Consider the following 144179-nt stretch of genomic DNA (forward strand, 5'->3'; position numbering starts at 1 on the left):
GCTTGAACCCTTAATATCTCATATTATAGGCATACCTTCCCATTTTGCCCTTACACTTTATTGGAAATTCTATCTTTGTCCTTTAATCATTTACACTAATGCCCTTACCTTTATTACATTCTCCATCAAATTTCCTTATTTTTCACTCCCCACATTTTCAACTAATTAGGGGTAGAATGGTCATTTTGCCCCTAAGGAAGATTTCTCTAGAATTTTCTCACGGTTCTTCACCTCGGCAAAGTTTTTTCTTTGTCTCGACGAAAAAATCTAGAGAGTTCTTTGCCTCGGCGAAGTTCTGACACCAATTTGGGAAAAAGTTCATTACCGCGGCGACAAGATTCCTTTGCCACGACGAAGTTTGCAAATGTCGATTTTTTAATCTTTCTCCCTGAAATAAGCAAAACTAAGGGCGTAAAAGCAACAATAACACATATCCATTTAACTTAGGTCAACATACAACATTAAAAGGCAAATAAACTTTAGTAAACAATGTACCTCAAAGTGGGCGTTACAGCTAAAGCAACCCTGATGGCCTTTAGTGTTCTGCTTTCACTGTTGACAAACCAGGCACTTAGCTACAAAATCTCCAATATCCTTATTCATACCTGGCCACCAATAGCCTTTCTTTAAGTCTTGATACATCTTGGTTGCTCTAGGATGAGCAGTGTATGGTATGTCATGAGCCTCCGTAAGAATTCTCTTCTTTAACTCATCCTTTTGAGGAATGCACAAACGACTCCTAAAACGGAGGACACCATTTAACAGATGGAACTTTGGTATCTTACCCTCAAGCACTTGTTGACTTATTTTCTGACATCACTCATCGGCAACTTGCTTTACTCTGATTTCTTCCAATAATGTAGACTGAATCTCTAACTTGACAATCCTTCCTGGTATGACCTCAATCTGTTCTTTACACAATTCTTCTATTAATTCTTTCTGCCTTGTAAGTCCGGACAAGTAAGCTTTCATACTCAAGGCATCAGCTACTACATTGGCTTTCCCAGGTTTATACTTAATTTCACAGTCATAATCTTTAACCAACTCTAACCATCTCCTTTTTCTCATATTCAGCTTTCTTTGGGTGAAGAAATACTTCAAGCTTTTATGATCTGTATAAGTGTTACTCTTTGCTCCATACAAATAATGTCTCCATATTTTCAGTGCAAAAACTATAGTAGCCAACTCAAGATCATGTGTAGGGTATCTCATCTCATACTCTTTTAACTGATGAGAAGCATAAGCTATTACTCTACCCAACTGCATCAATACTGCACCAAGTCCCTGAAATCAAGCATCTGTATAAATGTCATAATCTACACCCTCCTGTGGTGACACAAGAATAGGAGTTGTGGTCAATCTTCTTTTTAACTCTTGAAAACTTTCTTCAAAGGCATTTGACCAAATGAAAGGAGTTCTCTGCTTGGTGAGAGTTGTAAGCGGTTTGGCCAATTGAGCAAACCCTGCTACAAACCACCTATAATAACCTGCTAGCCCCAAGAAACTTCTAACTTCCTTTACTGTCTTCAGCTGTTGCCATTCCATAATTGCTTTTACCTTACTTGGATCCACTGATACACCCTCCTTTGAGATGGCAAGACCCAGAAAGATAACGTGATCTAGCCAAAACTCACATTTAGAAAATTTGGCGAACAGCTTTTTATCTCGCAATCGCTGTAGCACAAATCTTAGGTGTTTATCATGTTCCTTTTCTGTCTTAGAATACACCAAGATATTATCAATAAACACCACTACGAATTGATCAAGACAATCCTGAAACAGCCTGTTCATTAAGTCCATAAAGATAGTTAGGGCATTGGTTAAACCAAAAGGCATCACCACAAACTCATAATGCCCATATCTGGTCTGAAAAGCAGTCTTGGCAATATCTTGCTCTGCAACCCTTACTTGATGGTAACCCGACCTCAAATCAATCTTTGTAAACACTGCTGCTCCTTTCAACTAATCAAACAAATCATCTATGCGAGGTAACGAGTATTTATTCTTCATTGTCACTTTATTTAACTCTCTATAATCTATACACATCCGTAGAGATCCATCTTTCTTTTTCACAAACAAAATTGGAGCACCCCAGGGAGAATGGCTAGGTTGAATAAAACCCTTGTCTAAGAGTTCGTGAAGCTACTTTTTCAATTCCTAAAGCTCGATTGAGGCCATCCGGTAAGGGGCTTTAGAAATGGGTGCGGTCCCTGGTGCCAGTTCAATACTGAATTTTACTTCTCTTTCTGGAGGTAAACCCGAAAAATCTTCCAGAAATACATCTAAGAACTCCCGAACTACTAGCAGATTCTGAATCTCTGGTTGTGGGACATCACTACTGTGCACTACATGAGCAGTATATCCTGAGCACCATTTTCTTAACATCTTTCTGGCCTTTACACTGCTGATTAACATACTAAGCTGGTGACCCTCACCAAAATTAAACTTATCTCCATCATCAAGATTAAATCTTGCTTTCTTTCTCCGAAAATCAATCTCTACTCCAAACCTCCCCAGGAAATCTATGCCTAAAATAACATCAAAATTAGGCATATCAAACACTATCAAATCCACTGGCAACGCCCTTCCGTGGATCACTACAGACTCCCCTGGAAGCATTTCTTGAGTTACTACACTAACACCATCTAGTAACTCTATCTTAATGGGACAATCCACTCTAATAGGTTTTAAACCTAATCTCTCTAAAATCCCATGTGTAATGAATGAATGTGTGGCTCCATAATCAATTAATGCATAAATGGGAACTGAATGAAATAATAACTGACCAATAACTGCGGATAGGCTAGCTTCAGCTTCATTGTGGGCTACTGTAAACACTTGAGCATTGGTACCTCTAGATGTCTACACTGCGGGTGCAGAAGGGGCTTTACAATCTTTAATCATATACCCTAGCTGCCAGCATCTATAGCATACATTTTGGCCCAAATCTCTAAGCCACTCCCCAGAATGATTTCTTCCACACTTCTGGCACTGGGGAACTTCTACTGGTTCTCGGCTTTTTATTCTGCCAATCCCTCCTATTATTCTTGGGTTGAAACTTTTTCTTATTTCCCACCTCTCTATTAATGGGGACATCAGCTCTATCTCTCTGTGGAGCAGGAGGTGGAACACTGGGGGCTACTGCTAATAGAGTTGCCGGGGTTAGCTTATTCATAAATATTTCTACCCGTAAAGCTCGTTTCAAAGCTTCATTGTATGTCTAAGGGGGCTGAGCATCGACCATCACATCTCGGGCTATTTCTGGTTTCAGCCCATGCACGAATTTATCTGTCCTCAACTCTGGTGTACTCACTACTCCTAGCGCAAACCTTGCCAGGGAATTGAATTTCACTGAATTAGTCCCCTGTTGCAAACTAATAAACTCCTGAATCTTTTCATGGACTCGGTCAACTATTCTATATTCTGCTTCAAACAATCTCCTGAAATCTCCCCAGGTCATCAAAGTTGTATCATGAGTATCCTCCATCAACTCCCACCATATACGGGCATCACCCCTAAATAAAAAACTGGCATACTGAATCTTCTCCCGGTCTATCATAGTGAAAAGTGTCGTTGTACACTCCACTGATCTGAACCACTCATCTGCCACTAGTGGGTCTACTATACCCCTAAATTCTGACGGTTGGTGTTGACTAGGCAACCATAAATCGGCTTAATACGATTCTGCACTACTGGGGGTACCGGCCTCTCTCTCTCCTCTCTAGGGGTCGGTACAATCACCAGGGTCTCAACTCTTTTCGGTACGGAGCCTCCAAGGTTTTCTCCCAAGACTTGCTGTATAATATTACGAATCCTCGCTTCATCGAGGATAGGGGGAGTAGATTCTGAAGGGTTGGAAGGTTCACCCGTGCTCATTTCCTTCCTACTACTTCCTCGGGTTCTACGTCTCATCTACATAAACCAACACTTTTAGTCAACTCAATCAACTCATCTACTACAAGTAAGGAAAGAAATAACTTACAACGGTCAGCTGCGGAACATCAACGTGGTAGGAGAGGCACGCTGTCAAATCCTAAAACCTTTGCTCTGATACCAAAAATGTAATGCTTTCTTTCTAGCTAGTATACTCATAAAATAATCACTAAAACTCATTAAAAATATATATAAGAAAATACACATATATATACGAGTAATAAAGTATGGGCCCATATTTAATTTTTCTTTATATACAAATATTTACAAAATGTTCTCAAAAATAGCAACTTGACAGTGTAGCCCATCCCTTCCACTGTTTGACGTTCTTAGTGATCGCAACTCACCTATTACCTGCAAAACATTAAAAAAAACGGAGTGAGCACTAATGGCTCAGTAAGTAAACCCGCTATGCTACCCTTCTCTCTCCATTGCTTAAATCCTGAATTTTCTTTCCTTACAACTCATTTCCTGAGTATTCTCTATTCTTTCTCTGTTCTTTCTCTATTCTTTCTCTGTTTTTCTCTCTGTTTTCTAATTTTTTTCATTACCCATGATAATGAGAATGCTATTATGCATATTCATGATGCAAATGCACAAATGCATAAATTATGCATTTTCTTTTCTATTTTTCTTATTTTGTTTGCTTTTTCTTTTTCTTTTTCTTTTTCTTTATTTCTTTGTTTCTTTTCTATTCTTTCTTTTCTTTCTTTCTATTCTTTCTTTCTTTTCTTTTCTTTCCTTCTTTATTTCTATTCTTGCTTTCTTTATTTCTATTCTTGCCGATCAAACTTGGTTGAGGAATGGATTTGTAGCCTTGGCTGTGTGAGTGAATTCTGTAATTCTAGGTACAGTCCTCATCCACACACATTTCTAACGGACTGTTGGCGTGCTATCGTAGGCACCCATAATTAAAACCCTAAAAATACACGTAGTAGTGTGAGTAGGGGATCGTTCCCACGGAGAGTGTCTAACCGAATTTTATGTTATGTGAACAAGGCTGGGGGGGTTTGAGTAAAAACAGAAACAATTTTAGGAAAACAACAATTTGATAATCCGTGGATTATACAATTTTCATTAGACTTTTTAATCGTATTTCAAGTACTTTCTAGTGCATTTTGACCTGAATTGTTACTTAATTCTTTACATTTCGTGTTTCAGGTTAAAATGGACATTTTGAGCAAATAAGGACAAAATTGGAAATTTTTGACTCAAAAGTTAGCAGATCTGAGAAATTAGGAGAGTTCTGAAGCACTAAATATCCTACTGTTCTCAAGTTGGAGCAATCGATTTCTTTGGATTGATGGGAGCTATTTCTAATTAAAACTGAACAATAAATTTTAAACTAAAATTAACTATGAATGTAAGATGAAAAACACGGATAGTAATCAATTCAAGTAAACGGGTAGGGTTTTGACTTCATTCGGATTTTATGGGTTAAACCTAAAAATTAAACTACATTCACATTCATATGCATTAGTTGTAAATCGAACTCACTAAAGTGTTAAACATACCTTCTCAGGATATGTTTTCCTATTCTTCCTTATTAACTTTCTGCACCCAACAATTTGAAAGTTAACAATTCCAAACTCATTAGGTATTAAGAATCCTACAATGATTTCATTAATTCTTGAATCTATCTCTAGTATCCAATACTATAATGGTGATTACCCGAGAAGCCTAACATGATTCATTTCTCAATCTCATCATGTTCATCACATAAAGCATTAAAACTCAGAGCAAACACACAATCAAAGCATAGTCATATGAACATAAAACAATCAATAACTTAACCCATTAAAATCTGAATTACAATCAAAACCCTACCCCAAAATGGGTTAGTTCATAGCTAAATTAACACTACAAAAACGAAAAACAATAATATTCAAGTTCAACATAATGAAAAGTAAGGGAAAGGACAAGAAATCTCCCCAAATGACGAATCCTTTGGTTCAAAATCAAATCTTCACCCTTCTAATTGCTAAATCTCTCCAAACTTAATCAAAGAAAATGCAAAGCCTGCTAAACCTACTTTCTGGACGACCCTGGACAAAAAGGCTAAGTGTTTCTTTTATACCTCGCCCAAAATCCTAGGAAAACCAAACACAAAGTAAAATTATGCGTTTCACAAAACTAGAATTTACGACCGTCGCCGCGGCGAAGAACCAACAGATCTGGTGCGTGACTGGCTCACTTCGCCGCGGCGAAGCTTCTTGAAAAGCTCTGAAATTATAGAACTGCCACTCTGCTTGCATCTTCGCTCGATTCTTTGATTCTCTATACTCTCCCTTTGGAACAAGCCTTATCGTGCTTTATCCTGCTTCAGAACTCTCCTAACTTCTCAGATCCGCTAACTTCTGAGTCAAAAATGTCCAATTTTGTCCTTATTTGCTCAAAATGTCCATTTTAACCTGAAACACGAAATGTAAAGAATTAAGCAACAATTCAGGTCCAAATGCACTAGAAAGTACCTGAAATCTGATTAAAAAGTCTAATGAAAATTGTATAATCCACGGATTATCAAATACCCCCAAACTAAAGATATGCTCGTCCCTGAGCATACGGTACAAAACTAACGGAAACAAAGACAACAAGCAATAAAAAAAAACACAAAACACACACAACAAAACTGGAAAATGAACAAAACCCACAAGACTCAACTCTACAAATGAATTGCCTAGAAATTGCACAAGTCTCAAAAGTTGTCGAAAAATTATTATTAGGAAATGTTCAACACTCTAAGAAGTTATAAGCATTATCGACTGTCTTCCTCAATCGGTCCACCGAGTAGGTGATCCCCACTTCAATCCACATTCCAATTTCCTGGATTATTTTATGCAAAAATGTAAAGTTTATCAAATGGTGGCAGACTCCATAAGCCTAAATATCGAACTACTCTCCACTAATGAGGACTAGACTAAAGAAAAGAATCAACAGGTCTTTAAAAGCTAAGTAGTGGGTTCCAAGAAAAGGGAAGGAATAACAAAGTAAGAAAACTCGGTTTTCCTAATGCAAAGCTAAAATCACATCGAACTCCACTTCTTCTCAACCACCAATCGAAATGTCCACTAATTCACAAACCTCAAACGTGCATCTTTCTTATTTTGGAAACCATAAATGTGGGGAAAATTCGTTTAAGGTGTACGTGGCGTTGTTAAACCAGAGGTCGCCAAGTACTGCTAGGCAGTTTTTAAGGCGGTTACTGGTTTCCAGCTGGTATACCCTTAAACTAGGCAGAATTCATTTTTTTTTTTTTTTTTTGAACATAAAACAATTCAATAAGGTGTTATTATTTCTTTTCTCCCAACCCCCAAACTATTCTTTTGGCCTATTCGTACAACTCTTCCCGTTCTTTGTTTTGCATTGGGACCTAATTCTCCTAAGTGTACGATAAAGTGTTTAGGGTAAAAGGATTGGACAATTTTGTTGTTTTCCAAGAAAAATAAAGCAATAAAATTCGTACAGCTCAAATGGGTGACTAGGGATAATTTCATTCATGGGTCGGCTAGAAAGGCTCAAACGTTTCGAAAAAATGCCTAATCATCTTCTCAACCATGTCTAATCCTAGAATTTCGCCTCAAGCACTACTCTACTAGGTTCTAGAGTCCGCCAACATTATCAAGACTTCACCTAACCACAATAATGAATCTAAGCATGCCGAAATAAATGAAAATTGTGGCTGAACCACTCAACAAACCTTAATAAAAATCTAGTCAATACACAAAAACTTAAAGCAATGCTTAACATTTCTCAACAATAAAATTGCAACAACCCTATTCTCATCATTGATTTATACAACTCATCATCAGCAAAAACAATCAAACTAAGAAGGAAAAAAAAGTTTTTTTTTCCTCCGTTTAAGGTGTACGTGGCGTTGTTATACCAGAGGTTGTCAAGTACTGCTAGGCAGTTTTTAAGGCGGGTTCTGGTTTCCAGCCAATATACCTTTAAACTGGTTTTAATTCTATTTCCTACCCCCAAAACTAAACATGACATTGTCCCCAATGTTCCATTATGCAAAAATCAGGAATAGAAAATCAAAATAACAAAGGTACGAGAAAAACTCCCTGGTTAATCCGTGAAGTGTCGCTTCACAATGAACACCCGGTCTCGGACTTTTCATCAACCAGAATCTGTCAAAACAATTGAAACTGTGGTGTCCCTTGTGTTAGCACACATTCTCAAACTAACTTGAAAATATTACAACCTAATCTCATCCTTTCAACAACTACAAATTAAAAGAAAACTAAAACAACTAAACAAATCCAAAACAGAAATAAAACTGAGTTTAATGAACAACCAAATCAAACAAAAAAAAAAAACATAAATACAAACAAAAACAAGTGCTCCGACTCATTCATCTTCTTCCTCTTCTTCCTCTTCATTCTCCTCTTCTTCTGACTCGGAGCTCATCCACTCATCTGAGTCCCAGTCTGTCTATTGGTATGCTGAAGTGTCAACGTTGAGCTCTTTAAAGCTATTTTTCTGCATCTCATACATCATCTGGGTCTGCTCCACCAACCAGTCCTGACGTTTTGTCATATGTTTCATTAACCACATCATCTGTTGCATCATCTCTTTCTGTGTAGCTGTGGAGCTAGATGATGTGGCAAAGCCTGTTCTCTGCCTTTTTGCCCCTGCTGTTGGTTGCGCAGCTTCCGGACGGTTAAGGTGCTTCCTATAATACTCTGAGTCTAGAATTGGGGCAGCATGAATACGGTGCTCGTCATCCTGAACCTTGACTCTAGCTCTAAGGCATAAGGATGTGATGAGATATGGGAAACCGTAACTTGTTCGCCCTAGTTTGGACGCTAGCTTAATGCTATTCCAGATCATGTCTCCCATATCGATGCTCTTCCCTATGGCAATTGAGTAAAGCAATACTGCCTTCTCGTGAGTAACTGCACTGTAGTGCAATTTCGGCATCAATTTCGCACAGACAAAATATTGTCACAGTCTAGCCATCGGTGTCAACTGAGTTCCCTTGAGAGTCTTCTTCTGTTTCTTCGAAACTGCCCAATCTGCATCCGGTTTTGCCATGACCGGAGGGATGACACTGTCCTCAAACTATGATCTCTTAAACTACACAAACTCATCCGTGAGAATTTCAGGCAGGTTATAGAACTCATTGATCACCTTTTTCGTAAATGGCACATCAGTCCCTCTTACAAAAATTGTACCTTCCGGACAATCCGGGAGATTGGCATAGAACTCCCTTACTAGCGGCTCTACAGCCGGTTGTGAAGGAGCACTCATGAACATCTCCCAATGTCTCCCTCTACTCCAATCCAAGGCTTGACTCGCGGTCAATCCACGCTCAGGAATAATACCCTTATCCTTTCTTTGGATTGCCCCCTCATACCTTTTACGGGCTTCCTCATGAACAAAACGGTTGTCAACATTCTTTCCTTTGCCCTTACCATTGTATGGATGCTTAATTCTGGGAGGCATTGTTCACAATAAAAATCCACTCAACAATTGTACCCCAACAATGCAAACCTAGTTGTTCCACACAACCAATTTAATCCTGCAAAAGCAACCAACACTTCCAAAAATTCGCGCTTTACCCCCTAAACTACAAATTTTCAATTTCATATAAACACTTCAAAATTTCACAAAGCCACACTCCTCAAAATCACTTAATGCACGAACTACTCTTCCTCAACAAAATCAATGCTCAAAATCACCCAAATTCCACAAGTCAATCGCAACAATAATTTTCAGATCTAAAATTAAAAACTTGAAATTGTACGATAAAAAGCTTTAGGTACTTGAGATCTTACCAAAATGAAGGAGTATTCACCACCAATTGAACGAGAAACAGTTCGGATTGAAAAGCCCCAAATTTTGGATCCAAAAATTTTCGTGAAATTTTCACGAAAATTGTTGTTGAAATGGGTTGTCTTGGTGTTAGGAATGTTATGGAGTAAGAAATTTGGTTGGAAAAGCACTAGGGAAGCAAAAGATTGAATTTTGAAAATTTTTCTCTCAAGTGAATGTGAAAAGCCGCATGAAGAATGAAAAATAAAAGTGGGTATTTATAGAAAACAGTCATCACCGCGGCGAAGAAAAAGCTTCGCCGCGGTGACATTCTTCGTTTATGAACCCTAAAAACAAACCCAGGTTTCGCCGTAGTGAAGAAGAATTCTTTGCTGGGGTGAAAAACTACAGAGGCAACTCGCCTCGGTGAAGAAAATTGCTTCGCCGTGGCGACAATGCCTTAGAAAATTTTCAAAAATTTTATTCTCCTTTCTTTGCTGCGGCGAAGACAATTCCATCGTCGAGGCGAAAACTTCCAGGAGCTCACAACATTTTCAGGTTGCTTTGCTGCGGCAAAGAATACTTCTTCGCCCCGGCGAAGTCTGGGACTTTCACACCGTTTTTCTTCACAATGCTTTGCCCCGGTGAAGTCTGGAGCATTTTAACTCCTTTCTTTGGCTGAAGACTTCACCTGAAACACCCAAAAACACAAACATTAAAAATCATACAAACTCATCATGAATTCAAACAAATTCAAACAACCAAAATGAAAAACAAACAATTAAAAACACTTAGGTTGCCTCCCAAGAAGCGCTTGTTTATAGTCGATAGCTTGACTCTCTCAATCCTTCAAGTTGAGATGTCAAGCCGAATTGGGATGGATTTGCAACTCATCATCCCATCTATGTAGGGCTTCAATCTCTGTCCATTCACCGTAAAGGTGCCCTTTTCTTCATGTGACAGTTCCACCGCTCCGTATAGGTGAACTCTTGTTATTGTGAACAGTCCGGACCATCTAGACTTAAGTTTTCCGGGAAAAAGCCTAAGTCTAGAGTTGAACAACAACACCTTTTGCCCTACATCAAAATCCTTCTTCCAGATATTCCTATCATACCACCTTTTTGTCTTCTCCTTGTAAATTCGGGCATTCTCATATGCATTGAGACGAAACTCATCGAGTTCGTTCAAAGTCAACATTTTTTTTTCTCCAGCAGCTTTCAAGTCCATGTTTAGCTACTTGACTGCCCAATATGCTTTATGCTCAAGTTCAACCGACAAGTGGCATGCCTTCCCATAAACCATCCTAAATGGAGACATACCAATCGGAGTCTTAAAGGCAGTTCGATAAGCCCATAATGCATCATCCAGCTTCTGTGACCAATCTTTCCTAGATGCATTAACTGTCTTTTCCAAAATCCCCTTGAGTTCTCTATTCGACAGTTCCACTTGCCCGCTCGTTTGTGGATGGTAAGGTGTTGCAGCTCTATGTGTCACTCCATACTTACTCAGCAGTGCATCCATTTGCCTATTGCAAAAGTGAGATCCTTCATCACTAATGATTGCCCTTGTACCCCAAACCTTTAGAAAATATTCTTTATCACAAACTTGATCACTACCCTAGCATTATTAGTCGGCAATGCAACTGCTTCAACCCACTTCGATACGTAGTCCACCGCTACCAAAATATATGTGTTCCTAAAAGAACTTGGGAAAGGACCCATGAAATCAATCCCCCACACATCAAAAAGCTCAACCACCAAGATGTTGTTCAACAGCATCTCATCTCTTTTTGAAATATTACCTATCCGTTGACATTGGTTTTCTTTGCCTTTCTTCCTTTTTCTTTTTCTCTTCCTCCAAAACGCTTGGTTTCTCTTCAACAACAATCTCTCCATCAATTTCCTCTTTAGAATCTTCATTTTCTGTTTGTTCAACCTCCTTTCCAGCTTGCTCTACCTCTTCTAAAACTGTCCCACTTCTTAAACTTATTGCATTGACTTGCTCGCGTGGGTTCGTCACCGTGTTGCTTGGTAAAGAACCTTGAGGTCTCTCATTTAGCGTCTCGGCCAATTGACCCATCTGTACCTCAAGATTTCGAATGGACGCTCCTTTATTTCTAAAATTTGTCCTCGTCTCATTCATGAAACCTGTGGTCTCCTGCATGAGTTTTCCAAACATGTCCTCCAACTTTGTCACTCTTCCATCTCCCTATTGATTATTCACCCCTGGTTGGTTGTTTGGCAATGTTCTTTGATTCCATTGACTATTTTGCTGGTTCTGATTGCCCCAAGCCAGATTTGGATGATTTCTCCACCTCGGGTTGTATGTGTTAGAGTACGGGTTGTTTGGTTGCCTCTGATTTCCTGCCAAGTAGTTCACTTGCTCCGTTGATGAAGATGATGAAGCAAATGTGTTCCCAACTTGACACTTGCTGCTCACATGGTTTCCTGCACAAAAATCACAAGTTAGTTGAGGTGCTTGTATAGAGTTTACTTGCATAGTTCCCAACTGTTTCTGAAGTGCAGTGAGTTGGGCTTAGATGGCTGTAAAGGCATCAACTTCATGAAGACCCGAAGATTTTCTTGGTGTTGCTCTCTCATTTGGTCTTTGATAATTGTTGCTTGCTAAAACCTCAAGCAACTCATAGGCCTCTTCTGGTGTCTTATTCTGCAAGGCCCCTCCCGAAGCTGCATCCACCATGGTTTGCACATTATCCATCAATCCATTGTAGAATGTTTGGACTTGAAGCCAAACTGGCAAGCCATGGTGTGGGCATTTCCTCATCAACTCCTTGTATCTCTCCCAAGCCTCATACAATGACTCGGACTCATCTTGTAGAAATGATGTGATATCATTTCTCAATTTTGCTGATTTAGCTGGAGGAAAGAACTTGGTAAGGAATTTCTGTGCTAGATCATTCCAAGTTGTTATAGTTCCCGGTGGTAATGCCATTAACCACCCCTTGGCTTTATCCCCCAATGAGAATGGGAATAACCTCAACCTAGTTGCATCATCCGACACTCCGTTCAACTTGAAGGTGTCACAAATTTCCAAGAAATTTGCAATATCCTGGTTCGGATCTTCCATCAAATCACCATTAAATCTAACCGACTGCTGGATCATCTGGATGATTGTCGGCTTGATCTCGAAGTTGTTGGCTTGCACAGTAGGTCTAGTAATACTTGACCCACTACTATTCACAGTGGGAACTAAAAATTCCCTCAGTGTCCTGTTTTCTGGTTCTGCCATTTCAACAACTATTCCTTCTGCTTCTACAACTAAATCCTCTCTTTCTCTTCTCTCTCTGTTACGTCGTCTGACGGTTCTCTCAATCTCAGGATCAACAGGAACCACTGATTGATGTCTCGTTCTTCACATAAACTGCAAAAACAGAATTGAAAGAAAGTGAGATCACAAACCAATTGAAATTAAAAACGCAAATAAAACAAATAATGATAAAAAAAAAAAAAAAAAAAAAAAAAACTCCAATCTAGCTAACTATAGAAAGACTCAATGTAAACTTAAAACAGTCCCCGGCAACGGCGCCAAAAACATGATGCGTGTTTCCTACAACATTCAATATGTAGCAAGTATACTAATCACTCAAGTAATAAAGTGATGAGTGAGTATCGTTCCCACAAGGACTGCTAGCTAAGCACTAAATATCCTACTGTTCTCAAGTTGGAGCAATCGATTTCTTTGGATTGATGGGAGCTATTTCTAATTAAAACTGAACAATAAATTTTAAACTAAAATTAACTATGAATGCAAGATGAAAAATACGGATAGTAATCAATTCAAGTAAAACGGGTAGGGTTTTGACTTCATTCGGATTTTATGGGTTAAACCTAAAAATTAAACTACATTCACATTCATATGCATTAGTTGTAAATCTAACTCACTAAGGTGTTAAACATACCTTCTCAGGCTATGTTTTCCTATTCTTCCTTATTAACTTTCCGCACCCAACAATTTGAAAGTTAACAATTCCAAACTCATTAAGTATAAGAATCCTACAATGATTTCATTAATTCTTGAATCTATCTCTACCATCCAATACTATAATGGTGATTACCCAAGAAGCCTAACATGATTCATTTCTCAATCTCATCATGTTCATCACATAAAGCATTAAAACTCAGAGCAAAAACACAATCAAAGCATAGTCATATGAATATAAAACAATCAATAACTTAGCCCATTAAAATCTGAATAACAATCAAAACCCTAACCCAAAATGGGTTAGTTCATAGCTAAATTAACACTAAAAAAACGAAAAACAATAATATTCAAGTTCAACATAATGAAAAGTAAGGGAAAGGACAAGAAATCTCCCCAAATGATGAATCCCTTGGTTCAAAATCAAATCTTCACCCTTATAATCGCTAAATCTCTCCAAGCTTAATCAAAGAAAATGCAAAGGCTGCTAAACCTACTTCCTGGATGACCTGGACAAAAAGACTGAGTGTTTCTTTTATACCTCGCCCAAAATCCTAAGAAAAACACGCACAAAGTAAAATTGTGCATTTCACAACACTGGAATTTACGACCGTTGCTGCGGCGAAGAAGAAATTTCGCTGCGGCGAAGAACCAACAGATCTGGTGTGTGACTGGCTCACTTCGCCGTGGCGAAGCTACTTGAAAAGCTCTGAAATTACAAAACTGCCACTCTGCTTGCATCTTCGCTCGATTCTTCGATTCTTCGATTCTTTGTACTCTCCCTTTGGAACAAGCCTCATCGTGCTTTCTCCTGCTTCAGAACTCTCCTAACTTCTCAGATCCGCTAACTTCTGAGTCAAAAATTTCCAATTTTGTCCTTATTTGCTCAAAATGTCCATTTTAACCTGAAACACGAAATGTAAAGAATTAAGCAACAATTCAGGTCAAAATGCACTAGCAAGTACTTAAAATCCGATTAAAAAGTCTAATGAAAATTGTATAATCCATGGATTATCAAATACCCCCAAACTAAAGATATGCTCGTCCCCGAGCATACGGCACAAAACTAACGGAAACAAAGACAACAAGCAATGAACAAAAACAAAAAACACACACAACAAAACTAGAAAATGAACAAAACCCACAAGACTCAACTCCATTAATGAATTGCCTAGAAATTGCACAAGTCTCAAAAGTTGTTGAAAAATTATTATTAGGAAATGTTCAACCCTCCAAGAAGTTATAAGCATTATCAATTGTCTTCCTCAATCGATCCACTGAGTAGGTGATCCCCACTTCAATCCACATTCCAACTTCCCGGATTATTTTATGCAAAAATGGAAAGTTTATTAAATGGTGGCAGACTCCATAAGCCTAAATATCGAACTACTCTCCACTAATGAAGACTAAACTAAAGATAAGAATCAACAGGTCTTTAAAGCTTGTAACGTTAGGCTCAAGTAGTGGGTTCCAAGAAAAAGGAAGGAATAACAAAGTAAGAAAACTCGGTTTTCCTAATGCAAAGCTAAAATCACATTGAACTCCACTTCTTCTCAACCACCAATCGAAATGTCCACTACTTCACGACCCTCAAACGTGTATCTTTCTTATTTTGGAAACCATAAATGCGGGGGAAATTCGTTTAAGGTGTACGTGGCGTTGTTAAACTAGAGGTCGCCAAGTACTGCTAGACAGTTTTTAAGGCGGTTACTAGTTTCCAGCCAATATACCCTTAAACTAGGCAGAATTTTTTTTTTTTTTTTTTTTTTGAACATAAAACAATTCAATTGAATGGAGGTGACTACCTCTTTTGTTATTATTTCTTTTCTCCCAACCCCCAAACTATTCTTTTGGCCTATTCATACAACTCTTCCCGTTCTTTGTTTTGCATTAGGACCGAATTCTCCTAAGGGTACGATAAAGTGTTTAGGGTAAAAGGATTGGACAATTTTGTTTTTTTCCAAGAAAAATAAAGCAATAAAATGTGTACAGCTCAACTGGGTGACTATGGATAATTTCATTCATAGGTCGGCTAGAAAGGCTCAAACGTTTCGAAAAAATGCCTAAATCATCTTCTCAACCATGTCTAATCCTAGAATTTCGCCTCAAGCCCTTCTCTACTTGGTTCTAGAGTCCGCCAACATTATCAAGACTTCACCTAATCACATAAAATGAATCTAAGCATGCCGAAATAAATGAAAATTGTGGCTGAACCACTCAACAAACCTCAATAAAAAATCCAGTCAATACACAAAAACTTAAAGCAATGCTTAACATTTCCCAACAATAAAATTGCAACAACCATGTTCTCATCATTGATTTATACAACTCATCATCGGCAAAAACAATCAAACTAAGAAGGAAAAATATAAAACTTTTTTTTTTCAAATTAATCAATCAATCAAAATAACAAACCTTGGTCTAAGTCAACATCGACCATCGGAATCTTATAACTGATCATCGATGCAAATATAAATCAATTCATACACTGAATATTCACTGTTGGAACTATTTTCCTATCTCTCCTTAGTTGTAATTAATTAGGAAACAAGCGATCTAATTAATCTTACTACTAAACAACCCTAGACAAGCACTAAAGATTTAATCTAGTGGCAGCCTTAAGACCTAGAGAGATCGATGAAGCTAAACAACACAAACACAAGCGGTTGTATTTAATTCAGTCAAATGTTCTTCTTAAGACTTAACAATTCCTGACGTAGCAAATTCTTAAACCCTAATTGCTTCACAAGTTAAAGGGATGAAACAATTACAGATTTGATATCTAACTTAGCAGTAGATTGCAACAAATAATAAACTAGTAGGCCTCCTAGTAATTAAACGCAACAATCATGACAATATGCATAAAAGAATATCCAATACTCAAAACATAAATTGAACACTAAAAAATTAGATTAGATCTCACAGTTTTATTGATTCCAAGGTCTCCGTTTCCTTCGACCAAGTTATGAAAATTAGCCGCTCATGGCCATCACAAAAATCAAAAGAGAAAATTGCAGAAGAGAGAGGCGTGTGTGTTATATCTCAATCCGAACTCTAGCTTCATCCAAGGGAGGGGGCGTAGCTTCTGGTGGGTTAGAAGATTCTCCCTCATTCATCACACCCTTAACATGTTTTCGGTTACTACGCCTCATCTACAAAACAATCACCTTTAATCAATTTGAGAAACACGTATAGTAAGGAAAGAATTAACTCACACAGTGGTTATCGGACGTCGTAGCGATGAGAATAGTACACTGTCAAATCGCAAAATCTTTGCTCTGATACAAAAAATGTAATGACTCCTTTATACTAGGATACTCATAGCGATATAGTAAGTAAAATACATTTATATTAGTAAAAGTAAATGGGCCCAAAATTTTCTTTTACTACATATAAACATTCTTTATACAAAATAACACTATCATTTACAAAATGCCATTAAAACAGCAGACAGTGTAGCTATTGCTCCTCGCTTGCGAATGCCCATCCAACTGCGTTCTCACCTAGATCCTGCAATCACAAAGAAAACAACGGGGTGAGCACAAAATAATACTGTAACGCCCCACATGAGGTACGTAGTTATTGTTGCGTCTTTCGCTCTTATTTGAGTTGGTTTTGGTATTATTGTTTGATTGAGTGTTGTGTTGAATGCTTGCCCTGAAATTGGTTGAAAATAGAAGAAGTTTAGTATGCCAAGCTTCGCCGGGGCGAAGGAGAATCTTCGTCGCGACGAAGATGTGTTGAAACCTCGGGGAAACTCTCCGGACAGTTTCGCCGCGGCGACAGAAGTTTCTTCGCCGCGGCGACAGGCCGATTAAAATGTTGGTTAAGTTTTAGATATTTTCTTCCCTAAGGGCAATTTGACCATTCTACCCCTAATTAGCAGGAAAAGTGGGGAGTTAATTGTAAGGATTTTTCATGGAGAATATGTTGATATGGGGGTGAGTTTGTAATGAATCAAAGGATATAGATGGAATCCTATAAGAAAGAGTAAGGGCAAAATGGGAATGATTGTGTATATATTTCATTAAAAGGAATTAAGAATTAGCAAACCCCTCATTTTCTTCTCAAAACGAACTCTCCATCTTGCTCCTCTCAACTTCTCTTTCTTTTGATCAAGGAATTCCAAGGGGTTTTGAAGTGTTGGGGTAGAAAAACAACCTAAGGCTCCTAGGGAAGGATCTCTACTTAAGTTGTGTGATTTGTGAGTTTTAGTTCATATTGAAGTTTGAGGGTTTTTGTTATTTTGGTTAAGAGTAGAGAAAAAGGTCAAGCAAAACAAGTGAAGGAAGAGTTGGTGAAGTCTCTCCATAACAGTAAGTAAACCCCAACCCAAGTTGAGATTTAAGAATTTCTTGATTAGGGTTTTGATAGAAATGATGTAGTAGTGTATAATGTGATATGCCAGTATGAAGGCTTAAATAGAGATTCTATGCTTGTGATTGTTTATTCCTTGCAAATTTGAGAAATGAGTTGTGGGTTGGAAAGGTAGTTTGAGATGGAATTGAAGTGGTATTGTGGATCCCTTTTTGGAAATGCCTTCTTTGACAGGTTTTATGGTATGTGAAGGGGTTTCTCCATATTGTGATGGTTAGAAAAAGTTTTAGAATCATGGCTATATGAGTTTATAGTGCACATGAGTTGTTTGATGAAATGCCTAATAGAGGTTGAGTATGAGTAGTGAACCTTAATTCTTGCAACATTGCATGTTGGCATTTCATAAGTGCATTAGTGGAGATGAACCATCCATAGGCACTAATTGTGCATTGAAAAGTGACCTAAGAAAGTGTAGGAAACTTGTGTATGCAATTACCTATGAGTAGAGAGCTTGGTGGATGCAACTACTCTAAGAGTAGAGAGAATGAAAATGCTAGAGAGTGAATTAGAAGAGTAGAATAGTTGGGATGATGCTTTGTGATCATCACCCAATGTTAGGGAATGGATTGGCTTTGGATCATCACCCGAATAGCCCTTAGAGATGGGTCGATGCTTTGTGATCGTCACCCTTGAGTAGTAGAAGCGGGTGGATGCTTTGTGACCACCACCCGGTTAGTTGTTAGAAAGTGGGTTGATGCTTTGTGATCATCATCCAACATTTAGTAGAAGGGGTTGGTTTTTGGATCACACCGACAGTGACTAGAGACGGGTTAATGCTTAGTGATCGTTACCCAAAGGTGCAGAGAAACGGGTAGGTGCTAAGTGGTCTCCACCCGATAGTTAGGAAAAGAGTAGGTGCTTTGTGATCCCCACTCGGTAGTCACTAAGAACGGGTTGTACTGTGTGAATTCCAACCGGTAGTCATGGAGAGTGTGATGTGTGTGTGAATGCCATCCGGCCGTACTCCGGTAAGATGAGGCCATGGTATTTAGTAGAAACAGAAACAGCAACAGAATTAGAAAAAGGAAAGAATTAGAGTTATACACGGGGACAGACAGTTAGAGGGTTTTACTTACTGAGCATTATTTGTGCTCACCCCGTTATTTCCTTTGTGGATGCAGGTTCTAGGTGTGATGCGGTCGGAAGGGCGTCGGCAAGCGAGGAGCAATAGCTACACTGTTTCCTGTTTGTCTTTAAATGAATTTTGTAAACAGTCTCTTGTGTATAAAAGACATATGAATTGAAATGAAAAGAAAACTTTGGGCCCAATTTTCTATTGTTATATGCATGCATTGTACTAGTTTTTAGTAGTTGTTACAAATACTCAGTAAGTAAATCCTCTACTCGACTGTCCCGTAACTCTTTCTCTTAATTCTTTCCTTACATTTTCCATCTCATTTATTTTCTCTTTACCACAGCTCTCTTACTTAATTTTTTGCTATATGTCACGACCTCATCTTACAGGAGGCACAGCTGGGTGGAGCTCACACAGTACCAACCCACTCTTCATGACGTTTGGGTGGAGATCACAAGCACTAACCATTTGAGTACTACCGGGTGGAGATCACAAGGCACCAACCCGTTTTAGTATTTCTCATCTCTTACTCTTAGAGTAGTTCATACACAAAGTTCCCTACTTTCTCAAGCTACTTCTCAATGTACAATAATCTTCTCCACTATGTACTCATGAAATGCCAACATGCAATGTTGCAAGAATAAGGTTTACTACTCATGATCTCTAGGCATTTCACAAGAACTAGTATGCATACATAAACTCTACTTTATCTATGGTTCTATCTCTCTCTTGAACCATCCAAAATAGGAGGAAACTCCCACCAGCTATAAATTCCTATCACAACATAACACTTCCAAAGAGATTTCTCAATCTCCTCTAATTTCATTCATCTACATACTAATCACACATCACACTTCTATGATTGAATTGTATTTACCAACCACAAAGCAATATTCATCTCCATCTCAATAAGCAATAACATACATCAACATGCATACACAATTCCTACTAAATCTCTACAATTTCTACTAAATCTCTACTCAAAGAGTTCTCAAATATCAACTTGGATTGAGATTTACTTACCTTGGAATGGAGAGATCTCATTAGCACTTTCCTTTCCTTTACAAGCTTGTCTTCTCTACCCTTTAAACAATAACACCATAAGACTTCCATATACAATATATGCAAAACTTCACATCTAAAGCAAGAATCCTTACCTTATGATGCCTTAGATTAATTCTCTACCAAGATCCAACTAAAAGCCCTCAAAGATCCTTGAAAGCTTGAAGGAAGAGTTGGGAGGAAATGGTGAAAGAGTATGGCGGTGGAAGAAGAATGAATGAAGGGTTTATGAAGCTTATCCCCTTTTTAGCTCAAACTTTCTTCATTCATTCCCATATTGCCCTTGTTCTTCCTTGGAAATTCCATCCTTGTCCTTTAAATCATTACAAGCACACCCCCACTCTAACATATTCTCCATAAATTTCCTTACAATTCACTCCCCACTCTTCCTGCTAATTAAGGGTAGAAAGGTCATTTTACCCCTATGGAGAATTCTCTAGAAACTTCAATAAATTTTTCTGCCGTCCCGTCGCCACGGGGAAGAAAGTTTTGTCGCCCCGGTGAAAAGTTACAGAGCCGACACCGCAATTACAAAGCCAATATCGCTGCGGCGAAGACTATTCTTCGCCCCGATGAAGACCGAAATTCTAAACTTCACCAAAACTCAACCAAAATCAGGGCAAACACTCAACCAAACCAACTAAGGGCCAACCAACTGAAAATAATGACATAAAAGCTCAAATGAGAACAAAGCAATAAACATTCAAACATACAACATAATTTACTACGTACCTCAAGTGGGGCGTTACATCTAATAAATGTATTTTTGTAAGGTATCCTAAGGAGACCAAAGGATATTATTTCTACCACCCAGAAGAGCGCAAAATTTTTATCACTCGTACTAGTGTCTTCTTAGAGAAATAATTTTTTTCTAAGAAGTACTAGTGGAAGAAAAGTAAAACCCAATGAAGTTCTAGAACCACATGCACTAGATGAAGGACAGGCTGATGTGCCACAAGAAGTGGTTGAACATCATGAAGAGGTTACACCACAATCTGTGGATCAAAGTGAACCACCTCAAGTAGCACAGAAGCTACGTAGGGCTGGAAGAGTACGCCATGAACCCGAGAGATATGGTTTCCTCATGACTCAACATGGTGACATACTATTCTTCCAAGACAATGAACCCAAGACCTATGATGATGCTATATCAAATCTAGATTTTGTTGAATGGCTTCAAGCCATAAAATGTAAGATAGATTCCATGTACTAGAACCAAGTATGGTCTCTGATGGATCCACCTGAAGGGGTAAAACACATAGGGTGTAAATGGGTCTTCAAGAAGAAGACTGACATGGATGGCAAGGTGCATACTTATAAGGCATGACTAGTTGCCAAAGGTTTCAAACGAATTCATGGCATTGACTATGAAGAAACCTGTCCGTCAGTTGCCATGATTAAGTCTATCTGGATTATGCTTACAATTGCTACATATCACAACTATGAGATTTGGCAGATGGATGTCAAAACAACTTGCCTGAATGGAAACCTTGAAGAGATTTGTATATGACACAACCAAATGGTTTCGTTCTTGATGGACAAGGTGACAAGATATGCAAGTTGTAGAGGTCCATTCATGGACTCAAGCAAGCTTCAAAGAGCTAGAACATTCGTTTTGGTGAAGCCATAAATGAATTTGGTTTTATCAAGAATGAAGATGAGCCTTGTGTTTACAAGAAAGTAAGTGGGAGCATAGTGGCACTCTTGGTATTGTATGTCAATGACATACTTCTTATCAAGAATGATATACTGAACTTGTAGTCGGTAAAGACTTTGTTATCCAAGTGCTTCTCCTTGAAGGACTTAAGAAAAGCAACCTACATCCTCAGAATAAAGATCTACCATGATAGATCACATGGGTTGCTTGGCCTAAGTCAGAGTACGTAGATAGACAAGATACTAAAGAGATTCAATAAGGAAGAATCCAGGGAGGAATTTCTTCAAATGTCACATGGTGTCTATCTCTCCAAGGATATGTGTCCTAAAACACATGATGAGAGAGATAGAATGAAGAGGATCCGATATGCATCAGCAATTGGATCCATCATGTATGCCATGTTGTGTACTCGGATTGATGTCTCATACGCATTAAGCACTTGAAGTAGATATCAATCGAATCCAAGTGAGCATCACTAGATGGCAGTCAAGAGCATCTTTAAATACCTAAAAAGGACTAAAGACAAGGATGATTATCGATCATAGTCGGGATTTGTATTTTGTCTCAACGGAGTTGTAGTGAGCTGGAAAAACTCGAAGCAAAGTACTGTAGCGGATTCTACAATTGATGCTTAGTATGTCACATTATCTAATGCATCCATAGAGATGGTTTGGATCAAGAAGTTCATTACTGAACTTGATGTGGTTCAAGCATTACTGATCTAGTAAAGATCTACTATGACAATAATGGAGCCATTGTTATGGCTGAGGAACCACGGTCTCACCAGTGATCTAAAACACATACTTAGTTGATTCAATCTTATCTAAGAAATCGATCAGAGAGGGCATGTACAGATTTGCAAAATACCTACTAACCCACTGTTGAAGTTTTTGTTGTAGGAGAAGCATGATAAGCACTTAGCGTCATTTGGTATTAAATACATGAACAATTGGCTATAATGTAAGTGGGAGATTGTTAGAGTAGGTGCCATAGAGCCAATCAATTATGGTAGTATTGACTCTTTGCAATCGTGTTTTATTATCAATAAAGGCATTTATCTATATCATGTGATTTGATTATATTCATATAAGAAAATGATATATGTCCTTAGGATAGTAGAACCGTGACGAGGGTATCGAGTGCTTGAAATCTCGATAGTGACAACCATATGAGCACATATGGTGGCCATTCTAGAAATGTCCATAGCCCTAGTATTATCCTAACCAAGGGCACAGATAATACGGTAAGGCTATCATAGTGTTGGACGACCCTGTTGAAAGGCAGTGATAGATCTCACTTGTTAAGACGCCTTGTGCACCGATTGGTGTAATTTGACACTAGCCCAACGTAGTCCTCTCAAGACTATTAGAACGATAGTGGTTAGCTGCATTGAAAAGTGTATCAAGACTATGGTGGATCGACAAAGAATTCATCACTCCCAAGTATAGGAGAAATTATCTCACTAAGTAATTCGGTAGATGGCAACGGCATTAAATTTGTGGGCACAGTGGGATTGAGTTGTAGTTCAATCCAATCTATTCTGATCATTGGTCAATAACCGAATACTGAGATATCACAGATATCTGAGGTTGACACTACTTCTATGTCTTGGCCTTAATGAGATAATAGATGATCAAAGGATTGAATTGCACGATAACCATATCATTGATAGGTAGCAGTTTCGCTGAATCCCAATCTATCGAGTGGTCATGATACTTGGCTAGAGGCCAATCTTGGTTTGTGTCTAGTTGAACGACTGATTGATTGTCAATTGTGATACTATTCACTACCGATATGATAAGGAGCCTTCGGGTTGAACACATAGAAGACAAATTAAGAATAAAAATCATGAGAGAGGTATTTTCATCATTTATGATGAAAGGGCATTTTCGTCTTTTAAGATGAAAGGGCCTTTCGGTAATGTCACAATATAATTAAATTTACTAAGGTTGTTGCCTAAATCTAATTTCATCTGGAAATTAAATTAGTGAGATTATATATATTTAAATATTTAGTTTATAAACATACATATATAATGGATATTATCCAATGTTAGTATTTATTATTAATTTTGATAATGTGAAATTCAAATTTGTTTTTTAAATTTGAATTGAAATGCCATGTTTGGTTGCAAGAGGAATCTAATTGGAATAGATGGCTATTCCAATTTGGAATAGGGTTTTAGTGTGCACTATTTAAGTGCAACTAAAGTTAATTCATTAAGATGAATTAAAAAATTGAAAAATTAAAAGAAACCCTAGCCTCCTCTCTATCTCTCTAAACTGTGAGCCTCCATTGGTGAGAGAAGAATTTTTCTCTCCAAGAAAAATTCTGCAGAATTTTATTCCCATAGTTGAGTGAATTACCTAGCCTAATAATTCCTCAACGATGTTTGCCCCATCTTCGTGTGGATATTGGGAGTTCATTCCTAACCTGGGGTGGGAGCGAATCACATCAATCGGAGGAGCCTCCAAATGTTGGTATGACATTAAACTTAGTTTAAATATTTTCTTGTATTAAATTGATGTAGATCTGTAATTGGATCATTGCTTTTATGGTTTTTGTGATTGAAAAGTTTTATATTTTCGCTTCATAAACAATCCAAAAACCAACAGTATCATAGTTGCCCAGATGCACGTTCCTCTAAGCACGACAATGTTATGTGCAATTATGCATGCTTCTATCCAAAATGGAGCCAAGTCACTCACACCAGCATGCCCGCTCCATCCAAGTTAGAAGTCAAAGTTCTCAGAATTCAAACACTTGGCGCCTTTAAGTAATCTTGGAAGACAATCCTTGAAGATCAAGTTGAAGTTCAAGTACGAAAAGTGGAACAACCGTTCTCCGTTTTGGAATGACCATTCACACTCAAAGATTGTTTATGGTTGAACGTCAATGTTCTAAGAAGTCATACATGCTTCCAAAAATTTTATAGATTTTGAAGGAGCCATTGGTTTGATTGTTCCTCATGGTTGAACGAACGTTTGCAGTGGTGGTACGACCATTCATCATAATAGAACGATCATACCAGAAACCCTAAAACTGTATGAATTGACCGTTGGTGTCAAAAACAATAGTTTGTGCTAATGGCATGACCATTCATCTATCTGCAGGCTTTTCAGACATGCATTTATGCAGCACTGCTCTTTGCAACCAAGGGAGAAATCAAGCTTAAATAGGCCCCTTCATTGCTTAGAAAGTTAGAGAGAATATTAGAGGTTCAAATCATATTAAAACATTCTCACATAATCCCTTGAGCAAAAAATCCTTATCAAAAGTAACACTTTCTTGTACTCATTTGTAAACCCTTGAGAGTATTGTTCTTATTGTGTGTTTAAGCCTAAGTTAAGAGGCAATCTTTCTCACACCTTTTATCAAACACTTTATGGATGAAATCTTGTAAATCTAGAGGCAAAATCCTATCAAACTATTGTAAGAGGCAAAATCCTGTCAAGCTAGTGTATTTGGTGCAATCCAATTCTAGTGGAACTTCAAAGAGGTTGCCTTGAAGAAATGGAAGTAGGAAGCTTGTGGATAGAGCTCCGAACCGTTATAGATCTCTAAGGATTTCTTCTTTTTCAATTAATTTATTTTTCATTGCATATTTACTTGAAGCATCATTATCCTTCTCATCCATTGCTTAACATTTGTCCATACATTGTTTAACACTATTCATATTTATTGTTTATCTTTTTTGGTGTTGTGTGTCTATAACTTGTTTGGGTTGGTGAAAGTTTTCATTTTGCAAATATTTTTAAAGTATTCTATTCAGCTCCCCCTGTAGGACTATTTTGGGATATAGTGTTTTACAATTAGTGGAACATGTCAATTCTTAGGAAGCATGCTAGTTTCATGGTTTTCAAAGAAACAAAATTCAGCTGCTATTTCAACCACAGAAGCTAACTATGTGTCAGCAGCTACTTGGTGTTCACAACTTCTCTGGATGAAGCAATAACTTGAAGATTTTTGTTGTAAAATGCATAATGTTCCTATTCATTGTACAATACAAGTACTATTAGTCTGTCTAAAAATCTTGTGCATCATTCTAGAACAAAGCATACAGATATAGCATATCCACCTGTTATAGCAATGAGCTGCCTTCCCAAGCATCAATGTTGTAATACTTCCACAGGCTGATAGCAAGCAAGGTATTGTAACATTGTCTGGCTTGATCCCTATTGTCTGCATCTCTCTAAAAAGTTCTAATGCCTCAATACCTTGCCCATTTTGTTAGAAACCAGCAATCATTGACGTCCAAGACACATCATTTAATTCCACTCTTTGGCATTGGAATTGCCTAAAGTCCTCCAATGCATTGTCAACGAGACCATTTCAACAGAGACCCGTAACAAAAGCATTGCAAGCACCTACATGCAAATTTTCCATCTCATGAAACACTTTCGACATATTACATGTAGTCGCACACTTACCATACATATAAATAAGTGAAGTACTGATGCACTTGTTCTCCAACAAACCTTCCTTAATCACAAAACCATGAATCTAAATCCCAAGTTTGTTATCCTCCAAGGCACCCACAGCAGAAAGAACACTAGAAACACTATGCTCTTCGGGTGTAAATCCTTCAAAATGCATCCTTTGAAACAAAATAACCACCTCTTCATAATGTCCACTATGATTAAAGCCTCCAATCATACCGTTCCAAGACAACACACCAGGTTCCACTCTTAAACAAACCATCTCGTTAAAGATTTTTTTCGCAACATCCACACGCTCTTGTCGTGCATAAACCGCAAGCATACCACTAAAAGTAACCACACTCGATTGGGCTAATCTATCCAACACGTTGTGATCGTCCCCAATGTTCTGACATCTAATGTACATATGAATCAAAGAAGATTGAACAAACGAATCTAAATAAAACTTGTGTACAAACACCATTGCATGAACTTGTTTTCTAGTTTACAATGACAACAATCCCGTGCAAGCCCTAAGGATATTAGGCAACAAGTAAGTGTTAGGTGCCAGACCGCGAGAGAGCATTTGAGCGAATACACGGAGTGATTGAGTAAAAAGATTTTGTTTCGAGTAGCCGTAGATAAGAGTAGAGTAAGAAAAGGTTGTCGGCGAAGGCTTGGTGATTTGCATTTTGAGATAGAAGCTTTGTTGTGAGATACGTGTCATTAGAGACGCCGATTTTGAGAATGTGAGCATGCGCTTGCTATGTCTATGATAGAGATTATTTGAGTGAGTTGAGGGTACAAAAGATTGAACGTTGAGTGTTTTCGAAGAGAGGAAGAGCTTGTTTCGACAAGTTCATCATTTGTTACAGCCTTATTTTTCAAGCACAAAATAATAACAATGTATCAGAGGGCTCTGATTCTTTCAAGCAATGGTAAGTTAAAGCTTGCCTCAAAAGACGAAGTATTTTCTAAATGGTACCGCACATTTAAGTTAATTAAATAAATAAAAGAGAATATTTATTTTTAACTATAGATAAATAAATATCTCGTCGACTGTTCCACCGAAGAGAAGTCAAGAGAGCGGAAAATATGCAGAAAGTAAACTGCGCAACTATAATATTATAATCAGTTTTGGTATTGTTTTCCATTCTTAATAATTCATAAATGTAGCATTCAAGTCCAATCGCTATTGTCAACAATGTACGATGGGTTTTGTGCAAGAGTCAACCAGTTGACTTGGACACCTACTATGTTTGTGTTAATTTATATTTTAAATATCATGCACTTTGATATTTGCTCAAATTTACGCCTAAATTATTTTGAGGACAATAATTATGTCAATCCACAGTGGAGTGCAAACAGCAACGCTATAGACACCAGAAAATGGTACTGAAAATCTGCACCGAAATACGTAACACCTGACTCGGACGTCGCTACCTAGGACATGATAGAAGACTTCTATAAATGGATGGTCGTCCATACTTTCTAGATGGCCATTCATTTAGGAATGGACGACAGTCCATAAAACATATATAAAAATAAACTAAAAATCAATGGACGACCGTCCAAATACTAGAGACGAGCATCCCTTTAATATGGACGGCCGTCCAAATAAGCAGATTAGATGGACGTCTGTCCACATTAGATGGATAGGCGTCCCTATTCTTCCACTTCCACTTGTTTATTCTTCAACTCCTCCCTCATATAATCCATAACATAAAAAATAGTGCTGCTACTCACATTTCCATAGTCCATTAAAGCCTTCCAGCTATACTCCATTGTTGTCCAGCACCAAAGAAGAATTAGAACCCATGTTGAACAGCCCGTGAAGCAAAGCCGGATTGTTCTGAAGATAACTGTTGTAAAAATGAGAGCTCTGGCTCGACGAGTGCAAGTTATACGTCGACCCTGTAGATTGCTAGTGCAATTACAGCTGGGTTTGAATGTAACTTTGGTGAAACGAAGGGTCCTGAGTGTACTGAGAAATGTCCTGATTTTGCAAGGATAGTAAAGGCTGAGGACTCTGATCAAATGGTGTTTGCATTAATGGATACGCCTGTAACCTGCTGGAGCTTCCATATTGGAAAGTTGAACCGAGAGCGATCATTTCTTCACGACTTCTTGAAGATTCAAGAGCTTGAGCCTCTTTTAATCGTTTCGCTGCGCCTTCTCCGATCGGTAGAGTGTTGCTTTCGAGTATGGCTTTTACATCGTAACGATTCACGTCAAAATTGGTGACTGCGTTCAAGCCTCTGAACTTTATCGCCGCAATGTCATATGCTTCTGCAGCTTCCTCCTCCGTACCTTAAATTGTTAGAAATAAGTAAATAGTTTCAGTAATTCAATGAGTGCATGGGAATTTAATTACTCACTGAAAGTTCCCAAGTAGAGATCTTTGTTTCCTGCAACTCTTCCAATCCTTGCTTGCCATCTTCCATGCTGGTGATGCCTTGTAACTCCACGATACATGGAAGCACCCCTCGAAAAACCACTACTCTTCCTGTATTTGACCGCCAAAAATGAATTAATAATAAGCTTTTCGGTGACAAAATTGTTAATCATATATAAACACAAAATCGTCCAAATTCAATGATCTGTTTTGGGCAGTCCATCCTGATGGACCAGCAATGCTGAACCGCCTGGAAAACAAATTGAAATGCCTGGAAAACAAATTGAAATTAAACAATGAGAAGTTGGAGTATAGCAGGAAGGCTTTAATGGACTATGAAAATGTGAGTAGCAGCACTATTTTTTATGTTTTGGATTATATGAGGGAGGTGGTAGGAAACGACCAAGTCATGGCAGCGGAAAACAAAAATTATTTACAACATGGATCGTTCCTTAGAACCAAGATCAGGGCACAAATTTACAGTTTATACATTAAATAAGAATCTGCAGAAAATTCAGTCTAGAGTTAAGAAATCATACGCACGTTTGGAGGCTCCTCTAACTTTTCTCTGAACGGGTTTTGCTACCGACCCAAGAGTATGATCGAACCAATATAGTCCACTTGAAAATAACCCCAAGGAACTAAAGAGGGATTTGCTAGATCCTCTTTAGCCTTAAGAACCAAGAACAAAATCAAGCAAAATTTGTTTCAAGTAAGAAAACAATCTGGCGTGGGAAAGGAGGGGGCTGGAGTTTTTGCTTTGTGAATGAAAATGAATTCTATTAATTATTTCACAAAGTGTTGCACTTATATAGTGCACACTATACCCTATTCCATCATGGAATGGGCTTGGGCACCAACCCAAACAATTCCTATGTCCAAACAACCCCATTTAGATATTTTAATAATTATTATTATTATTTCAATTAAATTCAATTAATATATATATTTCATATATTAACATTTAACAATAACAATAATTCATTTAAATAAATGCGAACACATATTTAAATATAATTTCACTTATTTAATTTTATTAAGAAATTAAATAAAGCAAATTTAATTTCACTATGAAATTACCAAAATATCATTTCGCCTAAAAAGACAAAAATGTCCTTCTTATAAACTGGCTCTTAAATTATCTTCTATGTGTGTGACCCGTAGGCTCCTCATCATACCGGTAGTGTGTAGTATCGCGATTAACACCAATTAATCGTCTCACTACACACAGACGAAGATTGGCCCCTAGCAAGGCATCATGACCACCTAATAAATTCAGATTTAGCGAAGCAGCTACTTGTCAACGATATGGTTACCATACAATCCTATCCTTTCATCATCCGTTATCTCAACGAGACTAAGGCATAGAAATAGTGTCAACCTCAGTTACTCTCGATATGTATGTATTCAGTTACTGTCCAATGACTGGAATTATAAACTGGATAGAGCAACAACTCAATCCCATTGTGGCCACAGTTTTAGAGGCATTGCCATTTATTGAATTGCATCATGAGATAACTTCCCCCCGTACCCGGGAGTGATGAATCCTTCGTCGATCCACCATAGTGTTGATACACTCCTTGATGCAGCCAATCACTACCATATTGACAGCTCTAAATAGAACTGCGTTGGGCTAGTGTCAAACTACACCAATCGATGCAAAAGGCGCTCCGGTGATCTTAAGTCTAAAGATCACATGCACCACCATTCGTTAGAGGATTTGTTCCATAGACACTAGGGTTACCATCCATATGGAATCTTTTGGTGGGTCAATCCAGTGAACTTGCCTACAGTAAACACCCATGTGTTGCACCAGGTTGTCACCAAACAACCTTGACAAGTGAGATCAGTCACTGCCTTTTGACAGGGTCGTTCAACACTATGAACTTTATTAATGATTTACGCGATATAGAATAAAATGTCTTTTATTGATCAATGAACTTTATTGCAAAGAATCAATTCTACAATAATTGATTGGCTCTAGGGCACCTACTCTAACAATCTCCCACTTGCACTATAGCCAATCATTCATGCACTCAAAATTGAATGACCTAAGTGCCCATCATGCTTCTGCTGCAACAGAAACTTCAATAGTGGGTTAGTAGGTATTCTGCAAATCTGCACATTCCCTTTCTGATCGATCTCTTAGATCATATTGAATCAACTAAGTATGTGTTTGGATTACTGGTGAGACTGTGATTCATCAACCACAATGGCTCCATTGTTATCGCAGTAGAACTATATTGGATCAGTAATGCTTGGAACCACATCAAGTTCAGTAATGAACTTCTTAGTCCAACCCGCCTACACGGATGCATTAAATAATGCGATATACTTAGCATCAATTGTTGAATTCCCTGTAGTACACCGATTTGAGCTCTTACAGCTCACTGCAACTATATTGAGACAAAATATTCAATCTCTTATTGTGATCGATAATCATCTTTGTCTGTTTGGAAACTAGTATCATTGTATCCTCTTACAGTGAGCTCATCTTCCCCTCCATAAACTAAGAACATATTCTTAGTCCTCTACCAGTACTTAAGAATATTCTTGACAGCCATGCAGTGACGCTCACCTGGATCCGATTGATGTCTACTACAAGCGCTCAAAGCACATGAGACATCAATCCGAGTACATAGCATGGCATACATGATGGATACAATTGCTGATGCATATAGGATCCTCTTCATCCTATCTCTCTCATCTTGTGTTCTCGAACACATTTCCTTAAAGAGATAAACAACATGTGACATCGAAAGAAATCCCTTCTTGGATTCTTCCATACTGAATCTTTTCAGTACTTTGTCAATATATGCGCTCTGACTTAGGCCAAGCAACCTACGCGATCTATCACGATAGATATTTATTCCAAGGATGTAGGCTGTTTCCCCTAAGTCTTTCATGGAGAAGCACTTGGATAACCAAGTCTTTACCGACTGCAAGTTTGGTATATCATTCCCGATCAGAAGTATGTCATCGACATACAACACTAGGAATGCCACTACGCTCCCACTCATTTTCTTGTAAACACAAGGCTTATCTTCGTTCTTGATAAAACCAAATTCTTTTACGACCTCATCAAAACGAATGTTCCAGCTCCTAAAAGCTTGCTTGAGTCCATATATGGATCTCTACAACTTGCATAACCTATCAGCTTTCCCATCAAGAATGAAACCATCGAGTTGTGTCATATACACATCCTCTTCAAGGTTTCCGTTTAGAAAAGCTATTTTGACATCCATTTGTCAAATCTCATAGTCATGGTATGCAACAATCGCAAGCATAATCCGGATGGATTTAATCATGGCAACCGACAAAAAGGTTTCTTCATAGTCAATTCCATGAATTTGTTTGAAACCTTTGGCAACCAATCATGCCTTATAAGTATACACCTTGCCATCCACGTTAGTCTTCTTCTTGAAGACTCATTTACACCCTATGGGTTTTACCCCTTCAGGTGGTTCCACCAAAGACCATACTTGGTTCTGGTACATGGAGTCCATCTCAGATTTTATGGCTTCAAGCCATTTAATAATGGAATCTATATACGATATAGCGTCTTCGTAGGTTCTGAGTTCATCGTCTTGGTAGACTAGTATGTCACCATGTTGAGTCACGAGATAACCATATATCTCGGGCTCATGGCATACTCTCCCAGATCTACGTAGCTCCTATGCTACTTGAGGGGGTTCACTTTGATCCACAAATTGTTGAGTAACCTCCTCTTGATGTTCAACCACTTCCTGTGGCACATCATCCCGTCCTTCGTCTAGTATTATTTGTGGTTATAGAACTTTATCGAGTTCTCTTTTTCTCCTGCTAGTACTTTTTAAAAAAATTCATTTTCTAGGAATACACCAGAATGAGCAACAAAGATTTTGTGCTCTTCTGGGTAGTAGAAATAGTATCCTTTGGTCTCCTCAGGATACCCCACGAATATACAGGATTTCGAGCCCATCTTGTTCAAAATCAATTTCTTGACATAAGCTTTGCAAACCCAAATCCTTAGATAAGACAAGTTGGGCTTTCGCCCACTCTATTGATCATATGGAGTCTTATCTATAGACCTTGACAGCACACGGTTTGGTACATGAGTCGCAGTCTCTAGGGCACAACCCTAGAATTATGTGGGAAAATGATAGAAACTCATCAAGGATCTAACCATATCAAGTCAGGCCCTAATCTCCTCTTTTAGATATACCATTATTCTGGGGTGTACATGGAGATGCGAGTTTTTAATACAATCCCACATTCCTTCAGGTTCAGCTTAACTTACCACAGTTTGCATAGTTGTTATTTTTGAGATTATCCTTATTGTCTATCTTAAGAACATATTATTATGAAATAGTTCCATAAAAAATATTATTTACGTTCAAGGACAATAATCCATTAGTAAAGTAATACTCTTATTTGTCCTAAGTGGACACAGAAATATAATTTCTAGAAACTGAAGAAAAATCATAATAATCCACGAGTTCTAAGAAACAAGCCCATCGGCAAAATCAGACGATAAGATCCTATAGCAAATGCAACACGACTTGCTTCATTTTTCAACTGGTAGGTCCACCTCTCCCTCGGCTAGCAATCTACTCTACCGTAGTCCCTACACATCAATCAAATGTGAGAACCACATCTTGTGTTAATAACCTAAGATGTTAACGGGATAAGTTGATCTCAAAAACGTACCTAATGAAGAAGTAACATTCTTTTTCCCTCTTGGTAGGAAGGCCTTGCAATATTTCCTCCAGTGGCTAGGATTCCCATAGTGAGGACAAACGCCTTTCCTTTCTACAATAGTTCTTTCCAATGACTTATGAGCCCTTGCCTTCTCACTTGAGTTGGCTTCAATCAACGTCAACGTTTCTGACATTTTCATGCCTAACTCAGTAGCCTTCAACATATCCAGAAGCTCATAAAGGGTGTTCTTCTTATCATCCTCAATGAAGTCATAGACAAATTGAGAATAAGAAGCTGGCAAAGACTGTAATATAAGGTCTATCGCTAAACCCTCATTAAGTCCACATCCCAAAATCTCAAGCCTGTTCATATACTCGGTTAGTTTGAGTATATGATCACCAATTTTGGTACCCTCTTCCATCTTGCATCTGAATAAAGACCGAGACACCATATGCTTCTCATTCCTTTGAAGAAAATGAAGAATAGAAGCTAAGTCCATTTTCTGGCACTGTTGTCACAGTAATGGTGTCATTGATGCAAGCACAATGTATCTTGTCATTTCTACTTTCGCATCATGTGTATGCTTCACATATACATACCCAGTCTCATGGATAGAACTATCAGCAGGCTCTGGTGACGAAGCCTGCTCAATGGTGTATAATCTATCGCTTGACTGAAGTATATCGCTTATACTTCTATACTAGTCAATGAAGTTCCCACCATTCCATTTCTCTCCCAGTTTGATGATTTGTCGCAGTGATGTTGGGATTATTTTGCTCAATTTTAAGTGAATCTACAAGTGTAGAATAAATAACCGTTATTACAATGTCTATTATTATTTGTTTAATAAGGCCTTTTATTAAACAATCGCTCCCACTATTTTCCTCAAGTCAATAGCCCTCCTTATTAACTCAGGAAAGCCCGTTGGCTTTCCTAGTGGACCAAGATCCCATCTAGCCCATTTCGAACCTTTGCTTTGGCAAACAAGTCAAAATGGGTTGATGAGGTAGGCCAACAAACTTAATCCACACCAGTTGATAGCTCCTACTATCAACCTCAAATGTGACGAAGCCAACAAGCCAATCACACAATCCAATGGCCCCAACCACCGTCCTCAAGTGTGATTCTCAGTATCAGTAGAGTGGACACTACATGCCACCACGTACACACAATATGTGTACTTCTCTACTATGCCTATGATGCATTTATCAACCTTCGCTTTGGCAAACAAGCAAAACCGTCATTTTAAGTCAGCCTATCACCATTAAGAAAAACTCCAATGAATTTTAACCTCCCACTGTAGAAGTGTACCCTTCGCTTTGGCGAACAAGGTTCTGACGAACAATGGTTTAGTTAAAATCATGGTGATGGAAGGCATATGTGACTTAATATACGTTAATTGAGGGTTTATCATTTAATGTCTCACCAGATTATTATCTTTGTTAGAATGACATTGTTTGGCATGTTATTGAACATTCAACCTTAGCATACATTCTAAACAAAATATTAAAACGTGCCAGTACATGGCCCAACTAAAACCGATTTCCTCGAACCTAGAGGAATCAGTAGGTCACCTAGGGTCTTATAATAAAATCTTGAGTCTTCAAGTATGATTGTCTCTTCCTTGATCCATTTTCAAGTACATTTCAAAAACATCATTCTAAATTTACAGTGAGAATAATTATACAAAATTCATTACATCAATAAATTTAGAAACCTCGATTTACATTCGAGGGGAATGAGATGAGAAGAGAATGTACATCGAGAAGGGGACAAAGGCAGGATACGTAGGCCTTATTTAATAAATTACAACTATACGTACCCAAAAACTTAAAACATTCACTATAGGTCTAAGGCTCATGTACCGGGCACCATGCAATATACAAACAAGTACATGGCATACATTTAAAAAACAATCAATTTTTGAATTGGGTGCATTAATTATTAATTACCTCCTGACAATTTGCAGATCTAATTTGGTCCAAAAGTTTTGAAACTTTTCACTTTGGCCCCTGCACACTCGAAAGTATGCTCGTTGCGGCGATGGATTAGATCGCTGTAGCGTGCGCTCATTTGCGTCGCGTACATGCACCATGTGCGATCGCCGCAGCAATGGATTATATCTTCGCGGCGACGCTGATTTTGCAATTAGCAAGTACACCAAACAACGCACGCCGCAGCGATGGATTATATCACCGCAGCGAGCGTACACTGATTTGTAGCATCTGATCAGTTCAACCAGCTACAAAAATACGCAAACGGATTTTGCAATCAATCTTGGCTACTGATTTCAACAAAAATCCATAACCCAATATATTCCAAAATTGCAGATCATCAACAAATTAAATTAATCAATCAATTGATTTCTTCAAACATGCTTTCAAGGCAGATTTTGTGCAGATTCATCAAGGCAACATATTATCAATCAAATGCATGTAATCAACCATACATAAAACTATAAAATCTGGTACCCTAGGCTCTGATACCACTGTTAGGAAACGATCAAGTCATGGCAGTAAAAAACAAAAATTATTTACAACATGGATCGTTCCTTAGAACCAAGATCAGGGCACAAATTTACAGTTTATACATTAAATAAGAATCTGCAGAAAATTCAGTCTAGAGTTAAGAAATCTTACGCATGTTTGGAGGCTGCTCCAACTTGTCTCTGAACGGGTTCCGCTACCGACCCAAGAGTAGGATAGAACCAATGTAGTCCACACGAAGATAACCCCAAAGAACTAAAGAGGGATTTGCTAGATCCTCTTTAGCCTTAAGAACCAAGAACAAAATCAAGCAAATTTTGTTTCAAGTAAAAAAACAATCTGGCGTGGGAGAGAAAGGGGTTGGAGTTTTTGCTTTGTGAATGAAAATGAATTCTATTAATTATTTCACAAAGTGTTACACTTATATAATGCACACTATGCCCCATTCCATCATGGAATGGGCTTGGGCACCAACCCAAACAACTCCTATGTCCAAACAGTCCCATTTAGATATTTTAATAATTATTATTGTTATTTCAATTAAATTCAATTAATATATATATTTCATATATTAACATTTAACAATAACAATAATTCATTTAAATATATGCGAACAAATATTTAAATATAATTTCACTTATTTAATTTTATTAACAAATTAAATAAAGACTATGATCTCAGCAAATTTAATTGCACTGTAAAATTATCAAAATATCCTTTCGCCTAAAAAGACGAAAACGCCCTTCTTATAAACTGGCTCTTAAATTATCTTCTATGTGTATGACCCGTAGGCTCCTCATCATACAGGTAGTGTGCAGTATCGTGATTAACACCAATTAATCGTCTCACTACACACAGACCAAGATTGGCCCCTAGCAAGTCATTATGACCACCCGATAGATTCAGATTCAGCAAAGCAGCTACCTGTCAACGATATGGTTACCGTACAATCCGATCCTTTCATCATCTGTTATCTCAAAGAGACCGAAGTATAGAAATAGTGTCAACCTCAGTTACTCTCGATATGTATGTATTCAATTACTGGTCCAATGACCAGAATTATAAACTGGATAGAGCAACAACTCAATCCCACTGTTACCACAGTTTTAGAGTCATTGCCATTTACTGAATTGCATCGTGGGATAACTTCCCCCCGTACCTGGGAGTGATGAATCCTCTGTCGATTCACTATAGTGTTGATACACTCCTTGATGCAGCCAATCACTACCGTATTGACAACTCTGAATAGAATTACGTTAGGTTAGTGTCAAACTGCACCAACCGATGCAGAAGATGCTATGTTGATCTCAAGTCTAAGGATCACATGCATCACCATTCGTTAGAAGATTCTTTCCATAGACACTGGGGTTACCATCCATATGGAATCCTCTGGTGAGTAAGTCCAGTGAACTTGCCTACAGCAAGCATCCATGTGTTGCACCAGGTTGTCACCAAACAACCTTGACAAGTGAGATCAGTCCCTGCCTTTTGACAGGGCCGTTCAACACTATGACAGTTTTACCGTATTCTATGTGCCCTTACTTCAGAATAATACTGGGGCTACAAACGTTTCTAGAATGACCACCATATGTGCTCATATGGTTCTCACTATCAAGATTTGAAACACTTGATACACACGTCACGGTTCTACCATTCTAAGGGCATATATCAATTCATACAATGATAATTTACGCGATATAGAATAAAATGTCTTTTATTTATCAATGAACTTTATAACAAATAGTCAATTCTACAATAATTGATTGGCTGTAACACCTACTGAAAACTGTACAATGCATGCATAATAACAATAGAAAAGTTGGGCNTATATATATATACTGCTAGAGCTGGAGCTTCCGTAATGGAAAGTTGAACCGAGAGCGATCATTTCTTCACGACTTCTTGAAGATTCAAGAGCTTGAGCCTCTTTTAATCGTTTCGCCGCGCCTCCTCCGATCGGTAGAGTGTTGCTTTCAAGTATGGCTTTTACATCGTAGCGATTCATGTCGAAATTGGTGACTGTGTTCAAGCCTCTGAACTTTATCGCCGCAATGTCATATGCTTCTGCAACTTCCTCCTCCGTACCTTAAATTGTTAGAAATAAGTAAATAGCTTCTATAATTCAATGAGTGCATGGGAATTTAATTACTCACTGAAAGTTACCATGTAGAGATCTTTGTTTCCTACAACTCTTCCAATCCTTGCTTGCCATCTTCCATGCTGGTGATGCCTTGTAACTCCACGATACATGGAAGCACCCCTCGAAAAACCACTACTCTTCCTGTATTTGATCGCCAAAAATGAATTAATAATAAGCTTTTCGGTGACAAAATCAATCATATATAAACAAAAAATCGTCCAAATTCAATGATCTGTTTTGGGCAGTCCATCCTGATGGACCAGCAATGTTGAACTGCCTGGAAAACAAATTGAAATTAAACAATGAGAAGCTGGAGTATAGCAGGAAGGCTTTAATGGACTATGAAAATGTGAGTAACAGCACTACTTTTTATGTTTTGGATAATATGAGGGAGGTGTTAGGAAACGATCAAGTCATGGCAGCGGAAAACAAAAATTATTTACAACATGGATCGTTCCTTAGAACCAAGATTAGGGCACAAATTTACAGTTTATACATTAAATAAGAATCTGCAGAAAATTCAATCTAGAGTTAAGAAATCATACGCACGTTTGGAGGCTCCTCCAACTTGTCTCTGAACGGGTTTTGCTACCGACCCAAGAGTAGGATCGAACCAATGTAGTCCACATGAAGATAACCCCAAGGAACTAAAGAGGGATTTGCTAGATCCTCTTTGGCCACAATTTTAGAATCATTGTCATTTACTGAATTGTGTCGTGAGATAACTTCCCCCCGTACCTAGGAGTGATGAATCCTCTGTCGATCCACTATAGTGTTGATACACTCCTTGATACAGTCAATCACTACCGTATTGACAGCTTTGAATAGAACTACGTTAGGCTAGTATCAAACTGCACCAACCGATGCAAAAGACGCTCTGGTGATATCAAGTCTAAAGATCACATGCACCACCATTCGTTAGAAGATTTGTTCCATAGACACTGGGGTTACCATCCTATGGAATCATTTGGTGAGTCAGTCCAGTGAACTTGCCTACAGCAAACACCCATGTGTTGCACTAGGTTGTCACCAAACAACCTTGACAAGTGAGATCAGTCCCTGCCTTTTGACAGGGCCATTCAACAATATGATAGTTTTACCGTATTCTATGTGCCCTTACTTCAGAATAATACTGGGGCTACAAACGTTTCTAGAATGACCACCATATGTGCTCATAGGGTTCTCACTATCAAGATTTGAAACACTTGATACACTCGTCACAGTTCTACCATTCTAAAGACATATATCAATACATACAATGATGATTTACGCGATATAGAATAAAATGTCTTTTATTGATCAATAAACTTTATAACAAAAAGTCAATTCTACAATAATTGATTGGCTCTAGGGTACCTACTCTAACAAGAGGAGTTAAAAAATAAACAAGTGAAGTGGAAGAATAGGGATGCATGTCCATCTAGTGTGCTTATTTGGACGATCGTCATATAATTTGGATGGCCGTCCATGTTAAAGGGATGCCCGTCCCTAGTATTTGAACAAGAGTCCATTGATTTTTTATTTATTTTTAAATATTTTTTATGGACCGTCGTTCATTTCTGAATGAATGACTGTCCAGAAAGTATGAATGCCCGTCCGAAACTGTTAAATGATCGTCTATTTACAGAAGTCTTCTACCATCCTACATGATGATATTCGAGTTAGATGCCACGTATTTCAGCGTAAATTTTGGGTACCAACTTTTTGTGTACATAACATTTTTGGGAGTGCAAACCCCTTCAATCAGAATCTATAGGACCTGACTACTTGATTGATCGTGGGATGCTAAAACCTTGCTATATAAGTAAAAAGATAATATCGCTCAAATGTACTTTTCTAAAAGGTGCTTCCAAATAAAACCGCATTCAAACAAATTGTAATCATCAATAAAAGTCTACAAGCCATTAATTTTAGAAGTATGATTCCAAATTTCCAATTAAATCACTAAATAATGAATCGCTTCAAAGTCACGCATAAAAGGTAAGGAAGAAAAGGCCGTGCACAGACAGAAACTAAAAAAAAAAAAATGCTCTTTTAGAAATGTTACACAAAGAAAAATAACAAGATCATAAATTCCCATCAAGCAAAAACCATGATATCTAAATGTAGAGTAAAAGAAAAAAAGAAAAACACAAACCAAGAATAAAAACTCCTTATTGAAGCTAAAGCCTTTACAATCAGTTTTTTTTCTTTTCCACAAAATTGATATTCACCGCGAGTTCTTGCTTGCTTTTAAGGTTCATAAACCTATCCCGGCTGGCGCATAGGCCAGCCCAGAAGCGGAGGTGATCCTGGTGGTGTTGCATTGCAGCTGGGAGAGAAGAGACTCAGTTCCACATAGGGGCTACTGGAAGTCCCATCTCTTCCCAACATGCGAAAAGAGATGGACCCGCGCTTGGTCGAGGTGTCAGAGTTTCTCCCAGGGCTAATTTCAAGACTTTCATCAGTGTGGCACTGGTTAGCAACAAGAGATATGGTGTCATTATGATCATCAATAAATCTTCTCCTAGCCTCCAAGTCCTGTAGATTCCCCAGAGCCAAAGAATCCGCAACCGGGCAGTATACAAGCATAAAAATACAGACCCCAGCACAAAATAAAAGGGCAAGAAAAGCAAAGAACGCAAGAACTTCAAACAGAACATCTTCTGGTTTCGATAAAACAGATAAACCAAGTAAAAGAACCCTTAAAGGAAGGAAACTGGAAACTGAGACTATTAATGTGTAAACCCTTGTCTGCAAACCCTTATTGATGACCAATTGCAAAATCCGCCTTCCCAGCCAAAACATGTAGGCAGTTAGGACAGTAGCAAAAAGCCCTAGAAGGATAGTGCTGAGTAGAGGGTAAGTGCACAGGGCAATATCCACAGAAGTAGCAGAAGTACTCGTGAAATAACGGGGCAACTTTTGTAAGTTATTCTTATCCTTCTGTAACCTGGGTCCAATTAGAATAATGATGAGCTGAAGAATGAAAACTGGGAAGCAGTAGAGAAATACATAGGCGGCTGTTTTTCCATTCCATTTTCGGCTTAGAATTCCAGACTCCATTCTCTGTAATGGTGCCCGGAGGAGAAACACAAGAGTCAGGAACAAGCAAGGTTCTGCAAACCCTAGATTTGAGACAACATAGCCTTTGCAGACGTTTTCCTGCCATTTTAAGTCAAGAGCATTCAAAGCTTTTCCCTCACGTCTTAAATAACTTAACCGAACAATTTCACCACAACCCCACCAGATTGCAAACAAAATGAACGTGATTCGGATTATCCAAGGGCCACCAAAATAACTAAGTTGTACGAAATCTTGACTACGAACACGAGAGCGGAAGTAAAACAAGTAAGCAATGCACAGCAAACCCAGAAAAATCAAGATTGCAACTAGACAAATTGTCGCCACACCGAAAGCATCGGTAACAAATCTCGTCAGGGGCATTACCCGAAGCACAGATTCCACGCATGCTCTCTGCCAGCATGGATACAAAAGGTCCTCAGGGGATGAATGTGCTTCCTTCCCAGGATTAATGATGATAACAGCAGTTTCAAATAAAAAATTCAAAAGATACCAATCAGCATCATCCCCGAGAGCAATCACATGGCAATCTGCTCCAGTTTTCCAACATATGCAACAAAGCCATATCTACCCTGTAAATCAACCAAAACCAAAATGGTTTGACTCTGCTGATCACTCCAACAATATTTAGGTTTTGGATGTGCTGTTAGTGATCCAGCCCACTGACCTGCATTAAAGATAGCCAAAAGCTTGAGAAAATGCAAACAAAAAACTCACATGAAATTAAAAAATTAAGCATAATCTTAACCTTCCTCCAGAACAATACATTTTGCCCCTTATTTCATGACTTCCATTATTTGTCATAGACAAAGGAACTCTGACCAAAAATAAATTAAAACCAAAAAGTTGAACATAATCAACATAACAGATTTTGCATAACCATAAAATTCGAATAAATTCCTTAATGTGATCAATTAATTATTATCCGATGAAAATTCTGGCAAATAGCCAACAATACGACAAACACACACTATATTCTATACATGAGTACAGATGGCAAACATCCCAGCCAAGCATAAGTGGTACAATGGTTACCACACTTTATTCACACTTTAAAAACCTCAACAATCTATTCTGGTGGTAAGTCAATAACCATGTAATTACATAGTAAACCCACTAACATGATCCCACAACAAAAGAATCACACAGATCAAAATCACATACTCTGCTCCCCCAGCTTGCCCTATCAAACAGATGGCATACTGACATTAATTTAAGTTGCATCATCAATGTGAAAACCGCCAAAAACATTGGAATAAGACATTAATGATAGCCTGGGATGATAAACGACAAACCAAAAGGATTAACAGAAAATTAACATTTGCATACTTTAAAAGAAATTTCTAGATCATTAATATTTATAAGTGTGAAGAGTCACTGAAATCCATGAAACAAAACCTACAATATAGATAAATAAATATTTTCTATTACCATGCATAAGACACCTGCTTCCACCACATAATCAAAATTCAACTCCTTACACTCCTTTGGAAAAACATTTAAGTAAAAACCTGACTGAAAGAATATACATAACACATCAAACGTTTACATTGAGGTTAAAATTGGCTTCTATGGCATTTTATAAGTGTTTGCAGAGAAATAATGAAGTGGCCCGTTCATACAACAATGAAATCTATTTATTGCAATATCATAAAGAAAATGTGTATAAACATGACTACAAGATATGATTTATTTGGAGATATAACTGAAAACAAAACATTCCTCCAAACAGAGTTCCTTGACATGCATTTGCCACCAAAGTTACTATATAAAATAAAAATAACTGCCCTACAACATTTAGCGGAACGTTGCTCCAAAAACTGACCCTGGAGTTACCATAAAAAATAAACATTAATGATATACGACATTTCACAAACAACATTTTAAGGAAAATCCTAATTATGGTACAAAACCAACATTGTCGCCAGGCATCATCTAGAAACTATAGTTACACTTGTCTAACTTAAAATTAACAAAATAAGGGCCTTATTATTAATACCAGAAAATATTAATTACAATGCCATCAGAACACATGCAAATGTTGTTAAACTTTTCTAGCTTCCAAACAGGATTTGATTTTTTGCATTTGCCACCGAAGTTACTATATGAAGTAAAACATTGATGCCCTAGGACATTTGGCAAGACTATCATTCAAAAGAAATGCATCTGCCGCCGAAGTTACCATATAAAATGAAACATTAATCACTTACAACATTTGGCAAACAACATTTTAAGCAAATGCTACTTACTGTATAAACCAAGATCAATGCAGTGCATCAACTAGAAACAATTATCTGACTTAAAATTAGCCAAATAACGGCCCCATCATTGATACCCAAAAAAAATCTTGTTACAATGCCATAAGAACACATTTATAAACAAGGTTTAAATTCATCTACCTTTAATTTAATAATAAAGAACATGTATCCATTAGCTACGGATACAAAATATTTGTAATAATAACTGAAAGAAGTTATACTCCAAAAAGAATTCCTTCCCATACATTTGCCACCAAGTACCACGTATAATAAACATCACTGCCCTACGACATTTAGCAAAGAACAAACCAAAAAAATCCAAATCATACATTTCCAAGTAAAACATTTACTTGCAACAATTACGTAGCTAGTAAGAAACAAAACAAGCTTGCACAATAATATAAACCAACAGCTACTACGTACCAACGTAAAACATAATAGCAACCTCGAGTCCTATTAATAACACAAAAATTCTCTATACAACATGCCATTACAACACATGCATAACAACAGCTACCATGTACTGAGATAGAATATTATAAATAAAACCAAACATAACCACATCACTAAACCAGTTGCGGAACCAACAATAATTATACTTCTCAAATACAATAATTTCCTACACAAACAACGATCATCAGCTCCATGCATGATTTACGAGGGTATTGATACTCGATAAAGGTCAAACCTGTAACATTACATGCATGATTTGTGATTTGGAACATAAATCTTGCAATATTGAACGTAAAACTTGCAACAGCAAGAATTGTGACAAAGAATGTAAAATCATTTTCCCTCATTTTTCATCATGTTTACTCTTTTATTTTCCATTACTTCCTCAGCAACCAAACAGACACAAAATCACAAACAATAAAAGCACCAAATCACAAACCAGAACTCATCAACTCGTTTCATGCAAACGATAACATCGTCTAGTAATTAAAATTGTACAAAAATGGTGGGAAAATCAAAGGAAAAACAAGCGAAGCGAGGACGTTAAGCTAAAGAAGCATGCAAATGGCGAAAAACGTAACAAAAACGAACAAAAGTTAGATCAAACAAGAGCTTACAAAGCGACGAATCTTGATCTGGCGAGCTCGGGCAGAGAATCGGATAATCGAAAAACGAGATCGAGAAACCCTAACGGAGAGAGAGAGCGAGCAGGGGAAGAGATTGAGAGAGAGAGAGAGAGAGAGGAGGGAAGGAGAGAGAACGTAGTTAGGGGGAATACGTGAGTGGGACTTTGTTGGTGACAGGCTGTCTCCAGCTGTGACAGTCCGAGGCTGGAGGCTCGGATGTTTTAAGGGTTTGCTTCGGGTTTTACTCCGAACCTACGTGGCATTTGTCCTGGCGGCGTTTACGGCGACTTGCTCGCTTTTGGCTTTTTGTTATTTGTTCTTCCGTTTCTTTTTTTTTAATGGGTAAAGTTTATGTCCAAATATTATCCTGAATATTATATTGTACATTATTAGAAATATTATATTAATTTAAAAATAGATTATTTTGTAGTTACGGTTGGTTCACATAATGTTATATTATTAAAAAAATTGGGTTATCTTATAGATAGATCACTGGTAAATATTATTGGATATAAATTATTATTGTGTTTGGTTTGTCAACACTGATAAATAATTAAGGCATTTGGTTGACAATAATTATATATTACTAAGATATTATTTTATTAAAATGCCTTTATTAGTGAAGATTATTAGGTAACACTTATTAAGTTGTTTGGTTGAATATATATAATTCCGGCTAAGCACAATATTGATCCCAATTCAAAATAAGTTACAAATCTAAATGTAACTGACCAAATTAATTTGTTTTTCTTTCAGCAACCAGTTGTTTTGCAGAAAAAAATCAATAAAATAATTAAAAAAAAATCGTCAATCACTACATCTAGACAAGGCAATCATCATCCAAAACACACCAAACACTTTTGGTGCTTGTACAATATGGCCTAAGCAACCCCACCTAGTACAGGTGTTCAAAAAAATGCAAAAATCGAATCGATAACCAAACCAAAAAATCGGTTAACCGAAAAAACGGTTCGGTTAAGGTTCGAAAAATTCAAAAAATCGAATTTTTAGTTCGGGAAAAAATAACAAGCGGTTAACCGAAATCGGTTTTTTGAACCGGTTATATATATATATATTAAATAACAATAAAAATAAATATAAATATAAATATAAATATTATATATTAAATAAAAAATAATAATATAATGTATTATATATTAAATAAAAAAATAACAATATTTTTAATGTAATGTTAGTAGTGGTCAATGGATATGTATGAATGTTTAATTTTTATTTGGATATGTATTATTTATATTTAAAATTTAATTTAGGAAAAAATAAAAAATAATAAGTTTTATAAAAAAGGGGGGGAGGGGGGAACTGGTTCGGTTTCGGTTCGGGAATTTTTTCGAATCGAAAAACCAGTTCGGTTCAAAAAAGCGGTTAACTGGTTCAGTTAACCACTTTTGAACACCCCTACCACCCAGCAAAAGCAAGCAACATGTCTACACCCTCTCTACACCCAGCAAATGTGAAGTAGCAGCACACCGACACCTTTCCAAGAACAAAAAAACCAGCAAGATGACAATAGGAACCGCCAGCAATAGCACCACAGCCATACACACGCCAATTCTTGGACACCACAATTCCTAAACCATGTTAGGAAACGATCATCTATAGCATCGGAAAACAAAAATGATTTACATGATAGATCGTTCCTTAGAACCAAGATCAGGGCACAAAAATTACAGTTTATACATTATAATAAAATCTGCAAAAAAATCAGTTTGAAGTTTAGAAATCTTATGCACGTTTGGAGGATCCACCAAGTTTGTCTCTGAACGGATTTCGCTACCGACCCAAGTCTAGGATCGAACCAATGTAGTCCACACAAAGACAACCTCAAGGAACTAAAGAGTGATTTGCTAGATCCTTTTTAGTCTTTAAGAACCTAGATGAAAATCAAATGAAATATTTGATTCAAGCAAAAGAAATCTGGCGTGGGAGAGCAAAAAGGGGCTGGAATATTTTGCTTTGTGAATGAAATGAATTAATTAATTTTATTTCACAAAGTGTTACACTTATATAGTGCAACACTATACCCTATTCCATCATGGAATGGGCTTCGGCACCAATCCAAACAACTCCTTGCATCCAAACAGCCCCTTTAAGATATTTTAGTTTTAATTATTATTGTTATTTCAATTAAATTAAATTAATATATATATTTCATATATTAACATTTAACAATAACAATAATTCATTTAAATATATGCAAACACATATTTAAATATAATTTCACTTATTTAATTTAATTAACAAATTAAATAAAGGCTACGACCTCAGCAAATTTAATTGTACTGTGAAATTACCAAAATACCCTTTCGCCTAAAAAGACAAAAACGCCCTTCTTGTAAACTGGTTCTTAAATTATCTTCTATGTGTGTGACCTGTAGGCTCCTTATCATACCGGTAGTGTGTAGTATCACGATTAACGCCAATTAATCGTCTCACTACACACAGACCAAGATTGACCTATAACAAGGCATCATGGCCACCCGATATATTCGGATTCAGTGAAGTAGCTACCTGTCAACGATATGGTTACCGTACAATCCGATCCTTTTATCAACCGTTATCTCGACGAGACCGCGGCATAGAAATAGTGTCAACCTAGGTTACTCTCGATATTATGTATTTAGTTACTAAACCAATGACCTGAATTATAAACTAAATAGAACAACAACTCAATCCCACTGTGGCCATAGTTTTAGTGTCATTGCCATTTACTGAATTGTGCCGTGAGATAACTTCTCCCGTACCTAGGAGTGATTAATCCTCTGTCTATCCAACATAGTCTTGATACATTCCTTAATGCAGCCAATCACCATTGTATTGACAGTTCTGAATAGAACTACGTTAGGCTAGTGTCAAACTATACCAATCGGTGCACAAGGCGCTCCGGTGATCTCAAGACTAAGGATCACATGCACCACCACTCGTTAGAGGATTTGTTCTATAGACACTAGCGTTACCATCCATATGGAATCCTTTGGTGAGTCAGTCTAGTGAACTTGCCTACAGCAAGCACCCATGTGTTGCACCAGGTTATCACCAAACAACCTTGACAAGTGAGATCAGTTACTACCTTTCGACAGGGTCGTTCAACACAATGATAGCCTTACCGTATTTATCTGTGCCCTTACTTCAGAATAATACTGAGGCTACGGATGTTTCTAGAATGGCCACCATATGTGCTCATAGGGTTCTTGTTGGAGTAGGTGCCCTAGAGCCAATCAATTATTGTAGAATTGACTCTTTGTAATAATGTTCATTAATCAATAAACGGCATTTTATTCTATATCGCGTAAATCATTATTATTGCAATATGTATTGATAGATGTCCTTAGAATGGTAGAATCGTGACGAGGGTATCAAGTGTTTCAAATCTTGATAGTGAGAACCCTATGAGCACATATGGTGGCCATTCTAGAAATGTCCGTAGCCCCAATATTATTCTGAAGTAAGGGCACAGATAATGCGGTAAGATTATCATAGTGTTGAACGACCCTGTCGAAAGTGACCGATCTCATTTGTCAAGGTTGTTTGGTAACAACCTGGTGCAACACATGGGTGCTTGCTGTAGGGGATTACACCGCAGCAAGTTCACTGGACTGGCCCACCAGAGGATTCCATATGGATGGTAACCCCAGTGTCTATGGAACAAATCCTCTAACGAATGGTGGTGCATGTGATCCTTAGACTTGAGATCACCGGAGTGTCTTGTGCACCGATTGGTGTAGTTTGACACTAGCCTAACGCAGTTCTTTTCAGAGCTGTCAATACGGTGGTGATTGGCTGCATCAAGGAGTGTATCAAGACTATGGTGGATTGACAGAGGATTCATCACTCCCGGGTATGGGAGAAAGTTATCTCACGGCGCAATTCAGTATATGGTAATGACACTAAAACTGTGGCCACAGTGGGATTGAGTTGTTGCTCTATCCAATTTATAATACGGGTCATTGGTCCAGAAACTGAATAAATAATATCGAGAGTAACCGAAGGTTGACACTATTTTATGCCTTCATCTCGTCAAGATAACGTATGATGAAAGGATCGAATTGCACGGTAACCATATCGTTGACAGGTAGCTACTTTGCTGAATCCGAATCTATCGGGTGGCCATGATGCCTGCTAGGAGCCAATCTTGGTCTATGTATTAGTGAGACGATTAATTTGTGTTAATCGCGATACTATACACCCGATATGATGAGGAGCCTATGGGTCACACACTAGAAGACAATTTAATATCCAAGAAGAAAAAAGGGTGTTTTCGTCTTTTAAGGCAAAGGGTATTTTGGTAATTTCATAGTGCAATTAAATTTGCTGATGTCGTAGCCTTATTTTAATTTGTTAGAAAAATCAAATAAGTGAAATTACGTTTAAATGTATGTTCGCACATATTTAAATATATTATCATTATTGTTAAATGTTAATATATATTAATATATATTAATTGATTTTAATTAAGATAATGATGAAAATAAAATAAATCAAATTGGGAGTGTTTGGCAACATGGGGCGTTTGGGTTGGAGCCCAAGCCTATTCCGTATGGGATTAGGGAAAATTGTTTTTAAATAAAAAGGAAAACTGTGTGATTTTAAGGAGAGGATTTTTCCTTTGAAAAATAAAACACACAGCAGCCCCCTTTTGGAATACACTCCACCGGCAGAAAAATTAGTTTAGCCTAAATCAATTTCAATTGATTTCTCTTCTTCGAATCTTGAAGCCAAAGAGGATCTAGCAAATCCATCTTTGGTTCTTTGAGATTGTCTTCGTGTGGACTACGTGGGTTCGATCCTACACTTGGATCGGTAGCAAAACGTTCAAAGACAATAGTGTGGGAGCCTCCAAACGTGCGTATGGTTTCTAAAACTAGATTATTAATTTATGTAGATTCTTGCTTTGATAAAATTGTAAAATTATACCCTTGATCTTGGCTCATGTAAATGATCTCTACATTAATTTTGTTTTGTTTCCACTGCGTATACGGGACCGTTTACTAACAGTTCCCCTATCAAGATTTGAAACACTTGATACCCTCGTCACGGTTCTACCATTCTAAGGACATAATCAATACATACAATGATGATTTTCGCGATATAGAATAAATGCCTTTTATTGATTAATGAACATTATTACAAATAGTCAATTCTACAATAATGATTAGCTCTAGGGCACCTACTCAACAAACCACACTTCCAATACACACCATTGAACACCACAACAAACCACCATCGAACACCCCACTTCACCACAATTCCATACACACCATAACAAAAATCATACCCCTTGGGCAACATCTCTTCACTCACACACAAACCACCACTTAACACCACAAATTCAATAAACACCACACCATAACAAAAATCATACCCTATGGGCAACATCTCTCCACTCCAACAAACTAGCACTCAACACCACAATTCCACCATCTCCGGGACAAACACAAAACACCCCATGCGCTCCAACCACAACTTTACCATTCAAATGGTAGCAACCCTGCCAAGATTACCAAACACACACAAAATTAATCAAAATCACAACAACCCCCCCTCCCCCAACCACACAAACCCACCCCCGCGTCTTCATCCCTAGCCAAACTTGTTAGAGTAGATGCCCTAGAGCAATCAAATTATTGTAGAATTGACTCTTTGTAATAATGTTCATTAATCAATAAAAGACATTTTATACTATATCGCGAAATCATCATTGTATGTATTGATATATGTCCTTATAATGGTAGAACCGTGACGGGTACCAAGTGTTTCAAATCTTGATAGTGAGAACCCTTGAGCACATATGGTGGCCATTTTAGAAACATTCGTAGCCCGTATTATTCTGAAGTAGGGCACAGATAATACGCTAAGACTCATAGTGTTGAACAACCTTGTTGAAACGCAGTGACTAATCTCACTTGTCAAGGTTGTTTGGTGACAACCTGGTGCAACACATGGGTGCTTGCTGTAGGCAAGTTACTAGACTGACCCATAGAGGATCCATATGGATGGTAACCCTAGTGTCTATGGAACAAATCCTCTAACGAATGGTGGTGCATTTGATCCTTAGACTTGAGATCACCAGAGAGTCTTGTGCACCGATTGGTGCAGTTTGACACTAGCCTAACGCAGTTCTATTCAGAGTGTCAATACGGTAGTGATTGGCTGCATCAAGAAGTGTATCAAGACTATGGTGGATAGACAAAGGATTCATCACTCCCGGGTATGTAACGCCCACACGGAGGTATGTAATTTAATTTATGTTTTTATAGCCCTTAGTTGATTTTGGTTAAAGTTATTTTGAGAGAATGTGAAGAAATGCCTTAAACTTGTATTAAGGGTAAATGGTCTTTTCACTCAAAATTAGTTGAAATTGTGGGGAGTGAAAAGAGATAGAATTTTAGGAGAATGCAATAAAATGAGGGCATTATGGTAATTGACTAAGGGACAAAGATGGAATTAAGAAAGTGTAAGGGCAAAATGGGAAAGTACGTTTATTAAAATAAGATATTAAGGGTTTAGTCTTACAAACCCCCTTATTTCTCTTCTTCCACCGCCACTTTCCTTCTCCATTTTCTCTCAACTTTTCACTCAATTTTCCAAGGATTTTTTAGGGCTTTTGAGTGGATTTTGACAAGGTTTTGGTTCTAGGCAACAAGAGGTAAGAATTTTTGCTCTATATATAAGATTTACTTGTGTAGAAGTTGAATTCTTATTAAGTTTATGCTTAGGCTTAAGGGGAAATTTGAGTTCAACAAGAGTAGAGAGCTTTAGTGGAGACTACTCAAGTATAAGGTAAGTAAATCCAACTCAAAATCCAACTCAAGTTAAAGTTTAAGAAATCAATTGAGTAGAGATTTCTTTAAGCATGTATATGTTATGATTGTTGGGAAATTGAGAAGAGATTGTTAATTATTTATGCTTGTTGTTGGATATATTTGAGTATGAGAAGTGTTTTTGATTGTATGATGATATATTGAAGTTTGGTTGAAATTGGAAGAGTTTAAGAAAGTTTTGGGAGTGTTTTGTCGTGATAGGGATTGTGATGATACAAGAGAGTTTTACTCTCATTTTGGATGGTTTAAGAAACAAATAGAATTATAGTTAAAGTAGAGTTTGTATATGCACATTTATTGTTTGATGAAATGCCTGAGAGAAGCATGAGTATGAGTAGAAACCTTAATTTTATGCAACATTTCATGAGTGCATTTAAGTAAGAATTCTAAGCATGAGCCATCCATATGCATATATTTGTATATATGTAGTACCTAAGAAAGAATAAAGAATTTTAAGAGTAAAACACTCCAAGAATAAAGAGAAAGAAGGAAAAAGCACTAAAGAATTAAAGAAAGAAAAAGTGTTAAAGCAGAGAAAAGAATAGGTTGTTATGATGGGGAACCGTGAGTGCTAAGAAGAAATTCCCACATACACGCCACCTTAATTGAGTGGCATAAGAAGAAGAAGAATTGTACAACCTGTAAGAGTGTATCTAGATGAGGGTTGTACCAAGAAGAATTCCTACATGCACGCCACCTTAATTGAGTGGCCTAAGAAGAAAGAAAGAATTTGTATGGTCAGCAAGAGTGCATGTAGATAAGGACTGTACTCACCCACATGGCCAAGGTTCCGAATCCATGCATCAACTGAGTCCGATCGACAAAGAATAAGAAAAGAAACAATAAGAAAGAAAAAGAATAAGAAAAGAAGGAACAAGAAAGAACAAGAATAAGAAAGAATAAGAAAGCTTGAACAAGCAAAGAAAAGAAAAGAAAAGAAAAACAAGAAAGAAAAAGAGAAGCTTGAGCAAGCAAGAAAAGAAAAGAATAGAAAGAAATAGAAAGAAGAAAGAAAAATGCTTTTTTTTTTTTGCATTATTGCATATGCATATCATTCATGTATATTACCATGAATTCCATCATGGTTAGAAAGAATAGAAAGAAATAACAGAGAGAAGGAAAGAACATTGAGAATTAGGAAGAAAGAAAGAACAGTAAGAATTAGAAACAGAGAAAGAACTAGGAACGAAAGGAAGAAGAAGAGAATTAAGTAAGGAAAGAACCAAAGAAGGAGAAGAGATAAAGAATGACTTACTGAGCATTTTTGTGCTCACCCCGTTGTTTTTTCCATGTTTTGCAGGAAATAGGTGAGCAGCGATCGGAAGGAAGTCAACAAGCGGAGAGAATTGGCATTACTGTCCACCGTTGCTAAAGTTTTTGTACTTGTTAATTTTGGTATATGTAAAGAATTATATTTTATAAGTAAAGAAAATTTGAGCCCAACTATTTTTCATATGCTAAGTGTGTATGTTTTTATTGTATATATTCTAAACTATAATAATAGAAAGAAGTCATTATAGGGTACGAGAGAAGTTATTTCATGGCACAATTCAGTAAATGGCAATGACACTAAAACCGTGGCCACAGTGGGATTGAGTTATTGTTTTATCCAGTTTACAATACAGGTCATTGGTCTAGTAACTGAATACATAATATCGAGAGTAACCGGAGGTTGACACTATTTCTATGCCCCGGTCTCATTGAGATAGCGAATGATGAAAGGATCGAATTGTACGGTAACCATATCATTGATAGGTAGCTGCTTTACTGAATTCGAATCTATCGAGTGGCTATGATGCCTTACTAGGGGCCAATCTTGGTCTGTGTTTAGTGAGACGATTAATTGGTGTTAATCGCGCTACTATACACTGTCGATATGATGAGGAGCCTATGGATCACACACATAGAAGATAATTTAAGAGCCAGGAAGATAGAAGGGTATTTTCGTCTTTTTAGGCAAAAGGGTGTTTTAGTAATTTCATGGTGCAATTAAATTTTCTGAGGTCGTAGCCTTTATTTAATTTATTAGAAAAATTAAATAAGTGAAATTACGTTTAAAATATGTGTTCGCATATATTTAAATAAATTATCATTATTGTTAAATGTTAATATATAGATTAAATATATATTAATTGATTTTAATTGAGATAATGATGAATTAAAATAAATATTTAATTGGGAGTGTTTGGAAACAAAGGGTGTTTGGGTTGGAGCCCAAGCCTATTCCATATGGGAATAAGGCAATTAAAATAACACTATAAAAGAAAAGTGTTAATTAAACATTGAAAGAATTTTTCATTCATTCCTTTTTCATTAAAAGAGAAAACCCACAGCCCCTTGTAAACTCTCTCACGCCAGTTTTGGGTTTTGATTGAAAATCAAAATATTCTTCATTCTTCTTCTTTGTTTCTTAAGACTAAAGAGGATCTAGCAAATCTCGCTTTAGTTCCTTGCGATTATCTTCGTGTAGACTATGTCGGTTCGATCCTACACTTGGGTCGGTAGCAAAACACGTTCAGAGACAAAGTTGGAGGAGCCTCCAAATGTGCGTATGATTTCTTAAACCTTGAACTGATTTTCTGCAGATTTAATATATATTGTAGAAACTGTAAGTTTGTACCCGGATCTTGGTTCTAAGGAACGATCCATGTTGTTTATGTTTTTGTTTTCCGCTACGTAACTGGCTCGTTTACTAACAAAACTAATCACAAGTCCCATGAAAATACAAAAGCCTCACATACCATACAATTTCCGGGGTCCACGGTGGAAGAAATTAAAAAGTAGTTTAATACAAAAGCAAAAGATTCGAAACAGACATATTATTTACAGCAACCTTTAATTAACAACAATGCTGCTGATTATTTTCAGGCTTTATTACGTAACAAGTTCGTTTGGTCAAATAGTTTAAGGTTTACATACATATTACAACAACATATTACACATAACTAATGCTGCCTAATACTGGTTCATTGCTCCCAACTTTAAAGTGTGTAAACTTGATGCATCGTGGTCGACGTCGTGTGGAGTATAGTGAGAGCACGATGTAAATCACCGCTGCTTTTGATCGTCGAAGAGAAGCACAATCAGGGTGGAACTGATCTACGACAATGAGAAACTCAATCATGGGATGATATTCAGTAATGGATTACCGAAGTTGGGCGAGAGGACAAACCTGATGCATGTGTTCGACATCGTATGGAGTAGAGTCAACACACACTAGCGTCGCTGCTTTGAGCGCTAAAAAAGAGAAATGAGAATGGTGGGTTAGGGTTTCACAAAATGCCAAACATATATGTGTAGTTCTTTCAAACTTCGGGGGCGTTTATGTCCTTAAATATTATTTAATAAGGTTACAAAAGTCTTTTTGACCAAGCTGGCATATTTATTTATTTGATGGATATCTAAGGGCAATTGTGTCCAAAATGGCTTTTAATTAAGGGCAAATTTGGGATAAAAAAAGAATAACACCTCTAGACTAGGTAATCTGATTACCCCCAATATCACCAACAGTAATCACTATTGAGATGGAAAGTTTACTGTAATCTTTTATTACTTTACAACCAAACAAGGGAATGTCTAGAATCAAATATAGATTAATTATTGGAGTAATCTTTCCATTGCCCTAACCAAACACATCCTGAAGATTGCTAGGAATGTTTAGGGATATGTGTTTACTTAGAGTGTAGTAAATTGATGGGTATGTATATTGGTATGTTTGGTTGAGGGATAAATTAGAAGGTATGTTATATAGATTACTAAATTACCCTCATTTTTAAATATTAATATAACATTATTTTTATTATTATTTTTTGAATCATTTCTCTTAACCCCCTACATTTGAAATTTTTCTAAAACACCCAACAATCTAAAAGTTTAATTTGTAATAAAATCACTCCTACCTACCCCCAAGCAACTACCGACAATCGGCAACCACTGTCGAAACGATACACAATCGACCAGATCTAGTCCGTGCACCAATATGGCCGTTTTCGGCCATATCAATGGCTTGAGACAGCCAGATGACTGTTGATTTGGTCGAAAATAGCCAGATCAATGGCCATTAATGGCCAGATTTGTGGTTATTGTGCGTCGGAGATCTGGCCGTTAACGGCCAATTCCATCGATATGGCTAGAATAGATCTGGCCGTTTTCGGCCATTGATCTGGCTGGAAACGACCAAACCGACACACATCCGGCCAGATCATTAGATTACATTATACTATATAAAAGATGAATTATTTATATTACAAATTTGTGTTAAAATTTTGTACGGTAAAAATATTAGATTATATTGCATCAAAAGACAATAATTTACGTTACAAATTTATGTCAAAAAATTTATATTATAATAGTTTGTTCGGTTTCTATAAATTTTTCATATATTTGTGTTCTTACACAAGTCAATTTTACTTATATCGAAATTCTAGGTAAAATTTAGTTATATTTTTTGTTATATCATATTAAAACTAGCCTTTCACTTGTCAACGTCAAATCTATATTTGAATTCCTCTAACAATAATTTTACTTATACCGAAATTCTAGGTAAAATTTAGTTATAATTTTTGTTATATCTATTGAAACCCTTCCCCTTTTCAACGTTAAATCTATATCTGAATTCCTCTAACAATAATTACTATTACTTCCAATATATTAACCAAGGCCCACATATTACGCAGGTTTGTTTATTGGATTTTTTTAAAACAACTTGTAAACAGCTTTATTGTAATGACAAGAACCAATTATATTCCACCATAACAATTGTTTAACATATTTTTTCCGCATAATATTATAAGTGTCGTTGGAATTGGTAAACAGTAACAGTGAGAGCAAAATAAAGTAGGATATGGAGAATCAAGTAGTAAGTTTAATACTGAGCAATTAGTAACTTGAAGTGAAATTTATTTAATATATTTTTATTATAAAGGAAACTTATACATTTATTTTTTAGTTTCCTTAAAGTTTTTTCAGTTCTCTTGCTGCAAATGCATTTTCCCTTGCATTTATGTCATAAATATAAATAATATCTATGACAGATTGCATGATGCCTAACATTTGGTCAATGATTGCTTTAAATTTTTGTCTAGTAAGTTGGTCTCAACTTTTTTGAGAATGTTCGTCAATTCCAACGGTACTGGGAGAAAAGGTACAGTCAAATTTTATAAATATATGAAAGTGTTACTTTACATAATTTCTTATAACATGAATTTGTAAATATAAACATGAAACAAACTTTCGGCATATGAAGAGAGATTTTTTTTTTTTTTTTTTTGGTTTTTATGTTACTGGAAATATGGATTATTATTTCGTTTGACTCTTTATGACTCTGAGTTCATACCTTTTAGTTTCTTTGGTGGAGAATTAGAGTTGTTGGCCTTGTTGTCAATATTTGTTGCAGACTCTTTTAGTTGCAATGTTCTGTCAGCCATTATGAAATTAACCTAGGGAGAAGCAATGAACAATGAAAGTGTAAAATTTTGGAGGCAATTTGAATGGTGATTCTTTATCCTTATATGTATATAAGTGTCAAGAGGATTATTTCTATGAGAATAGGATAAGAAAGGTGAAAAATGAATAGACAATCGATAATAAATAAACAAGCCGATTGAAAAGTGTCAAGAACTATTTGGATAACATGATACTAAACGATAGTAGATATCTCATTTAAATTTGCAAGTCAGATAATCTTTTAAGAACAAATTGGAGTTGTGGTAAATGTGTATATGTGATTTTTGTGATATGGTTAATCATACAATAATAACAATAGGAAATTTAATGTTTACTAAATCATGGTTCGGCGGGTGAATATATTTCAATTACTAATGGTTGGGGAATTTTTTTAAATACCTAATTGGAATGGTTTCTCATTAAATGTCTGTTAATTATTGAGCATTGTAAAAGTCTAATTAAAAGTTTAAATGAGAATGGGAAACGAACAACTGGAATATGAATAAAAGAGTCGTAATAACTTAACACCGCAATTCAAGAAGAAGAAAATACTATTCACATAATTTTAAAGGAAAAATGCTCAACACTCCAAAAAATCATAAAATGAATTGGCTATCTTTCTCTATTGAAACTATAAAATGAATTGACTATCTTCTCTATTGGTCATCTGAGTAGGTAATCCCTACTTCAATCCACCCTTCGACTTCTCAGATTCTTTTATGCACAAAGGTGAAGTTCATCACATGGTAGTAGACTCCATAAGTTTAAATATCGAACTACTCTCCACTAATGTAGATTAGATATCATTAAGGATCAAAAGGTCTTTATAAGCTTATAAAGTTAAGCTTGGGTAGTAGGCTCCAAAAAAAGGATAGGATAAATAAAGTAAGAGAACTCAATTTTTCTCATGCAACCCCCAAACTTATGCATTTCTTATTTTTGTACTGGAAATGCATAAGTAAATCAAGAACATTAAGTAAAACTATATGCAGATTTTTTTTTTTTTTTTTTTTTTTGAATCCAAAAATATTTATAACACTATTGGGGTCACTTGCCCCTTCTTATTGCCCTTTTTAGAATCCCTAAACTTGAACTTTTCAATCCATCACTTATTCACATACCTCCAACTCTTTTATTCTATACACAAGGTTCAGACTTTTCCTAAAAGGTATGATAAAGTGTTTAGGATAAAGGGGTTGGACAATTTAGTTGCACAAAAGAAAAATAAGGCAGTGTATATATATATATATATATATATATATTTGAAATGAAAATTTATAAACGCAAATGTTAACTGTATATGAAATGTTTTTAGAAATGATATTTTTAGAGAAACATAAGTATTGATTTGTTTACCATAAAAGTTTTTAGAAATAAGTTTTGCAATGAGAGATTTCAGCATTGGTTCTAAAAGATGGTTTATATTATAAAATGTGTTTATGGAAATGAGATTTTATAAGCATGAATGTTTTATTGCATACTAACTCATTCCCTACTAGTTGAGCATTTCTAGTTTACCCCTCGTTTTCAAGTGTTTTTCTTTCCCCCCACTAGGTCAAGAAGGAGATCATGCAAAGGAGTGAATCCTACTCAAGGTTGGGCGATACAACTTTCTTTAATCATATATGTCATAGTTGTGTTTTATTTTCCACTGCAAAGTTTATGTTTCTTCATCATGTATTTATTTCATGTTTTGGATTGTAAAAGATACGAAAAAATATGATACCATTCGTTCATTTTGTAAATATTCAATTGCATTTGTTTATTTACAAATGATGTTATATTTATTTGTGAGAAACAAAAAAGAGTGCTTATAAATGTTTAAGCTAGAAGAGTTTTATGATATTTTAATTCATAAACAAGTTTTATAGTTTTCCCACATGACACGTCTTGATGACCTAAGTCTCATAGGTGCGTCCGGATCCTATGAGATTGGGAGAGTCGAGACGAGTCGTGTCAATAGGATTGGATTTTAAATTGAATTGTGAATATTTAAACAAATGTGTATTTTGATAGGATTGGATAAGATAATGTGATAGAATAGTGTGAAAAATAGTTAATTTGTATGTTCAAGAAGAGCATATAAGCAAGGAATTAAATTTTGTAGAGAAAGCCAATATATATATATATATATATATATTTTTTTTTTTTTTTTTCCAACAAAGACAATCTCCTATAATTTTTGATAAAAATAGACACTTTCATGCTGAACGCTCTAACAAAGATAAATCAAAAGGCCGTGGGTTTGACACCCACTATGGTCGTTTAGAATATATATTTTTATCCTCAAGGATGGACTTGGCGGTTAAGGAGGTTTGCTCATTTCCTCGAGTTTCTAGATACAAACCTTAGGATCACCTATCACAATAATATTGTGGCTTATCTAATACTTTAAGTTTGTAAGGTATTCAATGGACCTCAAAGATTAGTTCAAGTACACACAAACTGACCAGTTAAAAAAAAAAAAAAAAAAAAAAAAGATAAATGAAAAGTGATGCTGTGAACCCCCTACATTTTATCTTTCAAGACCCTACTTCTAGGTTTATCCATTAAAATGTTTTAGCATATATAAATGTCTTTATAAACACTATTTATTTCCAAAAATACCATTTTGTTTATTTTTATGCATCTTCTTTTGAATGTAAAATATTCAGAGATGGAATCCATTCATATATGTTTTTACTTTCAAGATTATATTAATAACAATTAAAAATTTTGAATGTACAAAGTAACTTACAAATTTTGAAGAAGTGCAATAAAAGAAAAAAGTAAATAAAAATTAATAAAGCAACTTACAATTACAAAACATATGTTCCATCTCAATTGTACTTGCATAACTTAATTAAACCCTTTTAATTGCATAAATTCTATCTTTGATTGTTTGGAAAAAAAGAATTAGAATTTATTGAATTAGGGTTTATAATTAAAAAAATAAAATAAAATTTCTAAATATATATAACTCTTTTATGCCTTATTTAGTAATTTTCAAAAAGGATAAAATTGTAATTAAAAATCTAATAATAACTGCAGTCTAAAGTCTAAATGCAATAAACCATATAAAATTTCTCATGGCTTTGCATAGGATTTAATTATTACATTATTTTTGGCATATTTTTGGGAAAATTTATAAAATCCTTCCGAGGTTATATTTAAATAAATAAAAAAAAAAAAAAAAAAAGACAAAATGACTTTCTACCCTTAAAATCTCCTATTAATATATTTTGAAACGGAAAGCCAACAAACATAACCGTTTTATAATATTATTTTTAATCTTAAACCCTTCTCATTGAACATCACCTTTTAAAATATTATACATTCTAAATTCACACTATAAATTTCTGTTCCCTTTCATATCTAATTTCTCTATTTATTTTTTAATTTTAAAATAATCATTTCAGCACTTCAGGGAAAAAAAAAATAAAAAATATCAAAGTTTATTTAAAATATGAAAACGAAACGTAAAAGCTTATCTCATTTTTGTTCCAAAACAATCACTTGCAAATCAAAGGCTTTAACTTTGCATAGAGTTGTGGAACGCATCAAGAGAAGAACGGTAGAATGCATGCAAAATATTTTTCATGGAGAATCTAAACAAACAGCCAGTGCTCTTACTGTACCCAATTATGCTAGTATGCGTACCCTGTTCAGTTTTTCATCCTCTATATTCCTAGAAACAAATTTTAAATCCGTTCCCCATAGAACAAAAATGACAACCCAAACCCATCTTCCATCCCTGCAAAATCATTTTCTTATACACATTTCCAATCAACTAGAGTGGGAGAACAAAAAAACTAGGCTCTTTCTCACTTGCTATCAGTAAAATCAGCGTCAATGACATCACCATCGGCTCCCTTGTTTGATGAGTCTGAAGGGCCAGCTTCAGCCCCAGGTGCAGGTGCAGCGCCGGGGGCAGCTCCTCCTGCTCCAGGTTGGTTGTAAAGGGACTGGCCAAGTTGCATGACTTCTTGATTAAGTGCAGCCATGGCATCTTTTATTCCTTGAGTAGAGCCGCCTCCAACTGCATCCTTTAACTCTTGTAATTTTGCCTCAACTTTCTCTTTGACAGGGACAGGGACCTTGTCTCCAAGCTCTTTTAGTTGCTTCTCTGTCTGGTAGATTACGGAATCTGCCTGGTTCTTTGTGTCTATGGCATCTCTCTTCTCCTTGTCCTCAGCGGCAAACCTCTCAGCTTCGCTAACCATTCTCTCTACCTGCATATTTTGATCCAGAAATTCCTTCAGCACTTTCTTCCACCCAAACTGGGTAATTCCTACTTTTAGAAATTTTATTTGTTCTATAAATTATGAGAAAACTTCATCAATTAAGTAAAAAGTTGATTGCATTCAAACTCACCTCATCAGTGGGTAAGGTGCTAGCACCTGTAATTGTGATGTCTTGCTTCTTCCCTGTACCTTTGTCAACAGCGGTAACAGAGAGAATACCATTTGCATCAATGTCAAATTTAACTTCAATTTGGGGAACCCCGCGTGGTGCTGGTGGGATGCCATCTAGACGGAAGCTGCCGAGAGATTTATTGTCCCTAACAAACTCTCTTTCACCTTGAAGCACATTAATCTCGACACTGGTTTGTCCATCAGCAGCAGTTGAGAACACTTCTGATTTGGAAGTGGGAAGAGTAGTGTTTCTTGGGATGATCTTTGTCATAACACCACCAAGTGTCTCCAGACCAAGAGACAATGGTGTCACATCCAAAAGCACAATGTCACTGACGTCCCCAGAAAGAACACCAGCCTAGAATATTAAAGAAAATAAAGAATGTAAGATTACGAATCCCGTATGAAGAAAATATCGAAACCACAAATTATCCTCAAATTCTGGTCATAAGTAGTTGGACAAGAAATTAGAATTTCAAGTCTACCCCTTACAAAATTGATGAAGGTAAGAATGACATATTTCTGTAACATTGAACCAACCTGAACTGCAGCCCCAAGGGCAACAACTTCATCAGGGTTCACAGTGACATTGGGATCCTTTCCTGTCATCTTCTTCACAAGCTCCTGAACAGCTGGGATACGTGTTGATCCACCAACAAGGATCACCTCATCTAAATCTTTGAATGAAAGTTTTGCATCTCTCAAAGCATTTTCAACTGGTGTCTTGAGCCTATGGACGATAAATTGGAGAGATCAGACCAACCAAAAAAAAAAATACTAGGAACCAAATGGTGAAGAAATAGAAAGGATCACAAATAGAAACAACATCTAACAACTGAAGGGGAACTCAACAAATAACCCATAGGTTCAATAACAGTATCTTATTAAAAAAACATCTCAACATGAAAAGATAAGCTAAATCAAATCAATATTAGGTACCTGTCAAGTAAATCTGAACACAATTCCTCAAACTTAGCCCTTGTGAGGGTGGTCTCAATATGTTTAGGTCCATCGGCAGTAGCAGTAATGAATGGCAAGCTGGAAAAAAACAGAAAATAATTAGTACAAACGGCCAGTGTGGTGGATATCCAGGTGTGTGCACTACAAGAGACACAAAAGCAACATACCTAATGTTTGTCTGAGTCAAGGAAGAAAGCTCCATCTTAGCTTTCTCAGCAGTCTCTGTTAGCCTCTGAAGGGCTTGTTTGTCTTTCAAGAGATCAATGCCTTCATCCCTCTTGAAGTCTGCAGCAAGCCAATCAACAATCCTCTGCATACAATTTCTAATAATTTTAAGTCTGTTGAGCACCTAAACTAGCCAGAAAATCATGTGCATAGGAGTGAAAATTCCAACCTTGTCAAAGTCATCACCACCCAAATGTGTATCTCCTGAAGTAGAAAGCACTTCAAACACTCCATCACCAACCTCAAGCACTGCAATCAAACAAAACGAATAAGCAAATATTGAAATATTCAAGCTTTGCTAGATGGAATTCAGATGCAATAAAAATATTCCCAAGGACAGCTACAGAAGACAATAAAACCAATTAATGTCTGAAAAAGTACCTGAAACGTCAAAAGTACCACCACCAAGGTCAAACACTAGGATGGTCTCATTATTTTTCTTCTCAAATCCATATGCCAAAGAAGCAGCAGTAGGCTCATTGATGATACGAAGAACTTCTAAGCCAGCAATACGACCAGCGTCTTTTGTTGCTGTTCTCTGGGAATCATTGAAGTAAGCAGGCACTGTGACCACAGCTTTAGTTACTTTATCATTCAAAAACTTTGATGCATCATCCACAAGCTTCCTCAAAACCTAAATTATAAACACAAAAGAAACTGATTATCAGAAAATATTCTGATTATGGTAATATTAAATAATTTTCGCCTATCAGAAAACTAAATACGTAAAGATAATCCCATTGCTGCTTGGCAACAACTCCCCAAACCAAATTATCTATGTGGCAGAATATCATCATTGTCTACTATTTTCCAACCACTTATTAGCAAACCGAAGGACCCATCACCAGCCAAAATAAAAACCATCATTAAACTAGCACAAAACAATGTACAACCCAAACATTCAGTATCAAATTCCTCAAAAAATCAAACAACAGACAGATTCTGAACATTCAACAATATAGTTACAGGCCTAAGTAAACAAACTCCACATTCAAATAACAGTCTTTTAGCATAATACAAATAATAAATATATAAACACCCTATTCATTTTCGTAACATTTCTTAGCAAAACAGACAATAAAACCTCAAAACCTTACACACCACCGCCAAATGAGCCAAAACCACATAGAAAAATCATCAACTTTAACATTCCATCACACCCAAACAATCCCACGACCAAAAAGGATCAAAACCAACATAGAACTTTATAAAAGATACTAACAGTAAATCCCATCCAAAGCTTCACCAACACTGCCAAAACCAACACAATAACATACACTTCAAAATTCCGCACTCCACACACCCCAATCAAAACTTTCAAAAAACCCACCACCAAAACGAATGAACATAATACATTATATAAATAATATAATTTAACACCTCAAAATCCTAACTTTCACCACACGCACCACCAACAGAATCCCAACAACCTCAAAACTTTCAGAAACACCTATGTTATACCTGAGCTGAAATCTCCTCAGCAGCAAACTGCTTCCCAATAGCAGGACAGTCCAACTTCACATTCCCATTCTCATCCCTTACCACCTTATAACTCACCTGCTTCGACTCCTCATCCACCTCCGACATCTTCCTCCCAATAAACCTCTTCACCGAAAAGAACGTATTCTCGGGGTTCACAACTGCCTGCCGCTTCGCAATTTGCCCCACCAACCTATCCCCATTCTTCGTATACGCCACCACAGACGGCGTCGTCCTCTGCCCCTCCGCATTTGTCACTATCGTCGGCTTCCCTCCCTCCATCGCCGCCACCGCCGAGTTCGTCGTCCCCAAATCAATCCCCACCACCTTCTCATTCACAACCTTAATCGGCCCCACATTAACCCCTCGTCTACTCCTATTATTCAACTTCAAAAACGCGGCATTTTGAAACCCCAAACCCGTTCTCCCAACCCTTTGACCCAAAAACACTGTTCTTGATCCCGAAGACTTGTACTCACCGCTTCGCTTCGCTCTTGAACCGTAAGACAAATTGCCCAGAAAGTGAATCTGAGCTGTGGATGAACAAGCCATGATTTTTCGCTTCTGGGTGTTGATGAAAAGGGCTTTCGTTGGAGTTGGAGTGAGAGTTCTGAGAGAATTGGAGATGAGTTGAGTTGGATTGAAGGGTTGAATAAGAAGATAAGAGAAATGTTGAGAAGGGTTTAGGGAGAGAGAGAGAGTGAGGGGTAGGTGGCGACACGTGGCAGGGTTCTAGAAAGATCTGAGGCTTTGTGGGTGTGGCTGCGCGGTTGGGGTCGGGGGTTTTACGGGTGGGTGGATTGGGGGGTTTTTGATCGTTGGATTGGATTTGGAGAGTTACCGGATGGAAAGATCGAGGGAATTCGGTTGCTTTGTCTATTTTCGGGCAGTAATGGGCCGGGCTGGGTTCGTTTCAAATCCAACTTAATATCGAAAATATTATGTACAATACAATATTTATCATATTAAAACAAGAATGAACAATCAGCAATTATCCTTATCTGCAACATGAGAATGAACAACTGTATTCTACTCGAGCCCATCCTACAGCTAAGCTGCTTAACAGATTATATATGATCCTAGACACAAAGACGTCTTTACGGTAATGGTTTTCAGAATATATAATTACCAAACAATGTAATTGTAATGTGCAAGTGCAAAAATTTTAAACTCTAAGCTAATTTGGGTGTTCATTTTTCTTAGTAGATTGATTCTTAGGCTTAGATCAGACCCACATCAAATAAAAGTATTTTTATGAAAAATGAAATCAGAAAAAAATCAGCACACCTTACAATTAGATTTATGCTTGCAATACACATTCTGCTAGTATAATTATTTCACTAAAATTTATACACAAATAAGAAACAATGGATTCTCTCTATTGGTCTCTAAATCATCCTCTATATTTCCTGAATTTGTTCCTCATGAAACAAAAATGACAGCAAAAAATACAGCTCAAACCATCTCCAATCCCCCAAAAAAAAAATTCCTCCATTACCATGAAAGGCAAAAAGGCTGAGCAGTTGCTCAATTGCTCTCAGTGAAATCTGCATCAATGATATCATCATCAGGTCCCTTGGTTGATGAATCTGATGGTCCAGCTTCAGTGCCGGGTGCAAGTCCAGCACCTGATCGGTTGTAAAGGGATTGACCAAGTTGCATTACTTCTTGATTAAGGGCAGCTATGGCATCTTTCATTGCTTTGGTTGACTCTGTTGCAATTGCATCCTTGAGCTCCTTTAGTTTTGCCTCAACCTTCTCTTTGACTGGAGCCGGAACCTTGTCTTCAACCGCCTTCAGCTGCTTCTCAGTCTGCTGAACGACGGAATCTGCTTGGTTTTTCGTGTCTGTAGTGTCTCTCTTCTCCTTGTCCTCTGTGCAAACCTCTCAGCTTCTTGCACCATTTTCTCTACCTGCATCTTTTCATTCAAACATTCCCTCAGCACTATTCTATCATAAGTGGCTAACAAGGCGTTTCAGTTACCCAAAAAATTATCATGCAATTTCGAAGTCCATATGAATGCAAATTATCTGAAGGGAAAAACACGATTTGAGTTTGGAAAGCTCCTCCTCTAGACACTAAAGCAACAACAGTTAATCAGTAGCTTATAAAACTAAAGGACTCGAGGCATATTTAGCTTTCAACTATGACAATGACAGAAACTAGAAACCACCAAACTTTTGAAAAACATAACAGGAACTAATAACAAAAGAAAAGAGTTTAAAGAATGACAGATGTTTGTAGAAAGATCCTGCTGATGTAGAGAAAAACTAAAATGATAAAGAGTAAGTATTGTAGTAAAGCATAAGATGAGGCATAACTCAAAGCAAAAACTAAACAGTTATCGAATTAGCTAGTTCAAACATACCTCTTCTGTGGGCAAGGTGCTAGTGCCAGTAATGGTGATGTCTTGCTTCTTGCCTGAGCCCTTATCAATGGCAGAGACAGAGAAAATACCATTGGCATCAATGTCAAACTTAACCTCAATGTGGGGTACCCCACATGATGCCGGTAGGATACCATCTAGACGGAATCTACCAAGAGTTCTGTTGTCCTTAACAAACTCTCTTTCACCTTGAAGGACATTAATTTCAACACTAGTTTGTCTATCTGTAGCTGTTGAGAAAATCTTCGATTCGGAGGTGGGTAGAGTGGTATTTCTTGGGATTACTTTGGTCATAACACCACCCAGAGTTTCCAGGCCAATAGGAGTTACATTGATAGACCTTCCATTAAAAATGTCTATCAATACAAAAGGCATAAGGGCCATTTGGGTCAGTAAGTGTAAGGAGTGTGAGGTGCCTGGTTGTTGGGGAAATTGGTTATTATTATCACGTGTTGGTGGGGAATCAAAGTTGTTAGTAGAAAGAATATGTTAGTTAAGAAGATAGTATAAATAAAGGGGGTCAGTTTTGGGGTAGCATACGAATATTATTCTAGTGTCATTGTGGGAGGTCCCTAACTCCTCGAATTGCTGGGATCTATCTGTTTTGGTTTCCAATTGTGTAGTTGTTTCTTTTTTCCATTCTCTAGAACTATATTTAGGTTGAGTCTTGATTGAGTGAACTCTTTTATCTGTTATTCTGGATTGTTTGTGTTGTTTTCTGATCATTGTTGTAGGGAGTCTTAACAAATTGGTATCAGAGCTTCGTTTGGGTAATGGTTAAATCGAAGATGGAGAACAGAGTTGAAGGATTGGAAAAGGAAATGGGGAACGTAGAAAAAGAAATGGGGACTGTAAGGGAAGAGCTAGGGAGCATTAAGGGCTACTTACTAGAGCTTCGTGAGTGGATGAGGCTAAGGGAAGAAAGGGATGCAAATTTGAGCCATGATAAGGGGAAAGCATCCCACTCTGAGCCTTCCAACAGTAGTGACGGTATGGGAGTCGATAGGAACAAGGAGGCAGAGAACTCGAAGGATGAGAAGAAGGGAAAGAAGTTGGAACTACCCATATTCAACGGGGAAGATCCTTATGGTTGGACATTCAGAGCTGACCGATATTTTTCGGTGAACCAATATAAGGAAGGAGATAAGGTGGCAGCCGCTGCCGTGTGTATGGAGGGTCGTGCCCTAAACTGGTATCAGTGGGTGGAGTCTAGAGTGTTAGTGAACGACCCACTTACACAGCGGAAAACAAAAACATAAATGGCATGGATCGTTCCTTATAACCAAGATCTGGGTATAATATCACAGTTTATACAATATATAAATTAAATCTACAGAAAATCAGATTCAAGGTTCAATAATCTTACGCACGTTTGGAGGCTCCACCAACTTTGTCCTTGAATGTTTTTGCTACCGACCCAAGTGTAAGATCGAACCGATGTAGTCCACACGAAGACAATCGCAAGAAACTAAGGAGGGATTTGCTAGATCCTCCTTAGCCTTGAGAAACAAGAAGAAAAATCAAAGAAGAACTTTGATTCTTTGCAAAACAAAAGTGGCGTGAGAGTGAGAGGGTTTTGGGGTTGTGTATTTTCCTTATCAATGAAAGAATGAATGAAAAATATTCTCACATTTTTCTATTAACACTTTTCTTTTATAGTGTTATTTTACTTGCCCTATTCCCATATGGAATGGGCTTGGGCTCCAACCCAAACACCCCATGTTTCCAAACACCCCCTAATTAGATATTTATTTTAATTCATCATTATCTTCAATTAAAATCAATTAATATATATATATATATATTAACATTTAACAATAATGATAATTTATTTAAATATATGCAAACACATATTTAAACGTAATTTCACTTACCTAATTTTTCTAATAAATTAAATAAAGGCTACGACCTCAGCAAATTTAATTGCACTGTGAAATTACCAAAATACCCTTTCGCCCAAAAAGACGAAAACGTCCTTCTTTCTTCCTAGCTCTTAAATTATCTTCTATGTGTGTGACTCATAGGCTCCTCATCATACTGGCAGTGTATAGTATCATGATTAACACCAATTAATCGTCTCACTAATACACAGACCAAGATTGGCCCCTTGCAAGGCATCATGGCCACCCGATGATTCGGATTCAGCAAAGTAGCTATCTGTCAACAATATGGTTACCATGCAATTCGATCCTTTCATCATACGTTATCTCGACGAGATGAAGGCATAAAAATAGTGTCAACCTTCGGTTACTCTCGATATTATGTATTCAGTTTCTGGACCAATGACCAGTATTAGAAACTGGATAGAGCAACAACTCAATCCCACTGTGGCCACAGTTTTAATGTCATTGCCATATACTGAATTGCGCCATGAGATAACTTCTCCCGTACCTAGGAGTGATGAATCCTCTGTCAATCCATCATAGTCTTGATACACTCCTTGATGTAGCCAATCACTACAGTATTGACAGCTCTGAAAAGAACTGCGTTAGGCTAGTGTCAAACTATACCAATCGGTGCACAAGGCGCTCCGGTGATCTCAAGTCTAAGGATCACATGTACCACCATTCGTTAGAGGATTTATTCCATAGACATTGGGGTTACCATCCATATGAAATCCTCTGGTGGGTCAGTCTAGTGAACTTGCTGCGGTGTATTCGCCTACAGCAAGCACCCATGTGTTGCACCAGGTTGTCACCAAACAGCCTTGACAAGTAAGATCAGTCACTGCCTTTCGACAGGGTCGTTTAACACTATGATAGCCTTACCGTATTATCTATGCTCTTACTTCAGAATAATACTAGGGCTACAAACATTTTTAGAATGGCCACCGTATGTGCTCATAGGGTTCTCACTATCAAGATTTAAAACACTTGATACCATCGTCATAGTTCTACCATTCTAAAGACATATATCAATACATATTGCAATAATAATGATTTACGTGATATAGAATAAAATGCCTTTTATTGATTAATGAACATTATTACAAAGAGTCAATTCTACAATAATTGATTGGCTCTAGGGCATCTACTCTAACACAAAGCACCAATTGGTTCTTGGACAGACTTTAAGACTATAGTGGTTGAGAGATTCAGACCATCATTTAAAGGATCAGCTTATGAGACTCTAGTAGCACTGAAGCAGATTGGTACAATGACAGAGTACAGGGAAAATTTTGAAGCTCACGCAGCTCCTTTCTATGAGGTAAGAGAAGATATACTGATGGGGTTGTTTACGAATGGACTAAAGAAGGAAGTCAGAGCTAAAATTCGTCTGACTCAGCCCACTTCCCTTTTTGCGTTGATGGACCAGGTCCATCGCGTGGAGGAAAGAAAATAGGTCTTGGAAAAGAACAAGCCTAGGTTTGCTAAAGCCCAAGGAAATAAGCTGGACTCCTATACTCGGGTCACCCCAAGCCCAGAACCCGGTCGCCCAAACTCTTGGGTCAATCCATCGCGAAACCCAGAGTTAGGTCACAGTTTTTTCCTAAATCGATTTCACGATAGAAATCGATTCGGCGAAACCATGACGTTGAACTTTCACGGGGACACTTTCCAGCGAATGTCCAATGTCGAATTGTAGCAAAGCATGAAAAACGTCTTTGTTTCTATTGTGATGAGAAATTCGGGCCAAACCACAGATGTAGGAGCAAGTCGATCCAGATTCTGTTAATGACCAACGACGATGAGACGAAAAACGATGAAGTCACTCCTGAACCCATCTCAAAAGTTCCCGACGAAGGTAACCCATTGGCTTTATCTATGCATTCAATTGTAGGGGTAACCACAGATAAAACCCTAAAACTAAAAGGGATGATTGGAGGGGTAGAAGTGGTTGTGTTGGTTGACAGTATGGCTTACCACAATTTTATTTCGCATGATTTGGTGCGAAAATTAGGACTGGCAGTGGAGAGAGGGAAAACATTTGGGGTTATGGTAGGGAATGGCTTTACAGTGAAAGGGAAGGGTATTTGCAGAGGGGTGCAATTAAGGATACAAGGGATTGAATTACGCCAGGATTTTTTTCCATTTGAATTAGGAGGGCAGATGTAGTGTTGGGAATTTCTTGGCTCAGTACACTGGGCAATGTTTATGTTAATTGGAGAAATCTGACAATGGCATTTATCAGTAAAGGGAAGAGGGTGGTTTTACAAGGGGATCCGTTGTTAGTCAAGACGGTTGTGTCACTTAAGGCAATGCTAAAATCTTTGCAAAGGCAGGATGGGGGTTATGTGATTTGAGTTTTGCTCCATTGGTGTCAAGGGAGAGGAAACAGAAGAACCCATTGATCCGACAGCTGCTGCAGTTGTAGATGGATTTAGCTATCTGTTTGAACAGCCTACTAAGCTCCCACTTAAGAGACCCACTGATCACGCCATAGTCCTAGAAGCTAATGCCAAACCTCCTAACATTCGCCCATACAAATACTCATATTCCCAAGAAAATGAAATCACAAAGTTGGTGGGTGAGATGCTAGTGGCAGGAATTATACAACCCAATACTAGTGATTTTTCTAGTCCTGTGTTGTTGGTTAAGAAGAAAGATGGTAGTTGGCATTTTTGTGTAGATTACAGGGCACTAAATAACATCACTATCCCCAACAAGTTCCCTATTCCCTCAATTGATAAACTGCTGGATGAACTATCAGGGGCAGTCATTTTTACGAAACTAGATCTAAAATCTGGTTACCACCAGATTAGGATTAAATAAGAGGATGTTCCCAAAATAGCCTTTAGGACTCACAAAGGGCATTATGAATTCCTGGTCATACCCTTTGGGTTAACCAATGCCCTTTCCACCTTTCAAGCTTTAAGGAATACCAACTTTAAATCGGTCTTGAGGAAGTTCATACTTATGTTTTTTGATGATATCCTCATTTACAGCCTTGATTTGAAGACTCATATGCTCCATATGAGACAAACCTTTCAAATCCTCACCAAGCATATATTAGTAATAAATTACAAGAAGTGTCTGTTTGCCCATCAAAGATTGGAGTATTTGGGTCACTTAATTTCATCAAAGGGGGTAGAGGTTGACCCACAGAAGATTGATTCAATGCTAACTTGGCCCGTTCCACGCACAATCAAAGGATTACGAGGATTTTTGGGGTAAACTGGTTACTATCGCCGCTTTGTACAGAATTATGGTTTAATCGCACAGCCTTTAACACAGTTGCTACGAAAGGACTCTTTTGCATGGAAGGACCAAGCACAACGAGCTTTTTAAAGTGGTAATGACTTCAGTTCCTGTTCTGGCAGTTCCTGATTTTACCCTTCCATTTGAAGTTTATATGGACGCTTTGGGACAAGGTATAGGAGCTGTCTTGGTCCAGAATCAATGCCCCATTGCATTCCTTAGCCAAGCTTTCTCCAACCAGTCTCGACAAAAGTCAACGTACGAAAGGGAGTTGATGGCAATTGTGTTTGCTGTCCAAAAATGGAGCCACTACCTTAGTGGGAGAAAATTTATCATTAAATCTAACCAACGCAGCCTGCAGTTTTTGACATATCAATAAGTTAAGACACCCGAGCAACAAAAGTGGATTTCTAAGCTCCTAGGATTCTCTTTCGAAATCCATTACCAACCTAGAAGCTCCAGCCAAGTGGTCCAATTTTTAGAATTTGATGAGTTAGCAGCTGAAGCACAACAAGACCCCAAGCTCCAACCAATTATCCAAGAACTTCTTTTTGACCCTTCCAGTTGTCCCCATTATGGCTTTCACCGTGGCTGCCTCATCTATAAAAACAGGTTGGTCTTACCCAAAAATTCGAAGTTTATCCCTAAACTATTAGAAGAATTTCACTGTAGCCTAGGAGGGGGCCATTCAGGTTTTTTTAGAACTTATAAAAAATTGATGAATATAGTGTTTTGGGACGGTATTAAGAAGGATGTGCAGGAGTATGTTCAGCAGTGTTCGATTTTTCAATTAAATAAATATTCTGCTCTCAAACCAACAGGTCTCCTTCAGCCCTTACCCATTCCATCCTAGGTTTTTGAAGATATTGGCATGGACTTCATTGGAGGGTTACCAAAAGCAAAAGGGTAGGATACTATAATGGTTGTGGTAGATAGGCTCACTAAATATGACCATTCTATTTCCCTGTGCCATCCCTATAGCGCTAATGATGTCGCTGCTATTTTTATCTCCGATATTGTGAAGCTTCATGTATTTCCAAAGTCCATTGCTTCGAACCGCGATAAGCTCTTTATCAGTCAATTTTGGCAGGAATTGTTCAAGGTTGTTGGCACCTCATTGAAGTTCAGTTCTACATACCACCCTCAAACCGATGGCCAGACGGAGGTTGTCAACCGCTGTTTGGAAACTTACTTGCGATGTTTCTATAGTTCGCAACCCAAACAATGGCATAGGTGGCTGTTTTAGGCAGAATATTGGTACAATACCACACATCACAGCTCCATTAAAATGACTCCCTTCAAAGCTCTCTATGGAAGGGATCCACCCACTCTCCTCAAATTTATAGATTACCCTTCCTCAATGGAAGAAGTTAACCAGCAAATGGCTGCATGAAATTCCATATTAGATGAGTTAAAGCATAACTTGTCTGTTGCTCAAGAGCAGATGAAGGAAACAGCTAACCTACGTTATCGGGATATTAGTTTTCAACCAGAAGACTAGGTGTATTTGAAGCTCCAACCATATTGTTTCAATTCCTTGGCCAAAAAACTAAATGAAAAGTTGAGCCCTAGGTTTTATGGTTCTTTTCCCATACTAGAGAAGATTGGGTAGGTTGCTTACAGGTTGGAGCTACCTTCTACGACAAAAATTCATCCAGTCTTTCACATCTCTCAGTTTAAACGAAGTCTGCACACCTCACACCTCTGTACCTATCCAGCCCATGCCATCTTTCCTCACCGAGGATATGGAATTTCTTGTTCAACCAGAATCGGTGTTGGCAGTCCGCACTTTATTAGATGACTCTTGGGAAGTCCTTATAAAATGGAAGGACTTGGCTTCCTTTGAAGCATCTTGGAAGGCTTCCGATATTATAGAGCTGCAATTTTCTCATTTCCACCTTGAGGACAAGGTGGCTCTTCATGTAGGGGGGTGGTGGTAGGGGGTATTGATAGAGCTCCCCTTAAAAAATGTCTATCAACACAAAGGGCATAAGGGACATTTGGGTCAGTAAGTGTACGGAATGTGAGGTGCCTAGTTGTTGGAGAAATTGGTTACTACTGTCATGTGTTGGTAGGGAATCAAAGTTGTTAGTAGAGAGAATATGTTAGTTAAGGAGATAGTATAAATAGCGGGGGTTAGTTTTGGGGTAGCATACGAATATTATTCTAGTGTCATTGTTGGAGGTCCCCAGCTCCTCGAATTGTTGGGATCTATCTGTTTTGGTTTCCAATTGTGTAGTTGTTTCTTTTTTCCATTCTGTAGAAATATATTATGGTTAAGTCTTGATTGAGTGAACTCTTTTATCTATTATTTTGGATTGTTTGTGTTGTTTTCTGGTCATTGTTGCAGGGAGTCTTAACATACATCCAAGAGTAAATGTCACTAACATCTCCAGCTAGAACACCCACCTATAATCAAACAAAATAAAGCATGTAAGATATTAGATTATGGATCTCAATGGAACACACCAAAATAATAATAATAATAATAATAATAATAATAATTTCTTTGACCGGGACAGGGACCTGTCTCCAAGCTCTTTAGTTGCTTCTCTGTCTGTAGATTACGGAATCTGCCTGGTTCTTTGTGTCTATGGCATCTCTCTTTCCCTTGTCCTCAGCGGCAAACCTCTCAGCTTCGCTAACCATTCTCTCTACCTGCATATTTTGATCCAGAAATTCCTCAGCACTTTCTTCCACCCAAACTGGGTAATTCTACTTTAAGAAATTATTTGTTCTATAAATTATGAGAAAACTTCATCAATTAAGTAAAAAGTTGATTGCATTCAAACTCACTCATCAGTGGGTAAGGTGCTAGCACCTGTAATTGTGAGTCTTGCTTCTTCCCTGTACCTTTGTCAACAGCGGTAACAGAGAGAATACATTTGCACAATGTCAAATTTAACTCAATTTGGGGAACCCACGTGGTGCTGGTGGGATGCCATCTAGACGGAAGCTGCCGAGAGATTTATTGTCCCTAACAAACTCTCTTTCACCTTGAAGCACATTAATCTCGACACTGGTTTGTCCATCAGCAGCAGTTGAGAACACTTCTGATTTGGAAGTGGAAGAGTAGTGTTTCTTGGATGATCTTTGTCATAACACACCAAGTGTCTCCAGACCAAGAGACAATGGTGTCACATCCAAAAGCCACATGTCACTGCGTCCCAGAAAGAACACCAGCCTAGAATATTAAAGAAAATAAGAATGTAAGATTACGAACCGTATGAAAAATATCGAAACCAACAATTATCCTCAAATTCTGGTCATAAGTAGTTGGACAAGAAATTAGAATTTCAAGTTACCCTTACAAAATTGATGAAGGTAGAATGACATATTTCTGTAACATTGAACCAACCTGAACGCAGCCCCAAGGGCAACAACTTCATCAGGGTTCACAGTGACATTGGGATCCTTTCCTGTCATCTTCTTCACAAGCTCCTGAACAGCTGGGTACGTGTTGATCCACCAACAAGGATCACCTCATCTAAATCTTTGAATGAAAGTTTTGCATCTCTCAAAGCATTTTCAACTGGTGTCTCTGAGCCTATGGACGATAAATTGGAGAGATCAGACCAACAAAAAAAAAAATACTAGGAACCAAATGGTGAAGAAATAGAAAGGATCACAAATAGAAACAACATCTAACAACTGAAGGGGAACTCAACAAATAACCCATGGTTCAATAACAGTATCTTATTAAAAAACATCTCAACATGAAAAGATAAGCTAAATCAAATCAATATTAGGTACCTGTCAAGAAATCTGAACACAATTCCTCAAACTTAGCCCTTGTGAGGGTGGTTCAATATGTTTAGGTCCATCGGCAGTAGCAGTAATGAATGGCAAGCTGGAAAAAAACAGAAAATAATTAGTACAAACGGCCAGTTGGTGGATATCCAGGTGGTGCACTACAGAGACAAAAAGCAACATACCTAATGTTTGTCTGAGTCAAGGACGAAAGCTCCATCTTAGCTTTCTCAGCAGTCTCTGTTAGCCTCTGAAGGGCTTGTTGTCTTTCAAGAGATCAATGCCTTCATCCCTCTTGAAGTCTGAGCAAGCCAATCAACAATTCTGCATACAATTCTAATAATTTTAGTCTGTTGAGCACCTAAACTAGCCAGAAAATCATGTGCATAGGAGTGAAAATTCCAACCTTGTCAAAGTCATCACCAACCCAAATGGTATCTCCTGAGTAGAAAGCACTTCAACACTCCATCACCAACCTCAAGCACGCAATCAAACAAAACGAATAAGAAATATTGAAATATTCAAGCTTTGCTAGATGGAATTCAGATGCAATAAAAATATTCCCAAGGACAGCTACAGAAGACAATAAAACCAATAACGTCTGAAAAAGTACCTGAAAGCCAAAAGTACCACACCAAGGTAAACACTAGGATGGTCTCATTATTTTTCTTCTCAAATCCATATGCCAAAGAAGCGCAGTAGGCTCATTGATGATACGAAGAACTTCTAAGCCAGCAAACGACCAGCGTCTTTTGTTGCTGTTTCTGGGAATCATTGAAGTAAGCAGGCACTGTGACCACAGCTTTAGTTACTTTATCATTCAAAAACTTTGATGCATCATCCACAAGCTTCCTCAAAACCTAAATTATAAACACAAAAGAAACTGATTATCAGAAAATATCTGATTATGGTAATATTAATAATTTCGCCTATCAGAAAACTAAATACGTAAGATAATCCCATTGCTGCTTGGCAACAACTCCCCAAACCAAATATCTATGTGGCGAAATATCATCATCTTGTCTACATTTTCCAACCACTATTAGCAAACCGAAGGACCCATCACCAGCCAAAATAAAAACCATCATTAACTAGCACAAAACAATGTACAACCCAAACATTCAGTATCAAATCCTCAAAAAATCAAACAACAGACAGATTCTGAACATTAACAATTAGTTACAGGCCTAAGTAAACAAACTCCCATTCAAATAACAGTCTTTTAGCATAATACAAATATAATAGTAAACACCCTATTCTTTTCGTAAATTTCTTAGCACAACACGACAATAAAACCTCAAAACCTTACACACCACCGCCAAATGAGCCAAAACCACATGAAAAAACATCAACTTTAACATTCCATCACACCCAAACAATGCCACCACCAAAAAGGATCAAAACTAACAAGAACTTTATAAAAGATATAATAGTAAATCCATCCAAAGCTTCACCAACACTGCCAAAACCAACACAATAACATACACTTCAAAATTCCGCACTCCACACACCCCAATCAAAACTTTCAAAAAACCCACCACCAAAACGAATGAACATAATACATTATATAAAAAATATATTTAACACCTCAAAATCCTAACTTTCACCACAGCACCACCAACAGAATCCCAACAACCTCAAAATTTCAGAAACACCTATGTATACCTGAGCTGAAATCTCCTCAGCAGCAAACTGCTCCCATAGCAGGACAGTCCAATTCACATTCCCATTCTCATCCCTTACCACCTTATAACTCACCTGCTTCGACTCCTCATCACCTCCGACATCTTCCTCCAATAAACCTCTTCACCGAAAAGAAACGTATTCTCGGGGTTCACAACTGCCTGCCGCTTCGCAATTTGCCCCACCAACCTATCCATTCTTCGTATACGCCACCACAGACGGCGTCGTCCTCTGCCCCTCCGCATTTGTCACTATCGTCGGTTCCCTCCCTCATCGCCGCCACCGCCGAGTTCGTCGTCCCCAAATCAATCCCCACCACCTTCTCATTCACAACCTTAACCGGCCCCACATTAACCCCTCGTCTACTCCTATTATTCACCTTCAAAAACGCGGCATTTTGAAACCCCAAACCCGTTCTCCCAACCCTTTGACCAAAAACACTGTTCTGATCCCGAAGACTTGTACTCACCGCTTCGCTTCGCTCTTAACGTAAGACAAATGCAGAAAGTGATCTGAGCTGTGGATGAACAAGCCATGATTTTTCGCTTCTGGGTGTTGATGAAAAGGGTCTTTCGTTGGAGTGGAGTGAGAGTTCTGAGAGAATGGAGATGAGTTGAGTTGGATTGAAGGGATGAATAAGAAGATAAGAGAAATGTTGAGAAGGGTTTAGGGAGAGAGAGAGAGTGAGGGGTAGGTGGCGACACGTGGCAGGGTTCGAAAGATCTGAGGCTTTGTGGGTGTGGCTGCGCGGTTGGGTCGGGGGTTTTAGGGTGGGTGGATTGGGGGGTTTTTGATCGTTGGATTGGATTTGGAGAGTTACCGGATGGAAAGATCGAGGGAATTCGGTAGCTTTGTCATTTCGGGCAGTAATGGGCGGGCTGGGTTCGTTTCAAATCCAACTTAATATCGAAAATTATGTACAATACAAAATTTTCATATTAAAACAAGAATGAACAATCAGCAATTATCCTTATCTGCAACATGAGAATGAACAACTGTATTATACTCGAGCCCATCCTACAGCTAAGCTGCTTAACAGATTATATATGATCCTAGACACAAAGACGTCTTTACGGTAATGGTTTAGAATATATAATTACCAAACAATGTAATTGTAATGTGCAAGTGCAAAAATTTTAAACTCTAAGCTAATTTGGGTGTTCATTTTTCTTAGTAGATTGATTCTTAGGCTTAGATCAGACCCACATCAAATAAAAGTTTTTTATGAAAAATGAAATCAGAAAAAAATCAGCACACCTTCAATTAGATTTATGCTTGCAATACACATTCGCTGTATAATTATTTCACTAAAATTTATACAAAAATAAGAAACAATGGATTCTCTCTATTGGTCTCTAAATCATCCCTATATTCCTGAATTTGTCCTCATGAAACAAAATGACAGCAAAAAATACAGCCAAACCATCTCCAATCCCCAAAAAATAAAATTCCTCCATTACCATGGAAGGCAAAAAGGCTGAGCAGTTGCTCAATTGCTCTCAGTGAAATCTGCGTCAATGATATCATCATCAGGTCCTGGTTGATGAATCTGACGGTCCAGCTTCAGTGCCGGGCGCAGGTCCCCCTGATCGGTTGTAAAGGGACTGACCAAGTTGCAACTTCTTGATTAAGGGCAGCTATGGCATCTTTCATTGCTTTGGTTGACTCTGTTGCAATGCATCCTTGAGCTCCTTTAGTTTTGCCTCAACCTTCTCTTTGACTGGACCGGAACCTTGTCTTCAACCGCCTTCAGCTGCTTCTCAGTCTGCTGAACGACGGAATCTGCTTGGTTTTTCGTGTCTGTAGTGTCTCTCTTCTCCTTGTCCTCGTGCAAACCTCTCAGCTTCTGCGCCATTTGCTCTACCTGCATATTTTCATTCAAACATTCCCTCAGCATATCTATCATAAGTGGCTAACAAGGCGTTTCAGTTACCAAAAAATTATCAGCAATTTCGAAGTCCATATGAAGCAAATTATCTGAAGGGAAAAACACGATTTGAGTTTGGAAAGCTCCTCCTCTAGACACTAAAGCAACAACAGTTAATCAGTAGCTTATAAAACTAAAGGACTCGAGGCATATTTAGCTTTCAACTATGACAATGACAGAAACTAGAAACCACCAAACTTTTGAAAAACATAACAGGAACAATAACAAAAGAAAAGAGTTTAAAGAATGACAGTGTTTGTAGAAAGATCTGCTGATGTAGAGAAAAACTAAAATGATAAAGAGTAAGTATTGTAGTAAAGCATAAGTGAGGCATAACTCAAAGCAAAACTAAACGTTACGAATTAGCTAGTTCAAACATACCTCTTCGTGGGCAGGTGCTAGTGCCAGTAATGGTGATGTGCTTGTCTTGCCTGAGCCCTTATCAATGGCAGAGACAGAGAAAATACCCTTGGCATCAATGTCAAACTTAACCTCAATGTGGGGTACCCCACATGATGCCGGTAGGATACACATTAGACGGAATCTACCAAGAGTTCTGTGTGCCTAACAAACTCTCTTTCACCTTGAAGGACATTAATTTCAACACTAGTTTGTCTATCTGTAGCTGTTGAGAAAATCTTCGATTCGGAGGTGGGTAGAGTGGTATTTCTTGGGATTACTTTGGTCATAACACCACCCAGAGTTTCAGGCCAATAGGAGTTCATTGATAGACCTTCCATTAAAAATGTCTATCAATACAAAGGCATAAGGGCCATTGGGTCAGTAAGTGTAAGGAGTGTGAGGTGCCTGGTTGTTGGGAAATTGGTTATTATTATCACGTGTTGGTGGGGAATCAAAGTTGTTAGTAGAAAGAAATGTTAGTTAAGAAGATAGTATAAATAAAGGGGTTCAGTTTTGGGGTAGCATACGAATATTATTCTAGTGTCATTGTGGGAGGTCCCTAACTCCTCGAATTGCTGGGATCTATCTGTTTTGGTTTCCAATTGTGTAGTTGTTTCTTTTTCCATTCTTAGAACTATATTTAGGTTGAGTCTTGATTGAGTGAACTCTTTTATCTGTTATTCTGGATTGTTTGTGTTGTTTTCTGATCATTGTTGTAGGGAGTCTTAACAAATTGGTATCAGAGCTTCGTTTGGGTAATGGTTAAATCGAAGATGGAGACAGAGTTGAAGGATTGGAAAAGGAAATGGGGAAAGAAAAAGAAATGGGGACTGTAAGGGAAGAGCTAGGGAGCATTAAGGGCTACTTACTAGAGCTTCGGAGTGGATGAGGTAAGGGAAGAAAGGGATGCAAATTTGAGCCATGATAAGGGGAAAGCATCCCACTCGAGCCTTCCAACAGTAGTGACGGTATGGAGTCGATAGGAACAAGGAGGCAGAGAACTCGAAGGATGGAAGAGGGAAAGAAGTTGGAACTACCCATATTCAACGGGGAAGATCCTTATGGTTGGACATTCAGAGCTGACCGATATTTTCGGTGAACCAATATAAGGAAGGAGATAAGGTGGCAGCCGCTGCCGTGTGTATGGAGGGTCGTGCCAAACTGGTATCAGTGGGTGGAGTCTAGAGTGTTAGTGAACGACCCACTACACAGCGGAAAACAAAACATAAATGGCATGGATCGTTCCTTATAACCAAGATCTGGGTATAAATCACAGTTTATACAATATATAAATTAAATCTACAGAAAATCAGATTCAAGGTAATAATCTTACGCACGTTTGGAGGCTCCACCAACTTTGTCCTTGAATGTTTTGCTACCGACCCAAGTGTAAGATCGAACCGATGTAGTCCACACGAAGACAATCGCAAGAAACTAAGGAGGGATTTGCTAGATCCTCCTTAGCCTTGAGAAACAAGAAGAAAAATCAAAGAAGAACTTTGATTCTTTGCAAAACAAAAGTGGCGTGAGAGTGAGAGGGTTTGGGGTTGTGTATTTTCCTTATCAATGAAAGAATGAATGAAAAATATTCTCACATTTTTATTAACACTTTCTTTATAGTGTTATTTTACTTGCCCTATTCCCATATGGAATGGGCTTGGGCTCCAACCCAAACACCCCATGTTTCCAACACCCCCTATTAGATATTTATTAATTCATATTATCTTCAATTAAAATCAATTAATATATATATATATATTACATTTACAATAATGATAATTATTTAAATATATGCAACACATATTAACGTAATTTCACTTACCTAATTTTTCTAAAATTAAATAAAGGCTACGACCTCAGCAAATTTAATTGCACTGTGAAATTACCAAAATACCCTTTCGCCCAAAAAGACGAAAACGTCCTTCTTTCTTCCTAGCTCTTAAATTATCTTCTATGTGTGTGACTCAAGGCTCCTCATCATACTGCAGTGTATAGTACATGATTACACCAATTAATCGTCTCACTAATCACAGACCAAGATTGGCCCCTTGCAAGGCATCATGGCACACGATGATTCGGATTCAGCAAAGTAGCTATCTGTCAACAATTGGTTACCATGCAATTCGATCCTTTCATCATACGTTATCTCGAGAGATGAAGGCATAAAAATAGTGTCAACCTTCGGTTACCTCGATATTATGTATTCAGTTTCTGGACCAATGACCAGTATAGAAACTGGATAGAGCAACAACTCAATCCCACTGTGGCCACAGTTTTAATGTCATTGCCATATACTGAATTGCGCCATGAGATAACTTCTCCCGTACCTAGGAGTGATGAATCCTCTGTCAATCCATCATAGTCTTGATACACTCCTTGATGTAGCCAATCACTACAGTATTGACAGCTCTGAAAAGAACTCGTTAGGCTAGTGTCAAACTATACCAATCGGTGCACAAGGCGCTCCGGTGATCTCAAGTCTAAGGATCACATGTACCACCATTGTTAGAGGATTTATTCCATAGACATGGGGTTACATCCATATGAAATCCTCTGGTGGGTCAGTCTAGTGAACTTGCTGCGGTGTATTCGCCTACAGCAAGCACCCATGTGTTGCACCCGGTGTCACCAAACAGCCTTGACAAGTAAGATCAGTCACTGCCTTTCGACAGGGTCGTTTAACACTATGATAGCCTTACCGTATTATCTATGCTCTACTTCAGAATAATACTAGGGTACAAACATTTTTAGAATGGCCACCGTATGTGCTCATAGGGTTCTCACTATCAAGATTTAAACACTTGATACCATCGTCATAGTTCTACCATTCTAAGACTATATCAATACATATTGCAAAATAATGATTACGTGATATAGAATAAAATGCCTTTATTGATTAATGAACATTATTACAAAGAGTCAATTCTACAATAATTGATTGGCTCTAGGGCATCTACTCTAACACAAAGCACCAATGGTTCTTGGACAGACTTTAAGACTATAGTGGTTGAGAGATTCAGACCATCATTTAAAGGATCAGCTTATGAGACTCTAGTAGCACTGAAGCAGATTGGTACAATGACAGAGTACAGGGAAAATTTTGAGCTCACGAGCTCCTTTCTATGAGGTAAGAGAAGATATACTGATGGGGTTGTTTACGAATGGACTAAAGAAGGAAGTCAGAGCTAAAATTCGTCTGACTCAGCCCACTTCCCTTTTTGCGTTGATGGACCAGGTCCATCGCGTGGAGGAAAGAAAATAGGTCTTGGAAAAGAACAAGCCTAGGTTTGCTAAAGCCAAGGAAATAAGCTGGACTCCTATACTGGGTCACCCAAGCCCAGAACCCGGTCGCCCAAACTCTTGGGTCAATCCATCGCGAAACCCAGAGTTAGGTCACAGTTTTTTCCTAAATCGATTTCACGATAGAAATCGATTCGGCGAAACCATGACGTTGAACTTTCACGGGGACACTTTCCAGCGAATGTCCAATGTCGAATTGTAGCAAAGCATGAAAAACGTCTTTGTTTCTATTGTGATGGAAATTCGGGCCAAACCACAGATGTAGGAGCAAGTCGATCAGATTCTGTTAATGACCAACGACGATGAGACGAAAAACGATGAAGTCACTCCTGAACCCATCTCAAAAGTTCCCGACGAAGGTAACCCATTGGCTTTATCTATGCATTCAATTGTAGGGGTAACCACAGATAAAACCCTAAAACTAAAAGGGATGATTGGAGGGTAGAAGTGGTTGTGTTGGTTGACAGTATGGCTTACCACAATTTATTTTCGCATGATTTGGTGCGAAAATTAGGACTGGCAGTGGAGAGAGGGAAAACATTTGGGGTTATGGTAGGGAATGGCTTTACGTGAAAGGGAAGGGTATTTGCAGAGGGGTGCAATTAAGGATACAAGGGATTGAATTACGCCAGGATTTTTTTCCATTTGAATTAGGAGGGCAGATGTAGTGTTGGGAATTTCTTGGCTCAGTACACTGGGCAAGTTTATGTTAATTGGAGAAATCTGACAATGGCATTTATCAGTAAAGGGAAGAGGGTGGTTTTACAAGGGGATCCGTTGTTAGTCAAGACGGTTGTGTCACTTAAGGCATGCTAAAATCTTTGCAAAGGCAGGATGGGGGTTATGTGATTTGAGTTTTGCTCCATGGTGTCAAGGGAGAGGAAACAGAAGAAACCATTGATCCGACAGCTGCTGCAGTTGTAGATGGATTTAGCTATCTGTTTGAACAGCCTACTAAGCTCCCACTTAAGAGACCCACTGATCACGCCATGTCCTAGAAGCTAATGCCAAACCTCCTAACATTCGCCCATACAAATACTCATTTCCAAGAAATGAAATCACAAAGTTGGTGGGTGAGATGCTAGTGGCAGGAATATACAACCCAATACTAGTGATTTTTCTAGTCCTGTGTTGTTGGTTAAGAAGAAGAGGTAGTTGGCATTTTTGTGTAGATTACAGGGCACTAATAACATCACTATCCAACAAGTTCCTATTCCCTCAATTGATAAACTGCTGGATGAACTATCAGGGGCAGTTCATTTTACGAAACTAGATCTAAAACTGGTTACCACCAGATTAGGATTAAATAAGAGGATGTTCCCAAAATAGCCTTTAGGACTCACAAGGGCATTATGAATTCGGTCATACCCTTTGGGTTAACCAATGCCCTTTCCACCTTTCAAGCTTTAAGGAATACCAACTTTAAATCGGTCTTGAGGAAGTTCATACTTGTTTTTTGATGATATCCTCATTTACAGCCTTGATTTGAAGATCCATATGCTCATATGAGACAAACCTTTCAAATCCTCACCAAGCATATATTAGTAATAAATTACAAGAAGTGTCGTTTGCCCATCAAAGATTGGAGTATTTGGGTCACTTAATTTCATCAAAGGGGGTAGGTTGACCCACAGAAGATTGATTCAATGCTAACTTGGCCCGTTCCACGCACAATCAAAGGATTACGAGGATTTTTGGGGTAAACTGGTTACTATCGCCGCTTTGTACAGAATTATGGTTTAATCGCACAGCCTTTAACCCATTGAACATATAAATGTCTTTATAAACACTATTTATTTCCAAAAATACCATTTTGTTTATTTTTATGCATCTTCTTTTGAATGTAAAATATTCAGAGACGGAATCCATTCATATATGTTTTTACTTTCAAGATTATATTAATAACAATTAAAAATTTTGAATGTACAAAGTAACTTACAAATTTGAAGAAGTGCAATAAAAGAAAAAAGTAAATACAAATTAACAAAGCAACTTACAATTGCAAAACATATATAATATATTCCATCTCAATTGTACTTGCATAACTTAATTAAACCCTTTCAATTGCATAAATTCTATCTTTGATTGTTTGGAAAAAAAGATTTAGAATTTATTAAATTAGGGTTTATAATTAAAAAAATAAAATAAAATTTCTAAATATATATAACTCTTTTATGCCTTATTTAGTAATTTTCAAAAAGGATAAAATTGTAATTAAAAATCTAATAATAACTGCAGTCTAAAGTCTAAATGAAATAAACCATATAAAATTTCTCATGGCTTTGCATTGGATTTAATTATTACATTATTTTTGGCATATTTTTGGGAAAATTTATAAAATCCTTCCGAGGTTATATTTAAATAAATAAAAAAAAAAAAAAAAAAAAGACAAAATGACTTTCTACCCTTAAAATCTCCTATTAATATATTTTGAAACGGAAAGCCAACAAACATAACCGTTTTATAATATTATTTTTAATCTTAAACCATTCACATTGAACATCACCTTTTAAAATCTTATACATTCTAAATTCACACTATAAATTTCTGTTCCCTTTCAAATCTAATTTCTCTATTTATTTTTTAATTTTAAAATAATCATTTCAGCACTTCAGGGAAAAAAAAAATAAAAAATATCAAAGTTTATTTAAAATATGAAAACGAAACGTAAAAGCTTATCTCATTTTTGTTCCAAAACAATCACTTGCAAATCAAAGGCTTTAACTTTGCATAGAGTTGTGGAACGCATCAAGAGAAGAACGGTAGAATGCATGCAAAATATTTTTCATGGAGAAACTAAACAAACAGCCAGTGCTCTTACTGTACCCAATTATGCTAGTATGCGTACCCTGTTCAGTTTTTCATCCTCTATATTCCTAGAAACAAATTTTAAATCCGTTCCCCATAGAACAAAAATGACAACCCAAACCCATCTTCCATCCCTGCAAAATCATTTTCTTATACACATTTCCAATCAACTAGAGTGGGAGAACAAAAAAACTAGGCTCTTTCTCACTTGCTATCAGTAAAATCAGCGTCAATGACATCACCATCGGCTCCCTTGTTTGATGAGTCTGAAGGGCCAGCTTCAGCCCCAGGTGCAGGTGCAGCGCCGGGGGCAGCTCCTCCTGCTCCAGGTTGGTTGTAAAGGGACTGGCCAAGTTGCATGACTTCTTGATTAAGTGCAGCCATGGCATCTTTTATTCCTTGAGTAGCGACGCCGCTACAACGCACCTTTAACTCATTGTAATTTTGCCGTCAAAATTTCTCTTGAAGGGACAGGGACCTTGTCTCCAAGCCTTTTAGTGCTTCTCTGTCTGGTAGATTACGGAATCTGCCTGTGCTTTGTGTCTATGGCATCTCTCTTCTCTTGTCTCAGCGGCAAAACCCTCCGCTTCGCTAACCATTCTCTCTACTGCATATTTTGATCCAGAAATTCCTTCCGCACTTTCTTCCACCCAAACTGGGTAATCCTACTTAAGAAATTTTATTGTTCTATAAATTATGAGAAAACTTCATCAATTAAGTAAAAAGTGATTGCATTCAAACTCACTATCAGTGGGGAAGGTGCTAGCACCTGTAATGTGATGTCTGCTTCTTCCCTGTACCTTGTCAACAGCGGTAACAGAGAGAATACCATTGCATCAATGTCAAATAACTTCAATTTGGGGAACCCCACGTGGTGCTGGTGGGATGCCATCTAGCGGAAGCTGCCGAGAGATTTATTGTCCCTAACAAACTCTCTTTCACCTTGAAGACATTAATCTCGACACTGGTTTGTCCATCAGCAGCAGTTGAGAAACACTTCTGATTTGGAAGTGGGAAGAGTAGTGTTTCTTGGGATGATCTTTGTCAAACACCACCAAGTGTCTCCAGACCAAGAGACAATGTGTCACATCCAAAAGCACAATGTCACTGACGTCCCCAGAAAGAACCAGCATAGAATATTAAAGAAATAAAGAATGTAAGATTACGAATCCCGTATGAAGAAATATCGAAACCACAAATTATCCTCAAATTCTGGTCATAAGTAGTTGGACAAGAAATTAGAATTCAAGTCTACCCTTACAAAATGATGAAGGTAAGAATGACATATTTCTGTAACATTGAAACAACCTGAACGCAGCCCAAGGGCAACACACTTCATCAGGGTTCACAGTGACATGGGATCCTTTCCTGTTATCTTCTTCACAAGCTCCTGAACAGCTGGGATACGTGGTGATCCACCAACAAGGATACATCATCTAAATCTTTGAATGAAAGTTTTGCTATTCAAAGCATTTTCAACTGGTGTCTTGAGCTATGGACGATAAATTGGAGAGATCAGACCAACCAAAAAAAAAAATACTAGGGACCAAATGGTGAAGAAATAGAAAGGATCACAAATAGAAACAAAACTAACAACTGGGGGCTCAACAAATAACCCAGTTCAATAACAGTATCTTATAAAAAAACATCTCAACATGAAAAGATAAGCAAATCAAATCAAATTAGGTACCTGTCAAGTAATCTGACACAATTCCTCAAACTTAGCCCTTGTGAGGGTGGCTCAATATGTTTAGGTCCATCGGCAGTAGCAGTAAATGAATGGCAAGCTGGAAAAAAACAGAAAATAATTAGTACAAACGGCCAGTGTGGTGGATATCCAGGGTGTGCACTCAAGAGAAACAAGCACATACCTAATGTTTGTTGAGTCAAGGACGAAAGCTCCATCTTAGCTTTCTCAGCAGTCTTGTTAGCCTCTGAAGGGCTTGTTTGTCTTTCAAGAGATCAATGCCTTCATTTTGAAGTCTGCAGCAAGCCAATCAACAATCCTCTGCATACATTTCTAATAATTTAAGTCTGTTGAGCACCTAAACTAGCCAGAAAATCATGTGCATAGGAGTGAAAATTCCAACCTTGTACAAGTCATCACCACCCAAAGTGTATCTCCTGAAGTAGAAAGCACTTAAACACTCCATCACCAACTCAAGCACTGCAATCAAACAAACGAATAAGCAAATATTAAAATTCAAGCTTGCTAGATGGAATTCAGATGCAATAAAAATATTCCCAAGGACAGCTACAGAAGACAAAAACCAATTAACGTCTGAAAAAGTACCTGAAACGTCAAAAGTACCACCACCAAGGTCAAACATAGGATGGTCTCATATTTTTCTTCTCAAATCCATATGCCAAAGAAGCAGCAGTAGGCTCATTGATGATACGAAGAACTTCTAAGCCAGCAATACGACCAGCGTCTTTGTTGCTGTCTCTGGGAATCATTGAAGTAAGCAGGCACTGTGACCACAGCTTAGTTACTTTATCATTCAAAACTTTGATGCATCATCCACAAGCTTCCTCAAAACCTAAAATTATAAACACAAAAGAAACTGATTATCAGAAAATCTTTGATTATGGTATATTAAATAATTTTCGGCCTATCAGAAAACAAATAAGTAAAGATAATCCCATTGCTGCTTGGCAACAACAATCCCCAAACCAAATATCAGTGTGCAGAATATCTCATGTCTACCATTTTCCAACCACTTTTAGCAAACCGAAGGACCCATCACCAGCCAAAATAAAAACCATCATTAAACTAGCACAAAACAATGTACAACCCAAAATTCAGTATCAAATTCCTCAAAAAAATCAAACAACAGACAGATTCGAACATTCAACAATATAGTTACAGGCCTAAGTAACAAACTCACATTCAAATAACAGTCTTTTAGCATAATACAAAAAAAATATGTAAACACCCTATTCATTTTCGTAACATTCTTAGCAAACAGACAATAAAACCTCAAAACCTTACCACCACCGCCAAATGAGCCAAAACCACATAGAAAAATCATCAACTTTAACATTCCATCACACACAAACAATGCCACCACCAAAAAGGATCAAAAATAACATAGAACTTTATAAAAGATACTAATAGTAAATCCACAAAGCTTCACCAACATGCCAAACCAACACAATAACTACACTTCAAAATTCCCGCACTCCACACACCCCAATCAAACTTTCAAAAAACCCCACCAAAACGAATGAACATAATACATTATTATAATAATAATTTACACCTCAAAATCCTAACTTTCACCACACGCACCACCAACAGAATCCCAACAACCTCAAAACTTTCGAAACACCTATGTTATACCTGAGCTGAAATCTCTCAGCAGCAAACTGCTTCCCAATAGCAGGACAGTCCAACTTCACATTCCATTCTCATCCCTTACCACCTTAAACTCACCTGCTTCGATCCCATCACTCCGACATTCCTCCAATAAACCTCTTCACCGAAAAGAAACGTATTCTCGGGGTTCCACAACTGCCTGCCGCTTCGCAATTTGCCCACCCAACCTATCCCATTCTTCGTATACGCCACCACAGACGGCGTCGTCCTCTGCCTCCGCATTTGTCATACTAGTCGCTTCCCTCCCTCCATCGCCGCCACCGCCGAGTTCGTCGTCCCCAAATCAATCCCCACCACCTTCTCATTCACAAACCTTAACGGCCCACATTAACCCCTCGTCACTCCTATATTCACCTTCAAAACGCGGCATTTGAAACCCCAAACCCGTTCTCTCAACATTTGAACCAAAAACACTGTTTTGATCCCGAGACTTGTACTCACCGCCGGTTCGCTCTTGAACCGTAAGACAAATTGCCAGAAAGTGAATCTGAGCTGTGGATGAACAAGCCATGATTTTTCGCTTCTGGGTGTTGAGAAGGGCTCGTTGGAGTTGGAGTGAGAGTTCTGAGAGAATTGAGGATGAGTTGAGTTGGATTGAAGGGATGAATAAGAGATAAGAGAAATGTTGAGAAGGGTTTAGGGAGGAGAGAGAGTGAGGGGTAGGTGGCGACACGTGGCAGGGTTCTAGAAAGATCTGAGGCTTTGTGGGTGTGGCTGCGCGGTTGGGTCGGGGGTTTTACGGGGGGGTGGATGGGGGGGTTTTTGATCGTTGGATTGGATTTGGAGAGTTACCGGATGGAAAGATCGGAGGGAATTCGGTAGCTTTGTCTATTTTCGGGCAGTAATGGCCGGGCTGGTTCGTTTCAAATCCAACTTAATATCGAAAAATATATGTACAATACAATATTTATCATATTAAAACAAGAATGAACAATCAGCAATTATCCTTATCTGCCACATGAGAATGAACAACTGTATTACTCGAGCCCATCCTACAGCTAAGCTGCTTAACAGATTAATATGATCCTAGACACAAAGCGTCTTTACGGTAATGGTTTTCAGAATTTAATTACCAAACAATGTATTGTATGCAAGTGCAAAAATTTTAAATCTAAGCTATTGGGTGTTCATTTTTCTTAGTAGATTGATTCTTAGGCTTAGATCAGACCCACATCAAATAAAAGTTTTTTATGAAAAATGAAATCAGAAAAAAATCAGCACACCTTAATTAGATTTAGTTGCATACACTTTGCTAGTATAATATCACTAAAATTATACACAAATAAGAAACAATGGATTCTCTCTATTGGTTCTAAATCATCCTCTTATTTCCTGAATTTGTCCCTCATGAAACAAAATGACAGCAAAAATACAGCTCAAACCATCTCCAATCCCAAAAAATAAATTCCTCCATTACCATGGAAGGCAAAAAGGCTGAGCAGTTGCTCAATGCTCTCGTGAAATCTGCGTCAATGATATCTCATCAGGTCCCTTGGTTGATGAATCTGACGGTCCAGCTTCAGTGCCGGGCGCAGGTCCAGCCCCTGATCGGTTGTGAAGGGACTGACCAAGTTGCATTACTTCTTGATAAGGGCAGCTATGGCATCTTTCATTGCTTTGGTGACTCTGTTGCAATTGCATCTTGAGCTCCTTTAGTTTGCCTCAACCTTCTCTTTGACTGGAGCCGGAACCTTGTCTTCAACCGCCTCAGCTGCTTCTCAGTCTGCTGAACGACGGAATCTGCTTGGTTTTCGTGTCTGTAGTGTCTCTCTTCTCCTTGTCCTCTGTGCAAACCTCTCAGCTTCTGCGCCATTTGCTCTACCTGCCTATTTTCATCACAACATTCCCTCAGCACTATTCTATCATAAGTGGCTAACAAGGCGTTTCAGTTACCAAAAAATTATCAGCAATTTCGAGTCCATATGATGCAAATTATCTGAAGGGAAAAACACGATTTGAGTTTGGAAAAGCTCCTCCTCTAGACACTAAAGCAACAACAGTTAATCGTAGCTTATAAAACTAAAGGACTCGAGGCATATTACTGTTCAACTATGACAATGACAGAAACTAGAAACCACCAAACTTTTGAAAAACATAACGGAACTAATAACAAAAGAAAAGAGTTTAAAGAATGACAGATGTGTAGAAAGATCCTGGATGTAGAGAAAAACTAAAATGATAAAGAGTAAGTATGTAGTAAGCATAAGATGAGGCATAACTCAAAGCAAAAACTAAACAGTTATCGAATAGCTAGTTCAAAACATACCTCTTCTGTGGCAAGGTGCTAGTGCCAGTAATGGTGATGTTGCTTCTTGCCTGAGCCCTTATCAATGGCAGAGACAGAGAAAATACCATTGGCATCAATGTCAAACTTAACCTCAATGTGGGGTACCCCACAGATGCCGGTAGGATACCATCTAGACGGAATCTACCAAGAGTTCTGTTGTCTTAACAAACTCTCTTTCACCTGAAGGACCATTAATTCAACACTAGTTGTCTATCTGTAGCTGTTGAGAAAATTCGATTCGGAGGTGGGTAGAGTGGTATTTCTTGGGATTACTTTGGTCATAACACCACCCAGAGTTTCCAGGCCAATAGGAGTTACATTGATAGACCTTCCATTAAAAATGTCTATCAATACAAAGGCATAAGGGCCATTTGGTCAGTAAGTGTAAGGAGTGTGAGGTGCCTGGTTGTTGGGGAAATTGGTTATTATTATCACGTGTTGGTGGGGAATCAAAGTTGTTAGTAGAAAGAATATGTTAGTTAAGAAGATAGTATAAATAAAGGGGGTCAGTTTTGGGGTAGCATACGAAATTATCTAGTGTCATTGTGGAGGTCCCTAACTCCTCGAATTGCTGGGATCTATCTGTTTGGTTTCCAATTGTGTAGTTGTTCTTTTTTCCATTCTCTAGAACTATATTTAGGTGGTCTGATTGAGTGAATCTTTATCTGTTATCTGGATTTGTTTGTTGTTGTTTTCTGATCATTGTTGTAGGGAGTCTTAACAAATTGGTATCAGAGCTTCGTTGGGGAATGGTTAAATCGAAGATGGAGACAGAGTTGAAGGATTGGAAAAGGAATGGGGAACGGTAGAAAAAGAAATGGGGACTGTAAGGGAAGAGCTAGGAGCATTAAGGGTACTTACTAGAGCTTCGTGAGTGGATGAGGCTAAGGGAAGAAAGGGATGCAAATTTGAGCCATGATAAGGGGAAAGCATCCCACTCTGAGCCTTCCAACAGTAGTGACGGTATGGGAGTCGATAGGAAACAGGAGGCAGGAACTCGAGGTGAGAAGAAGGGAAAGGTGGAACTAACATATTCAAGGGGAAGTCCTTATGGTTGGACATTCAGGCTGACCGATATTTTTCGGTGAACCAATATAAGGAAGGAGATAAGGTGGCAGCCGCTGCCGTGTGTAGGAGGGTCGTGCCCTAAACTGGTATCAGTGGGTGGAGCTAGAGGTGTTAGGGAACGCCCCACTTACACAGCGGAAAACAAAAACATAAATGGCATGGATCGTTCCTTATAACCAAGATCTGGGTTAATATCACAGTTTATACAATATATAAATTAAATCTACAGAAAATCAGATTCAAGGTTAATAATTTACGCACGTTGGAGGCTCCACCAACTTTGTCCTTGAATGTTTTTGCTACCGACCAAGTGTAAGATCGAACCGATGTAGTCACACGAAGACATCGCAAGAACTAGGAGGGATTTGCTTGATCCTCCTTAGCCTTGAGAAACAAGAAGAAAAATCAAAGAAGAACTTTGATTCTTTGCAAAACAAAGTGGCGTGAGAGTGAGAGGGTTTTGGGGTTGTGTATTTCTTATCAATGAAAGAATGAATGAAAAATATTCTCACATTTTTCTATTAACACTTTTCTTTTATAGTGTTATTTTACTGCCCTATTCCCATATGGATGGGCTTGGGCTCCAACCAAACACCCCATGTTTCCAAACACCCCTAATTAGATATTTATTTAATTCATCTATCTTCAATTAAAATCAATATATATATATATATATATTAACATTTAACAATAATGATAATTATTTAATTATGCAAACACATATTTAAAAGTATTCACTTACCTAATTTTCTAATAAATAAATAAAGGCTACGACCTCAGCAAATTAATTGCACTGTGAAATTACCAAAATACCCTTTCGCCAAAAAGACGAACGTCTTCTTTTTCCTAGCTCTAAATTATCTTCTATGTGTGTGACTCATAGGTCCCCATCATACTGGCAGTGTATAGTATCATGATTAACACCAATTAATCGTCTCACTAATACACGACCAAGATTGGCCTTGCAAGGCATCATGGCCACCCGATTCGGATTCAGACAAGTAGCTATCTGTCAACAATATGGTTACCATGCAATTCGATCCTTTCATCATACGTTATCTCGACGAGATGAAGGCATAAAAATAGTGTCAACCTTCGGTTACTCTCGATATTATGTATTCAGTTTCTGGACCAATGACCAGTATTAGAAACTGGATAGAGCAACAACTCAATCCCACTGTGGCCACAGTTTAATGTCATTGCCATATACTGAATTGCGCCATGAGATAACTTCTCCCGTACCTAGGAGTGATGAATCTCTGTCAATCCATCATAGTCTTGATACACTCTTGATGTAGCCAATCACTACAGTATTGACAGCTCGAAAAGAACTGCGTTAGCTAGTGTCAACTATACCATCGGTGCACAAGGCGCTCCGGTGATCTCAAGTCTAAGGATCCCATGTACCACCATTCGTTAGAGGATTTATTCCATAGACATTGGGGTTACCATCCAATGAAATCCTCTGGTGGGTCAGTCTAGTGAACTTGCTGCGGTGTATTCGCCTACAGCAAGCACCCATGTGTTGCACCAGGTTGTCACCAAACAGCCTTGACAGTAAGATCAGTCACTGCTTTTGACAGGGTCGTTTAACACTATGATAGCCTTACCGTATTATCTATGCTTTACTTCAGATAATACTGGGCTAAACATTTTTAGAATGGCCACCGTATGTGCTCATAGGGTTCTCCCCTATCAAGATTTAAACACTTGATACCATCGTCATAGTTCTACCATTCTAAAGACATATATCAATACATATTGCAATAATAATGATTTACGTGATATAGAATAATGCTTTTATTGATTAATGAACATTTTACAAAGAGTCAATTCTACAATAATTGATGGCTCTAGGGCATCTACTTAACAAAGCACCCAATTGGTTCTTGGACAGACTTTAAGACATAGTGGTTGAGAGATTCAGACCATCATTTAAAGGATCAGCTTATGAGACTTAGTAGCACTGAAGCAGATGGGCAATGACAGAGTACCGAAAATTTTGAAGCTCACGCAGCTCTTTCTATGAGGTAGAGAAGATATACTGATGGGGTTGTTTACGAATGGACTAAGAAGGAAGTCAGAGCTAAAATTCGTCTGACTCCGCCACTTCCCTTTTTGCGTTGATGGACCAGGTCCATCGCGTGGGAGGAAAGAAAATAGGTCTGGAAAGAACAAGCCTAGGTTTGCTAAAGCCCAAGGAAATAAGCTGGACTCCTATACTCGGGTCACCCCAAGCCCAGAACCCGGTCGCCCAAACTCTTGGGTCAATCCATCGCGAAACCCAGAGTTAGGTCACAGTTTTTTCCAAATCGATTTCACGATAGAATCGATTGGCGAAACCATGACGTTGAACTTCACGGGGACATTTCCAGGAATGTCCAATGTCGAATTGTAGCAAAGCATGAAAAACGTCTTTGTTTCTATGTGATGAGAAATTCGGGCCAAACCACAGAGTGAGGCAAGTCGATCAGATTCGTTAATGACCACGACGATGAGACGAAAAACGATGAAGTCACTCCTGACCCACTCAAAAGTTCCCGACGAAGGTAACCCATTGGCTTATCTATGCATTCAATTGTAGGGTAACCACAGATAAAACCCTAAAACTAAAAGGGATGATTGGGGGTAGAAGTGGTTGTGTTGGTTGACAGTTGGCTTACCACAATTTTATTTCGCATGATTTGGTGCGAAAATAGGACTGGCAGTGGAGAGAGGGAAAACATTTTGGGTTATGGTAGGGAATGGCTTTACATGAAAGGGAAGGGTATTTGCAGAGGGGTGCAATTAAGGATACAAGGGATTGAATTACGCCAGGATTTTTTTCCATTTGAATTAGGAGGGCAGATGTAGTGTTGGGAATTTCTTGGCTCAGTACACTGGGCAATGTTTATGTTAATTGGAGATCTGACAATGGCATTTATCAAAAGGGAAGAGGGTGGTTTTACAAGGGGATCCGTTGTTACAAGACGGTTGTGTCACTTAAGGCAATGCTAAAATCTTTGCAAAGGCAGGGGGGGTTATGTGATTTGAGTTTTGCTCCATTGGTGTCAAGGGAGAGGAAAAAGAAGAACCCATTGATCCGACAGCTGCTGCGTTGTAGGGATTTAGCTATTGTTGAACAGCCTCTAAGCTCCCACTTAAGAGACCCACTGATCACGCCATAGTCCTAGAAGCAATGCCAAACCTCCTAACATTCGCCCATACAAATACTCATATTCCCAGAATGAAATCACAAAGTTGGTGGGTGAGATGCTAGTGGCAGGAATATACAACCCAATACATGATTTTTCTAGTCCTGTGTTGTTGGTTAAGAAGAAAGATGGTAGTTGGCATTTTTGTGTAGATTACAGGGCACTAAATAACATCACTATCCCAACAAGTTCCCTATTCCCTCAATTGATAAACTGCTGGGAACTATCAGGGGCAGTCATTTTACGAAACTAGATCTAAAATCTGGTTACCACCAGATTAGGATAAATAAGAGGATGTTCCCAAAATAGCCTTTAGGACTACAAAGGGCATTATGAATTCCTGGTCATACCCTTGGGTAACCAATGCTTTCCACCTTTCAAGCTTTAAGGAATACCAACTTTAAATCGGTCTTGAGGAAGTCATACTTATGTTTTTGATGATATCCTCATTTACAGCCTTGATTTGAAGACTCATATGCTCCATATGAGACAAACCTTTCAAATCCTCACCAAGCATATATTAGTAAAAATTACAAGAAGTGTCTGTTTGCCCATCAAAGATGGAGTATTTGGGTCACTTAATTTCATCAAGGGGGTAGAGGTTGACCCACAAGAGTTGATTCAATGCTAACTTGGCCCGTTCCACGCACCATCAAAGGATTACGAGGATTTTTGGGGTAAACTGGTTACTATCGCCGCTTTGTACAGAATTATGGTTTAATCGCACAGCCTTTAACACAGTTGCTACGAAAGGACTCTTTTGCATGGAAGGACCAAGCACAACGAGCTTTTTAAAGTGGTAATGACTTCAGTTCCTGTTCTGGCAGTTCCTGATTTTACCCTTCCATTTGAAGTTTATATGGACGCTTTGGGACAAGGTATAGGAGCTGTCTTGGTCCAGAATCAATGCCCCAGCATTCCTTAGCCAAGCTTTCTCCAACCAGTCTCGACAAAAGTCAACGTACGAAGGGAGTTGATGGCAATTGTGTTTGCTGTCCAAAATGGAGCCATACCTTAGTGGGAGAAAATTTATATTAAATCTAACCAACGCAGCCTGCAGTTTTTGACATATCAATAAGTTAAAGACACCCGAGCAACAAAAGTGGATTTCTAAGCTCCTAGGATTCTCTTTCGAAACCATTACCAACCTAGAAGCTCCAGCCAAGTGGTCCAATTTTTAGAATTTGATGAGTTAGCAGCTGAAGCACAACAAGACCCCAAGCTCCAACCAATTATCCAAGAACTTCTTTTGACCTTCCAGTTGTCCCATTATGGCTTTCACCGTGGCTGCCTCATCTATAAAAACAGGTTGGTCTTACCCAAAAATTCGAAGTTTATCCCTAAAACTTGAAGAATTTCACTGTAGCCTAGGAGGGGGCCATTCAGGTTTTTAGAACTTATAAAAAATTGATGAATATGTGTTTTGGGACGGTATTAAGAAGGATGTGCAGGAGTATGTTCAGCAGTGTTCGATTTTTCAATTAAATAAATATTCTGCTCTCAAACAACAGTCTCCTTCAGCCCTTACCCTTCATCCTAGGTTTTTGAAGATATTGGCATGGACTTCATTGGAGGGTTACCAAAAGCAAAAGGGTAGGATACTATAATGGTTGTGGTAGATAGTGCACTAAATATGACATTCTATTTCCCTGTGCCATCCCTATAGCGCTATGATGTCGCTGCTATTTTTATTCCGATATGTGAAGCTTCATGTATTTCCAAAGTCCATTGCTTCGAACCGCGATAAGCTCTTTATCAGTCAATTTTGGAGGAATTGTTCAAGGTTGTTGGCACTCATTGAAGTTCAGTTCTACATACCACCCTCAAACCGATGGCCAGACGGAGGTTGTCAACGCTGTTTGGAAACTTACTTGCGATGTTTCTATAGTTCGCAACCAAACAATGCATAGGTGGGGTGTTTTAGGCAGATATTGGGACAATAAACACATCACAGCTCCATTAAAATGACTCCCTTCAAAGCTCTCTATGGAAGGGATCACCCACTCTCCTCAAATTTATAGATACCCTTCCTCAATGGAAGAAGTTAACCAGCACATGGCTGCATGAAATTCCATATTAGATGAGTTAAAGCATAACTTGTCTGGCTCAAGAGCAGAGAAGGAAACAGCTAACCTACGTTATCGGGATATTAGTTTTCAACCAGAAGACTAGGTGTATTTGAAGCTCCAACCATATTGTTTCAATTCCTTGGCCAAAAAACTAAATGAAAAGTTGAGCCCTAGGTTTTATGGTTCTTTTCCCATACTAGAGAAGATTGGGTAGGTTGCTTACAGGTTGGAGCTACCTTCTACGACAAAAATTATCCAGTCTTTCACATCTCTCCGTTTAAACGAAGTCTGCACACCCACACCTCTGTACCTATCCAGCCCATGCCATCTTCCTCACCGAGGATATGGAATTTCTTGTTCAACCAGAATCGGTGTTGGCAGTCCGCACTTTATTAGATGACTCTTGGGAAGTCCTTATAAATGGAAGGACTTGGCTCCTTTGAAGCATCTTGGAAGGCTTCCGATATTATAGAGCTGCAATTTTCTCATTTCCACCTTGAGGACAAGGTGGTCTTCAGTAGGGGGGTGGTGGTAGGGGGTATTGATAGAGCTCCCCTAAAAAATGTCTATCAACACAAAGGGCATAAGGGACATTTGGGTCAGTAAGTGTACGGAATGTGAGGTGCCTATTGTTGGAGAAATTGGTTACTACGTCATGTGTTGGTAGGGAATCAAAGTTGTTAGTAGAGAGAATATGTTAGTTAAGGAGATAGTATAAATAGCGGGGGTTAGTTTTGGGGTAGCTACGAATATTATTCTAGTGTCATTGTGGAGGTCCCAGCTCCGAATTGTTGGGATCTATCTGTTTTGGTTTCCAATTGTGTAGTTGTTTCTTTTCCATTCTGTAGAATATATTATGGTTAAGTGTTGATTGAGTGAACTCTTTTATCTATTATTTGGATTGTTTGTGTTGTTTTCTGGTCATTGTTGCAGGGAGTCTTAACATACATCCAAGAGTAAATGTCACTAACATCTCAGCTGAACACCCACTATAATCAAACAAAATAAAGCATGTAAGATATTAGATTATGGATCTCAATGGAACACACCCAAAATAATAATAATATAATATAATATAATAATAATAATAATAATAATAATAATAATAATAATAATAATTAAAAAATTAAATTAAATCCTTAAGTTTATCAACAATTTGCTGTCATCTAAAATCTGCATAAAAGCCATAATTGCCAATCCCTAATATAAGTCAAACACCTCCAAAAATGACAAAGCTAATTAAAATATTTCAGCAGTGTAAAGCTACCTAACTGCAGCCCCCAGAGCAACTACTTCATCAGGATTGACAGTAACATAGGCTTCCTTTCCAGTCATCTTCTTCAACAGAGCCTGAATAGCAGGAATACGTGTTGACACCAACAAGGATGTAAAACCCCCCTTCAGTCAGGTATCCTCTGAAATCCCTCAATGAGATCCCGAGGATACATGTCTGGGAGAACAGCTGTATTTAGAAAAATCTGTGTAGGGATAATAATAATAATATCCAAAAACATGCATATAATGTCATGCAGGATCCAAACTTATAATTTACAAATTTAGAAATTATACAATCAAACATATTTATAGGGTGGAAGCTTCCAAAGGTATTTCACAATATTTATCATTTACATTATTTACATCAAGATAAAACATCAAGATGACAATAAATCATCCCCCTCACGTGTAGTACCCGCTGTCTTTAGCATCCCTCGCTTCTAGTCTACTTGCAAAGCAATCAACAATGAAAGGGTGAGAGCTGATCGTTCAGTAGGAATGATCCGTTTCATTCTAAAGTACTATTTGATCTTATTTAAACATATTTATTAACACATCACTTACTTTTACATCTAGGGATACTTCCCCTTTTATTACAATTCATATGTTTTTCATCATTTTATCCCATGGCTATAAACATCAATGTGTACACATACAAATAAGTATGTAAACATAGTACACACACATCACATGTCATGACATAACATCAAAATCATCTAAACAGAGTAAAATCATTCATGTGTAATAACATCATAACTCATGTAATGCAACTAAAGCATATGAAACATTAACGTCTAGCCAATGGACTTTTCTTAGCTCTTAAGCACTTCATATCATCTAGCCTCAAATTCATCTAGAGCTCATATATCGGGAGCTGCTGTATGCGTTATTTAGCATCTAAAGCATATATCATCTTTCCTCAACCGGTATACGAGGATATGCTTATGGTTTTCCATCATGTCTATATGCATCTCATCATGTCTATTTGATCTCTAACATCTTATGGCATGTAAATACATATTTTGGTGAGTTAATACTTTTAATTCATCTATGGATTATCAATCCATTTACATTACCTCTTGCTCACACACATCATCTTAAAACATGTATTTATTGCATCTTCATGCCATTTCATAACATTAATCATGTATTGACATCATGACCATGTATATCTTTCAAAGATCATCTAACTAATGGGTAAACATTAGTCTGGCTACTTACAATAATACATTAATAATCATAAGAATGATCATGTTAAATCTTAAACTTTAGTAACCAGTTTTATTCAGGCCATTTTCCATCTATTTCTCAAACGAATTGGGCTTGGCATAAACATAACAGTTAGGTCTGTGTCATAGCTTTCTAATGCTTCAAGAATCATCTCATTTCGTTTTATAACTCAAGTTGGTCAAAATACTGAAGCAGGGTTAACAAAACCCCTAAGCCACTAAATCCGAATTTTCATATTAACTATGCCACATCAATTCCTATAACATTAACCAATAGGTCAACTTAGGATCAAAAAACCTCCCTTAATAGTCTTTAACATCTTAAAGGAAGTGTAAAATCTCTCCCATAATCATCCATTATTGCTATAACATTGTAAGCTAATGCAAACAACATCTAACATTATAATAGTAACCATTCAAACCAGTGTGGCCTCCCATACTACAAGTTTTGCCACAATCAGCATCCACGCTTCATTTTCTTCAATCAAACATAACAATCATAAAACATAAAATGCAATAACTTCATGTATAAATGTAACGCCCCACTTGAGGTACGTAGTTAAGATTTGATGAAGACTTGAATGTTTGTTGATTTATCCTCATTTGAGTTTGTATGTTGTTAATATCTTGGTTTATCCTTAGTTGAAAGGGTGTTTGGTGGTTGAGTGAATGCCCTGAAAATTTGTAAGACTTGGGAAATCTGGATTGATAGTCTTCGCCGGGGCGAAGAAGAAAGCTTCGTTGCGGCGACGAAGTGCTACATCCGTGTAGTGCTGTGAGTTTTGCTGGGGCGAAGAAATAGCTTCGCCGCGGTGACGAAGTGCTACATCCCGTGTAGCTGCTGTGAGTTTCACGGGGCGAAGAAATAGCTTCGCCGCGGCGAAGACTCAGCTGAATTTTTCCTGAGTTTTAGGGAATTCTTCCTTTTGGGACTCAATGACCTCTACTCCTAATTAGCAGGAAAGTGGGGAGTGAAATGCAAGGAAATTGCATGGAGAATAGGTGGATGGGGTTGTTTTTGCAAAGAATGAAAGGTCATAAGTGGAATTTCAAAGAAGGAGCAAGGGTATTTGGGAAAGAGTGGAGAAAAATATGAGATAGTAAGGGTTTAGCTTTAGAAACCTTTCATTTGCTTCTTCACCACAGCCTCTTTCATCCTTCAATTCTCTAAATTTTCATTCAAGTTTCCAAGGATCTTTGAAGAACTTTTGACTAGAAGTTGTTACAAGTTGATCCTAAGCACTAAAAGGTGAGAATCCTTACTCTAGATGTAAGTTTTATTGTTGAAAGAGTAGGACCTTATTGAGTTTGTATTGAAGGTTTAAGAGGAAGTATCAAGCCTTCAAGAGTAGAGAGCTTAAGTGGTTTCTCCCTGAGCTTAGGTAAGTAAATTCACCTAGTTGTGATTTACTTGATTGAAGATGTGTAGAGATTATATATGTGCTTAATGCTTGAATTTTATGTTTGAAATGGGTTGATGAATTCATGAATGAGTTCAATGTTGTTATATGAAAGAATTCCACCTTGAGAAGGGTGGATTGTGTTGTAAAGTTGGTAGAGTGTGGATGGAATGAGAAGAATTTGAGAGGAATATTTGAAGTATGTTTTCTGTAGGTTATATGAGTGTTAAGGAGTTGAACTTATTTTGGATGATTAAGAAAAATATCATTAACAAATGAATAGAGTTATGTATGCACACATATGTTTGATGAAATGTCTAAAAGAAGCATGAGGAGAAGTAGAGAACCTTACTTTATGCAACATAGCATATTTGCATGTCATGAATGCATATAAGCAAGATTTTAGGCATGAGCCATCCATATGCATTAGTTTATGTAGTAATACATGAGAAAGAAATATGAAAAATGAGAAAGAAACACTTATGATAGAAAAAAAGAAAAGAACTAATTCTCTTAGAATAAAGAGAAAGAAAGAACTAGCACTAGAGCATAAAATGATTATTAAGTGCTACAGAAGGAAAGAAAATAGGTGTGCGATGGGGAACCGTGAGTGTAGAGTTACCCGCATGTAACTGCCATGAGAGAGAGTGGAATGAGAATGAGAAATAGAATTTGTATAGCCATGAGAATACATACGGATGAGGGCTATACACGAGAGAGAGAGTACACTCACATGACCAAGGGTTCCAAATCCATGCATCGACCAAGACCGACAAAGAATAAGAATAAGAAAAGAATAGAAAGAAAATGCAGTTATACTTTAATATCTCATCATGTATGGTTAGGATATTCTCCATGGGTGATGAGAATAGAAGAAAGAAAAGAATGGTAAGAGTTAGAAGTACAGAAAGAACAAGAGAGATTGAACTAGAGAGAGTAAAAAGAGTACGAACAGATTTGTATGGGGATTATAGAGTAGAAGATTTACTTATGAGCATTTTGTGCTCACCATTGTTTTCTCTGTTTTCAGGACATAGGTGAGAACTTGGTCGATGGACGTCGGCAAGCAGGGAGACTGATGACTGTCCACTGTCTTTTTGAGAGTCTTTTGTACAAATGATGTTGTACTTTGTAAAGAATGTATTTATTAAGTAAAGAAACTTTTGGACCCAACCTTTTTGATAAATATACTTGTCTTTTTATGATATATTATGAATATGATGTAGAAAGAAGTTGTTACAAAAATGAGTTCAACTACACTTGCCATCAACCAATTCTATGCCTTAAAGCCCAATTTAAGGTTTTATAAAAATCTACAAACCCAGCATAAACCAAAGTCATGGGAGGTTCTTCCTTACCTTTTTAAAGACTTCCTCCAACAAACCTTTGCCTTTTGACTTCTTTACACCTTAATCCAATATAACATTATACCTCAAAATCTACCTCAAATCTCAAAACATCAAAACAAGGTTTTTAATCCTTACCTTAAACCCTCAAATTGAATATCCAAGGCTCTATCTGTTCTCCTTGAAAAATTAAGCAAAACTCCTTTAAAACTGAGAAGAAAAGCTTGTTTCATGGAAGATTTGAGAGAAAATGGAAGAAATGTTGAAGAAAGGCTCTCTCCTTGGCTTGAACGAATTTCATCTCATTTATAGGAAAATATTTCATTTATTTTCCAAAATTATGCAATTGGCCCAATTATTTTAATTGTATAACTCATAAGTCCTTAATTCTTCATATAAGGGCATTTTGGTCATTTCACACGAGACATAATTATTACTTAATTAATGCCATTAAATGCAATGAAGCCTACTCATCCTTGACCTTTTCAATGCTTATCCATAGGCAAAATAACCATTTTGCCCCTAAGCTTTTCTATGGATAATTGATTCATACCTTTCCAAATGAATTGACTATTTTGCCCTTGGTTAGATTTTATGCTTTTTAACATAAAATTAACATCTAAAGGACTATTTTGAGTTAGGAACATACCTTTGATATCTTGGGTATTATAACTCGACCCTTGCTTCAAATTAATAAACTCTTGTATCTTCTCATGTGCCCGATCCACTGTTCTGTACTCGGCATCAAACAATCTTCTAAACTCGCCCCAGGTCATCACCGAAACCTCATGAGTGTCTTCCATCAATTCCCACCAAATTCGGGCATCACCCCAAAACAAGAAACTGGCATACCGGATCTTCTCCTTGTCTGTCATAGGAAATAGTGTCATCGTACGCTCAACGGACCTAAACCATTCTTTTGCCACTAAAGGGTCCATTGTACCCTTAAATTCTGATGGCTGATGTTGACTTGGAAGCCCATAAATCGGTTCAATCTGATTCTATACTGTCTAAGGTACTGGCCTTTCTCTTTCCCCTCTAGTAGGCAGTATTTTAACAGGGGTTTCAAGTCTTTCTGGTTCAACTCTCCCCTGTCTTTCCACTAAGACTTGCTGTACAATCCCCTGAATTCTAGCTTCATCAAGGGTAGGGGGAGTAGGTTCTGATGGGTTAGAAGGTTCCCCCGTACTCATTGCTTTCTTACTACTTGCTCGGGTTCTACGTCTCATTTACAAAATAACCACATTTAATCAACTCATGCAATACTTTAAGTAAGGAAAGAAAATTTAACTTACAACAGTCGGCTACGGAACATCGCGGCGGTGAGAATGGCACATTGTCAAATCCCAAAATCTTTGCTCTGATACCAAAAATGTAATGACTTCTTTCTACTAGTATACTTTAGAATATACACAATAAAATCATACATACTTAGCATATGAAAATAGTTGGGCCCAAATTTTTCTTTACTTATAAAATATAATTATTTACATATACTAAAATAACAAGTACAAAAACTTAGTAACGGTGGATAGTAATGCCAATTCTCTCTGCTTGACAACTCCCTTCTGACTGCTACCCACCTATTTCCTACAAAAACAAGGAAAAACAACGGGGTGAGCATAAAAATGCTCAGTAAGTAAATCCCTTGACTCTTCTCCTTCAGATCTTTGAAGGAAAGTTTTGCATCCCTCAAGGCGTTTTCAACTGTTTTCTTGAGCCTGTAAAAGGATAAATTGCAGAGATAAGTCTCAAAAAGTATTAAGACCAGAAGCCATGAGTAGTACAGAAGCCACAAGATAAAATGGCAAAAACATATAAAGGTTGACTCACTGTACGGTACCTGTCAAGAAGATCTTAACACGATTCCTCAAACTTGGCCCTAGTAATTGTTGTCTCTATATGTTTAGGACCATCTGCAGTAGCAGTGATGAAAGGCAAATTAGCAAAAAAGAACAAGATATCAGTATGACATGCGTATATCAGGGAGGGGCTGTCCATGTGCCCACATAGAGAGTCATCTAACTACAAGCAACATAGCTTATGTTTGTCTGAGTAAAAGATGACAACTCCATTTTGGTTTTCTCAGTTGTCTCAGTTAGCCGTTGAATAGCTTGTTTGTCCTTCAAAAGGTCCATGCCTTTGTCTCTCTTGAAGTTTGCAGCAAGCCAATCAACAATCCTTTGCAATCATATGTGATGAGTAAGTCCATTCAGCACCCAAATAGACTACAGGTGAGGAAAAGACCATATACATGCATAAGAGCATATGAGGAAAAGATTCCAACTTTATCAAAGTCATCCCCACCCAAATGTGTATCTCCTCCATCACCAACCTCAAGCACTAGAATTCAAAAAAAAAAAAAAAAAAAAAATGACTGACTCAAAGGGACAAAAGTTATAGAATTTTGACTCGACATAGACTACATTCTCAGCATAGAATGAATTATGTATTGACATCTATTGCCTAGCATAAATATAGTAGACATAACAGAGAACTTGTAACACGGTACCTGAAACATCAAAAGTGCCAACCACCAAGATCAAACACTAGGATAGTCTTATTGTTTTTCTTTTCAAATCCATATGCTAACGAAGCAGCAGTTGGCTTATTGATGATACAAAGAACTTCTAAGCTAGCAATACAACTAGCATCTTTTGTTGCTCTCCTCTATGAGTTATGAAGTAAGTAGGAACTGTAACCAAGTTTTAGTCACTTTATCATTTAGAAACTTCGATGCATCATCCGAAAGCTTCCTCAAAACCTAAATCATAAAAAATAAATAAATTTATCAACAAAAAAATATGAGATAAACCAAAAATATGAAAAGAACGCAAAACAACAACCATTGCTCCACTCAACCAATTAAAGTTAGCTCCTTTTGTCGCATAAACACTAATAGACAAAACTAAACATCTATCGTTTAGCCTTAGAAGTATCACATCATTCACACAATCCATAACCTTTTAAAACCAAATCCACATAAAAACATGAGCTTAAAACCTTAAATCAATAATTGAACAAACCCAATTACAAAATTTCCTATGGGTAGCCTTAAAATTAGAGAAAAAGAAAAAGAATATAAAAACCCACCCCAAAACTAACGAAATCCACATTAAAAGGTCAACTTCAACCTTCGAAAACCCACAAATAACCAAACACCCCCCCCCCGCACCCCAAAAAAAAAAAGACGAAGAAAAAAAATTCTAGTAACAAATCCAATTCAACCTTAAAATCCAAAATCTACACAAGCCCACCTCCCAAAAACTCCACACAACAATGGAAAAACCCTAATTTCACACACTTGAGCTGAAATCTTCTCCACGGCAAACTGCTTCCCAATAGTAGAACACTCCAACTTCACATTCCCATTCTCATCTCTCACAACTTTATAACTCACCTGCTTCGAATCCTCATTCACCTCGGTCATCTTCCTCCCATAAACCTCTTCACCAAAAAGAAAATATTTTTTGTTTCACAACGGTCTGCCATTTTTCAATTTGACCCACCAATCTATCCCCATTCTTTGTAGATGCCACCACAGAAGGCGTCGTTCTCTGACCCTCCACATTCGTCACTATCATCGGCTTCCCTCTTTCCATCGCCGCCACAACCGAGTTTGTCATCCCAAATTGATCCCCACCACCTTCTCATTCACGACTTTCATGGGCCTCATGTTTTGCTCCCGTTTCGCATGATTGTTCAACTTCAAAAACGATGCGTTTGGTAGGCCACAGGCGGCCTGCTGTTGTTTAATTGTAGCCTGCGATTGTTTGGTTTGCAAGTAATAAAATATTACAGGTATCTTTTTATTGCAAATAATGTTTACTGTAGATAATGTAAGGGGTAATCCGATACCCTCCCTTTGAGCTGTTATTAAAAGATTACTAGGTAATCTAATTTTTATGCCTATTTTGCCCTTAATTAAATTTTATTTCGAACACAATTGCCCTCAAATGTCTACCGAATAACTATACCCAACCCTTCTACATTTGAAAATTTAGCTAAAACGCCCTTGCTTAAAAAAAAAAAAAAAAAAATTAAAAGTTAATAAAATACCCCTAACCACCCAAGATTACCGTAGGCCGCCTACCACCACTGTCGGTTGTCGGTGCCAGTCATGGTAATGGTGCACGACCAACGGGATCTAGCCAGTCGTGCATTGGTAAGATTGTTTTCGGCCAGATCTGGCTGTTTCACGGGCATGGATTTGTGATCCATGGTCGAAAATGGCTTTTCTAGTGCACGACTAGCCAAATACAGCCAGTCGTGTGCCACTCCGTCGACTGTCAGCGATGGCTAGTGGTGGTGGCTAGCTACCGGCAGTGGCTTGGGGTGGATGGGTTGATTTTGCTACAAATTAAAGTTTTATATGGCTGGGGTATTTTAGCAAAATTTCAAATGCAGGGGGTTAAAAGAAATTATTCAAAAAATAATATTACATTAATATTTAAAAAAGAGGGCAAATTTAGTAATCTAGATAATATACGCACCCATTTATCCTCCGAACCAAACATATAAATATAACATACCCACCAACCAACCAAACACATTTCTCTAAAGATTCCTAGTAATTTTCAAGGTGATCTATCTTTCCATTAATATAACATTCTCATATATTAAAACATTGTATGATCCAAATGTTAGAGTAGGTGCCCTAAAGCCAATCAATTATTGTAGAATTGACTTTTTGTAATAATGTTCATTGATCAATTAAAAGGCATTTTATTCTATATCGTGTAATCATATTGTATGTATTGATATATGTCCTTAGGATAGTAGAACCGTGACAAGGTATCAAGTGTTTCAAATCTTGATAGTGAGAACCCTGTGATCACATATGGTGGCCATTCTAAAAATGACCAAGGGCACATATAATATGGTAAGGCTATCATAGTGTTGAACAACCCTGTTGAAAGACATTGACTGATCTCACTTGTCAAGGTTGTTTGTCAATAACCTGGTGTAACACATGGGTGCTTACTGTAGGCAAGTTCACTTGACTAACCCACTAGAGGAGTCCATGTAGATGGTTACCCTAGTGTCTATGGAATAAATCCTCTAACGAATGGTGGTGCATGTGATCCTTATACTTGAGATCACCAGAGTGCCTTGTGTACCGATTGATGTAGCTTGACACTAGCCCAACGTAATTCTATTTAGAGCTATCAATACGTAGTGATTGGCTGCATCGAGGAGTGTATCAAGACTATGGATAAAGAGCTGAAATTTGATCAAGTTCAAGATCTGTGCCTCTCAGCCTTGCGGATGAAGTCTTGGATAAGGTTATATCATACTTCGATGTGAAATTCGACAAGTTCAGTAGTGTCATCATATATCAATATCAACTTTGGGGCAACCAAATATATGAAGTTGCAAAAGACCTCCAGAGCCTTCAAGCCTTGCTATCCCAACCTCTTCAACCCATACATACTCCTCTACCATCATCACCTCAAAACCAACAGCCTCATCGTTTTTGTTTTTACTTTCAGTTTTTTTTTCTTTTTGTGTGTGTTTTTGTGTCATTTTTTTTTTCTTTTGAGTCAGTTTTTGCAGTTTATTTTGCATATGGGAAACATATGTGTCCTTGTGACACTTTGATGCGTGTTTACTACAACATGCAATATGTAGCAAGTATACTAATCGCACAAGTAATAGAGTGATGAGTGAGTATCGTTCCCATGAGGATTGGTTGCTAAGCACTAAGTTTTTCTACTGTTTTCAAGTTGGAGCAATCGAATTTTTTGGATTTATGGGAGAATTTTAAACTAAACTAAATCAAAATTTCTAAATATTCAAAACTAAATTATGAAAGCAAGAGTTAAAACACGGATAAAATCAATTCAAACAAACGGGTAGGGTTTTGACTTCATTCAGACTCTCTGGGTTAAACCTAAGGATTATACTAATTCCATATTCACATAAATTGATTGTAAATCAGACTCTCTAAAGTATAAAATATACCTTCTCAGGCTATATTTCCTTACTCTTCCCTATTAAGCTTCCGCACCCAACAAAATGAAGACTAATAGTTCACAGTTCATTAAGCATAAAGAATCCTAGATTGATTTCATTGATTCTTAAATCTATCTCTACCATTTATTACTACAATGGTGATTACCCAAGAAGCTTAACATGAATTATTTCTCAATCTCATCATGTTCATCACATAAAAACAATAATTTCAGAATAATCACACAATCAAAGCAAAATCATATGAAAATAATAATCATCAATTACTTAACCATTAGAATCCAAACTACATCAAAACCCTAACCCAAAATGGGTTAGTTCATAGCTAAATCAACAACACAAACAAAAGAAATTAAGAACCCAATGTTCAACATAATGAAAATAAGAGAAAATCTTCACTCTTTTCAAAACATATGAGAGGGCAACAATCTCCCAAGAAATCTCCCAAAGATGACGAATCCACTGGTTTCAATCTTAAATCTTCACTCTTTTCAATCAAAGTTCGCCCAAATTAAACCTAAGAGAATGAAAATAGCTGCTCTCTCTCTATAAACGAACTCCTACTAAAAAATGACTAAGTTTTTCTTTTATACTCAACCCAAAAACCTATAAAAATGCCTAAATGAAACTATGCATTTTTGGAATTCGCAGACTTCACCATGGCGAAGAAGAATTCTCGCCGCGGCAAAGAAGTAAATTAATCCCTCGTGCGCAACTTTCTTCGCCGCTGCAAACCTTCATGTGGAATTCTAAAATACTAGAATTGCCCTCCGCTTGCTTCTTTTCTTGAATCTTCGATCTTCATCACTCTCCTCATGGAAACAAGCTTCATAGTGCATCCACTCAGCTTAAGAACTTTCCCAACTTTTGAGATCTGCTCACTTCTAAGTCCAAAAACTCCAATTCGCTCCTTATTTGCATAAAATGTCCATTTTAACCTGAAACACAAAATATAAAGAATTAAGTAGCAATTCAGGTTAAAATGAACTAAGAAGTATCTCAAATCCGACTAAGATGTCTAATAAAAACAGTATAATCCATGGATTATCACACTTAATTGTTTGTTCTTGTAAGTTTTACCTTTAATACAATTGCGTTGCTTGTATCTCAATTACTTTTCATCTTTGTACATTTTCCTTATTTGATGGATGACAAAAAGGGAGAGAGAAAAGATGAAAAATTGAAGTTGTTATGAATGAAGACTTGAGAAGTATTGTGAGCATATGCATATGAAGTGTAGTTGTGTTTGTGTGCATATGAAGTGTTTTGCGGTTGATGGGTATATGTTTGTGAGTATATATGCAATTTATTTTTGTGTTTTACATATGCATAGTGAAAGGGGGAGCTCTTCTCAAATTTTGGTTTAAATTACATGTTATTATGCTTAATTGAACTCAATTTTTGCTTAGTTTTGTCATCAATCAAAAAAAGGGAGATTGTTGCCCTCTCATATGTTTTGATCAGCCAAAACTAAGCAAAAAGTTGCTTGATTACTAATTATAACATGTTAAGGTATGACCTAAGTCATAACCAATCCAAACAGGCACAACAGGTAATTTAATAGTGCACAAGCAAAATTCTGCTTAGACACGACGGTGTGTGATAAAGGAACGACCGTTCCATGATAAAAAATAGTCGTGCATCATTGCACGATCTCGTTCCACTAGTTGGTAACAATTCTACCATCCCAAGTGGCACTCGTACGATCAAACACTTTTCGCATGACCAGACAGCACGATTGTGCATGCCAGAACAAAAAAGTCAAGAAATTCAAATCCAGAATCCTTTGTGCTCTTGATTCATTCTCAAAGGTCAAAGGCAAAACTCTAAGTTCAATTATGGGATGACCATTCTGTGCGTTGGAATGACCGTTCGTATCTGAAGAAGTTTTGCACAACATTGTTTTCAAGAAGTTTTTAAGCTTCTCGAAGAATTAGAAGATCATATGGACATGCTTGTTCCAAGTGGTGGAATGGTCATGTAGTGTCCTTGGACAACTGTACGACATGATGGAATGACTGTTCTAGTTAACCTAGATTTAGAAAATATGACCGTTGCATCAAAAACGACCGTTCGCGATTGTAGAACAACCGTTTCTCTGTGTTTTGCAGACTTTTTAGAATCACCTTTAATGCATCAACTTCTAATTCTTTTTGGTTTATAAAAGATCGACACTCCTAGGTTAAATCAGAGATGAAATAACAAGAAAACATTCTAAGATAATCCCTAGAGCAAAAGATCCAAATCAATCACTCTCTCTTTTACTCATTTATAGACCTTTGAGAGTTTATTTGTTCATATTGTGTGTACCAGCCTACTTTGAAGAGATAATCATTCATAAACCTTTTTAATTCCTCTGTTAGTGGTGAAATCCTCTAAAACTAGGTGCAATCCTATAAATCTACATGTGTGAGGCAAAATCCTTATAAAAAACTATTGTATTGGAGAAATTCAATTCCAGTGGAACTTTAGGGAGGTTGCCTTGAAGAGGTGGATATAAGAGGCTTGTGGATATAGCTTTGAAATTCGAACCACTATAAATTCCTAAGCATTTATCTCTCTCTCTCTTTCTCTCTTTCTCTTTCTCTCTTTCTCTCTCTCTCCACTCTTTATCATTTATTGTTTATCTTGTGATGATTCTCATTTACATAGCTTGTTCATGAATTTATTGTTCTTATTTATTGCTTACATACCATTTATTACTCTTTATTGAACTTTTTCAAAGTTTATTTATTCTTTATCATTTAGTTATTAAACTTGTTTCTTGAATATTCATTAATTGCATAGGTTTATCTCACACTCTTTCAATGCACGGAAGAGATCAAATGGTCAAGTCATGACTAGAGATTTGTTGTTAATGGAAGCAACAAAAGAAGGATTAAAGGTGAATTCTGTAGCCTTGTTGGTGAGAAAAATTGAAGACATTCAAAAGGAATTGGGGGAAATTTCTTTGTGCATGGTTATTAAGTATTTCTGTAATCGCATGAATCTCCCAATAACAAAAGATGATTCAGACCAAATGATAGCCTTCAATGACTCTAACATATTCTCTTAAAATTCACTTCAAAGAATGGGGTATATTAAGATAAGACCTAATGGATCAACTTTCTTAATCCCGACTGAAAAAGGAGGAAGAGATGAAGTTGCTACAGATCCTTCGAGTGGAGATGAGGTACAGACTTGAAAAAGGACAAGAGCTGAAATTGGATCAAGTTCAAGATCTGTGCCTCGCAGCCTTCCGGATGAAGTCTTGGATAAGGTTATAGCATACTTTGATGTGAAATTCGACAAGTTCAGTAGTGTCATCACATATCAATATCAACTTTTGAGCAACCAAATAAATGAAGTTGCAAACAACCTCCAGAGCCTTCAAGCCTTGCTATCCCAACCTCCTCAACCCACACATACTCCTCCACCATCATCACCTCAAAACTAACAACCTTATCATTTTTGCTTTTACTTTCAGTTTCTTATTTTATTTTTATTTTTTTTGTGTGTGTTTTTGTGTCATTTTTTTTTTGTTTCAGTCAGTTTTTGTAGTTTATTTTGCATATGGGAAACATATGTGTCCTTGTGACACTTAATTGTTTGTTCTTGTAAGTTTTACCTTCAATACAATTTTGTTGCTTGTATTTCAATTACTTTTCATCTTTTTATGTTTGCCTTATTTGATGGATGACAAAAAGGGGGAGAGAAAAGATGAAAAATTGAAGTTATGCTGAATGAAGATTTGAGAAGTATTATGAGCATATGCATATGAAGTGTAGTTGTGTTCGTGTGCATATGATGTGTTTTGCGGTTGATGGATATATGTTTGTGAGTATATATGCAAGTTCTTTCTATGTTTTACATATGCATAGTGAAAGGGGGAGCTCTTCTCAAATTTTGGTTTAAATTACATGTTATTATGGTTAATTGAACTCAATTTTTGCTTACTTTTGTCATCAATCGAAAAAGGGGAGATTGTTGACCTCTTATATGTTTTGATCTGCCAAAACTAACCAAAAAGTTGATTGATTACTAACTATAACATGTTAAGGTATGACCTAAGTCATAACCAATCCAAAATAGGCACAACAGGTGATTCAATAGTGCATAAGCAAAATTCTGCTTAGACACGACGATGTGTGATAAAGGAACGATCGTTCCATGATGGAAAATAGCCGTGCATCATTGCACGATCTCGTTCCACTAGTTGGTAACAATTCTACCATCCCAAGTGGCACTCATACGATAAACACTTTTCGCATGACCAGACAGCACGATTGTGCATGCCAGAACAAAAAAGTCAAGAAATTCAAATCCAGAATCCTTTGTGCTCTTGATTCATTCTCAAAGGTCAAAGGAAAAACTCGAAGTTCAATTATGGAATGACCATTCCGTGTGTTGGAATGACCGTTCGTATCTAAAGATGTTTTGCACGACATCGTTTCAAGAAGTTTTTAAGCTGTTGGAAGATTTGGAAGATCATATGGACATGCTTGTTCCAAGTGGTGGAATGGTCGTGTAGTGTCCTTGGACAACTGTACGACATGATGGAATGACTATGCCAGTTAACCTAGATTTGAAAAATATGACCGTTGTGTCAAAAACGACCGTTCGCGATTGTGGAACAACCGTTTCTCTGTGTTTTACAGACTTTTTAGAACTACCTTTAATGCAGCAAAGACTAATTCTTTTTGGGTTATAAAAGATAGACACTCCTAGGTTAAATTAGAGATGAAACAACAAGAAAATATTCTAAGATAATCCTTAAAGCAAAAGATCCAAATCAATCACTCTCTCTTTTACTCATTTGTAAACCTTTGAGAGTTTATTTGTTCATATTGTGTGTACCAGCCTACTTTGAAGAGATAATCACTCACAAACCTTTTTAAATCCTTTGTTAGTGGCGGAATCCTGTAAAACGAGGTGTAATCTTGTAAATCTACGTGTGTGAGGCGAAATCCTTATAAAAAAAACTATTGTATTGGCGAAATTCAATTCTAGTGGAACTTCAAAGAGGTTGCCTTGAAGAAGTGAATATAGCTTCAAAGTTTGAACCACTATAAATTACTGAGCATTTATCTCTCTCTCTCTCTCTCTCTCTCTTTGAACTCTTTATCATTTATTGCTTACTTCTTGTGATTATTCTCATTTAAATAACTTGTTCATGCATTTATTGTTCTTATGTATTGCTTACATAACATTTTTTGCTCTTTATTGAACTTTTTCAAAGTTCATTTATTCTTTATCATTTAGTTATTAAACTTGTTTGTTGAATATTCATTAATTGCTTATTTGCTCAAAAGTGAATCTTACGTCCACTATAGTTGCATTAATGGATGATTACAGTCAGGTCGCATATAGCAAGCCGAGTTATAATCTAGAGAAAATTTAAATACAGAGAGAGAGAGTCTGCTCTTGGAAGATTAAAAAATTAGTGGATCCCATAAATGAGAGAGAAGCCCTCTATTTATAGTCGAGGGATTCAAGGTAATAATCATGATTCTACAATCAGGTAGGTGTGGTACAATTCCTAACCTGCTTCCCATTGGCTGACTACACAGGAGATATCCTTAAATCACATACGGCTTGGGTAGGTGGACAATTCCTAGCCACTCACAAGCCAAGCTTTCACCTGCCACACTGATGACAACCTTACCTCTTCCATCTTACGCGATGTGGTAGCGTCTGGATGACACAAAGCCTTCCTAAACTCTGATTGGCCCTTGTTGGTGTGAGCTTACGTCAGCCTTGATTTTTAGGCATAATAGAAACCCCCCTAGTTTTTAAGGTTTAAGGATTGAACCTTGAGAACTTCATGATTATGCTGCGACCTGACTTATTCTGAGTGACGCCTGATCGAGCTATATGAGACAAGCAGTTAAGATAATGTGAAACTAGTGGTTCAACCCAACCAGCAAACTGTAAGAAGGTCGCAACGTAGGTCTCTAAGAATAGCACAAGCGACCTGAGGCGGCCTCCTCCCACAGGTTCAACAACCTGGGTCGGACCCTACTTAGTTTTATACCAACATGCTTTAAACTTCATCCATCGATCGTGACCTGAAAATACTTAGCACATTTTTTCCAAAAAAAAGGGATCACGTCATCTCGAAATTGATACATGGAGAAGAGTGTTTTACTCGAACGACCTCTTCAGATGTTATCCGTTATGCTTGACAGCTAGTCTGGTCAATAAAATAAACTTTATTCTGACAGACGTGTCTCTTGCGCAATAAGTTCTAGCCATGCGCATTAAATGTAAGCCATATTGAAACAACATTCCCTTTCAAAGCATTAAATGTGAATGAGGGTGCATTTAATGTAAAGGAGGTAACTACACCGATGCTTAGTTACTCCAATGGAGGGAAACGTCGATTGGCATCCATGAAGTGTGAATGTTACTTGATGAGAATGCAAAATGCCATATTTACCCCCCTTAATGTCTAGTCCTTTATACATATTTTTTGCCTAAATGTACTCATTATTATTCTATTTTGATTTAGGATGCAAAGGGAGGCGTTAAATGCAAAACGGAACTAATTAGGTGAATTCGGACAGTTTTCATATCGCTCCGTAATCTAGGCATAACTCTCTCATCCGAGCTCCAATTGAGATGATTAAAAATGCTGTGGAACCCTAAGAAATATATCTACAACTTTCATGTTTTTTAGTTTGGAGAGATACTCGCAGAATCAAGGTTATAATCGGGCTTGAAATTGACGCACCTGCACTACCGACGTTCTGGAACATTTGCCCTATCATGCAAGTTAAAGAGGCAGTTTATTATTGGAAGATTTGAAGACCTGTTGCACATAAGTTACAGCTAGGCACACCACTTTCCTATTTTATTTTAGGATTTTATTTTATTTTTAATTAATTAGAATCAGATTAGGATAAATGTTATATTAGGATATTAGAATATTTTGAGGAGATTTAGTAGAATTCAAATACTTCAATTTGAATGGGATATGTTTAAAAAGGGAGAGAGATCAGATTGACAGAGACACACATGCCTCTCCCTCTGATCTTCTTGAACTTTTCCTTTGAATTTTCGTGATGGCCATGAGTGGCTAATTTTTATGACTTGGTCAAAGGAAACAAGACGTTGGAATCAATAAACTATGAGATCTATCTGTTTTTAGTGTTCAATTTATGTTTTGAGTATTGGATGTTCTTCTATGCATATTGTCATGATTGTTGCGTTTAATTACAAGGAGGCCTACTAGTTTATTGTTTGTTGCAATCTACTACTAAGTTAGATATCAAATCCATAATTGTTTGATCCCTTTAACTTGTGAAGCAATTAGGGTTTAAGAATTTGCTGCGTCAGGAATTGTTAAGTCTTAAGAAGAACATTTTACTTAATTAAATTCAACCGCTTGTGTTTGTGTTGTTTAGCTTCATCGATCTCTCTTGTTCTTAAGGCTGCCACTAGATTAAATCTTTAGCGCTTGTCTAGGGTTGTTTAGTAGTAAGTTTAATTAGATCGCTTGTTTCCTAATTAATTACAACTAAGGAGAGATAGGAAAATAGTTCCAACGGTTAATACTCAAAGTAAGAATTGATTTATTTTTGCATCAATGATCAATTGTAAGATTCCGATGGTGGATGTTGACTTAAACCAAGTTTTGTTATTTTGATTGATTGATTAATTTGAATTGTTGTTTTCCTGAAATTGTTTATGTTTTTACTCAAAACCCCCCAGCCTTGTTCACGTAACATAAAACTCGGGTAGACACTCTTCATGGGAACGATCCCTACTCATACTACTACGTGTATTTTTTAGGGTTTTAATTCTAGGTGCCTATGATAGCACACCATTACTCTTCACATGGATTAATGACATGTGGTCATAATCAATGGTGAGAAACATATTCTGCATAAGCGTCGCTTGCTAGGGAAACCAATTGTCATCTTTCCCCCTATAAAACCCTAGGTTTGCCTCAAGTTTTATCACAAAACTAACATTTTCAGAGAGAAAAACAAAACTCTTGCACTCGCAAAATTGGTCCGTTCTTCTTCCAGTTGATGTACTCTTCATTACGACAGAGAGTTCATCCCCAGCAGTTAAGAGGTAAGGAGGACTTCTCCTTCATTTTCCTCTTTTATTTCTATTGAAAGCTTGACTTTACAGTAATGATGGGTATGAACTGCCTAGTTAGCTTACACAATGCATGTTTCTGGATAGTGGTAAAAAAAGAACTTTTTTCTTTATAAAAAGTGAGAACCTAGGGCACGGATTCTTGGGAATTCATTCTTAAGGGTTTTTAGGGTTTTTCTAGGGGTTAAGAAAGGTAAATTAGGGTTTATTTTGCTCTTCCACGTCATTGTATGGACACTGTATGAAGATTGAGTTATCTCTACATGTCGCCCCTTTTTTAGACTTTAGGAGAAATGGACACTTCAGCTACAGAACAGCCGAGGGGACGAGCTCGTAAGCATCGGGCACCTTAGTAGGTCCCGTGCAAGAGAAATTATCGATGGCCACCCAGGATGAGATACAGAAAGCGGTGGACCAGTTCATGCTTAGGGTAGATGTCTACCAGCATAGACGTACACAACTCGTAATCCCCAAGAGGGAATGGCTGCGATCTCTGAGGCAATCTTTAAGTGTGGGGCGTTGATACCTTTTCACCCCTTTATCAAATCAATCCTTAACCACTTTGAGGTCCCGCCATTACAATGGATGCCTAATGCGTATATGATAGCAGTTGCTATGTATATCGCATGTGGCAAAAATGGACTTGGCAAGCTGACAGTGCTGGAGCTTGCATGCACTTACTGTTTGAATAAGAGCAAAGACAAAGACTCTTATTACCTCTCGAAGTGATCTTTAATCGAGGGAGGAATATTTGGCTACCCAGTAATGTCGGGCCTTATGAGACCAAATTTTTCTTTTTCGCATACGATGGTGTTTGTCAATTTAGGGAGCCGAGTAGGTTTTCCTTTCCTTTGATTTGCGAATTGGACCTTTTTCTTCAGCTCCTCTTCTATAGGTGAAATTAACGAACTTTTTTTCTCCTTGTAGAAAATAAGACGACTAGGTTGACGGCTCTGATAGACTTTAACCGAATTGTGATATTCGGTCTTCTACCCTAGCAGAGTTGTGACGCAAGACTACTCATGACTACTGCCAACTTATGAAAGTATGGTTTTTTTCAATCCGGAAGCATCTTTGGAACCCCTAACCCGTAAGTATCTTCACACTTAGGACCCCTCTTTATATATATATATATATATATATATATTTTTTTTTTGCAGAGGTGACCTTTTCGCTAACATGCTTCCGTGGTGCACAGCGACCATGCCACCTAGGGTTCCAAAGCCATCGACGAGGACTAGGAGGTTCGTATTTCCTCGGGTTGATCCGACCGAGCCAATCGAGGTGACCCTCAATGATATCCCCGTAAGAGGGATACAGATTGGTGCCGAAAGGTGAACATCCACAGAGCGATGTGGAGAAGCTTCTCGACCCGTGGCTACTCGAGTCGCAAAGCTAAAAACCATGGGCCAGAAGACCAAGAAGAAGAGTAGCTTGCTGGAATGCCAACTGGCTATGGCCTTCAAGGAGTTCGTGGCTTCTCAACCCGTGGACCTGGTGGCTACCGTGCTTTAGTTGCAAAGCCGGGTAAAATAGTTTGTTCTTATTGGGGACTTTTTAGTATCAATTGATTTTTTAACTTTTATGATTTCGGGAAAAATGAGGCAAACTCTTGTTTCTTTTCTCATATAGTCCCTGCTCGCCTTACACATGGCCCAATAAAAGATTAATATGGACTCTATTGGAGGATTCCACGAGTTGAGGGAAGAGAATACCAAGCTAAAATAGGACTTCGTGGCTTTGGACACAAAGACAAAAGTGATCCACATTCAGGCGAATCAGTACTTGGTAGAGAGAAATTCTGCCTTCGCATAGTGGACTTCTAGAATGCAAAGCTTGAGAAGAGAAGAGAGGTGAGGAGAATAAGGAGCTCCAAAGGACAGTGGCTAGACTTACCAATAAGTGTGGCGAGAAAGAGAAAGAGCTAAAGGCGAACTCTGAGTGTGCCAGGAAGGTGGAGGAGGATAGAGCTCGACTGTGGGAAAACTTTGAGAAACAGAAGAAGGCTTTGGAGGTGGATCTCAAGCTGCTCTAAAGGTGAGTCACTTTATTAACTGAACAGATGAAGCGACAAAACCCTGAACTCGAGAGAAGAACTGCTAACTGGGCAATACAGGCCATCTATAGTTTGCAACCGAGGAATCCAGGGATGGACCTCCCCGACCTCTCAAATGAATACTAGGACATCCTTGCCTTCATGGCTTAAGCTGATGATGCTGAGGAGGAAAAGGGACAAGAGCCTCCTCTGAAGGATGACCAGTTGGAGGCATACGTCCTTAAGGACCAAGCAGCTGATCGGGCTGTCGATGACCAACTAGCGAATATAGAGGTCGCACCTAGAGAGCTTGGAGGCAGGGACCAATGATCGCCTCTTCTATTTTTCACAGCTTTCCTTTTGACTCTTCCTATTTTTTTTTTTTATCTTTTTGTTGCCCATTGTATTTATTTTAACATATATATAAAAGAAATGTTTTCGGCCACTTGTGATAGTACTTTTATAATTCAAGCACTTCACAAGACTAATATTATACATCTGATCAGAGAACTTGTAAAAATATTGCAACGAACAAGATCATTCAAAAGAGCATGACACAAATATTCCTTCAAGAGAAAGCAGAACGATCTTATTCATAAAGATTACAAGCATCGGAATTACTAGTAATAGAGGCGAAGATGTTCATCAGTCCAAGCTTGCGGTACTTCGGAATTGTTAAGCCTCTTGAGGTGATACATTCCAAGTCGTATTAACTTAGCGATGTGGTATGGGCCATCCTAGTTAGGTCCCAATACCCCCGTACTTGTTTCCCTTGTATCGAGAATGACTTCTTTCAAAACTAGGTTGCCGACCCGTAAGTCTTTTCTCCTAACCTTAGAGTCGAAGAACCTTTTCCCCCGCTGTTGGTAGGATGCTATCCTTAACTGAACCTTGTCACGACGTTCTTCAACTAGGTCCAGACTTGCACGTAAAAGTGCTTCATTGTCTATCTCATTGAATATGTCTCTCTGGAGTGAACCAGTTCCTACTCCACTAGAATCATAGCCTCGCAGCCATATACTAGCGAGAAGGGCGTTTCCAAAGTAAAGGTTCTTGGAGTTGTTCTGTAATACTTTCTTTCTAGCTAGTATACTTGTAAAATAATCAGTAAAACTCATTAAAATATGTATATAAGAAAATACACATAAACGAGTAATAAAGTATGGGCCCATATTTAATTTTTCTTTATATACAAATATTTACAAAATATACTCAAAATAGCAACTTAACAGTGTAGCCCAACCCTTCCACTACGTGACGTTTCGAGCAACCACAACTCACTTATTACCTGTAAAAATATTGGAAACAATGGAGTGAGCACTAATTGCTCAGTAAGTAAACCCGCTATGCTACCCTTCTCTCTTCATTGCTTAAGTTCTAAATTTTCTTTCCTTATCTCCCATTTCCCGATTATTCTCTATTCTTTCTCATTCTTTCTCTGTTTTGCTCTCAATTTTCTAATTTTTCATTACTCATGATAATGAGCATGGTCTTATGCATATTCATGATGCAAATGCACAAATGCATAGATTATGCATTTCCATTTCTGTTTTTCTTATTCTGTTTCTTTCTTTCTTTTCTAGTCTTTCTTTCTATTCTTTCTTTCTCTTCTAGTCTTTCTTTCTATTCTTTATTTTCTTTCTTTCTATTCTTTCTTTCTTTCCTATTCTTTCTTTCTTTCTTTTCTTGCTGATCAAACTCGGTTGAGGCATGGATTTGGAACCCTGGTCGTGTGAGTGAATTCTCTAATTCTGGGTACAGTCCTCATCCACACACACTTCTAACAGATTGTACAATTTTTCTTTCTAAATTTTGAGGCCGCTCACTAAAGGCGGTGTGCATGTGGGACTATGTCACTCACGGGCTCCCCATCGCAACAACCTTCTCTTCTTTTTATCTTTTTACACTTCTTTAAATAAAAATTCAGATTTAACTTTCTTTAATACTCTCATTTCTTTCTTTTTCTCTTAACATATTTTAGTGTTTTTTCATGCTCTCATGAATATGTATGCTTGTAGATGGTTTCATGCTTATAATTGTTTCTAAATTCACATTTTTAAATGCAATTATGCATTATGGAATGCAAACATGTCATTCTCTACCATCTACAAACTCATCCCAAAGTATCACATAATCATACTCATACATGCACTTTTCTTTGACATTTCATCAAACAATTCATGTGCACAAATCAACATTAATTTGGCTACACTTCTATCTCTATTCTAGGCCACCAAAAATTTGGAATAACATCCTCCATAATTAACGCTAAATCTGCCCAAAATACACGCTCCAAAATTTCCACTTCAATTCTTCCAAATTTCATCCAACCATTCATCAAATATCAAATATACCTACCCAACTTCTCATGTATAAGTTCTAATCATCATTCAACACCAAATCCATCAACAATTCTACACATAACACATATATATACATAAAGAGAATTCTCTACACAACATAACTTAAATCATACTTAGGGTAGGATTTACTTACCTTTGATATAAGCAATCCAACCCTTTAAGAATCTTCTTTGATCAAACTATCTTCCTCTTAAATCCTATGAGCACAAACCATCAAAATTCAACACTTTAAAAATGAAAAATCACTTCTTAGTGCAAGGATCTTACCTAAAGATGCTTGGGATTGAAAATCCACTCAAAAATACCCAAATCTATGAATTTCTTTTGAAGAAGAAGTGAAGAAATTGAGAGGATTTGGAGGAGAAGGTTGCATGAAAATGGGTTGAAGAGTGGCTAGGGTTTCACTCTTCAATCCTTGTTATAACATAAAATTATATATAGTTCCCATTTTGTCCTTGCACTTTCTTTAAAATTTCATCTATGTCCCTTAATCAATTACCATAATGCCCTCATTTTTATTGCATTCTCCATGAAATTCTATCTCTTTTTACTTGCCCCAATTTCAACTAATTTTGAGTGAAAAGACCATTTTACCCTTAATGCAAGTTTAAGGCATTTTCTTCACATTTTCTTAAAATAACTTCAGCAAAAATCAACTAAAGGTATAAGAGTATAAATTAAATTACGTACCTCCATGTGGGCGTTACATGTTCTATATGCCCATAGAACTTCTGGGAGGCCATCAGCCTAATTGCCGTTGGCAGCACCAAGCTTGGCCTTCAGTGTGTGCTTGATGGTCTTGTTGACAGCTTCAACTTGACCATTGGCTTGCAGTCTTGCGACTGAAGCGAACTTTTATGGATCCCTAGCTTATTGCAAAACTGCTTGAATTCCTCATTGTTGAACTACTTTCCATTATTAGAGATAAATGTATGGGGAATCCTGTAGCGCCACACTATATTCTTGAAGACGAAGTCTTTGAGCTTCTTGGTAGTGATCGCGGTCAAAGGCTCGACCTTGACCCATTTGGTGAAGTAATCCACCGTGACCACAGCATACTTGATGCCCCATTTTTCAGTTGGCATGGGCCTGATGAGATCAATTCCCTACATAGAGAATGGCTAGGGGCTGGTCATTGTTGTCAAATTGGTGGGAAGGAGCTCGCAGGATGTTCGCGAACCTTTGACACTTGTCATACTTTTTCACAAAGTTGAAACTGTCTGCCTGAAGTAAAGACCAATAATATACCTACGAAAAATTTTATTGGGAAGGGATCGTGCAACGGTGTGATTACCATAGATCATTTCATGTATCTCCCTCATAATGTAATCTACTTCCTCGTCGATTACACATCAGAGGAGAAGGGTGCTAAACCCTCGCTTGTACAACTGATCTCCGACAAGCATGTAACGAGCAGCTTTGGTGTGTAGGATTTTTGCCTCAATCTTGTCATTGGGCAAAGTTCCATCTCGAAGATACTGAATTATTGGAGTTATCAAGGAGATAGATTGTGTTATAGCTACGGTCTACTTAGGCGAGCTGATATTAGAAATCTCTATGTACTAAACTGGAAAACTTTCTGGCACATCGAAGTCTAACGATGAGGCTATCCTTGCCAAGGTGTTCACGACAGAGTTACCGTCTCTTAGGATTTGCTTGATCATGAAGCGTTTGAAAGGCTCGAGTGCTACCTTAGCTTTCTTCAGATAGATGATCATGTTTTCTTCCTTGGCTTGGTGTTCTCCCAAAATCTGATTAACAACCAGCTGGGAGTCACTGTGAATGCTGATCGCATTTGATCCCATTTCCCTTGCTAGTCGCAGACCAGCAAGCAACGCTTCATATTCGGCCTCATTGTTCATAGCTTGGAACCCAAATCGAAGAATTCCATGAATGCGAGTCCCTTTGGGACTAAGGAGGAGAAGACCTGCCCCGACTCTTTTTCTGTTCGAGGAACTATCGACATAGGGGCTCCAAGTCGATAAGTTCTGAACAGTTTCCTAGGTGACTTCACTGGCTGACTGCTTGGATTCTCGATTTGGCTGGTATGAGAATTCTGAAATAAAATCGACAACAACTTGCCCTTTGATTGCTGCCACTCAATTTCATTGCCCATTTGAGTAAGTTCTTTAGGAGTTTTCGACTTCTGAAGAACTTGCCTACGTGGGTAGTTGGTCAGAACATGGATTGTGTGGGCATGGAAATAGGGTAGCAGCTTCCTGGAGGTGATCAGCAGGGCATAAGCTAGTCATTCCATCTCTGGATATCATATCTCGGTGTCCAGTAGTCACTTGCTCACATAATCATTGGCCACTGAACTCTACTCTCTTCACGAATGAGAGCTGCGTTGACTACATACCTAGAGACGGATAGGTAAAGGAATTGAATTTCCTTGGGAAGAGGCTTGGATAGAAGAGATGGTTTTTCGGGATGTTCTTTTATACTCTGAAAAGCTTGCTTACACTCTAGAGTCCATTCGAACTTCTTGTTGGCCCTCAGTATATTAAAGAATGGCAAGCAACGATATGTTGCCCTCGATATAAAGCGACTGGGAGCCGTTATCCTCCTATTCAGGCTCTAAACTTGTTTTCAGTTGGTTAGACTTTTCATATTAAGGAGAGCTTGGATCTTCTCGGGGTTGATTTTGATTCCCTTTTGGTTAACCATATGCTCCAGAAATTTTCTTGAGGATACTCCGAATGAGCACTTAAGAGGATTGGGCTTCATCCTATACTTTCAGAGTACGTCGAACATCTCAGCAAGTTGCACTATGTGATCTGAAGCAACATGTGACTTGACTAGCATGTCATCAACATAAACTTTCATCGACTTTCTGATCTGCTCGAAAAACATATGGTTAACCAGCCACTAGTAGATTGCCCCAGCGTTTTTTTATGCCGAAGGGCATGACCTTGTAACAGTACAATCCTTGATCTGTAATGAACAAGGTATGCTTTTCGTCAGGTGCGTACATCAGGATCTGATTGTACCCTGAGTAGGCATCCACAAAGCTCAACAGCTCATGCTCGGAGGTGACGTCAATGAGCTGGTCAATACTTGGCAAGGGAAAACTATCCTTCGGACAGGCTTTGTTGAGGTTGGTGAAGTTGACGCAGGTTTGCCACTTTCTGTTAGGCTTCTTTACCAAGACTGTATTAGCAACCCAACTCGGGTAACGCGTCTCTCAAATAAACCCATTTGAAAGGAGCTTATCTACCTCACTTTTCAAGGCAGTATAATGCTTTGGGTCCATGGCTCTTCTCTTCTAGTGAACCGGCTTAACTACACTGTCAATGTTGAGTGCATGACATATCACATTTAGGCTGATCTTGACCACATCAGTATGAGTCCATGCAAAACATTGACATTCTCTTTGAGGAAGCTTATCAAGCTTTTGGTGAGCCGGGGTTGAGATTACTCTCGATTCTTAACACTCGAGTCGGCTCATATTGATCAACTGATATCTCAAATAGATCCTCAACCGGCCCACTATGAGGGCACTCCTAGATGCGAGGATCCATGTTGTCCTCTATTGGGTCAGGTTGTGGCTTGATCCTGCTAATCGCCATAACATGCTCAGGGATGCCTATTGGCTTTCCTTTTCCCTTGCACGCCATCTGCACTGCTCTTATGTAGTAGCTGCAAGATTTGCATTGAGATCCTTTTACCTCCCCAATCCCCGTCGGAGTAGGGAACTTCATTTTTAGATAATAGATAGAGGTGACGACTTAAAACTTCATAGTAGAGGTCGTCCCAGAATGCCATTAAAGGTGGATGAATAGTCTACTACCAAGAACTCCCTCATCTTAGTCACTTTGTTGGTCTCACCCAAAGTGTCAAGAAGTGGGATTGTTCCCCTAGGATTCAGATGATCCCCAGTAAAATCATAGAGAAGGATAGAGGTAGGCTTTAGGTCTGCCTCATCCAATTGTATTTTTTCGAAACCTTGCTGAAACAGGATATTCACAACGCTTCCATTGTCCACCAACATTCTGTAGACTTCTTACCGACCTATTTCAGGTGCGATGACCAATGCATCCTCATGGGGATGATGCAATCGCATCGTATCTTTCTCTGAGAAGGTAATCTCTTCTTCGATGCGAACCTTAGTGGGTCATGGCGTTGTGCTCATCAGACTCACGGGGTCATGACAAGCTTCCTAAGCATACCTTTCTTGGGTACCTCGAGAATTCCCCGTGAGGTGTGGTCTTCCAAAGATGATCCCCACACAGTAGAGACCCTTATGACCACGACACTTCTTCCATTGTTCCTCTTGATCCTTTTCCAAAATGGGAGTCGGACCATCAACTTACTCCCTGAAGTGCCTTTACTTGATGAGGTCTTTAATTGCTTGCTTGAGAGCCCAACACTCATCGGTGTGATACCCATTATCCCAATGATAGCGGTAATACTTTTTGCTATTCCTAGTTGAGGGGGGATTCTTCATGGGCTTTGGCTCTCTGAGCAGGCTAGCCTTTTTTGACTTATCCAGAATGGCCGACACTAAGGCATTCAAAGTAGTGTATGGCTTTTGTTGCGATCGTGATGGGGAACTTGGGCATAAGATTTTTTGGGTTCAAATCTCTGCTTCTTTCCTTTCCGCTGATTGTCATTAGCCCATCTGTGATAAGCCCTTCTACTGTTCTCCCCTCGGTCGGGAACAGTGGTCGAGGGACTAGGGTCGTGGCGATTAAGAGTGACCATGAAATTTTTGATTCACAGATACTTCTCAGTAAGGTCGTAGAAGTGGGTGAGGGAAACATCATCCTCATATTGCACTCTTTGTGAGTGTGAGCCACTTTGTGGAGTTCCTTGTGGAATCTGTCTATGTAAGATTGGAGGGATTCGTTCCTCTCCTGCCATATGTTGCTTAGATAGTTCAACGACATGGAGAACTTCCTATTCATCTAGAAGTGCCTCAAGAATGATGAGCTCATTTGTTGCCACGAGTCGATAGATCCTGCGGGAAGCGATTTGAACCAACACTTGGCATAGGCAGTCAGAGTTATTGCCAAGCAATGACATTTTGCCAAGTTAGAGAATTGGTGGAGTTCCATGAGGTTGTGACAGCGCCTGGATGACACAAAGCTTTCATGTACCATATTAACGACAACCTTACCTCTTCCGTCCGTGCGTGATGTGGCAGCTTATGCGTGTTTCCTACAACATGCAATATGTAGCAAGTGTACTAATCGCACAAGTAATATAATGATGAGTGAGTATCGTTCCCATGAGGATTGTTAGCTAAGCACTAAGTATTCTACCATTTTCTAGTTGGAGCAACCGAAATCTTTGGATTGATGGGAACTATTTCTAATTAAACTGAACAATAAATTTTAAACTAAAGTTATCTACGAATGCAAGATGAAAATCACGGATAGTAATCAATTCAAGTCAAACGGTTAGGGTTTTGACTTCATTCGGATTCTGTGGGTTAAACCTAGAAATTACACTACATTTACATTCATATGCATTGATTGTAAACCGAACTCACTAAGGTGTTAAGCATACCTTCTCAAGCTATGTTTTCCTATTCTTCATTTTTAACCTTCCGCACCCAACAAATTGAAAGTTAACAATTCCAAACTCATTAAGCAAAAGAGTCCTACAATGATTTCATTAATTCTTGAATCTATCTCTAGCATCCAATACTATAATGGTGATTACCCAAGAAGCCTAACATGATTCATTTCTCAATCATCCAAACTCATTAAGCAAAAGAATCCTATAATGATTTCATTAATTCTTGAATCTATCTCTAGCATCCAATACTATAATGGTGATTACCCAAGAAGCCTAACATGAATTATTTCTCAATCTCATCATGTTCATCACATGAAACATTTAAAACTCAGAGTAAACACACAATCAAAGCATAGTCATATGAACATAACATGATCAATAACTTAACCCATTAGAAATCTGAATTACAATCAAAACCCTAACCCAAAATGGGTTAGTTCATAGTTAAATTAACGCTACAAATAAGAAAAACGATAATAGCCAAGTTCAACATAATGAAAAGTAAGAGAGAGGACAAGAAATCTCCCCAAATGATGAATCCCTTGGTTCAAAATCCAATCTTCACCTTTCTAATTGCTAAATCTCTCCAAGCTTAATAAAAAACAATGAAAAAGTGGCTAACCCTATTTCCTGGACGACCCTAGGCAAAAAGGTTAAGTGTTCCTTTTATACCTCGCCCCAAATTTCTCAGAAAAACCCGCACAAAGTAGAACTGTGCGTTTTACAAAACTAGAATTTACGACTGTCGCCGCGACGAAGAAGAAATCTCGCCGCGGTGAAGAAAGAAGCAGATTTGTTCGTGTCTGGCGTACTTTGCCTTCGCCGTGGTGAAGCTTCTCGAAAAGTTCTGAAATTATAGAACTGCCACTCTGCTTGCATCTTCGCTTGATTCTTCGATTCTTAGTGCTTTCCCTTTGGAACAAGCCTCATCGTGCTTTATTCTGCTTCAGAACTCACTTAACTTCTAAGATCCGCTAACTTCTGAGTCACAAATAACCAATTTTGTCCTCATTTGCTCAAAAATGCCCATTCTAACTTGAAACACGAAATGTAAAGAATTAAGCAACAATTCAGGTCAAAATGCACCAGAAAGTACCTGAAATCCGAATTAAAAGTCTAATGAAAATTGTATAATTCACGGATTATCAAATACCCCCACACTAAAGATATGCTCGTCCCCGAGCATATAGTACAAAACCAACGGAAACAAAAACACAGACAACAAACGAAAACATAAAACACGCAACAATACTGAAAAATGAACAAAACCAAAATGACTCAAATTCAACAAACAAACTGCCTAGAAATTGCACAAGTCTCAAAAGTTGTTAAAAAATTATTACAAGGAAATGTTCAACACTCCAAGAAGTTATAAACATTATCGACTGTCTTCCTCAATCGGTCCACCAAGTAGGTGATCCCCACTTGAATCCACATCCCAACTTCCCGGATTATTTTATGCGAAAATGTAAAGTTTATCAAATGGTGGCAGACTCCATAAGCCTAAATATCGAACTACTCTCCACTAATGAGGACTAAACAAAGCTGAGAATCAAAAGGTCTTTAAAAGGTTGCAACGTTATTCTCGGGTAGTGGGTTCCAAGAAAAGGATAGGAAAAACAAAGTAAGAGAACTCGGTTTTCCTCATGCAAACACTCAAGTCAAAGCGAACTCCACTTTTTTTCAACCAGATAGGGATGGATTTGCAACTCATCACCCCATCAATGTATGGCTTCAATCTCTGTCCATTGACCGTGAAAGTGCCCTTTTCATCATGTGTAACTTCCACCGCTCCGGATGCGTGAATCCTTGTAATAGTGAATGGTTCGGACCATCTAGACTTAAGTTTTCCGGGGAATAGCCGAAGTCTAGAATTGAACAACAACACCTTCTGTCCTACTTCAAATTCCTTTCTCCGGATGTGTTGTCATGCCACCTTTTTGTTTTCTCCTTATAGATCCGGGCATTTTCATATGCTTCGAGACGAAACTCATCGAGTTCGTTCAAAGTCAGCATCCTTTCTTCTCCAGTAGCTTTGAAGTCCATGTTTAGCTGCTTGACAGCCCAGTACGCTTTATGCTCGAGTTCAACTGGTAAGTGACATGCTTTCCCATATACCATCCTGAATGGAGACATACCAATCGGATTAAAGGCAGGCAAAGGTTTTATCTTCACCGCGGCGAGGAAGCTACAGAGTTTGCCGTGGCAAAGGTTTTATCTTCGCCGCGGCGAGGTTTAAAGTATGTACTTCACCGCTACAGACTTCGCCGCGTCGAGAATTTCCAGTGGCACTTCGCCATGGCGAGACCTGGAAATCCCCAATTCATACAGTTCGCGTTTTTTCAGTTTTTTGTGTACAAACACGAATCCAAATCAAATCAAATCAAATGCACACACGTTCAACTAGGATACACATTATTAAACCAATTTATCCTCCCAAGAAGTGCTTGTTTATAGTCGATAGCTTGACTCTCTCAATCCTTCAAGTTGGGATGTCAAGCCGAATTGGGACGGATTTGTAACTCAGCATCCCATCTATGTAGGCTACAATCTCTATCCATTGACTGTAAAGGTGCCCTTTTCTTCATGTGACACTTCCACCACTCCGTATGGGTGGATTCTTGTCACTGTGAATGGTTCGTACCATCTAGACTTAAGTTTTCTAGGAAAAAGTCTAAGTCTAGAATTGAACAACAAGACCTTCTGTCCTACTTCAAAGTCCTTCTTCCGGATATGCTTGTCATGCCAACTTTTTGTCTTTTCCTTGTAAATCCGGGCATTCTCATATGCTTCGAGACGAAACTCATCGAGTTCGTTCAAAGTCAACATCTTTTCTTCTCCAGCAGCTTTCAACTCCATGTTTAGCTGCTTGACTGCCCAGTATGCATTATGCTTGAGTTCAATCGGCAAGTGGCATGCCTTCCCATTGACCATCCAGAATGGAGACATACCAATCGGAGACTTGAAGGCAGTTTGATAGGCCCATAACACATCATCCAGCATCCGTGACCAATCTTTCCTAGATGCATTAACTGTCTTTTCTAAAATTCCTTTAAGTTTTTTGTTAGACAGTTCTACTTGCCCACTCGTTTGTGGATGGTAAGGTGTTGCAACCCTATGTGTCACTCCATACTTACTCAACAGCACATCCAATTGCCTATTGCAAAAGTGGGATCCTCTATCACTAATGATTGCCCGTGGTACCCTAAACCTTGAGAAAATATTCTTTCTCACAAACTGAATCACTACCCTAGCATCATTAGTCGGCAATGCAACTGCTTCGACCCACTTCGACACGTAATCCACCGCAACCAATATAAATGTGTTCCTAAAAGAACTTGGGAAGGGACTTATGAAATCAATCCCCCATACATCAAAAAGCTCAACCACTTGGATGTTGTTCAACGGCATCTCATCTCTTTTTGAAATATTACTCACCTGTTGACATTGGTCACACTCCTGAATCATCTGGAAGGAATCCTTGAAAAGGGTTGGCCAATAAAACCCCGATTGTAAAACCTTGGCTGCTGTCATAGCTCCTCCAAAATGGCCACCTACTTCCTTCTAGTGACAATGTCGTAGAATGCTTTCCATCTCTTCCTCTGGGACACATCTCCGTATCATTTGATCAGCACAGTGTCTGTATAAGAATGGCTCTTCCCAAAAGTAGGACTTCAAATCTGAGAAAAATTTTCTCTTTTGTTGGAACGTCATACCACTTGGGAGCACCCTTGATGACAAATAATTTGCAAAATCCACATACCATGGTGGTTCTTCCACGCTCATCAATTTCTCATCCAGAAACGTTTCCCTAATTGGCATTTCCTCCTCGGTTCCCTTGATTAGTCTCTCAATCCTTGACAAGCGATCTACCACAACATTTTCTGACCCCTTCTTATCTCTAATTTCCAACGCGAACTCCTGAAGTAGTAAGATCCATCTTATCAACCGAGGTTTTGCTTCTTACTTTGCCAAAAGGTGCCTGAGTGCTGAATGGTCCGTGTAGACGATCACTGATAAGCCGTGGATTATATAGTTTTCGTTCGACCTTTTAGTCGGATTTCAGGTACTTTCTAGTGCATTTTGACCTGAATTGTTGCTTAATTCTTGACATTTTGTGTTTCAGGTTAAAATGGATATTTTGAGCAAATAAGGACAAAATTGGAAGTTATTGACTCAGAAATTAGCGGATCTCAAAAGATAGGAGAGTTCCGAAGCAGGATAAAGCACGATGAGGCTTGGTCCAAAGAGAGAGCACCAAGAATCAAAGAATCAAGCGAAGAAGCGAGCAGAGTGGCAGTTCTGTAATTTCAGAACTTTTCAAGAAGCTTCGCCGCAGTGAAGATTTGTACGTCGCCACGGTGAAGTAGGCCAGGGATGAGCGTGTCTGCTTCACTCTTCGCCGCGGCGAAGTAGGCTAGGGACGAGCGTGTCTGCTTCACTCTTCACCGCGGCAATGGTCATTATTTTCAGTTTTGTTAAACACACAGTTTTACTTTGTGCGTGTTTTTGGCTGGGTAATTAGGGTGAGGTATAAAAGAAACACTTAGCATTTTGCCTAGGGGTCTTCGTCTTTTAGGTTAAGCAGCTTTTGCATTTTCTTTGGATAATTTTTTGAGCGATTTTGATTATAACAAGGGTGAAGATTCGATTCTAACTAAGGGATTCATCTTTTGGGGAGATTTCTTATCTTTTATCTCATTTTCATTATGTTGAGCTTGATTGATTTCGTTATTCGTTTTTGTATTGTTGATTTAGCTATGAACTAACCCATTTTGGGTTAGGGTTTTGATGGTAGTTTGGATTTTTAATGGGTTAAGTGTTTGTTTGTTTTATATTCATATGAGTATGTTTTGGTTGTGTGTTTACTTTGAGTTTTAATGCTTTATGTGATGAACATGATGAGATTGAGAAATGAATCATGTTAGGCTTCTTGGGTAATCACCATTATAGTATTGGATGCTAGAGATAGATTCATGAATTAATGAAATCATTGTAGGATTCTTGTGCTTAATGAGTTTGGAATTGTTAACCGTCAAATTGTTGGGTGTGAAAGGTTAATAAGGATGAATAGGAAAACATAGCCCGAGAGGGTATGTTTAACACCGTAGTGAGTTCGATTTACAACCATTGCATATGAATGTGAATGTAGTGTAATTTTTAGGTTTAACCCATAAAATCCAAATGAAGTCAAAACCTTACCCGTTTTGCTTGAATTGATTATCCGTATTGTCATTTTTTGCATTCTTAGTAAACTTTTAGTTTAAAAGTTGTTGTTAAGTTTAATTAGAATTAGCTCCCATCAATCCAAAGTTTTCGATTGCTCCAACTTGAAAACGGTAGAAAACTTAGTGCTTAGCTAACAATCCTCATGGGAACGATACTCTACTCATCATTTTATTACTTGTGTGATTAGTATACTTGCTACATTTGCATGTTGTAGGAAACACGCATCAAGTTTTTGGCGCCGTTGCCGGGGATTTGTTTTAAGTTAACATTGAGTCAGTCTATAGTTAGCTAGATTGGAGTTTTTAATTTTGTTTTTAATTTTAATTTTATTTTTTTTGTTGTTTCATTTGGTTTGTGATCTCACGTTCTTTCAATTCTATCTTTGCAGTTTATGCGAAGAACAAGACGTCAATCAGTGGTTCCTGTTGATCCTGAGATTGAGAGAACCATTCGACGACGTAACAGAGAGAGAAGAGAAAGAGAGGGTTTAGCTGTTGAAGCAGAAGAATTAGTTGCTGAAATGGCTGAACAAGAAAACAGGACACTAAGGGAATTTTCAGTTCCCACAGTGAATGGAAGTGGGTCAAGTATTACTAGACCTACTGTGCAAGCAAACAACTTCGAGATCAAGCTGGCTATCATCCAAATGATCCAGTAGTTGGTTAGATTCAACGGTGATTTGAAGGAAGATCCGAATCAGCACATTGCAAATTTCCTGGAAATTTGTGACACCTTTAAGTCGAATGGAGTGTCGGATGATGCTATTAGGCTGTGGTTATTCTCATTCTCATTGGGAGATAAAGCCAAGGGGTGGTTAATGGCATTACCACCGAGAACTATAACAACGTGGAATGATCCAGCACAGAAATTCCTGACCAAGTTCTTTCCTCCAGCTAAATCAGCGAAATTGAGAAATGATATCACATCATTTCTACAAGATGATGTCGAGTCATTGTACGAGGCTTGGGAGAGATACAAGGAGTTGATGAGGAAATGTCCACACCATGGGTTTCCAGTTTGGCTTTAGGTCCAAACTTTTTACAATGGATTGATAGGTAATGTGCAGACCATGGTGGATGCAGCGTCAGGAGGGGCCTTGCAGAATAAGACACTAGAGGAGGCGTATGAGTTGCTTGAGGTTTTGGCAAGCAACAACTATCAAAGACCAAATAAGAGAGCCACAACAAGGCAATCTTCGGGTTTTCATGAAGTAGATGCCTTCACAGCCATCTCAGCCCAACTCACTGCACTTCAAAAATCGTTGGGAACTATGCAGGTAAACTCTATACAAGCACCTCAATTAACTTGTGATTTTTGTGCAAGGAACCATGTGAGCAGCGAGTGTCAAGTTGGGAACACCTTTGCTTCGTCATCTTCATCAACGGAGCAAGTGAATTACTTGGCAGGAAATTGAGACAACCAAACAACCTGTACTCCAACACATACAACCCGGGGTGGAGAAATCATCCAAATCTGGCTTGGGGAAATCAGAACCAGCAAAATAACTAATGGAATCAGAGGCTAGTTCAAAATAACCAACCAGGGGTGACAAATCAACAGGGAAATCAAAGGGTGACAAAGTTGGAGGATATGTTTGGTAAATTTATGCAGGAGACTACGGGATTCATGAATGAGACGAGGACGAATTTTAGAAATCAAGGGGCGTCCATTCAGAATCTTGAGGTATATATGGGCCAATTGGCCGAAAAGCTTAATGAGAGACCACAGGGTTCCTTACCAAGCAATACAGTAACCAACCCACGCGAGCAAGCGAATGCCATAATGTTAAGAGTGGGACAGTTTTGGAAGAGGTAGAGCAAGCTACAAAGGAGGTTGAGCAAACCAGAAATGAAGCTTCTGATGAGGAAGTTGATGAAGAGATAGTTGCTGAAGAGAACCCAAGTGGTTTAGAAGAAGAGAAAAAGAAAAAGGAGGAAAGGCAAAAGAAGAAGGAGAAATTGCCATTCCCCGAGATACCACCAGAGTTGGCACATCACACCCCACCTGTGCCTTTTCCTCAGAGATTGAAGAAAAAGAATCAGGATAAGCAATTTTCAAAGTTTATTGAAATTTTTAAAAAATTGCATATTAACATTCCTTTTGTAGATGCATTGCAGCAGATGTCGAGTTATGCGAAGTTCCTGAAGGAAATCTTGTCCAACAAAAGGAAGTTAGACGATGAGGAAACGGTGATGCTCATGGAGGAGTGTAGTGCCATCCTTCAGAAGAAGCTACCTCCAAAGCTCAAAGATCCAGAGATTGGGCATTGGTGAAGTGAAGCCAACGACCATGTCGTTGCAATTAGCGGATAAGATAATTTTTCCAGCAGATTTTGTGGTGTTGGACATGGAAGAGGATAAGGAAATTCCTCTGATTTTGGGCCGACCATTCTTGGCCACGGGGAGAGCACTTATTGATGTACAGGAAGGAAAGTTACTGTTAAGGGTTCAAGATGAAACAGTAACTTTCAATGTTTTTGAGGCGATGAAGTTTCTGGCTGAAATGGATTCATGTTTTAGTGTCGATGTGGTGGACAAATTGGTGGAGGAATCTATGGAAGAAAACACCCCATAATTACCTCTAGAAGCTTGTATATCCAAATCAAAAACAGTAAAGGTAGAAGAGTCGGCGAGTAATGACTATGCTAGGATGTTAGAAGCACTTCAACCGATTGATGAGAGTCAAGATATTGAATTTGAGGAGTTTGATTTTTATAAGGAGAAGGAAAAGGAAAAAAATGAAGAACCTCCAAAGGTTGAATTGAAACCTTTACCTTCTTACCAAATATGTTTATCTTGGAGACTCAGAAACCTTCCCGGTGATCATTAGTTCAGATTTGAGTACATTAGAGGAACAGCGGTTGATTAGGGTATTGAGGGAACATAGACTAGCAATTGGATGGACAATCTCGGACATTAGAGGTATTTCGCCATCATTTTGCATGCATAAGATACTCATGGAGGATGATTTTAAGCCTAGGGTGCAACCACAACGGAGACTGAATCCTTTGATGAAGGAAGTGGTTAGGAAAGAGGTGGTAAAACTTTTAGATGCGGGGATTATTTATCCCATTTCCGATAGCCCATGGGTGAGCCTGGTACAAGTGGTTCCGAAGAAGGGAGGTATCATAGTGGTAAGGAATGAGAGTAACGAGTCGATACCAACGAGGATGGTGACGGGCTAGAGAGTATGCATTGATTATCGTAAATTGAATGAGGTGACAAGGAAGGATCATTTTCCATTACCGTTCATTGATCAAATGTTGGAGAGGTTGGTAGGACATGCCTATTATTGTTTCCTGGATGGGTATTTAGGATATAACCAAATTGCCATCGCTCCGGAGGATCAAGAGAAAACAACCTTCACTTGCCCGTACGACACCTTTGCATACCGTAGGATGCCTTTTGGGTTGTGCAATGCACCAGCAACATTTCAAAGATGCATGATGTCAATCTTTGGAGACATGGTGGAACGGTTTATAGAAGTCTTCATGGATGACTTCTCAATTTTTGGTTCATCATTTGATAGCTGTCTAACCAATCTTTCGTCTATTTTGCAGCGCTGTAAGGAGACAAACTTGCTGCTGAATTGGGAGAAATGTCACTTCATGGTCTAAGAGGGGATAGTGCTTGAGCATAGGATCTCCAAGGACGGGATAGAGGTTGATCAAGCAAAGACGGAAGTGATTGAGAAGCTACCACCACCGTCAAATGTCAAGGCAGTCCGAAGTTTCTTGGGGCATGCAAGGTTTTACAGACACTTCATCAAAGATTTTTCTAAGATTTCTAAACCCCTTTGCAATTTGTTAAATAAAGATGTTGTTTTTGACTTTAATGATGATTGCATGCAGGCCTTTTTAACTCTGAAAAAATTATTAGTTTCTGCACCTATTATTGCAGTTCCTGATTGGGGACTACCTTTTGAATTGATATGTGATGCTAGTGATTTTGCTTTAGGTGTAGTTTTAGGACAAAGGAAAAACAAAGTGTTGCATGTAATTCAGTATGCTAGCAAAACACTTGTTGATGTACAATTGAATTACACCACCACTGAAAAAGAATTGTTGGCTGTAATTTTTTCTTTTGACAAGTTTCGTTCTTATTTGTTAGGTGCAAGGGTGACCGTCTACACGGACCATTCAGCAATCAGGCACCTTTTGGCAAAGCAAGAAGCAAAACCTCGGCTGATAAGATGGATTTTACTACTTCAAGAGTTTGAGTTGGAAATTCGAGACAAGAAGGGGTCGAAAAATGTGGTGGTTGATCACTTGTCGAGAATTGAGAGACCAATCAAGGGAAATGAAGAGGAAATGCCAATTAAAGAAACATTTTCGGATGAGAAGTTGATGAGAGTGGAGGAAGCACCATGGTATGCGGATTTTGCAAACTATTTGTCATCAAGGGTGCTCCCAAGTGGTATGACGTACCAACAAAAGAGAAAATTTTTCTCAGATTTGAAGTACTACTTTTGGGAAGAACCATTTCTATACAGACACTGTACAGATCAAATGATACGGAGATGTGTCCCGGAGGAGGAGATGTAAAGCATTCTTAGGCATTGTCATGAGAAAGAAGTAGGTGGCCATTTTGGAGGAGCTAAGACAACAGCGAAGGTTTTACAATCGGGTTTTTATTAGCCAACCCTCTTCAAGGATTCATTCCGGATGATTCAAGAGTGTGACCAATGTCAACGGATGGGCAATATTTCGAAAAGAGATGAGATGCCGTTGAACAACATCTTGGTGGTTGAGCTTTTTGATGTGTGGGGGATTGATTTCATGGGCCCTTTCCCAAATTCTTTTGGAAACACTTTTATCTTAGTGGCAGTGGATTACGTGTCAAAGTGGGTTGAGGCAGTTGCCGTGCCGACTAATGATGCTAGGGTAGTGATTAAGTTTGTGAGAAAGAATATCTTCTCAAGGTTTGGGGTACCACGAGCAATCATTAATGATGGAGGGTCACATTTTTGCAATAGGCAATTGGATGCGTTGTTGAGTAAATATGGTGTGACACATAGAGTCGCAACACCATACCATCCACAAACGAGCGGGCAAGTGGAACTATCGAATAGAGAACTCAAGGGGATTTTGGAAAAGACAGTTAATGCATCTAGAAAGGATTGGTCACAGAAGCTGGACGATGCATTATGGGCTTATCGAACTGCCTTTAAGACTCCGATTGGTATGTCTCCATTCAGGATGGTTTATGGGAAAGCATGCCACTTGCCGGTTGAACTTGAGCATAAAGCATACTGGGCAGTCAAGCAGCTAAACATGGACTTGAAAGCTGCTGCAGAAGAAAGGATGCTGACTTTGAATGAACTCGATGAGTTTCGTCTTGAAGCATATGAAAATGCCCGGATCTATAATGAGAAGACAAAAAGGTGGCATGACAAGCATATCAGGAGAAAGGAATTTGAAGTAGGACATAAGGTGTTGTTGTTCAATTCTAGACTTTGGCTATTCCCTAGAAAACTTAAGTCTAGATGGCCCGGACCATTCAATATTACAAGGATTCACGCATCTGGAGCAGTGGAAGTTACATATGAAGAAAAGGGCACTTTCACAGTCAATGGACAGAGGTTGAAGCCATACATTGAGGGGGTGATGAGTTGCAACTCCATCCTAATTCGGCTTGACATCCCAACTTGAGAATTGAGAGAGTCGAGCTTTCGACTATAAACAAGCGCTTCTTGGGAGGCAACCCAAGTGTTTTTAACTTTTTGTTTGTCATTTTGGTTGTTAATTTTGTTTAATTTCATTATTAGTTTTTATGAATTCTTATGTAATTGTTTTTGGGTGTTTCAGGTGAAGTCTTTAGCCAAAGGAAGTATGAAAAAGTTCCAGACTTCGCTGGGGCGAAGAAGAATTCTTCGCCACGGTGAAGAGACTTGAAAATTGGGTAAGCTCCTGGCCGTTTTCACCTCGGCGAAGGAATTGTCTTCGCCACGGCGAAGAAAGTGAAAATAAATTTTTGGAAAATTGGCTAAGGCATTTCGCCGCGGCGAAGAAGCCTTGTATCCTCGGGAAGTTTTCGCCCCGGCAAAGAATTCTTTCTTCGCCGCGGCGAAACCTGGGAAATTTTTAGGGTTCATAAACGAAAAGCGTCGCCGCGGCGAAGTTTCTTCTTCGCCGCGGCGACAACACTTTTCTATAAATACAACCTTTTATTTTTCATTTGTAATGCAGCCCTTCACTTCCATTTGAGAGAAAAATTTTCAAACTTCAATCTTTTGCTTTCCTAGTGCCTTTTAAACCGAATTTCTTACTCCATAACACTTCTAAACACAAAATCAACCCATTTCAACAACAATTTTCGCGAAAATTTCATGAAAATTTGTGGATCCAAAAATTTGGGGCTTTTTAATCTGAGCTGTTTCTGGTTCAATTAGTGGTGCATACTCCTTCTTTTTGGTAAGATCTCAATAACCCAAAGCTTTGTTTCGGAAAATTTCAAGTTTCTAATCATAGATTTGAGAATTTTATTGCGATTGACTTGTGAATTTTTGGTTGATTTTGAGTTTTGATATTGCTTGAGGAAGAGTTGTTTGTGCATTAGGTGATTGTTAGGAGTGTGGGTGTTGAATTTTTGGAGTGTTTGTGTTGAATTGGAAATTTGTAGTTTGGGGGTTGAATTGCGAATTTTTAGAAGTGTTGGTTGTTTTTGCAGGATTGAAGTGGCTGTGTAGAGCAACTAGGTCTAAATTTTTGGGTTATAATTTGGATAGAAATTAGATTGTGAAAATGGCTCCAAAAATTAAGCAACCATACAAGGGCAAGAGTAAGAGTAAGGGAAAGAGTGTTAACAACCGGTTTGTGAATGATGAAGCCCGTAAAAGATATGAGGCGGTAATCCAAAGAAAGGATAAGGGTATCATCCCTGAGCGTGGATTGACCGCAACACACGCCTTGGACTGGAGTAGAGGGAGACGTTGGGAGATGTTTATGCGTGCTCCTGAACATCCGGCTATAGAACCATTGGTAAGGGAGTTCTATGCCAACTTCCCGGACTGTCATGACGATACTGTGTTTGTAAGAGGGGAGGATGTGAAATTTATAGCAAAGGAGATTAATGAGTTTTATAAATTGTCGGAAATTCTCATGGATGAATATGTGCAGTTTAAAAGATTGCAGTTTGAGGATAATGGCATCCTTCCGGTCATTGCGAAATCGGGTGCAGAGTGGGAAGTGTCAAAGAAACAGAAGAAGACGCTCAAAGGAACGCAGTTGATACCGATGGCTCGGCTATGGCAATATTTTGTCTGTGCGAAATTAATTCCGGAATCGCACTACAGCACAGTGACTCATGAGAAGGCAGTTTTGCTCTACTCTTTTGCCACAGGGAAGAGTATTGATGTGGGAGACATAATTTTGAACAGAGTCAAGCTAGCATCCAAACAGGGGCGAGCAAGTTACTGTTTCCCGCATCTCATCACAGCCTTATGCCTAAAAGCTGGGGTCAAGGTTTAGGATGACGAGCAGCGTATTCATGCTGCTCCAATTCTAGATTCAGATTATTACAAGAAACACCTTGACCGAACGAAAGCTACGCAACCAAGAGTAGGGGCGAAAATGCAGAGAACAAGCCTTGCCACATCATCCAGCTCCACAGATACACAAAAAGAGATGATGCAGTAGATGATGGGCCTAATGAAATATATGAAGAGACGTTAGGATTGGATGGTGGAGCAGACTCAGATGATGCATGAGCTGCTGACGAACAGCTTTAAGGAGCTCAATGTTGACACTTCAGCATACCAATGGGCCGACTGGAACTCGGATGAGTGGATGGACTCCGAGGAAGAAGAAGAAGAAGAGGAAGAAGAGGAAGAAGAGGAAGAAAAAGATTGAGCCAGAGCACCTGTTTTTGTTTTTGTTTATTTGTTTTCATTTAATTTTGTGTCCATTCGAAACATTAAACTCAGTTTTATTTTGGTTTTGGATTTTGTTTAGTTGTTTAGTTTTTTTTAGTTGTTGCTTTTAATTTGTAGTTGTTGAAAGGAAGAGATTAGGTTGTAATATTTTCAAGTTAGTTGTGAATTTGTGCTAACATAAGAGACACCACAGTTTCAATTGTTTTGACAGATTATGGGTGATGAAAAGTCCGAGACCGGGTGTTCATTGTGGAGCGACACTTCATGGATTAACCAGGGAGCATTCTCGTACCTTTATTTTTTTTATTTTTCTCTATTCCTGATTTATGCATAATGGAACATTGGGGACAATGTCATGTTTTGTTTGGGGGTAGGAAATAAAATTAAAACCTAGTTTAAGGGTATCTTGGCTGGAAACCAGTAACCGCCTTAAAAACTGCCTAGCAGTACTTGGTGACCTCAGGTTTAATAACGCCACGTACACCTTAAAATAAAAAAAAAATAATAAATAAATAAAAAGAATTTTGTTAGTTTTTCTTTCCTTTAGTTGTTTGTTTGCCAATGATGAATTGTACAAATCAATGATGAGAATAGGGTTGTTGCAATTTTATTGTTGAGAAATGTTAAGCATTGCTTCAAGTTTATGTTTATTGACTGGATTTTGATTAGGTTTGTTGAGTGGTTCAGCCACCATTTTCATATTTTTTCGGCATGCTTAGATTCATTTTATGTGGTTAGGTAAAGTCTGATAATGTTGGTGGACTCTAGAACCTAGTTGAGAAGTGCTTGAGGCGAAATTTTAGGATTAGATATGGATGAGGAGATGATTTAGGCATTTTTCGGAACCTCTGAGCGCTTTCTAGCCAACCCATGAATTAAATTATCCCTAGTCACCCATTGGAGCCGTATGAATCTATTGTTTATTTTCTTGGAAAACAACAAAATGCCAATCCTTTTCCCTAAACACTTATCGTACCCTTAGGAGAATTCGGTCCTAGTACAAAACAAAGAACAAGAAGAGTGTACAAATGAGCAAAAGAATAGTTTGGGGGTTGCGAGAAGAAAAATGTGAGAGGCAAAAAAATAGTTTGGGGGTTGAAAGAAAAGAAATAAAACAAAAGAGGTGGTCACCTCAATTCAATTCAATTGTTGATTGTTTTATGAAAAAAAAAAAAAAAAAAACCCAATTCTGCCTAGTTTAGGGCATACCAGCTGGAAACCAGTAACCGCCTTAAAAAAGCCTCGCAGTACTTGGCGACCTCAGGTTTAAACAACACCACGTACACCTTAAACAAATTTCCCCCGCATTTGTGGATCCACAAAATAAGAAAGATACGCGTTGAGGGCGTGGTGAATTAGTGGACATGTCTATTGGCGGCTGAGAAGAAGTGGGGTTCGATGTGATTTTAGTTTTGCTTTAGGACAACCAAGTTCTCTTACTTGTTACCCCTATCCTTTTATTGGAACCCACTACCCAAGCCTAACGTTACAAGCTTTTAAAGACCTTTGATTCTTATCTGTGCTAGTCCTCATTAGTGGAGAGTAGTTCAATATTTAGGCTTATGGAGTCTGCCACCATTTGATAAAATTTACTTTTTGCATAAAAAATCGGGAAGTTGGAATGTGGATTGAAGTGGGGATCACCTACTTGGTGGACCGATTGAGGAAAACAGTCGATGTAGCTTATAACTTCTTGGAGTGCTGAACATTTCCTATTAATAATTTTTCAACAATTTTGAGACATGTGCAACTTCTAGGCAATTCGTTGTGGAATTTGAGTTTGTTGGTTTTGTTCATTTGTTTTTCAGTTTTTGTGTTGTGTTTGTGATTTGTTTGTTGTTAGTGTCTTTGTTGTCATTAGTTTTGTACCGTATGCTCGGGGCATCATATCTTAGTTTGGGGGTATTTGATAATCCATGGATTATACAGTTTTCATTCGACCTTTTAGTCGGATTTCAGGTACTTTCTAGTGCATTTTGACCTGAATTGTTGCTTAATTCTTGACATTTTGTGTTTCAGGTTAAAATGGATATTTTGAGCAAATAAGGACAAAATTGGAGTTATTGACTCAGAAATTAGCGGATCTCAAAGATAGGAGAGTTCCGAAGCAGTAAAGCACGATGAGGCTTGGTCCAAAGAGAGAGCACCAAGAATCAAAGAATCAAGCGAAGAAGCGAGCAGAGTGGCAGTTCTGTATAATCAGAACTTTTCAAGAAGCTTCGCCGCAGTGAAGATTTGTACGTCGCCACGGTGAAGTGGCAGGGATGAAGTGTCTGCTTCACTTTCGCCGCGGCGAAGTAGGAGGGACGAGCGTGTTGCTTCACATCTTCAGGGCAATGGTCATTATTTCAGTTTTGTTAAACACACAGTTTTACTTTGTGCGTGTTTTTGGCTGGGTAATTAGGGTGAGGTATAAAAGAAAACACTTAGCATTTTGCCTAGGGGTCTTCGTCTTTTAGGTTAAGCAGCTTTTGCATTTTCTTTGGATAATTTTGAGTGATTTGATTGTAACAAGGGTGAAGATTCGATTCTAACTAAGGGATTCATCTTTTGGGGAGATTTCTTATTTTTATCTCATTTTCATTATGTTTAGTGATTGATTTCGTTATCATTTTTGTATTGTTGATTTAGCTATGAACAAACTATTTTGGGTTAGGGTTTTGATGGTAGTTTGGATTTTAAGGGTTTAGTGTTTGATTGTTTATATTCATATGAGTATGCTTGGTTGTGTGTTTACTCTGAGTTTAATGCTTTATGTGATGAACTTGATGAGATTGAGAAATGAATCATGTTAGGCTTCTTGGGTAATCACCATTATAGTATTGGATGCTAGAGATAGATTCATGAATTAATGAAATCATTGTAGGATTTTATGCTTAATGAGTTTGGAATTGTAACCGTCAAATTGTTGGGTGCGGAAGGTTAATAAGGATGAATAGGAAAACATAGCCGAGAGGGATGTTTAACACACGTAGTGAGTTCGATTTACAACCATGCGTTAATGTGAATGTAGTGTAATTTTAGGTTTAACCCATAAAATCCAAATGAAGTCAAAAAACCTACCCGTTTTTGCTTGAATTGATTATCCGTATTGTCATTTTTGCATTCTTAGTAAACTTTTAGTTTAAAAGTTGTTGTTAAGTTTAATTAGAATTAGCTCCATCAATCCAAAGTTTCGGTTGCTCCAACTTGAAAACGGTAGAAAACTTGTGCTTAGCTAACAAACCTCGTGGGAACGATACTCTACTCATCATTATTACTTGTGCGATTAGTATACTTGCTACATTGCATGTTGTAGGAAACACGCATCAATCACCTTTGCACCTAACAAATATGAACGAAAATTGTCAAAAGCAAAAGCTACAGCCAACAATTCTTTTTCAGTGGTGGTGTAATTCAATTGTGCATCAATGAGTGTTTTGCTAGCATACTGAATTACATGCAACACTTTGTTTTTCCTCTGTCCTAAAACTACCCCTAAAGCAAAATCACTAGCATTACACATTAATTCAAATGGCAGTCCCCAATCGGGAACGTAATAATAGGTGCAGATACTAATAATTTTTTAGAGTTAGAAAGGCATCCTGCATTCATCATTAAAGTAAAAAACAACATCTTTATTCAACAAATTGCAAAGGGGTTTAGAAATCTTAGAAAAATCCTTGATGAATCGTCTGTAAAACCCCGCATGCCCTATGAAACTTCGGACTGCTTTGACATTTGATGGTGGGTGGCAGCTTCTCAATCACTTCTGTCTTTGCTCGATCAACTTCTATTTGTCCTTTGAAATTCTATGCCAAGAACTATTCCCTCTTGGACAATGAAGTGACACTTCTCCCAATTGAGTACCAAGTTCATCTCCTTACATCGCTGCAAAACAAGAGAAAGTAGTTAAACAATTATCAAAAGACGAAACAAAAAAATGGGAAGTCATCCATAAAGACTTCTATGAGCCGTTCCACCATGTCTCCAAAGATCGACATCATGCATCTTGAAATGTCGCTGGTGCATTACGTACCCAAAAGGTGCCTTTGGTAAGCAAAGGTGCCATAGGGCAAGTGAAGGTCGTCTTTCTTGATCCTCAAGAGCGATGGCAATTTGGTTGTATCCTGAATACCCATCCAGGAAACAGTAATAGGCATGTCTTGCCAACCTTTCCAACATCTGATCAATGAAAGGCAATGGAAAATGATCCTTCCTGTCGCCTCATTCAATTTCAGTAATCAATGCACACTCTCAGCCCGTGACCGTCCTTGTTGGTATCAACTCATTGCTCTCACTTACCACCATGATACCTCCCTTCTTCGGAACCACTTGTACCAGGCTCCCCATGGACTGTCGGAAATAGGATAAATAATCCCCGCATCGAGGAGTTTCACCCACTCCTTTCTCACCACCTCCTTCATTGAAGGATTCAATCTCCATTGTGGTTGCCCCTAGGCTTAATATCTTCCTCCATGAGTATCTTATGCATGCAAAAGATGGCGAGATACCTCAATGTCCGAAATGGCATCCAATTGCTAGTTTATGTTCCCTCAACACCCTAATCAACCGCCTCCCAATTTACTCAAACCTAAACTAATGATAACCGAGAAGGTTCTGAGTCCCCAAGATATACATATTTGAGGTGGGAAGGTAAAGGTTTCAACTCAAGCTTTGGAGGTTCTTCATTTTTTTCTTCTCTTTCTCTTTGTCAAAATCAAACTCCTCAAATTCTACATCTTGACTCTCATCAATCGGTTGAAGTGCTTCTAACATCCTAGCACATTCATTACTAACTGACTCATTAC

At 38.0% G+C, this 144179-nt stretch overlaps 3 protein-coding genes, 2 non-coding genes and 5 pseudogenes across 5 annotated transcripts; 1 reads left to right on the forward strand and 9 right to left on the reverse strand.

Moving 5' to 3' along the window:
- The first annotated feature begins 12451 nt into the window (after nucleotides 1-12451).
- Nucleotides 12452-12558, forward strand: LOC116128951. The gene has a single exon (XR_004127832.1). It is a non-coding gene; the product is annotated as a small nucleolar RNA R71 (small nucleolar RNA).
- Nucleotides 12559-26306: 13748 nt separating this feature from the next.
- LOC116128919 (AP2-like ethylene-responsive transcription factor PLT2) lies at nucleotides 26307-28789 on the reverse strand. The gene is made up of 3 exons (XM_031414674.1): nucleotides 28600-28789; nucleotides 28159-28531; nucleotides 26307-26637 (listed from the first exon to the last, which is right to left on the reverse strand). Exons 1-3 carry the CDS (start codon nucleotides 28787-28789, stop codon nucleotides 26307-26309), a joined length of 894 nt encoding a protein of 297 aa, XP_031270534.1.
- Nucleotides 28790-39954: 11165 nt separating this feature from the next.
- On the reverse strand, nucleotides 39955-44467 carry LOC116128935. The gene is made up of 2 exons (XM_031414681.1): nucleotides 44314-44467; nucleotides 39955-41652 (listed from the first exon to the last, which is right to left on the reverse strand). Exon 2 carries the CDS (start codon nucleotides 41346-41348, stop codon nucleotides 40170-40172), a length of 1179 nt encoding a protein of 392 aa, XP_031270541.1. The 5' UTR covers nucleotides 41349-41652; nucleotides 44314-44467; the 3' UTR covers nucleotides 39955-40169.
- Nucleotides 44468-60194: 15727 nt separating this feature from the next.
- On the reverse strand, nucleotides 60195-64439 carry LOC116128933 (stromal 70 kDa heat shock-related protein, chloroplastic). The gene is made up of 8 exons (XM_031414680.1): nucleotides 63647-64439; nucleotides 62567-62819; nucleotides 62355-62434; nucleotides 62128-62270; nucleotides 61940-62038; nucleotides 61541-61730; nucleotides 60960-61358; nucleotides 60195-60817 (listed from the first exon to the last, which is right to left on the reverse strand). The coding sequence occupies exons 1-8, from the start codon at nucleotides 64214-64216 to the stop codon at nucleotides 60410-60412; spliced, it is 2142 nt and encodes a 713-aa protein (XP_031270540.1). The 5' UTR covers nucleotides 64217-64439; the 3' UTR covers nucleotides 60195-60409.
- Nucleotides 64440-65171: 732 nt separating this feature from the next.
- On the reverse strand, nucleotides 65172-78149 carry LOC116128920 (annotated as a pseudogene).
- A 2-nt stretch (nucleotides 78150-78151) lies between these two features.
- LOC116128921 lies at nucleotides 78152-79274 on the reverse strand (annotated as a pseudogene).
- A 5681-nt stretch (nucleotides 79275-84955) lies between these two features.
- LOC116128922 lies at nucleotides 84956-88949 on the reverse strand (annotated as a pseudogene).
- A 935-nt stretch (nucleotides 88950-89884) lies between these two features.
- On the reverse strand, nucleotides 89885-103109 carry LOC116128923 (annotated as a pseudogene).
- Nucleotides 103110-104163: 1054 nt separating this feature from the next.
- LOC116128924 lies at nucleotides 104164-107751 on the reverse strand (annotated as a pseudogene).
- A 24670-nt stretch (nucleotides 107752-132421) lies between these two features.
- LOC116128952 lies at nucleotides 132422-132528 on the reverse strand. Its single transcript, XR_004127833.1, has one exon. It is a non-coding gene; the product is annotated as a small nucleolar RNA R71 (small nucleolar RNA).
- Nucleotides 132529-144179: the final 11651 nt, after the last annotated feature.

This window comes from Pistacia vera, unplaced genomic scaffold (assembly GCF_008641045.1).
Source record: "Pistacia vera cultivar Batoury unplaced genomic scaffold, PisVer_v2 Contig205, whole genome shotgun sequence".
Taxonomy (NCBI): domain Eukaryota; kingdom Viridiplantae; phylum Streptophyta; class Magnoliopsida; order Sapindales; family Anacardiaceae; genus Pistacia; species Pistacia vera.

Excerpts from the sequence above, each read along its gene's own strand:
- LOC116128919 (XM_031414674.1), bottom strand. The coding sequence starts at position 28,789 with ATGATTAACAATTTTGTCACCGAAAAGCTTATTATTAATTCATTTTTG. Across the intron at positions 28,532-28,599 it reads TCTCTACTTGGGAACTTTCA|GTACGGAGGAGGAAGCTGCA; the intron begins GTGAGTAATTAA and ends TAACAATTTAAG. Across the intron at positions 26,638-28,158 it reads AGTTACATTCAAACCCAGCT|ATGTCAGAACATTGGGGACG; the intron begins GTAATTGCACTA and ends TATGTACATTAG.
- LOC116128935 (XM_031414681.1), bottom strand. The coding sequence starts at position 41,348 with ATGCCCCTGACGAGATTTGTTACCGATGCTTTCGGTGTGGCGACAATT.
- LOC116128933 (XM_031414680.1), bottom strand. The coding sequence starts at position 64,216 with ATGGCTTGTTCATCCACAGCTCAGATTCACTTTCTGGGCAATTTGTCT. Across the intron at positions 61,359-61,540 it reads CCCTTGGGGCTGCAGTTCAG|GCTGGTGTTCTTTCTGGGGA; the intron begins GTTGGTTCAATG and ends TTAATATTCTAG. Across the intron at positions 60,818-60,959 it reads GCACCTTACCCACTGATGAG|GTAGAGAGAATGGTTAGCGA; the intron begins GTGAGTTTGAAT and ends CAAAATATGCAG.